The 144,179-nt window shown below is 43.2% G+C and overlaps 1 protein-coding gene and 1 pseudogene across 1 annotated transcript; one reads left to right on the top strand and one right to left on the bottom strand.

Moving 5' to 3' along the window:
- Positions 1-11,921: 11,921 nt before the first annotated feature.
- On the top strand, positions 11,922-30,257 carry LOC132648223 (neurocalcin-delta-like). The gene is made up of 3 exons (XM_060368935.1): positions 11,922-12,313; positions 26,815-26,917; positions 30,160-30,257. Exons 1-3 carry the CDS (start codon positions 11,936-11,938, stop codon positions 30,255-30,257), a joined length of 579 nt encoding a protein of 192 aa, XP_060224918.1. The 5' UTR covers positions 11,922-11,935.
- Positions 30,258-43,456: 13,199 nt separating this feature from the next.
- Positions 43,457-101,484, bottom strand: LOC132648259 (grainyhead-like protein 2 homolog; annotated as a pseudogene).
- Between the last annotated feature and the right edge of the window lie 42,695 nt (positions 101,485-144,179).

Here is a 144,179-nt window from a genome sequence, read left to right on the forward strand (position 1 = left end):
AACTAATTCCAGATGTAGCTAAATGCAAGATGTGACTGCAGTGTGTAAAGGAAGCCCTCTGGATGACCAGAGGTCTCTGAAGAAAGAGCTGTTCTATTTGGGTTGAGTATGTGTGAGTTGGGTCAGTGGGCATTTAGAAAATGGAGGCGCCTAGGTAGAAAGAGCAGCCTTTTGGGGTACAGAACATGGCTACCATATATAAAGGAGATCTGATGGAACAGGAGCATCCAGGAAAGCCAGTGGGGGGGCACCACTGGTGTCAGGGAGCTAAAGGCTCTGCCTGCAGAGGGTATTCAGCACCACTTTTGCTCTGTAACTCCAGAGTCACATGGCTAAAGTCATTGTTTTGTGGCGCTCATCCAGCATCCATGGTATCTTGCTACAAAGCCATAGCCTCCCCAGAACCAGAGGGGAGGGCAGGATGAAATCCAGAGCCCTTCTCATCAGCTACAACTCCCAGGGGACCCGTGTGCTTCATTTCTGGTTGTCATAATGACCACCACATGGAAAACATTGACCTAGGGGCTAGCCTCCTGGAGTACAGACCCACAAAGATTTTTCATAGCTGGGTAATGACCCAAATGGGAGTCAGGCTAGAGAGAAATGGCTCCTGCTCCTTTTCTTTGTGCATCACCTTCCTGGACACTGGGCAAGAGGGAGAATGCCTTCACACCCTTGGAGCACTTGTTTCTATAAGTATGCCAATGGGAAAGTACCCTTATCTTACTTAGGTTAATGGTGTTTATTGAACATCTGCTGGAGCCAGGCATGATGTTGATTTTTTTTCCATCGCTCAGCAGCAGGAGGTTCTCTTTCTCTCATTCAGTCCTCTGGACAGCATGAGGGCATAGGTGTCAATTGTGCCTAATTACTGTATAGTAACTAAGAGGAGGAGACGTGTCCCCAGGGCCACATGATACACTGCTATAATAGTGACTCTGATTTAGTTGTCACCTACCCTGCAGGAGCATCACATAAGGCACTCCATAACTTCTCCTATCTGGTCAATGGGTGTCTCGTGCTCTACATCCAAAACACAACTGTTGCACATGTTTTGTAGATAGATAGCATATCCTGCCATGCTAGTCAGGATGAGGAATCCCAGGATACATTTTAGCATAATCAGCCATTCAAACAACAGAAACCTCCCAGCCAGGGGAAACAGCAGGGGTGGAGGTGGGAGGAGATAGGTCACCCTCCCCTGGGACCACAGCTGCATGTCACGGCTGTTCATTGCTTCATAACTCTCATCCTTGGAGTGAAATCACAGACTTTCAAAGAAAAATATTAATAAAACTTCTATGAACTATGTCCCAAACCGCAGACTCTTGCTACTTCCTTACCCCATGTAGGAGTATTTTTATAGAACTATCCCTTCTAAGCCCGGAAGCCATATGCCAAATAAATTTTAAAAATTATGAACTATTCTTGGACTCCATGGGGCCTGGAGCCATTTACTAAATGCATTTGTGGCCCCCAGAGGAAGTCTAAAATTGGGGACATGAGCCTCTGGTCCTCCAGCTGCTGGTAAGCAAATTGGCCTGGATGGCTGAAACTGATCTGTTTGCTCCCCTGGTCTAGGAAGCTCCGTGCCCTGTCTGCTGTCACAGTAATTACTGTTAAGCCATAGTTTGTGATTAAAAATAAGAATATTTAGTGCCTTAAGCTGAGCAGACATTGCTTGAGATCAGAATTCCAAGCAACTCCATCTGGTTGGACTGCGGCAACCCTGAGAGACTATTGAGGCCACAGTGTACCCCCAGCCTTACCCCATAATGTGGCTGTAGTCAAGTCTGCCACAGCAGTCAAGTGGCCATGGACATAGGGACTTTCTCCAAAGCTCTTGACTTCTGACACTCACACGGTCTCTGTGCTGGGTCAGCTGTATAGTACGAATAGGCCTGGACAGTGAGCATCTCATGGGGCCTGTCCACTAACTCATGGCTCATTTACATGGACAGGGTAAATGAGCCTCCAAATGCTGACCATGGATTATGCAGGAAGGGTAGAACCAGACATGAGCTGGATGACCAGCTGACGGCAGAAGGGATGCCTGAGAAGCTGGCTGTTTTCTCTAACGTGCTTTCAGACTAGTTGGTTTCTCATTTTTTACAGCCTCTTATTCCTTAGATTTGTTTTTTCAAAGAAAGTTATTCACCATATGACTCCAGCTGGCCGAGAATGCACTAGTAGACCAAGCTGGTCTGAGCTTGCAGAGCCCTCCCCCCCCCACCTCCTGAGTGCTGGTTAAGGCGTGAGCCACCAAGCACAGGTTGTGAAATGTTTTACAGCCAGTCACATTGTTCCTCCACCTCACCTGCTGGCAGTGTCTGTTACCCATGCCCACCTACATCCAAAGCTGCTTCATGGAAAACTCTAGCAACAAACAATTCAATGGCCTTTATTGCAGTACAATTGCCTTATTTTCTTGTAAGTTTTTATTAATCTCTTGTTTTCAACTTATAAATTAAACTTTATCATTGATATATATGTATATGAAAACCAGCATAGCTATGAATAGGATTGGTACTCTCTTTGGATTTAGGCATCCACACAGGATCTCAGAATGTATCCCATGCAGATAGCAAGAAATTATCAAAATGATGCAGTCTTTGGTGATGAGCTTAGTTAAAAGTAATGTTTCTATATTTTAAGAGGAGGTTAGAATATTGTTAGACAATGCTTTATTTAGATTTTTTTTTTATCAAAATACATGTTTTATTGACATTAATGTAAAAAACAAAACTTTGGAAAGAGCCAAAGGCCAATCCTTGCCTAGCCTAAAATGCAAGGTCTCCAATGCCTTAGAAACTGTTACCCCTGAGCTCACCCAGAGCAAACCTGGGCCTCATCTCATGCCTCAGGGGACATAAAAAACTATCAATCAAGCCTCCAGGGCAAGAGCATTTTCTGTGCCAGTTCAGCTGATGTCCTTTTGCAGGGAAAGTGGGAGCAGGCGTGTGACATCACTCAAGACATACGGGCCATTCTCCTGGGAAAGAGACTTCACTGTAAGCAGTGGCTTTGTACATTTGTTCAAATGACTTCAGCAAGCCACATAAGTTTTCTTTTTCTTTATCATTTTTGTGTGCCAGCCTGTGTGAATCTATGTGTGTCACCTGTGTGCACGGGTCCAAAAAGGCCAGAAGAGGTCCCCTAAAACTGTAGCTGTGAGCTGCCATTTGGGTGTGGAAACTGAATGGTCCTCTTTTCAGTGAAAACTGAAATGGTCCTCTGCAAGAGCAGCAAGCTCATTTAACTGTGGTGCCATCTCGCCAACCTCTTCAGCAAGCTGCGAGTCCTATGCCCATACCACAGGCTGGAGGAGAAAAATGTGGTCGAGGGCTATCACACAGCTCCCCAGTCCTCCTTTCATACCTCACCTCTTCCTTGAGGCATCACTGTTTAATTTCCTAATCTGCCTGTGTCCTTGTGTTGGTTTGGGTGGCCTCCTGTCACACTCCACTGAGTTTATTGAAGGGAAGTTCTGAGGGAACAGAGGTCCCTCGGCTTCTTGCCCAGTCATGCTTTTCTCCACTGAGAACCATAGACAGACAGCCTAGAAATGAATTTGAGGATTTTAACCATCAGTCAGATGGCATCTAAAACAAGTCATGAAAAACAGCACACCTCTCCATTCATCCATAGCGTTTATAATTTTCCTGACATTTTTCTAGTTGTGTTTTTGTAGTTGAAACAGAAGAGTCAAAACCATGCTTAGTGGACAGAATGAAGCTTCCACAGGGGACAGACATTTTAATCACCCTGCTCTTTTCTGGGGATTCTTTGTTTTTGATGCAGCAGACTTGACTTCAGCTGCTAGCACCTTACAAATACCATTTTAGGAGACCACAGTGCAGCTTACATTGAGACTTCCCCTCCAAAGTTAGCCAGGTTGTCTAGGGTAAGTTATGGGCTTTTCCCTGGAAAATCTAATTCTGGGAGCTGAGGAATGAAGCTACAGAGTTTTCAAAACCTTTTGGGGAATCACAGAAGTGCAAGGCTTCCTCCTTCCCTGCACAGATGCAGAAGGGAAGAAGAGAGGTCTTGCCCTTGAAAGAACATCGGCTAGTCGCCATTGCCTTTAGTGGAGGAGGGGTGGGGTCTTTGTTTATTTTGTTTGGGGTTGTGATTTCTTTTCTTCTTTGATGGAAAAACTGGCTTCACATGTTTTTCTTTTCCATCTCTGACCAAACTCTACACTTTTTTCTTTCTTCTTTCTTCTTCCTTCCCTCCCTTCCTTCCTCCCTCCTTCCTTCCTTCCTTCCTTCTTTCTTTCTTCCTCTCTTTCTCTTCCCCCTGGAAGATTGGGTGTAGCCCAAAATAAGTTAAGAAATTCCACACTACCCTTCTTGGAGGAAACTATTGAAAATAGGATGTCAGTGTTTAATGAAGCACCTGCGGGACATGGACCCACCTGGGGAAAAGCGGAACTGAAACAAAGATCATTAAGTGAGCCAGGCGTCTGCAGTGGAAAGACTGCAGGAGTCTACTCAGGATCTGCACAGCTTGTAGGCAAGCAGAGGGAGTACAGACCACACAATCTGAGGGTAATGGGGAGCCCTGTAGGATTTTGAGAAGACGGGCATGTGGCACAGAGAACATTTCAAATTTGAAGCCAACTTCTGCTCCTACACCCTATCTCGAAATCCAAAGCAAGCAAGAGAACGTAGTAGTGGTATGACATAGTATGGCTTGTGTTTTTAGAAAGTCATCGTAGGCGCTGAGTGGAAAATAGATGAGAACTGGGATAAGAAGAAAGGAAATTAGATGAAAAGAGCTCAGGCAAGGAAGGTCTTAGAGGACCAGTGAGGACCACTGTTGTCTTCACTGGGGTGGTGATGAAGATGGTAGGCAAGGTGGATTTGAAATTTTGATTAGAAAATCAATGTCCCATGCCAATGGAATTAAAGTGAAAGAAGTCACAGGCGATCCTTGAGTCCTGGGGTGAGCAACTGGAGGCAAGGGGGAGGCCTTTACTGAGATGGAGCAGATGGGAATCTGGGAAAGCTGACAAGATTCAGTAGGAAGCCAGGAGCTTTCAGGGCAGCCTTGAACTAGGGTTGATGGACAGAACTGGGTGTGAAGCATGCCCACTGAGGGGTAGGACTCCAACTCTTTGTATGTTCCCACTAGCTCTGCCTCCTCACTCTCCTTTGCCGGTTCCATCCCATTGTTTAAGGTCCGAATGTCACAGTGATAAGGACCCAGTCTTCAGGAGAATTGGCTTCCGAGACTGAATGTGTTGTAAGCTCTGTCTGCTGCTGGCTCCATGGACTCCTGACTCCAGACTTCTGGGCTTTCAGCAGCTCGTCTTCTGCAGCTGTACTTTTAGTAGACATCTCGGGATTACCATGTGCCCTGACTCACCGAAAAGCCCTGTTTCTGTATTTTCCCCAATTTTGTGTCAATCCTTGGAGCTACTGAGGCCAGACACTCAGCATCCAGCTGAAGTTCTGTTTGTTGCTATTGTTCTCTACCTTACAACCGAAGGCCTCTGCCTGGAATCCAGCTACATGTCCCTTCTCCTGCTGTAACCACCCTTCCAGCCAGCACAGCCTGTGTCTAGGTCACTGAAGGGCTATAGGACTTCCTCCAACCCACCAGCGGTAAATAATGACACAGAGACTTTTATAAGTCTAAAGTTGAGGACTTCACCTGGGCAGATTCTCAGCTACCGTCTAGACTTGACCCAACTATTCTTGCCTATGACCTCTGCTCCACTCTGCCCTTCTGCTCTCTTCTGTGTCTGTTCCAAAACCTTCATATTTGCCTTCTTATCCCAGACTTCCTCTCTCTCTCTCTCTAGAAGCTCTGTCCTCTACTTCCTGCTCCAGATATTGGTCATTAGCTCTTTATTATAACCAAACAGCAGTAACAGAACACTTGAACATCTTTTAGAGTGCCTCTAGGTAAATGAGGAAAGGCAAACATTCACAAACTAGAACACCCAGTAGTGGGACACAGAATTGACAATAGCAGTATCCTGCCAGCACTGAGTTCTCTGTCAGAACAGTCCAGAGACGTTTCCTCACACAATGTGAAGGAAGGTTACTCCAACACAGGGCCTTCCTCACTGGCCCCCCTCGGTTTTTCTCTTTTTAGTCTGTCTCAGCACAATGTCCACAGCACTGGCCCAATGGCCCCACTGTTCTCAATTCTCATGTTTCCACTCTGCCACATTCTGGGTCATACTAAGACCCTGTTGAGAACAATTTAGCTAGCTGCTCTCACTACCCACGTGACCTTCTCACTGCTCTGCTCTGGCCATGGCACATTCTCAGTGAGGTCTTCTCTGACTTCTTATTTGAAATTCTAAGCCTCCGGGCACTCCCCCCTCTACTCTTTACCTTCTCTACTGCACATGTACACCCAACACTTCTCTTACTGTTTTTTCTTTCTGTATGTCTCTTGCCGCCAACTATAAACTCCATAAAAGGCTCTTTGCCTACCTGTCCCCTGTCTTGTGTCTCTCCCAACAGATACTCAGTACCTATTTGTGGTGTAAAGGGGTTACAACAGGAGACTGTCTGCTCCTTTTCATCTGCTTCCTTCTAACTTTTTATTAAACTGTTGTAATTTCTGCATGTTCATATAGGATATAGGGCAGAGTGAAAGCCAATGGGCAGCAGTCTAGGCTCATGGCTTCTCCACAAGCTGTTTGACCTAGGTCATGTCAATTAGTTTTTCTGAGTTTTGATCTCTTTGCTAATAAAATGGAGAAAGCCTGCCCTGCCTATCACAGGTGGCTAAGATGCTACAGAGTAATGTGTGAGGGACCATTGTCTTAGTCTCTTATTTTGCGAAAACAAATATCTGGGGCTGTATTCACACAGAAAGGACATTTACTTCATAGTTTTAGAGGTTGGAAGACTACGATTAGGTGGTAAATAATGACACAGAGACTTTTATAAGTCTAGAGTTGAGGACTTCATCTGGGAAGATTCTCAGATTCTGTCTGTTTGACCTCTGGTTAGAGCCTTCAGATCATATCACAACATGGTAGAAACACATATGACAGAGAGGGAGGTCACATGGCAAGGTGAGAAACCGGTATCTGGGAAAGAGGCCAGGCCAGCTCTTTTGTAATAACCCATTGTCTCAGGAAGTAATCCATGGGATTCACCCTCTCTCCTTCAAAGGAGCATTACATCATTTGTGATGGAGGAATACCATTACCTACCTACCTTCTACTGGACCTCACTTTTAACAGCTCTTTCATTTCAATACCACTGGGGACCAAACTCGCAACACACCAGTCTTTATGGTTACGATGAAAACCATTCCTAATTCAATACTATAACGTAATATGTGTGACCACCTCGTTGAATTCTCATATCAAGTCAGTGAAATTGCAGTATTGAATTCATTTCACTGAGATGCACCCCCAAATTAAATGGTTTGTTCAACCATTAAACAACAGAACTAGCCTTTGAACCTAAATGTTTTCTTTTTAAAAGAATCTTATTTTGTTTATGTCTATATATGTGCATGTGTGTGCCGTTGTTCATGGCAGATATCCTAGGAATGGAGGTACAGGCAATTGGAGCCTCCTAATGTGGACTGTGGGTGGTGGGAACGGAACTCACGTCCCCTGAAAGGGGAGTGCTTCTTCCTAATGAACTCTCTCCAGTCCCTGAACACAAGCACTTCACTTCTATGTCCTGAGCAGTTGTCCCATTATGCTCAAAATCAGTTAATGACTGTGTGCAGAGATGAAGAGGATTTGACCCAAGGTGAAACTGTTGCTTCTGCAGTTTTTTTCCCCGACTGTTATTTAATGTAGTATTTCCCTGACAGTATTCTCTGTGCCCTTCTTTGGATTCAAATAGGCACACAGTCCTGTTTCCCACAGGCAAACAACCTTCAGGCCACTCTACCCAGTGAACGAAAGCCTGTCATGGGTCTCTCTGGCTTTTGTCGTGTGTCTGACTAAGCAAGGGTAGATGGCTTCCTCAGGTTGAGACACCAGTCCTCAGTCAAGTATTTGTTGACAACTACAGAGATGAAGACTGGACTAAGCTGCAAACACCTGCTTCCCAAACAGCCAAGCTATGCTCTTTTCTTTGTGTTACGGTCTTTCTGTGTTAATGAGTTTGTTAATGTGCTTTAATTAGTGTTTACTGAAAAATAGCTGCACACAGATTAGTCTTGTGAGAGACTTAGCCAAAATGTTGAGGCAATTTGTTCCTTGTATAAAGCAGCTAATAAGTGAGAAGTACTCTGTAAAGGTTGGAAAAGGACATTAAGTTGGTTTTTAAGAAATAGAACTTTGTTTCTACAGGAAAAGAAATGATTTATTTAAATAGGTAGATTGAAATATTAAAATAGCAATCCCCTCCTAACTCAGGTACCGGATGATTTGCATATAACAAAACTGGATAGTGGCAATCTGATTGGAAGCCATGGCATCCACCAAGAGGGGAGGTCTACAGAGATCCTGAAAGAACTTGAAATCACTTGTAAATTTCATTAAGTGTTTTGGTTCCCTTCAAACCTATGCATTATGTATCAACTTTTGTTTCTGAATTCTGGCCTCAGGCAAATTGCCAATGTCACAACCAAATGAGGGTTTTAAAATTCTCATAAACCACTCCCTCTTCATTTGGGAGGATTTTCACTTCCAGAGGAGGAAAGTGAACGTTATTGGATTGTTATTCAATCTGGGCTTCATCTGTAAGTTAATTTTTCTCTGTATAAATGTAGGGACCTCTGGATGAGGTCTCCTTGCAGCTGTTGTAGGTTGAAGGAACATCCTCTTCAACCTACCTCTCAGAGGTAGCCTGTATGTGAGCTGAGTCGGGTTCCCACCTCAATGCAGAACTCAGATTCTAGAAAGGAGTGAGATAGGGTGTGGCACAGCTCGATGGGGGGCTTAGGCTCCGGTGTTCTGCAAAGTAGGGGGTATCATTAATGTATTGTGTTTTCAAATAGCTAGGAAGGAAGATGAATGTTCTCATCACAGTGACATGGTGAGTGTTTGCAAGGCTGAATATGCGTATGCCCAATTTAATCATCACATTAGGCATGTCTCTATAAAAACTTCACATTGGAAGCCACATATGTTCAATTTTATGTATCAGTTACAAGTACCTAAAGTCAAAACTAACCAATCAGGTGATTGATAACGATCCCTATTTCCTGATCTATGGATTTTACAAACGAAATTTGAGCCCTGTGAGCCACACAAATGCTGCCTGGTAGGAATTTCGTGAATGAGGGCCTCAGAAACAGTTTTGTATCAGAGGCCCTGAGACCAAGGTGTAACTCCAAGCACCTGGTGCTTTCCAGCACGATGAATAGCACCAGAAAGCCAGCCTGCTTTCAGGAGATTAGTCTTCCAAGTCTAGCATCTGTGTCCATCTAGTAATTAGTCATCCTTCTGATTACCCATGATGCTTTTCCTACTTGTTCTTTAGTTTTGTTTTTTGTTTGTTTGTTTGTTTGCCTTTAGTTCACAGTGTGTTTTGTGATGGACCTTGGAGAGGCAAAACCTAACAGCCATTAAGATCTGCCTGCAGAGGAGACAGCAGCAGGAGAGACATATACAAATGACAAGTATCCCAAAACGAAAAATCAGAGGTCAGGTTGTTGTCCTTCAGGTCGTCTGAAGTGAAAGGGCAGAGCCGCTTCTGTGTGAAGGGATATATACAGACTACAAGTCCTACTGAGCACTGCCTGTCACCCAAGCATCCTAGAGGCAATTGGGAGAGGAATTGCCTAGAGCAGACCGGCTTATGGGTATATTTTTGGAGAATTGTCTTGATTGCTAATTGATATAGAAGGCCTTACACCACTGTGGGCAGCACCATTCTCTAAGATGGTTTGAGCCTTCAAGGAAGCCAGCAAGCAGCAGTCTGTCATGGTCCCTGCCTCAAGTTCCTGCTTATGTTCCTTCCCTGGCTTCCCTCAGTGGAGGAGTGTGGCCTGCAAGCTGAAACAAACCCTTCTTCCACTAAGTTGATTTTCGTTAGAGAATTTTATCATTCACAGAAAGGAAACTAGAACACTACACAACAGTCCAAAAGCTCGTGACTAAAGTCAGGCATTACCCCCTCTGAGCAATGTCCTGTGATGGCACCTCTGCCCCTTTCTAGCCTCCCCCAGAGTGTCCCTCCTCCATGTACTACCGCACCGTACCCAGTCTTCTGCCTCCATGGGTCCCCTCACTGCCACCACCACCCCCTGTGTACCGACGGCTGAGTGTCCTAAGGGAAAGGTCACATCTCACTCTTGGCATCCACATCTCCAGAAGTCTGAGAAAGGCTGAATGAACACTAACTGGATATGTGAGTGGAAGCCAGTATTGAGAGCGACACCTCCACCCCCATGGAAGGCACTTCCTCCCCCACACCGTGCCAAGAACGAGTAACACGGGAGTGTATACTTCTACTTTACAAATGGAAACATGGTGCTAGGGAGACAGCTCAGCAGTTAAGCCCTTGCTGTATACCCATGAGGTTCCCAGCTCAGATCCAAGCACCACGCAATCAGTGGACATGCAGTACAGATCTGTAACCCCATCTCTGGGAGAGGCGGAGACAGGAGGATTGCTGGAACTTGCTGGCTGGTTTCCAGCCTAGCCTAAAAAAAACCTGCCCCCACCCTTTCTTAAAGAAATAGGTGAAGGGTAGCAGCAAAGACCATGTGATACCCTCATTTGGCCTCTGTATATTCAAACATATACGTACACATAAGTGAATAAACCTTTTTCTATGAAAAAATATTTAAAAATACAAACACTCCTTAATGTACAGTGGAGATAAATCCTGCTAAACCCATGCATGCTGTGAGACTGTGATTTGTGTGGAAAATGCATCAAATACATCTCACCTGCCCAGCATCCCGGCCTCCCGGGCCACTGTAGGGCAAAGCTCTCTGCTGTAGGTCAGGACTCCACGGAAGATCCCACCAGGGAATATGAAGGATGTGAGCAATTGGCAATATTAATTCCAGGTCTGGAGAGGTGGCTCAGGGCTTAAGAGTACTTGCTGCTCTTCCAGAGGATCCCAGTTCAGTTCCCTGGATAGTCTGCTCACAACTATCCATAATTCCACTTCTAGGGGATCCCTCTTCTAACCTCAGGCACTAACCACACTAACCACAGGAGGATGAAATCATACACATTATGCAGACTAAACTCTCAAGCACATAAACAAGTAAATCTAAAAATAGTTTTCAATTAACTCAAAATCAAACACATAGTGAATCTGAAATGTTCCTGGTGGAGCTTGCTTGAGTTGCATCATGGGACTTCACTGTAGCATTGGCTCCGGAGGTGCCATGTGCACACTTTGCACCACACAGGCTGCCACACACCGCACACACACACACATGCTGCCACACACACACACATGCTGCCTCACACACACACATGCTGCCACACACACACATGCTGACACACACACACACACACATGCTGACACACACACACACACACACACAAACACGCTGCCCCCACACACACATGCTGCCACACACACACACACACACACACACACACACACACATGCTGCCTCACACACACACATGCTGCCACACACACACACACACACACACACATGCTGCCTCACACACACACACACACGCTGCCCCCCACACACACATGCTGCCACACACACACACACACACATGCTGCCTCACACACACACACACACACATGCTGCCTCACACACACACACACACATGCTGACACACACACATACACACACACACACATGCTGCCACACACACACACACACACACACATGCTGCCATACACACACACACACACACACACACACATGCTGCCTCACCGCACACAGTCAGGGAAGGCTGCATGAAAACGCTCTTTTCCCTCTTCCCAAGGAACAACACCTGATAATCACGTAGGACAGCTCTACAAACTATGATGTGTATTTTCTTTTCTCTCTGCAGTTGAATTTTCGTGGCCAGAATGGGGAAGCAGAACAGCAAGCTGCGCCCTGAAGTCATGCAGGACTTACTGGAGAGCACGGACTTCACGAAGCATGAGATCCAGGAGTGGTACAAAGACTTCTTGAGAGACTGCCCCAGTGGACACTTATCAATGGAAGAGTTTAAGAAAATATATGCGAACTTTTTCCCTTACGGGGATGCTTCCAAATTTGCAGAGCATGTCTTTCGTACCTTTGATGCAAATGGAGACGGGACAATAGACTTTAGAGAGTTCATCATAGCCCTGAGTGTGACCTCGAGGGGCAAGCTGGAACAGAAGCTGAAGTGGGCCTTCAGCATGTACGACCTGGACGGTAACGGCTACATCAGCAAGGCAGAAATGCTGGAGATCGTGCAGGTAGGGGCCCTGGCATGTTAGAGGGAGAAGCATGTGTCACAAGAAAGACCCAAGAGGCACCGGGAGAATTGGGACTGAGTGTGTAATCTGGTGTGTTTCTGAGACAGTTAACTTTTTGAAAAGTTTAAATTTGCATGCCCAAAAATGGCATAAAAATCTCCACTGGTCAGAATTTCCTGCAAACCCAGAAGCTGCAACTCTGCTGCCTGCACATGCTCTCCTGTCAGCAGTCACCTGGGCTTTGGGGTGGCTCCCACACTGCAGAGAGACAGGGCTCTCCCTGGTGGCCACCCTTGTTATAGTCTTCCCATTGGTCAATATAATGACCTGCTCAGTCGTAGAGTTTGCGGTCACGTCTTCTGAAGTTGCGTGAGTAACAAAGCCCTGGCTTGGGTCCCCACCTGCGTTTTTCAGGGACCACCTCTGTGGCTTTGATCAGCAGTCAACTCAAGCAGTGTCTCCACCTGTAAAGTGGGACTGCCTGTCATGGGGCTCGTTTAAGTTTAGATTTACCTCCCCATGTGAAATGCTGTCTTAGTTACCGTTCTGTTGTGAAGAGATACTGTGACCAAGACAACTCTCATAAAAGAAAGCATTTAATTGGGGGCTTGCTTACAGTTCTGGAAGGTTAGTCCGTGATCATCAAAGTAGGAAGCAAGCAGACAGGCATGGCGCTAGAGCAGTAGCTGAGAGCTTTGCATCCTGATCCATAGGCATCAGGGAGAGAGAGACTGGACCTGGTGTGGGCTTTTGTACCCTCAGAGCCCAACAAGACCACACCTCTTAAACCTCTCTAAACAGTTCCACTGTGGACCAAGATTTCAAACATATGAACCTATGGGTGCCATTCTTATTCAAACCACCACAAATGCCCAGGACCAAACACATAGTCAAGATCACTGTTCTTAATTTACAGCTTTGTAGGGTCTAGACTCTTTATCCTATCCAGGATGCAAATACAGAGAGCTTCTTCATTTTACTAAGAAACGCTGAGTTTGGCCTCCCCAAACCACTCAGTTTGAGTAAATTCACTGAAGCAAACAGGAGAAGGTGGTGCTGGTAGGCTCGTGGTAATGGCAGCTTGCTGAGCAGTGGGTGGGGTCTGGGGACAAAGCTAAGGAGATTCACTGAGGGCTCAGGAGAGACTTGGAGAGCTTCTGCTACCGCCATTACTAAGAACTAGATGATGACAGAGACCACGGGAGCTGGCTGCCGTTCACCTCTAGGTAGGTGAGGGAAGCTCGGTAGAGAACCACGTGGTGGAGGTGGGTCAAGGGCGTGGGTTTTGGATTCTTGGAGGGCTCAGCTCAGAGGTCACATTCATTGCAGGGCTTCTGGGCAAATGTCCTATTGAGATAGAGCTGCTGCCCTGGGAAAATGGTAGCATTGGGTAGGAAGGGATGGAACAAGGAGATGAAAGAAGTCAGCTGCTGTAGGAATGGGGTTAGGATAGAGGATGGCTAGCTTGCGGAGAATGTTGGGGACCATGACAAGGGAAACTGGACAGAGCTGAAAAGACTACAATAGAGCTGTGACTGAACAGTAGTCATGTTCAGGTGGAGCCTGCATGAGCAGTTATAGCACAAACGTTAGGAAGATGCAAGATGAGGGTTTCTGGTGACACTGCCTCAACCAGGAATCGCTCTCCAAGCACTTCTCTCTTCTGAATGGCCACCAGTGGCTCTCCTTCCACCAGAGGGTAACAGGCCATACCAAAATAATCACTCAGTGATATAGATCTTAAGCATTTCTCCTCCTCTGCAGAGGGGGACAGCTAATGTAAAAGATGGACAGATAAAGGGGTGGGCTTGAGAGATAGTTTAGTGGCTAAGACCACTGACTGCTTTTCCAGAGGACCAGGGTTCAATTCCCAGCATGGTGGTTCCCAACAGTCTGTCACCAGAGTCTCAGGAGATACACTGTCCTCCTCTAGCGTCCACAGGTACTGCAAGCACAGGACATACATGCACCCAAAGCACCCATATTGTACAATAAAGCAGAATATTAAGAGAAAAGTATTCATTATTCCATCCTACCCTCAATTTTTTTTTATTTTTAAAAATTTTTTGTGGGTAGGACAGTTTCTTAAATGATATATTTCTTGATAATTTTTAATATGATGATTTTTAAATTATATATTTCCTGGTCCTCTTACCATGCATTAAAAATATTCAGTTACTTCTGTAAAGTGTATGTTATTTTCTACCTTGCCATTTTCATCTTGCAGAGTAACACAAGTATTTCTGTGTTTATAATGATGTCTTATAAAAATATTTAATAAAATGCATAATAATCCTACAGTATATTAAAATTACTTAATTTTCTACTGTTGGATATTTAGGTTACCTCCAGTTTTCATTATAAATGATTTATCCTTTAAAAATAAAATAAATCTGCCAGGTACAGTGGTGCATACCTGTGATCATTTCAGGCCAGTCTGATCTACAAAGTGAGTCCAGGACAGCCAAGGCTACACAGAGAAATCATGTCTTAAAAAAAAAGTCAATCTTTCTATATAAAGTTTTTCTATATAAAGTTTTTCTTTCCATTCTTAGGATGGAATCCCAAAAGCTGGGTCAATATTTCTAAGATCTCTTGATACATCTTATCTTATCAAAGTAGTTTTTCTAATGCCCCCACAAGTGGAGGTAGGACAACTGCTTATCATTTTGCATCTTAGATTTTCCTTATTTTTTGATAGTTAAACAAAAATTAAAATTCCAAGGTTTGATTTCTGTAACTATAATGAATGCCTGAAACAATCGACTTATAAGGAGGTTTGTTTTGACTTACAGTTTTGTAGATTTCGTCCGCTCTGTGAGTCTGGGCCTGTGGCAAAACATTACATCAGGGTTGGGAGTGTGAAGCAGAGAAAAACCATTCACCTCATGGCCAGCAAGCAGTGAAAGAGAAAAAGACTGAGGTGCCGCAGTCTCCTTTGAAGACTCACTCGGACTACCTGAAGATGAGCCCAGCAGGCCCCCTCTTAGAGAGTCTACCACTTCTCAGCAGGGCCAGACCTTCAGGCACAGAGCTTCGGGAACACATGACATTCAGTTGTAGCTTTCATCCTAACTAGGCTTTTTTGCTATTATGTGTTGTTTTACTATTTGGTATTTACTATTCTGTACTGGGAACAGAACCAGGGGCTTCATGAGTACTAGGCAAACTCCCACACACCCCAGCGCGGACTTTGCTGCATTCCAGGCCTTTCTATCTCAGAGCGCTGGCCTCTGCCCTTGGAAGAGTGGAAAGGGCTATTCTCATTTTGGACAAAACTTCTTCCTAACTGGAATCTGAAACAGAAATGCCCAAGAGCCATGGTGTTATCTTCTAATGTTTTGTTTTTTGTTTTGGTTTGGTTTTTGCCCAATTTTCCTGGTGGTTTTTGCAGCCATTGTTGATGAACCTGTAGATAGCAAGACTGTAAGGAACATGAGCTTAGGAGAATGGAGATGCAGCTATGCACTCATCTTCTATCCATAGCTCAGGAAAGGCCCTGGCAAGGGGAACAGTGTTCAGGAAGGTCACATTGCCCCGTGCTTTGGAATGTGGCTTGGAAGAGCAGGTAGGAGAACGCTGGGACATGCAGAACACAATAGCAGACCCCAGACCCTGAAGGGTCTTCCACCATGTTCAAGCCTGGTGAGAAACATGAAGGTGTGCTCAACCTGATGGAGGCCTGCCCCTCACTGTAAAGTGCCCTAGGCCACTCTCAGGCCCTCATAAGTGTCCAGACCTGAACTTCAGACATGTGTGTGTAAGGCTGAGGTTCTTAAGAAGCCTGTCAATAGAAGACTCAAATTCTTCAACCGTTGGACACCCCCATGCCTTTGATGGTTAATACTCATGGCTGCGAACACCACATCACCTGAAGTGACTTTAGATCATCGAAGAGATTAAATTAAATCTCAAACCATTTTCATACCCAGGGCTATTTTGCAAGCTGACAGTCCACACAGTCCATCACATTCTTAGGCTGATCCCTATCATCAGTTATTTGGGATGAACTGGAATTCAGTGTAGGACCTCACTGAGCTCCACAGTCTGGTTTTGTTTTTGTTTCTGTTTTTTGTTTTTTAATCTTTTATTCCTTCCTTTTTGAAAGCCTACATTCTCTAAGCCCTGTCACAGGAAGCTATTTGTGGGGATATTCTTGTCTTTGTCCTAGCTGGTCTGCACCACTTAGGAAAACATTGATTTACTTCAAAGCAGTAACTGTCTGCTGAGTGTCTGTGGTAAGCTGGGCAAACAGCTGTTCGGAAGCAGGGAGGTGGGGCCAGCTATGCTAGGGAGCACCATAAACGGACTAAGGGTCTCATTGTTGAAGGAACACTTGTAGCTTAATAACAATCTCTGAAAGTAACTTCCTAGCTGAATCACCATCCCTTCAAGACTCAGCAATTCAAGCCATTTAATGGGGAATGAGGGGAGGAAAATTTATGATCATTTACCTAAAAATGCTGACAGGGTCAGGGCGTAGACCAGGATGAAATGAAAATGAGTCTTTAATTAGGTTTTGCATAGAGATGGAGGGACGTACGCTGTTCAGAAATCATCCATTTGTTGTACTTAGATCTTTCCCTCGACTTAGTTTTGGAATAGCATTAGTGACAAAAAGGCTAGAATTCATTTCCTGATATTGGTATGAAAGACTAGAATTTACCACACTACCATGAATTCTGTGCTAAAGCCAGCTGAATTAGTCTTTATGGCTGCTATAGCAAGGAGCCCCAAAGCTCATGGCTTACAAGCCCACAAATATATTATCTTATAGTTCTGAAAGTCTGACCTCAGTTTCACTGGACTAAAATTAAAGTGTGCTTATGGTTGTGTCCCCTTCTGGAGCTATTTGGAGAAAAGATTTCTCATCTGCCCCAGTTCTTAGAAGAAGTTTACATTCCCAGGCCTGCTCATTCACCTTCAAATCCAGCTGCACAGATGCTGGCTCCCTGGGACTGCAACCCTGATCGTCTCTTCCATTCATGCATGCATTTGTATAGTTATGAATGTTAATCATTGGTTCTTGTGTTTTCCGGGGCCATGTGTGGAATCCAGGTGTACCCTCCCATCTCCAGATCTGTGATTGATTCATCCAGTTTTGAGAAGTCTCTTTGCTATGTAAGGTAATACAGCTCCAGGCTTCAAGCGTCAGGACACGGACATCCACGGGGGGGGAGGGGCGTTCATTACTCAATCTACCACATATGCTGGAGGACAGTTGTGGCTCTTTTTAAAGAAAACTATTTATTTTCACTATTTTTTGATGTATCATCATCTGGATGAATAAATTAAAACATCTGTGAATTTGGTTTAGAGCCTTAAATGAACACTTCTTTTTTACAGTTATGTGTCTGATTTCCTGTTAGTTACAAATTTAGGATCCTGATTTAGGCTGGTTTTTAGTATTGTACCGAAGCACTTCCTGCAGCTTAAAGCAGGCTGAAATGGGGACCTTTCCCCACCATACTCTGGATTCTCTGCTCTCCATGGGAACAGCTGCCTGTCACTTTATGAGGAAGGAAATTCCTTTCTTCCTCTCATAGTTTCAGCTCCCTGCCCTGCTCGGGGGCAGTCTAAATGCCCACACACCCGCCATGGCACAGGCTGAGTCTACGGAAAGGGCCAAGTGATACCTGAAAGACATCACCAGTTCTCCTGTGGCCTAGAACTTCCTGGAGCTGTCAGAGACAGAATCTGGGATTGGAATACAGCATCCAGTGTAAGAGATGGGGTGACGCTTGCCTCCCGTCTGTTCGCACGTAGTCACTGAGCAAGGCCGATGTGACGGCAGGACTGTCATTGGTTACAGGGACAGGTGTCAGCCTCATAACTCAACGTGAGCAACAAGTGCAGGCAACAGCCACCTTTACCCAAAGTAAAGATGATGGCTAGGCATCTTGAGGAAAGCAGGCCAATGTCCCCTTCTTTTTAAAACTTCAGGTTCCCCTATCCTCCTTTTGCATCTATTATGTGCTCCTTGCAGGTCCCTTAAGAAGAAATTTAACCATGAGTCTACTTTCTTGACTAGACAGTGGAATGCACAAACCATCTAGTTCCTTCTGGATGCTATGTTTTTGTCTATCAAAGTTTTGGTCTGTAGACTTATGGTTTTTATCAGATTTGGAATGTTTTTAGTAATTATGCTTTTGGCTCTCTCAGTCTTTAATTATGGACATACTGTACAGCCTGAAGCCCACACACAATCCACCAGTGTGCTGCATTTCAGATGCTAACTGTTCTCCCTTTCATCTTGGGTAACTTAGCCTCATGTCTACATGAGTACTTGTTTTACTAGTAGATCTGATTTACCATCAATCTCACTCTGTGCATTTTCCACCTCAAACATTGTAAAATTCATTGCTAAAAATTCAAGTTGGGTTCTTTTTAATGTCTTCTCCCATCTCTTTTGGGGAAAGATGGAGCACATTTTTGTATGGGTTTAAATGGCCTTCTGCTAATTATAACATCTGTGGCAGTTCTGGGCCACTGGATGGAGTTACTCCTCCTTCTGTGTGGATGATACTGCTTCCTTAGGAGACTGATAGCTTTGGGTGGGAGGGCTTTGGGTGTGAATTTTACCCGTTGAGAGGTATATTTTGTAAATATAAATTCTGTCCAGCTTTTTAATGTCCTTATGCTTTGTTCTGAGAAGTAGTTAAGTTACTTGGAAATGGCTCGAACTTTCCAGATCTTGGTTTTAAAATTTGAGCAGGGATCATTGGGACTAACTATTTCCCAGTAGACAGACCCCACAAATCAGGAGGTTTTCCATGGATGGTGACATTCTTCCTGACCACAGCTGACAGTCAGGCTCTCCTCATCCATCTTCCCATTTGATTCTTTCAACCCTGTTTTTTGCTAGTTCTCATTCCTCTGCACAGGAACTCAGCCAGACATGCATGGGGAGCCTCAACAGTGCTCTGTGTGGTTTTCTCCTTTACACTGTCTTTGAATGACTAAACACCTTGGTCTGTCCACCTGCCAGTGAGTCTATAAAGCTCCTTCCATAGGGGTGAGTCAGTCACTGTCACAGCATCACAGTGGAGATGTCCAGGGCTTACTTCTTCTGGTTCTAGTTTCTCAGGAATCACTGTCATTGGCTGCCTAATTTACAGATCTTATAAGCTTATACATCAGGTTCGATGTATTTCGTCTTTGTCAAATCAAAATATTCTTCAACCATTTCTTGTGTGTATATGAACCATTCTGATTACTCACACCTTGATCTCTATTACCTCCTTCCTGTCCTCATACCTACCCTCCCCCCATGTAAGTTGTTTTCCCATTTTCATGGTTTTTTTGCTTTGTGACCCGTTGGCTTTAACCAGTGCTATCTATGGAACATGTATTGCCTTTGGTTTCTGTTGGTGATGGCTTTAACTGGGAGGGTAGTCCAGTCCCTGAGAATCCTGGTTGGAAGTAACCTTCTCTGTTTCCATTTTCACATTCAGTCTGAATGCCTGTCTCTCTGCCACCTGTGAGTTTCTTGACCTGGACCATGCTTTCCTTTTCTAAATCTGAAAGATATTGTGTGGTCCCTGTGCTTATCACAAAGCCAGCATGCATTCATCAACCAAAGCAAGTACTAAGCCACAAAACATACACAGATGAATAAACATCCTATATTGAAGCAATGTAGATTCCACTGGGAAGAGAAAACTCATGGAGAAGCATCATGGGTCTTGGATCATTAGTTCTGCCAAGAAGGAGAGGGAGAAGAACAGAGGATTCCAGGAGAATGTGTTAACATCAGACTTGGTCTTGGCTCAGAGAGACTCTTTTTGGGGTGCTGATTTTACCAATGCTTTGTAACAAAAGGATTGGTCAAACCAGTTTGGGAAGTGCTGGATTCAACTTAGAGGGCATCTTCAGTGCAGAGATTCTAAGGGCCTTTTTAACATTTGTGCTGTGGTATTCTTACCCTTCTTTAATACTTGTAAGCTTCATTTTCACAGATCTCTCTTCATTTCTATTTCATTCATTTGTTCACATTTTATAATATATTAATTTTACAAAAAAATTGACTCTGGTCAAGTCAGAGACTTTCTCATTATTCTTCTATTAAAACTTGATTTTATTTAAAGTATAAGAAATATACATTGTTCAATCTCTGTAATCAGAAGTGGAAAGGTAGCCTATCTCTGCACTTGAGCCCCTAAGTACTCTACTTTCTACATGAACTAAAAGTCAGTGTTGTCTGCTATTATATTTGAAAAGCTACAGATAGGTAGAATTGAAGTATTTCAACATAAATATGAGCTATGGACTCAGTCAAAACTAGCACACAGTGCATCAAAGGGTGCTGGCACAGAAGCCCCTGGGGTGGTGCTAGGGACCACCAGCACTCAGTAATTTTTCAGTTAATTCTCTCTGTCCTAATACATTTCAGTCAGCATAAACCAGTGTTTCTCACCTTGTTTGGTCTTAGGGCATCTTGAAAGACATTTCTTAAAAAGAGCTGTAGGGGCACGTTGGCACTGGCTCACACCTTAATCCCAGGGCTCGGAGGGAAGAGGCAAGCAGATCTCAGAGTCTGAGGCCAGCCTGATTTACAGAGAGGATTCCAGGACAGCTAGGGCTCCACAGAGAAATACGATCTTGGGAGAGAAGAAAAAACAAAACAAAACAAAACAAAACAAAAAACTTTAGTGAAAGCACTGTATCGCAGAGTTTGTCCCGCTTATGTGTGTATAGCTTTAATTTCCACACACTTGGTTCTATAGATTATCTAATGTCTATCACCTTTAAATGATAAAAAGGCATTTTTGCTGGCCTTTTAAATAGTAAGCTGTTGTGTAGGAAGCAAGAGTCGGTTTATAAATCTGTACTTAAGATCTTCAAAGTTCTCAGGCTTGTATGGGGAAAAATATGCAAAATGGACCGACCCTATTTTGAACAGGAAAAACTGATAGTTTATTTTTTCCTAAGTAAAAACCTTCATGAAATGTAGTATAAGAATGAGATGTCATTTATGGAGAGGGAGCAAGAGGGGCTGAAGAAATGACTGACTGGTTAAGATCACTGCTCTTCAGAGGGTAGAGATGGAGTCCCAGCCCACATGGCAGCTCACAGCATTCTCTAACTCTACTTCAAATGGATCTGATGCCCTCTTCTGGCCTTTGTGGTCACCAGGCAAACACTCATGCACATAAATAAAAAATGTTTCAAATAATAAAATAAAAGAGGAGATGGGAATGCTGTTCTCTTGTCAGAAATGGTACTCAAATACCTCAGCAGGACATGGTGACGGACACTGATGTAGTTTACCTTTCCAGCTGAATGACTTATATCATTCCAGCATGTAGACACCGACTGCAGTTTAAAATTATTACCAGAAAAGGTTTTCAGGGTCTCTTATCCTGGTGTAGAAATCTTTCTAAGTAGGATGCTGTTCCTTATCTGCAATCCACAGACAGCACTGCTCAGCTAACCTCCGCTGCCATCAGAGAGCACTGAATGTCTGGTGCTTTATAGGAAGACTCTAAATTCTCTGGTGAAAAGAGTCGCTTTGGTGTCTTTCAGAGAAAACGCCTCGATTCTTAAAATTGTGCCTGGCCTTGGTCGATCCACAGCCCTGTCAATCCAGATGTGACTGTTTCTAAGAGTTTGTTCCTTCAGGATGGAAGGAATGGAGGGAGGGAGGAAGGAGGGAAAGTAAGGAGGAGTGAGGAAAGACCACAAAGAGGAAGGCCACAGTGAGCCTAACAGGGAACAACCTTACTGGGCTTCTGAGTGTCCCAAAGGTCCACATATACCCAGGGACAGCGTCCTTCTAACATGACTTAAAAATAGGCTACCTCTGCCAAGTCTTCACTGACATTGCTAAAACTAACATGTGGAAGCAGCTTGGTTTCTCTATGGCTTAATCCCATTAAGTTTGGGGGAAATGGTGATAATAAAAGACATGGTTTGCCTCAGAGCACTGGTTGGGACTGTGTCTTTTCTCTTGAGGCTCTAGAGCCCTAGACTGAAGCTCAACAGTAGTCAGTTTTGGTTGTTCCTGCTCTGGGGAACAGAAGGAAGCCATCATCCCTCCAAGCTAAGCTTGTGAGACTGACACCACTAGGGCCTGAAGCCCCACCCACCCTATCTTCTCTGTCCTGGGGCCTGACGTCCCCTCCACACCACTGTCTGTGCACTGCCCTGGGGCCTGAAGCCACCCCTGTCTGCTCTGCCCTGGGGCCAACCACATTACAAACTTGGTTTGGGGATTCACTGCATTCATCCTATTGGCTGATTGATGCACAAAGAACAAATCTAATCTAATTGCCATAACAAAGCCATTATGCTTGGCCAAAGACCAGCCTCTTAAAGGAAACCTAACCATCCAGACATCCAGGTGCCCAGTTTGCAACTGCTACTTATGCATCATCTTGTGGAGGATTCAGTGACTCTGTTCTTTGTGGGCTGGTGATGTGGCGAGGGAGCTGTTTGTAGAGCCCTCATTTCTCTGAGCCAGTTCTATTCCTTCCTAACAGTTCAGGGCCCTGTCGGCTGTTCTCAGCTGTTCTCACAAGCCTCCATCTGTGTCATCACCTGTGTTGTGGTTTAGAACCACAGGCCAACCTGTTGGCCGTAGAGGTAGTCTCCTCTTATGCCCTGTGTTAGCGTCAGCTTTCACGCCTCCACTCTAGCAGAAGTGTTAAAGGACTGACCTCCATACTGCTACTGCTCGTTGTCATCAAAGTCCCAAGAAGGAGGATTCCATTTAGCCCTAGCCTTCCAGGCCCAGGGTTCTTAAAGGGTCAGTGGGTTTCTAAGGGGGCACTAGGGACTGAGAAGAACGGAAGTGAAGGCTTTCATGACAACTACTAAGGCGTTGCCGGTGTGCCTAAGCCCATCTAAACGGTGGTCCCTGGAAAGTGGGATACTTTTGGCAGTGTGGTATCATCCAAGCTCTTTCTAAAGGGCAGATGAGATGTGAGAGGACAAACCCCACCAACTGCTTTTCTTTGGAAGGCCTGTGCTCTTTTCATGTCTTGCTTCATAGTCAGCCTTCAGGGCGGCCTGCCCTAGCCTCCTTTCAGACCCAGAGTCCCACACCTCTTGTCATCATGCCACACAGTCCCTTTGCCCGTCCCACAGTGGGCATCTCATCCTTCTGCCTGCTTCCTGGTAAACCCCTCAGGACAAAGGCAGGGCTGGGCGCAGTATCCTGGTGTGTAGGACTCAAGACAGAAAATGACAGTTGAATGAGTGGGTTGGGAAAATGAATGGTAACTGAGACCTGTGGAGGGGATAGTCAGGAGCAGAGGCTTACAGGGTTGGGGTGTCGGTGGATATGCTCCTAAATCCGCAGGTCTGCATAGTTGTCTGCAGTGATAGATATGTATCAACAAACATTTGAGCCAAAGGGGGAGGCTGCAGCTGTTGGCAGACTCCGAGAGTGTAGGGAGCTTACAAGAATTAGATTTTATGTGTAAATACACATTTACAGAGGGAGAGAGACGTGGGAAACAAAGGGTGGGAAACAAAAATTGTGAGACAAAGAGGGAACCTTATATAGAGAAGCAGAGTAAAGGAGAAGAGAGGAAGAATATGAGAGAGGGGCTGGAGAGATGGCTCAGTGGCAAAGATTCTCTCTGCTCTTCCAAAGGTTCTGAGTTCAGTTCTCAGCACCCACATGGCAGCTTTCAGCTGTCTGATCCCTCTTCTGTTGTACTCATATACATAAAATACACAAATAAATAAATCTTAAAAATGTATATATGAAAGAAGGCAAGTGAGGTGGGGCTCTCACTCTGGAACAAATTCTTTACACTGGTGCTGTACAAGACCTTGCAGTAGCCACTGCCAGTAGCCTGATGAGTAGCCAGGCATGATCGCCCGTCACAAAAGGAGGGTGTCCTGGCCAACTGTAATTTAGGGTAAGTGGAATGAAATGCTCCCAGAGACGTTGCAATAGAGCCATTTGTTTGTGCAGAGGAAGGGGGAAGTGCACGCTGAAGAGGAAGGAAGGGAAGGCATAGGTGGCTTCCTGTGGTAGGGTCCCATTTTCTTTTATCCTTAGTACATGGGCCAGGCTTGGGGGTGAGCAGGTGAACACTCAGATAAGAAATGAGTGCGAGTGAAGCCACTGATCTAGGAAAACAGGAGAGCACCTGACTGCAAGACAGTCACAAACACAAACCAGGAAGGAGCCCCCAAGAGGCAAAAAGACTCAATAGAGAAACAACTGGGTCTAAAAGAGATTGGGGAAAGACAATCACAGTATGCTGAAGTCTTGAGGCAAAAAATAAATGCCTCTGTTGTCTGTAAATATTCCTCAGCTGACACCTCTACGCATGCTGACGGAGCAGTGCTTGCCCTGGACAGAGGCTGTGCTGGGGTGAACCGGTGGGGTCCAGACACTGCACTGCTGTTGCTGTTCTGAGATCCCTGAGATTATGAACTCACAGAACACAAAGAAGCTCGAAGTGTGTGTGTGTGTGTGTGTGTGTGTGTGTGTGTGTGTGTGTGTTGCTTGGTCCCATCTTGCCTTGTTCTGGAGTTAGCAGGAAAGCTTTCCCACTTTTAAAAAGAGCACTACCTCTATGGCCAACAGGTTGGCCTGTGGTTCTAAACCCATAGCACAGGTGGAGACACAGATGGAGGCTTGCGAGAACAGCCGAGAACAGCCGACAGGGTCTGGGAGAAGAACTAATTACAGCCCTATTCTTGTCTGCAGGAACTCTTTAGCAAGCACTTTTCAGGAAAGCTGGATGTGGCTGAGTTTATCCAGTGTTGGCCATCACTCTAAACTGGGCCATGGTGCTGGCCTTGACTGTCTTCCTAGAGTGACTGACCATGGGGTGTCCCTGGAGTTCAGCAAGGGACATGGAAGTCTGCCGCAGGGGTCTCTGAGGGATGGTATCTGCCCAAGGGGACCTTTACTGGGTGAATCCACCTTCATTCTTATTTTGTTGGCTGGGATTAGAACATTTCTACAATATTTTAGGTATTTCTGATAGGATTGATCCTAAACAAGAATGTAAAGCAGGGAAATTTAACCCTTACTATCACCTTCACCTGGCATTTCCTCTTCTCTTTAGTTGTCTTTATTTCCCTGTTTTTCCCAGTTACACTGATGTACCTAGAACTCCAGAAAGTTCCAGAACTTTCTGACAAAATCTATTTTTTTAAACGTTTTCACCATGCTGAAATGCCCAAAGTAAAATTGATTAACAATGTCATGATCTAAACAATGACTTCATCTTGCTCTTCCTAAATACAAAGTACCTTTGATGAGTGAAGCCCTCGAACCTTTCCTGTGCATCTTCACTTCCACTTACTCAGTCCTTCAGTCAAATCTCTTTTTCTTCTATCATATTTCACAGAAGTCTATCTCAGCCTGAGATTGCAAAGTTATTATAATCCAAAACTCTAACAGCACCTGCCTTCCCTCTCAGAGCTACTTGGATCTTCAGAGAATGAGTGAGCCCATAGCCACACACTGTGGAGAAAACAGTGCTGCACAGGTTGAGAGGACTGATAGGGTCTGCCAGGGGGAAGATAATGACATACACATGGCCACCCTCACCCCAGTTTCTGAAATAATGACTCTGAGACCTTATTATTTATGAACAAATGCTTAGACCAAAAGTTTGGGCTCAATCCTGACCAGCTCAGAACTTATAACTTATTTTACCCATTTATTTTTTCTTTTCTCTTCTTTTTTTTTTTTTTTTGTTTTTTTTTTTGTTTGTTTGTTTGTTTGTCAAGACAGATTTTGCTGTGTAGCCCTGGCTGTCCTATACTCACTTTGTAGACCAGGCTGGCTTCAAGCTCACAGAGATTCACCGGCTTCTGCCTCCTCAAGAACTGGAATACAGCAGGGGCAAAGGCCACTGTGCCCAGCTTGTTTATGCTATTATATGTGTGCGGCATGGCTGGTTACCTCACCTTACAGTCCAGGACGAATCTACCTCTGACTCTATCCTAGCATTCATCTCTCTCTGCCAGAACTCCAACTTCCTGTTTCCTACCTCAGCTTTTTATAGACAGGCAATGCTTTCATGCAGTACATAAGAGATTCTCTCTCCACGTGCATTCACAGGCTGGCGGGTGTCTGTCTTCCTCGAGGGGCCAGGGTTGTAACCACAATAGGCCCTACTTGTCTCTGAGCCTAGGGGTGGTCAGTCATCTAATGTGTGAGAGGTCCTGAGAATAGCAACTATTCCTGGCATGTTAGGAATACAACCTCAGTCCTGCCCCTCCCCCAAGCATGGCTCAAATATTAACACAACTGCTGAGAGCTCCTTTACACGTATAACACATCAGAGGCAGCAGGATGGGCTTTTCTGCCAGTTGGCACTACCGAGGGTGTCGTTGGTGGAGAGCAAGTTCGAGGGCCTGGCTTCTACCACGGACTTCACATCCTGTCCTGTAAAAGGCTCAGGGACAGACAGCACTCCAGCAGAGCAAAGGGCCCTTCCCCTTACTCCAGCATCTGACTCTTGATAGAGCTACTGTTGGCTTGAACTGTTTCCATATCACAACCCAGCTGCTTCTTTCCCTAGGCTATCTACAAAATGGTTTCCTCTGTCATGAAAATGCCTGAAGATGAATTAACCCCAGAAAAAAGGACAGAGATCTTCCACCAGATGGACACCAATAGGGATGGTAAGAGGCTAAAGGACTTTGCTTGGGTCAAGCTTCTGGTGGAGTCCGGGCAGTGTGGCTCTATAAAAGGACCAAATGTCAACCACAGGGACCTTATGCACAGTGATATGTGACAACCACCTATGCTGGGCGGGGAGGAATAGAAGTGGGTAGACCCTGGAGCTGGTCCCAGTCTAGAGCAAAGGCCTTATTTTCTAGGCCCTTCTAGCTTTCTCCTAAGTTAGCCTTCCCCAGAATAGAATGGGTCCTGTGGAGCAGAAATAAAAGGACCCAAGAAGCCACTGAGGTAGGATGGGCCTTTTCTAGAAGTCTGGATCCTTGTGGCCAATAGGCCAGAGTATGGGGATGTGCCTGCTGTTTCTTAAAGACCCCAACAGCTTTTATCCCAGCCTGCCTGAGTGATCTTATGAGAAGACTCTATCATGCTGTGTCCAAGTGAAAGCTCAGGTAGTGGGAAGCAGGTTGGAGTGGTCTGCTGGTTCCACTGGGTGAAGGTGCTGCCTGGATGCAGCCCCAGCAGGTGCACAAACCAAAGAGTGCTTGGTGACACAGGAGGACCACAAGTCTGAAGCTATCTGCAAAATCAAATAAATAGATATGGTTTCTGCATGTTGGGCTACCAAGTAAGATACAGGATCCCCAGGCAATTGAGAAATAATGACTTCTTTATAGCATCTCTCTCTGTGCAATATTTGGGACATCCGTATGCTAAGTAATTGATCGTTATTCAACTGAAATTTAAAGTTATTTTAGAATCATTATTTTTATTGCCAAATCTTGAAATGCTATTCAGAAATAGTTCCTGAGTTTACAGTGCTAAGTCAAGGCCTACCATTGATGACCCAATGCTGCCAAAAGCTTCACAGCTCTTTAAACAAACATGTATTTCTTTATTATTTACATGCATGTATGTTTGTACCTGCACACATGTGTGAGTTTATATGCATCACACGCATGCAGAAATCTGCAGAGATCATAAGAGGATATACAGTTCCCTGGAACTGGAGCTGCAGGTGGTTGTGATCTACTCAACATGAATGCTGGAAATCAAACTGGTCCTCTGCTCTTGACTGCAGAGCCATCTCTCCAGCCAACTCATTTTTAAAACATAAAACTCATTTTAATATTACAGTGTAGAATTTTGCAAGTATTATTACATGACATGTATGAGTGTGCCATGGTGCACACATGCAGAAGACATGTTTATGAAGTTCGTTTTCCCCCACTTTCCTTTACATAGTTTCCAGGAATCAAATTCAGGTCATCAGGTTTACGCATCACATACTTCTATTCACTGAGACAGCTCACTGGCCCCAGACCCTCACACCTGATGTTTAATAATTCTAGTGAGCTGTGTACAAATAGACCAGGTCCTTTGTGGTGTGTATGATAGCATGTTCTGCATAGAATAAGCCTCCTTTTCCCCCCATACATGGGGCGCCAGCTCCCTGAGAATCTTGGTTTGGTGGCACAGACAGCTTGTTCACTGCTAGAAGTTGCCTCCATGAAGCTGCCTGACATCCTCTGAGAGCTGTTTTCCCTCATGTGCCCTGATTCACAGCACATAGTTTGTTTCACAAGTTTAAACAAACATGGGATTGTTTTTATGATATTGAACCACAGGTTTTGGTCATCTGGGGAACATGATGGCTTTAAGACCCAGCCTCTTCCTTAGAGGAGGACTAAATGATGGGGGGAATGACACTTCTGGATATCTGGCTCAAGGCAATGGCAGAGCCTCTCCACTGGGACTGTTTCTACGGGATCAAAGAGCTCTGCCTGGGCCCTTGCCCAATGCACAGCTGACTACTACTGCCCTGGGCTTTGATAAGGAAAGATTTGTTTAAACAAGGAAAGCTATGGGGATGGAGGCAGTGAGGGCAGGAGGGCAGGGACTGCTGAGCACCCGAAAAACACACTGCTTCAGCTCAGGGCTTGGCTTCAGTGCTTCGGGCATGAGCCTCCTGTCCTTCCTCACTTGGAGCAGAGCCGGCATGGTGTGAAGCCTGCTGCCACCAGAGTCTCCTTAGATAAGGGTCTTTGCATCCCACTGCTGGCCTCTGCCATGAAAAGTCTGCACCTACAAGCAAGTCAATCTGGGAGTCTGTGCAAGAGGCAGAGTTCATATGGGGCACCAAATGCTCTACAGCTTGTGGTGCCCGATGCCTGTGCTTGTGCCTGCAGCTTTAAAGCGTTTAGATGCTGCTTCCAATCCCATCCCCTCATTCTCATCCTGCAGGGGCTGAGCAGGTAGCACGGAAGAGCAGCTAAGGAGGTACTGAAGTGCACAGGCCTGGAGGAGCCTGGCAGCCTCGTATCTGTCTTTGGAAAAACAGATGGGGCTAAGTCTGCAGGGAAGGAGAGAGGGCAAAGTTAGGTAGTTAGGTAACGGCTCCCAACAGTTCTATTTCCAACTATCAGTCAATGAGTCACTTCAATCAAACGGTCACCACAGAAGTGCCAGGAATGAGGAAAGCCACCCCCACCCTCATTTCTCCAAAGTGATAGTGACAGAGACCTTTATTGGCGGAAAGTTGAGGAGGAAGGATACTGAAGATCCAGGAAATTGAGGAGCCTGAGGTAAAAAAAAAAGGAAGCTTGGGCTACACAGTAGAGTCCATATCAAAAAAAAAAAAAAAAAAAAAAAAAAAAAAAAAAAAAAAAAGAAAGAAAGCCGTCTGGTGAGAGATCCAGGTTTTTGGCTTCCTTCTCAAGCCGCCTGGGTTGACAGAAGTGTATCACCTTCTGTCTAGAACACACTCCTTTATCCTCCTGACTTTGGATGATGGTGGTGCTATCCTCAAAAGTTGTTAAAAAGAACCTACACTCCTGCTCTGCCCACTGGGAGCGGGGTGGGGGGAGGAGTCTTCTGCAAACCAGAATACAGCAGTACACAGGGGCTGAAGGGCCTGAGCCTGGCACACGCAAACGAGCTAGGGCTACTCAGTCCTCAGAAGCTGAGCATGAGCACAGGGGCTCGAGGAGTGGGGTGAGGCACTAGGGCAAAGATTCAGGTCAGGGTAAGCCAGTACCCTCCCCAGGCCCTGGGTCCTGTCCTGGAGGTCTTGTTAAATGGCCCTGTGCACTGAGCGAGGTGGGGGAATGCCATGGTAAACAGAGAATTGGGGTCCCTGCCTCATGGTCTCCTGGCTTCTTGTGGGTGAAGCTGTGGGCTTCTGCTGTGCCTCGTGTGCAGTGCAAAGAACCACAGGCCATCACTCATTAGTCCTCTTGCCTTCTAGGAAAACTCTCCCTGGAAGAATTCATCCGAGGGGCCAAAAGCGATCCATCCATAGTGCGTCTCCTGCAGTGTGACCCCAGCAGCGCCAGCCAGTTCTGAGCCCCGCACCCTAAGGACGCTACAGCTGCCTGGGTCTCTCCCAGTTGGCTTTTAAACTTATTTTATTTGTATTTTTTTGCCAAACAATATTGATGGTGAAGCTGTCCCCTCTTCAGTCAGACGTGCTCTGCTGTGACACCCTTGCCCCTTGCTTCTTTCGTCGTGGACGTGAATGCCCAGAGCGCTTGTGGAGAGCATGAACAGACTTCGTGGTGTTCCCTGTTGGATGAGTTTTTAATCATCATTACTTTTTTCCCTTTGATTCTAATGTGTCTGTCTTTGAAAGACTCCCTGGAGCCTATCTAGACGGGGAGACCCCGCTTCCCAAGGAACAGCGAGACCAGCCTTCGGATGCAAGCCGCAAGAGGTTTATTTTGATACACGGGTACCCGGGGTGACCAAGCCTATCGGAGGACTTGCGCGCCTCTTGGTTGGGGTGACGGGTTTTTATAGGGCTCGGGAGCAGGAGGCGCGGTTACAGAAGCGAGAAGCAGTTACAGGGTTCTGATTGGGTGGTTTGAACAAAGCCGTAGTTAAGTTACATACCCAGAACAGGGAAGGCGGGAAGGCAGATTGTGAGCCAAGTCACGTACCCCCCGGAACCAGAAGGCGGGAAAGAATGCAGCGAGGTAGCTCTTGCTATACCGCGCCTACTCTACATAGTGTTAACGATCGCTGCTTATCTTTTGGTCTTTCATTTACCCCTTTCCTATGATCATTTGAAGACCCAATCTTGGGTCTTCCAGGTATGACCCCTTGTATCTTATAGATTTATTTTTTATAATGGGATCTGGGGTTCCTTCAGGGTGGATATAGGGGTAGTAAGCCAAGGAGAACTATTACAGGATCTCTCTAGGCTTTTAGCCCAGTTGCTGCAATATTAGTGTCCATTTCAGCTAAGCAGATGTCCAAGACAATAGCTAATGCCAGGGAGCCCCTTTTGACTTAGCATTTCAGCCTGCTAGGGGGGATTTGGGCATAGATCCGTCTTCTGGAGCTTCTTCGAGCTGACCGTTGGACCGTAGGCACCAGGGGCTAGGAAGGCTGAAATGCCAGTCAAAGGCTGGGCAATGGGGAAGTCCCAAGCATCTGGTTCCTTGATCCACCCAAAGAGGCAGAGAGCAATCATGTCAGTTTCCAGGAAGTCCAGATCTCAGCTTGCAGTCCACAGCTGATCCCGGACAGAGTTAAACAGGTGAAGATCTGCTGAGACAAATTCAGACTGGAGACAGGAGTTAAAATTTGTCTATTAAATGGGAAAGATCAGGGAAAATCTCATCTGCGATCCTTTTGAGCTATGCCAGATCGAGGTCACATCCCTGAAACTCATATGAAATTTTAGTACACAAAAGGAAATATACATAATTTTAAATACTCAGAAAAGTAACATATCAGCAAATCAAACATTTTGAGAGGAACAGGTAAAACTGCATCCCACTGAATGAGTATCAGTTAGCTGTTTGTTTTATAACCTTTATACACAACCTAAGTGTGTCCACAGTAACATTTTTTTCCTGTGGGCATAGCTGTTTGTAATTAGTCACGAATGAAGCTTGGCCATTTTTATACACTCAGCATATACTTTTAGTTTTCACTTTTACTTTCTGTTTACACTGGAAAGTTAGGCAGAAATACATTACTGGCTTTTAGTGCTAAACCCTGGATGCTTGGACTTTCCTTAACAAAGCAACTAGAAGGAATAGGTTTAGGATATTTCTGTGTCAAAATCTACCCCAGAAATGGCAGATATTAAGAATACCATACTAAAAGCTATGACTTTTGGGTCAGATACACACATTAAACAGATGTTTTTAAAATAACGAGAAGCACCTTTCGTCTATCTTCAGAAGCCAACAAAGGAAATTAAAATCTTAACCTGGTGACTGAATAGTAAGCAGTTATTGCTCCATCAACTTATCAGAACTCTATTGATCAATGCCAAAACTCTGGACTTTTAAAATTTTATAACATAAGCACAATAGTAGCAAAGAGGGGGGAGAAATTTAAAATATTTCCCATTTTTAATCTGCTTTAAAATATTTATCTCTTTATAACTTATAATTATATCTTAAAAAAAACTACTTAGACTCTCCAATCTTTTGAATTTATCAACCCTGAAACATTTTTTTAACTAAATAATAACACTCTAGATTTTTACAACCTAAACTCCTATATTCTCAGACCCTATATAAGCTCCACTTATTTATCTTAAGACATGAGTCCTGTGAGCAAGGCAAACCTGTCTTTTTTTCTAAATAAGGTATCTAGTACTCTGTGGTTCTAGCTAATGAGCTGATCAATGAGCTAACAGTCGATCTAATTGTCTTTTCTCTAGCTGCAAAGCTACCGTAAGCTTAGCATAGCCGTCAAGGTGTTCAGAGACCTGAGAAGGATAAATTATAAGCTAAATAAATACCAATCCATGTGCCAATCAAAATGACAGGGATGACTAGTTAGCCCATTACCTAGGCAGTGTCCCTGGCTCCTGTGTTCGGCATCCTGAACAGACGCAGTTCTGCCAGGCACATAAGATGAGAGACTGTTTCTGTGGAGAAAGAAATGAGAGAATGGCCTCACCTCGCCCTTAGCAACGTGAAACATTGACTCCAGGTGTCCACAGTTTTGGCTGGGCCCTAACAGTGGGCCAGTTGAGGCAGTATTGCCCAGTGGTTAGCATACCACAATCCAGAGTTGCAGTCATCTGTCATTGTGCCCAAATCTTCTCGGAGACCTTGGGGGAGCTACTGCCAGGATTGCGGGACTTCCTGTCACAATAAGCTTACACATGTTAAAATGCCTAATTCAGATTTCTGACAAGCTTGAGGGCCAGCATATCCAAGTTACTCTGTTTTTATCATCTGCTCTAAACTGTGTCCTATAAAACAGAATGCTATGATCTCTCATTCTAGCATATTTTCGAGATGCATGTCCTAGAAGTATATATTTTAAGACAAATAGACAAGAGACTAGGTAAGGCTCAACTGCAGTATTTAGCATGACTTTAAATCTGTTCTTTCTGAACTAAATTCAAAGCAAACCTTTTAATCGGATAAAGTTTATAGAGAGGCTAGCTAATCTTTCTGCTCCTACCACTTGCATTAAAATTGAACATTAAAAAGCTTTGCATTTAGCACTAATGACTAAACATATCTCCGGACCAGCATGGCGGCTGGCCATGTGTAACCGAACTGAGCTGGAATCCCTAAACAAACATGGCAGCCAAACTACAGCTTCATGTGCTCTCTATTGCTGAACCATCATGGCGGCTGGCCACGTGTAACTGAACTCAGCTGGAAGTCTTAAACAAATATGGCAGCCAAACTACAGCTTTACGAGCTCTCCATTGCTGAACCATCATGGCGGCTGGCCATGTGCTAGCATTAGCACAGGCTGTGACTGACAATACCAAACATGGCCATTAGGTGCTGATGATACAGCAAACACTTCGGAGCTTCCATAATCCCCCACAACCAAAAGTTCCCAGTAATCGAACAAGCTTTAGAACCAACTGCATAACAGAACAATTTTAAACTGTAATTATTTTAGCCATACCAAACCTATCAGCTAGAATTTTTTTCTTTAAAAGAGCATAAAAAAATTTTGTAATGAGGAATCACCAGCCTTTTAAATGAAGTATAACATTTTAAAATACAGTTTTTCTTTAAATCATATTAACTCTCTGGCTTTTTATAACACATCCACTAACCTTCTGCGACATGCTATATACATTCAGATTTCTAGCTTTTCTTTTCTGGCTTAACCAGACATGCTTACTTTTTTGCTCTCGCTCTCTTTCTTGCTTTTCAGACGACATAAAAACTCTCACTAAAATCCTTTCCATTCTGACATGATCCTGCTGAAGCCCAGAGTCTACGTACGATTTGCTTTTTATAGGCAAAGCAAAAGCAAGTTACATTACTATAAAGAGGAGTTCTGAAACTGCCAAATTTTTTTTTAACTTTCCTGCATCTGATAACATAAAGGTAACAACCAAACTCTAAGGAACTTAGAACAAGCTTTAAGGAACTTGGTGAAACTTCCCCTTTTCTTTGTCTCAAGATAAAGAACAGGGTGTAAACATGTTTTTTTTATAAACAAAGCAGCTTATCAAACAAACAGCTCTCCATAAGATACATTTCAAAAACTGCAATTTTCTCAGTCATAGTCATACCCAAATGTCTGATAAACTTTAAACAATTTTTTAAAACCCGTTTTTGCAATATTAAAACAAAGTACCCCTTTTGTAGAAGTCACAAGGCATAAACATAATCTTTAAAATTAAAACCAGATTTTAAAACCAGAATTTACCAGTGCAAGCAATTTAATTTTTTAAAACCAATACCAATTTAAAATAAGCTATCCTTTTAACCTAGAAGGAAATGAGAATTATTTGACCAAGGTTTTTCTTTTTCTTTTTTTATCCATACCAAGATGGCGGTTACATTATAAAATCACATGGTGAAGTCAAGATGGCAGCGAGACACTGAGACACTTTAGACCATGTGGCAGCCTATACAATATGTGCTTATGGATCTAATAAAGCGCATAGGCACACATTTTAAACAAATTTCGTGAGGCCTTTCAGAACAGAAAACAAAAGGTAGACAGACAAACAACACTCACTACACTTATGACAAAAATCAGGCAGACAGAAGACAACACAAACCGCGCGGTACGAGATCGGCGCCAAAGCGAACACAAACATTCAGATGGAGACCTTGTCGGAGGTCTGGTTCCTCCGTCTCCCAGATGAAGCATGTAGCCTTCTCTCAGGGGCGTCGCCCCAAAGAGTCCCACTCGGCTCGTGTTTCCAGACAGGAGGGAACCCAAGAAGGGTTACCTTTCAGACGGGGAAGCAAATGATTCCCCTACCAGGCACTCCTGAGACGTCTCCCAGGAGGCACGGAATAGAAGTACGAGCCCGTCAGCTCCTTCTAGTTTCCGTCTGATACAGATGACCTGGCCAAGTCCAGACCACAGAGGGACTCGAACCCCCTGGAAACGAACTCACAAAAAGACAGACCGTTTAACACAACGATACACAAGACTCACAGAACAAAAAGCCGGCAGGTCTTACCTCCCGACGGTGGGTCGGTGGTCCCTGGGCGGGGGTCTCAGATCTCGGTGGGACCTCCAAATGAAAGACTCCCTGGAGCCTATCTAGACGGGGAGACCCCGCTTCCCAAGGAACAGCGAGACCAGCCTTCGGATGCAAGCCGCAAGAGGTTTATTTTGATACACGGGTACCCGGGGCGACCAAGCCTATCGGAGGACTTGCGCGCCTCTTGGTTGGGGTGACGGGTTTTTATAGGGCTCGGGAGCAGGAGGCCGGTTACAGAAGCGAGAAGCAGTTACAGGGTTCTGATTGGGTGGTTTGAACAAAGCCGTAGTTAAGTTACGTACCCAGAACAGGGAAGGCGGGAAGGCAGATTGTGAGCCAAGTCACGTACCCCCCGGAACCGGAAGGCGGGAAAGAATGCAGCGAGGTAGCTCTTGCTATACCGCGCCTACTCTACATAGTGTTAACGATCGCTGCTTATCTTTTGGTCTTTCATCTTAAAACCCAAGACTGGTGGGGCCAGAGATTTAATCATCATTACTTTTTTCCCTTTGATTCTAATGTGTCTGTCTTAAAACCCAAGACTGGTGGGGCCAGAGATTTAATCATCATTACTTTTTTCCCTTTGATTCTAATGTGTCTGTCTTAAAACCCAAGACTGGTGGGGCCATAGAAAAGAATTCCATTCTGCCCCTGAGATCCTTCAGCAAGCTTTGAGGGGCTTTGTTTGAAAGACAAAACTCCTAATCTGGGTGTGTTGTCACGCATGCCCTCAGGGCTATGGCAGGCACCCAAGGCTAGGTTTTCTAAGAGCAGGTTACCCTCTGGGGTAAAGCTATTAAAGCCAGCTGGGACATTCCCCTCCACCCCAGCAGGCTGTAGTTTCCAAGCTGTGAACATTACAAGGTAAATTAACAGAGATGGGGAAAGATGACTCAGTGGTTCTCCCACCCCACAGGTTTACAGAGGTGAGCTAATATGAGGCCCTTTGAAAAATCAAACACAGATGGTAACATTCTAAAACCAGACCCATCTTGCTACCTACTTGTGATTTATAAAAAGACTGCTGTATATAAAATATTGGGTATTGCAGACCAAATTAAGTGTTTTACCTTGTAAATGCATGTTTAGTGAGCGCTAATGCAATCTTACTACAGAAGACTTGTTTTAGCAGTTTATTATGAAGCCAACTACAACGAATGTCAGTGTCTTGTTTTAAAGTCCTGTCTTTGCACAAATGTACCAGTCAACAAGTGTATTTTATATACTCCATAAAATTACAAAAGAATGATGACAAGGGCCCAGCTTTGATTTCGAATGGTTTTACAGAGTCAAGGTGGCCAGAGGAAGGCAGTTTCCAAGCGTCTTGTCCACCAGCAGCTCTGAGAAGGGGCCAAGGTCCAGCAGCGCACCGGCAGGTGCAGGTGTGCTGTCTTTCTAAGCAGATGAATGTTCCATAGACTCGGAAAAGCAGATTGGTCCTAACAGTGTAACCTACATCCTCAGTGGGGGAGCCACGCCTAGAATCTTCTTTTTCTGCCCCCGGGTATCTTTCATGTAGTGAGGTGTGGGCCAGCCAGGCAGTTCACCCACCCACTGTAGGTGCCGGCTAAGGAGCCTGCAGTGTCTGAGGCCACCGTGGGTCCCAACAGCACTCCCTTTCACCGTGTTATTTGAATATAGCAAAGCTGAGTTGTTGCTTGGGCTGGTCACCTCATATACACTACTTTGAAATAAGGGTTGGAAGCAAAAACTTCTGGCTACAGGCAACCAAAGCCTCACACACAGTGGCATCAACAAGGCCCAGACACTCAAGGATGTTGGTGGCAGAGCCTGCCTAAGAGGAGTCAGGAAGGTCTCTGCTGCCTGTAGCCACTTCCTGTAGAACAAAGCCGCAAAAAGTTAAACACAGCTATAAGAAATGATGCCCAGGCAATTCTTGCTGGCCGAAGGTCCCCCCCCCCCATGGCGATACTCTTAACTGGCAGAAGTTCAAACTTTAATGGTGTCTCCATAGGTTGAAATTTTGTGACCTAGATTTTGTAATCTTAATATTTCCTAGTGTCATTTCCTTACCTTTTGTAGCAAGGCTTGCCAAATCCTGTGAGCCAAATGATAAAGTCTGTTTTTGGAAAGCAAAATTAACCCAAGTTGGGATGGAAACCAGAGGTGGCCTCCAGCTCTTCAGAATTCAAGAGCACAGGTTATGAACCCTGTGGTCCCCAGAAGGCCTGGAGAGCTCCAGACCAGCTAGACACACAGACATAACAGACCTATCTGTATGTTTCCTCCTCTTCTCCACCTCTCCCAGGAAGGCATTGGGTGTCATTTTATGCATGCATGTTTGACCAATGAACTTCACAGCATCAGGAGAGCTGAAGACATCTGTCACTCCTGTGGCCAGGCAGTGTTTGTGCTGTGTTCAGGGGCCTCTGGTGGAGGTAGAGCCTGTTTTGTTCCAAGTAAAGGAAGTCTGTGCTGTCCACAGGACTGGAGGACGTTTCAGAGTGCTTGACTGTTCATACCTCGCTCAGGATGGAGAAGGGGCGGTGTGGTACTCCCCAGGGGGACTTTCTGGAAATGGATTTAATTATATATATGTCATATTATGTGAAGTGGTCCCATTCTCAGTTGATTGTATAGCTCTTGCCTGGCATTAAAGCATGTTTATTATTTAATATCATTGTCTGGAGCATGAGATTTTTTTTCTTACTAAGCTGCCTCAGCTGACAGTGTCTTGTGTCTTTCAGGTTTGAGGGTGGAAGAGTTTGAAAGCAGTTCTCGTCCATGTGTGGCTTCCTTACTTCCTTCTCAGCTTGGCCTTCACTCCCTCCCACTTTGTGCTTCTCCAAACATGAAGCACCAAAGCAAAACTCAGAAAAACTCCTCAGTAGGATCAGGGAAGCACTCAGGAAGCAAAGCAGGCAGATCTGTAAGTTCAAGGCCAGGCTGGTCTATGTAGTGAGTTCTAGAACACCCAAGGGTACACAAAGAAATCCTGTCTCAAAAACCAACCAAACTAAAAATACAACAGCAATATAATCCTTTCCCTTCCCACTCTGTTGGAGATTTAGTAGGAGAGATAACTAAATGTTCCCCCAAAGCCATCACATCAAGCTTTTCTCGTCTTGTTCCTATCACTGGCCTTGACTACAGCCCCAAAGGCTAATGCTGTATGAACAAGAGCTACTAACTTGCTCCCTAGATTAGGAGGTACAATAGGCTCCTCACAGGCCAGCTAGACCTTTGGGGTGCAGATGTGGAGGAGACTCTTTTCCTCCTCCACAGTTAGTCTCTGTGTTTAAGCAATATCTGAAACACAACACGTGATGATGAGGTGATGATGGGAATGTGGCCAGAGCCCTGAGGAGCCTGTATACCTACAACTCAACCATTTCCCCACTTTTGTAGCATCAATACGCCTGTTGCCTAGGACTTTCTGTACTGAGTGTTAACGTGTGGTGCATAGTTCCAGACCTTCCTCGGGTGCAGAGATAGTAACCATCAGGAGCTAACTAGGGGGCAGCTTGGAGCACCCAGGCCATGGGAAGGCTTAGCTCTATGAATTTCCAGGGAATATTTGATATTTTAGTATTTCTCTGTGACAAACAGTAAAAACACTCTAAGGTACAATGCAGCTGGACTTGCCAACCCCACTTAGTTAAATATTCCCTCCTATGCCCAAGATTGGGCCCATGGACATTCTAACACGGGTGGGGTTTGGGGTAGGGGGTAGGGACAGGGAAGAGACTCCACTCCTCCCTGAGGAGGAAGGGGAGACATTTTCCTTAGCGGTGTAACTTGGTGTAACAGTGATACTAAGTTGCCCATGCCCATGCTCTAAATAACTTTCTCCCCATGCTCACATAAGCAACTCTAAACTCATTGAGTCTACACACACACACACACACACACACACACACACACACACACAGTGCACATGGAAACGTGGGAGACATGTGAAAGGAGCCTGGTTAGGAAAAATGAAGGGATCAGCAAGAGTGGAAGGGGAACAAACCAGAGTAATGAGGTATGAAAATGACCAAATCATACATGTGTGTAAATATCTAAATTAGTATATGCTAATAAAAATTCTCACCAGTACACACCACCTCCAGGAAGACAGGCAAATGGCCAGTCAGACCTCTCGCTGAACCTCAATAGCAACATCTCATCATTTAGCTGGATTCATACTGAGTGTTTAATGGGGCCGCCAGTCAGCATAAGTGTGGCAGGCTTGGAAGTGTATATGTGAGCTAGAGAGGCCTTGTTAGCAAAGGAGATGGCTGGAGGGGAATACCTAACTCAGGATCAAATACCACTATAAACACTTCATGGCGAATGGGAAATGTTCTTTCCCAAGTACCACGTGATGGATACTGATGCCCAATGAACATGGGTGGTGCTCACCCTTGGTGTCTTTTCACATTTCTCTTCTCTGCCTCTGGCTCATCAGAGGCCCCCACCGTCTTTCCTCAAATTCTTGACTTCCCAGTATTAACCATGGACCCATTTAGAATTGCTTAGGAGTACAGAGCTGAAGAACCCTTTGGAATAGATGGAATATGTCACCAAAAATCTCCCCCAGTTGGGGAGCTTGGGGAGGGGGGAGGAGGGGATAAGCACAGTTCACTGATGTCCACAGGGAAAGGAAGATGTGATAACACTCACATCCCCCCAAATGACCCAATCAGGCAGGTATGAAGAACAATCAGACCCAAAGATGAGGAAGGACATGGGTAGCAATAAAAAAAGACCATGGCCCATTTCTAATTACATGATCTTTCCAGAACTTTCCATAATAAACACTCTCCATCCACCCCAGGCCTGTTTTTCCCTAGCACTGATCTGAGCACAAAGGGCAGGGATCCCATTGGGGGTGAGGCCAGGGAAGGCTTTTTTGAGGCAAGATTTTAGTACTGTGCCTTAGAGAAGGGTGCTGTAGAAAATGCTAGCATTTTGCCTCTCGGAATGGCTGCTCCTGGAGATCATTGACGATACCAGCTGGAGCCGTGTGAATGCTGCATAATGAGGTGGCTAGCACAGGAGCCCCAGTATGGGTTTTCAAGGATCAGAGAGTGTGGAGACGGAACTGAAGTAGGAGCCGTGCGGTTTCAGCCTCTCTGTAGCAGTTGGCACAGATCTAATGAAGCAGAAATAACCACAAAGTGCCAGAGAGAAGGGAGTGGAAAGAACCCACCTGAGAGGCCAGTCAAGGGCAGCTGTGCTGGCAGCCACCCTGGAGGCCTCTTGTTGCCCTTTGGCCCTCTTCTTTTGCAAGCCTGGTGTAAGGAGGAGGGAGAGCACTGGTAGGCAAGTCTCCACTGTATGAAGGACTGAAGGGGCAGGGACAGCCAAGACCCCAGGCTGGTGACTCTTTCCCACACCAGCAGCCACTGCCCAGAAAGCAACAGACACAGCTGTTTGACTCATATTGTGAATATTTATTTTTTTTCTTCTTAAAAATGTACAAAAAATAAAATAACATATTTATAGTTTATAGATTCCCCTCTCCCATTTACAAAACTATTAAGTTACATTTACTCTTTTTTTATGTGGGAGTAGATTGTATACAAATCAGTCTCCCCTTGTTTGTCTTTCAGAAAGGGCCATTCTTAGAATTTGGCACAAACCCTCTTTTCCTGTTGCATGAAAAATAAATGTTTTAACTCATTTCATGCTTCCCAGGTTTCTGCTTTGGGACATGCCTTAGTCTTTTAGGAACTGATTTCAAGATGGCAGCCCATTGTATATTTTTGTTGGTGGTGGTTCCAATTTCTAAACACTGAGGAAGTTTCAGTGGGGACGTAGAATGAAAACACCTGCTTCATGTGTTCCCCAACCTTTTATGGATTACAAAAAAAAAAGTTTGGGTGCGGTTAATTCGGGGACAAAGGAAAGACAAGCTTTTCTCTCTTGCTATTTTTGTTCAGGAAATGATGCTCAGCAAAGCTCTGCTAATGCAGCGAGGGATGGATGCAGAGAAGTCCACCAACAGACACTCCTGGACCTGCCACTGTACCCCTATTTGTGGTCCTGGCTTCATGTCCCTTGTTCTGGCTACCACAAGGACTGTAGTGACTCAGGACAAAGGCAAAGCCATCTCCAGCTGGTCCTCTGCCTCAGGGGAGATGGGCAGTTTTCCAGAAACCGGAGAGAAGAGCTGGGAGCCTGTCAGATTACTACAGATATGTCTCCCTGGAATCCTGAGCCACCCTAAGGTCTGCCATTCATGTTTGGAGCTAACCCCAAGTGCTGTAGCATGGGAAGTGCATAGAGCATATATTTCCAACACTGAGTTTGTCTGCCTTAGATCAGAGCCTTGCTAGTACCCTAGAGGGTCCCCAAGCTGCTGGTTCAGCAAGTGATGTGGGGTGGAGCAGAGGACTAAGCAGAGCCGAGCCCAGGATACAAACCTTTGGCAACACAGAGGGATTCGGAGCCCAGTGGGCTCTCAGAAAGGTGCCCCTGCTATTCTTTGGATCCTCTTGGTCATAGCACCTACTCTCCAGCCCATTCCTCTGCAGCTTTGGGTAGCTAGGCTAGAGTCAGCCTCGGCTGCTTGGGCTCTCAGGGGAAGGTGGGGCAAGAAGGCAGGAGCTGGAGAACAGAGCCTCCAGGTAAGACATCAAAGTGCTTCATAGACAAATTTGGACCTTTCCATGGAAGCTGCCCCATTATCCAGGCTTTGGGGTGGGATGTGCCTGACTATCCGAACTAGTGCTCAGCCCACAGTGTAACAAAAAAATCCCCAAACTACCAACCTGTCCTCTCAAAGAGAACTGAGGCCTACCATGGGGCATGCTGTTCAGGAAAGCCATTTTCTCTTGCCCTCCCAAGGGCCAGGAGAGGAGGAAACAGCCTTAGCTCTCCAGTGTGCTTCTCAAAGCCAGTCTCAGAAGTTCCAGAAATCCCACGCTTTCCACAGCCAGGGTGGACAGCCTCACCTCTTCCCATCTTCAGAAGCCAGAGGAAGCAATGTCTGCTGGTCACAGCCCAGCCGAGCTGCAGGCTCGCTTCGCAAAGCTGCAGCTGGGTTTGCAAAGGGGCCACTTGAGATGAAGGACATGCTTGTAAACTATGAGGCACTACTGTGTCCATCCCTTGTAAGCCAAGCAGTTCTGCAGCAGGCCCCAGGGATAGGACCCCAGTGCAAACCCTTGCGGAAACTTTGCATACGCTTCAAGGTGTCTCACTCCAGTGCTAAAGAAGGCGCTGACAGCATGATCTTTCCTGAACAGCTCAAAGGACACTCTTAGACAACAGATCACCATGAGACAAAATGTGATGGCCTCAAGGGAGAGTCTGAGGGGAGAGCGCTCCATTTGGGGAAACAAGTCCTCAGCATGGCTCAGTGGAGAGTCCATCTTGGCATTCACCAGTCACATGATACCTTAAAGGCCTCTTTCCTAGCCTCCTCTCAGATAGAGCAGAATGCTCTGAGTCTCCAGGTATGTCCTTTCCAGGGCAACGGCAGTAAACATGCCCACACACCACAGGTAAAATATATTATTGCAATATTAGGTACAAATTATGTACATGGCTGTCAATCATACTTTGTGCTCCTTATTACTGACATGGTAGCGGAATGTCTTCCTGAACAAGGCCCAGTGGCTATTTGCTGAGATCCCCTGGAGGTATTTAAGCAAAATGACCTTCCTCAGAGCAACCTGAAGGTTCCAGGCCAAAAAATGGGTGTCCTCTTTACCCCACCCATGACGACTGTGCCAAGAAGCAGCTCATCTTGTCCATCCACTCAAGAAATGTGGAGAGGTAAGAAAAAAGGCATCGCAGTTCCCCAGGCTCTTCGAGATGAATGGACTAGCTGTGTTTCCCTTGAAGGGGGAACTCTGGAGGTCTCAGGTGGAGCTATCAGTAACTTGTAGAGTCCTGGAGGGCCTGGACTCCAGGCTCTTGGGGAAAAATGGACAATAAATAAGGGCCTGACAGGCTTAAAGAACTTAGCCGAGGGATACAGGCTTCAGCTCCAAGCAAGTAGAAGAGTTGACTGTTGGTCTGTTGGTGGGCCTTGGGCCCTGCCCCCTTCCAAGCAGTCTTGTAACAGTCACTTGAGATGGGTGAGATGGGTCTGCAGGTTGTAGGGCAGCGAGCCCACCTCTCCCAGGAAGGAGTGCACCGGAAGCTCCTGTCAAGGGGACTTGGGCCCAGCGCTCAGATCTCCATAAGCGTGATCTTGAAGCCTTCCACCATGCTCTCCATGTTGAGGATGAAGCTGTCTTCATTTGAATAGTGTTCAATGATGTTGTCATCCATGTTCACCAGGATGCTGCCGAAATTGGGTGAGATGGGGTGGGGTAAGAAACAAAGCCAGTGAACAGAGGGCTTTATGCAAGAGCAGCCTTCAAGCTACTGACTAATCACATTCTTAGGCCCCTCTGTATTTTCATTACAAACCTCAACTGCCCTTGGCTGAACACACATGTACAGTAAAAGTTACGTATGACTCTACAGCAACTATAAAGGCAAGTTTTATCAGCAGTGCTTTGCAAGTAAGAAACAACTCAGTAAGGTCAATGGCTCTCCAACTTCACCCAGCTAATGAACGCCTGAGCTGGGTCTAAAGCTGGCTTTGCCTCACCCCAAGCTACTTCATCTCTTCCTGGCTGCCTACTCCATGGCGGTTTGGTTTCAAGAAAACCAACTTCCAGAGTCTATCTGTGATTTTTTTTATATAAATTTTGTTTTTGTCTTATATTTGAGTGTTTTGCCTGAATGCATCTCTGTGTACGGTATGTGTGCATGGTACCCTCAGAGTTCTGAAGACCAATTTAATCCCCTGGACTAGAATTGCAGGTAGTTGTGAGATGCCATGTAGGTGCTGAGAATGAAACCAGGGTCCTGTGGAAGAGCCACACATGCTCTTAACCAGTAAAGTGTCCCTCCAGCACCTCTATCTGTGACTGAGAAGTGCCTGAGCCTGTCTCACTCTTGTTAGCCAAAGAGATTTCCATTTGAGAAAGAATGACTCCCTGAATCACTTTATAGTGGTGTCATCAGGGATGCTGCCATACCTTCAGTTTGTTCTTTTACAGAATTAAAAGGCACCCACGCTTAGTGGGCTGATGTTGGGATAAAAGCCTTATGCATAGGCCTTCACAGGCCCAGTGCTGAAAGGCAGTGCTATCAGCAGTGTGTTTGTCCACACTGAAGCTCTCTAGCCAGCAAGACTTGAGGCTTCACTCAAAGTGGTATCCCCAGCCTACTGCACTGATCTTGGAAAGAACTGCAGCACACATTCACCGAGTGTCTAACAGGAGTTCAAGTTTGATGCTCCGTCAGCCAAAGACTGCAAAATCAGAAAGCCCGAGAACCCAGGTCACATTTTCTTTATGAAAAGGGTCCAGAAGAGTTTTATGGTACCTACTCCCAAAGAGGAAGCCTTAGAAAGGTCTTAAGAGGGGCAGAGGAGAGGGAAGCACTTGATCCTTGAGGCCATTGAAGTGGCCCACCTCCCTGCAGGCATTGAATATGCTTTCTGTTTACTGAAAGTGAGACCTGGGGCAAATACTTAAGCAGGCCCTGGGCTTCATTCCTCCTCAGTGAGCCTGTGAGGAGGAAATGGAGCAGGGAACCCAGAGGCTCCTCACCACCCAACCAGGAAGGACTAACTGTTCACTGTTCCTTACCATGTGGGCGAGCAGCCTGACGCCCATTTGAGATTTCATTAATGATTACCTTGAAATAATTTCCTTTAGCCTCAGCTAATTTTTGTCCATACTGTGTCACTCAGAAGCCAATGTGAAGAGCTACATGTAGTTCTGCAATGTCATTTTCCCCGATGTCCCACCACCTCTAGACTACTCCTGCCCATGTCAGTAGATGAAAGCACCTCGGGTGACATGTTAGAAATGCATTGTGGGTCTCCCTGCCTGAACTGCTAGCATCGTGGGCCACGGATGTGACAACAGGTAAAGCTATATTAAAAATATACCTTGCAGCTAGCTGAGTTAGCTTTTTTCTTACCCCTTTTTGCTCTTCTTATAAAGCTTTGTGATTTTCTCCACTGGCAGCCCATACTTCTCAGACAGCTGAAACATGAATAATAGGAAAGTGGTCAGCAGAGAGCAGGGACACACTGGGAAGCACAGCATTCCAGCTCAGACCTCACATCTGAGCACAGCACAGTCCCCTAATGAGACACGTCAGGAAATCTCATGATGAACACTTTCCCTGCACTAACTGCTGAGACCATTCAGCCCAAGCCACTGGCTTTATAGATTAGCAAAATGAGGCATAGAGAAGTGAATGGAGCCCCAATCCACGTTAGCAGCCACAGGGTCACAGCTCACTAACTATGGCCCTGACTAGTTTCACCAAGTCATTATTTCCACTGCCCTTAGAAGGAAGAGAAATGCAGCTCATGCTTCGCAGTGTGTCAGAGCCCATGTCTAGTGCCATCCCAATTTTGATTCTCCCTTTGGACAGATCTTAAATCACTCAGCAAAACAATCTTGATAAAAGTGGCATTTCCGATCCCTTGGAAAAAAAAAAACATCTACTCACAATGTTGGATTAAATAGGTAGCCATGCATCAAAACACATTTCAACTGAGCCACTTGCAGTGGTTCACCCCTGTGAGCCCAGCCCTGAGGTCAGCATGAGCGATGGAATGCTCTCCAGACCAACCTCAAGAGGTAGTGAGAGAAAAAGTTCAGGTGGATAAAAGATTTATATATGAAAGATGAGACCACTGAGACCATGAAATCACAGGAAAAGATAAACATGAGTTCATTCTTCAGATAGCCATCATCCTAAGTACAGTTTTTCCGGGAGACATGACACCTGCAAAACAAGCCTGAATAGTAATAACTCTGGAATTCTGAAATATCAGTAGCTCAAACATACCACAAAGAAAAATAATATGCTGGGAAGCATTTTAAAATACAAACAATATATACAGAGCAAACTGCTTCGTTAAAAAGAACTCGATGGGAAACAGGGCAGAGAAGAAAGAAAAAAAAACAAAAATTATATACAAGAAGAATATAATCAGGCAATAAGCATATGAAAACTGCACTGAACTTTTATTTAAAAATTTCAAATGAAAATAATGATAGGATAGTACTTTTAATTTAACTATCAAAAATGCAAATGAGCCAGGTGCCATGGCACACCCCTATAATCCCAGCACTCTGGAAGGCAGAGGCAGGTGGATCTGTGAGTTGGAGGCCAGCCTTGTCTACAAAGTGAGTCCAGGACAGAAATCCTGTCTTGGAAAACCAAGTGGGGGGCGGGGGGAAGGAGGGGAATGAGAGATCCAGCAGGTTTAAACATTTTCTGCTTTTGGTTTACAGCTCTGATGGATCTGATGCCCTCTTTTGGCCTCCATATGTACCTGCACACACGGCAGACAAATGACACATTAAAAATTAATCTAAAAAATCTAAAACGAAACAAAACTGAAGTCATAATCTAATGTTGGTCAGAGCATGAGGAAACAGCAGTGTTCAGATTCTATATAAGGAATAGTGACCCTCAGCCTCCTGGAAAAGAAGTTTGACAGAAGCATAGTTTTTAAAAGTGAATATGAGCCATTGACATCATGTCTAGTAATCGGACATACAGAAATACTCTCATGCTCAAACATGTTTGGAACATACCTGTTCATAACAGAGGAAAGTCATAACAAATATGCATTAAATATCTTGACATTTTCTTCACTTACACTTTAAAAATTGCTAGCATATTAGAGGGGAAAATAAGTGAAAATTTGTCAGTATAGTATAATCTTGCCTGAATTTTTAATGTTTACATATATTTAAATGTATATAAAATATTTAAATGACATAGCAATCTATTAATGATAGCTACATTGATAAATGGTCAGATTCAAGCTCCCTTTTACTTTGTATAATTCCACAGTGCTTATTTTTATGATTGTGTCATTTTTGTAAGTACAAAGTGGCAAGATGTATTCGAGAAAGATCTACTCCAAACATGTGCCATGCCCTCGCTGGTGGCTCACAGGTAAGGTTGGGACCCAGACTTAGGAAGTGCAGCACAGGCTAGAAAAGGGCTGCAGAACCCTAGGGGAGAGCTGAGATCCTGAGAAAAGTTTGTTCCAGAGAACCCTAGGTTCCTGCCTTTCCATCCCTACCACAGGGCAGAAAGACCTCTTCACCATATGTACACTCAGAAGCAAGACAGAGAGGCAGGGTGATAAAGACAGACTAGACAAGTATCCTCTTGCCTGCGTGGGGCACATCACTGGTGGTCCTGATGAGGTTTCCCCACAGCCACACTAAGGCCCAATGAACAAAAGTTAACAAAACAAAACAACACACTTGTTGGCCAGTGGGATGGCTCAGTGGGTAAAGGCCCTCACCACCAAGGCTGGCCAGGTGAGCTCAACTCCAGAAACACAAGGTTGAAGGCAAGAACCTTGACTCTTGCAAGTTGTTTACTGACTTCCACATGAACGTGCAAATAAATAGAAAAGGCAACATTTCTCACAAGAGCCTGGAGGCAGCAAAGAAAACAGGCCTTGTGTTAGAAGGGCCTGTTTGCAGAAAATGTAAACAAACAAATAGGCAGATAAAATGAGAAGCAGATGAGTAGCAGCTGGAGAGGCAAAAGCTAAGGGAAATGAATGGACACAGGAAGTCTCAAAAACACACACGCATGGTGGAAGACTTAATTCAGAATTGGAGAAATTTAGCAGATAAATTACAATGACACGGTTGGTCTAGTTTATATAATAGTAAATGCATAGACACATACATACTGAATTTCCCAAAGAGACTCTGTCATATAATGTGTAACAAAGACAATTGAACCATAATTCAATAAAATGAGAAATAAAAAGTTGAGAAGTTAATAAAAATGTTAAGCCTCTCAGGAATACTTTACAATGCCTCTACTCTCTTCTCTCTTCCTCCCATTGAGGCCCCTACACTATTTGGCAAGCCCCTTGGTGTCCTATTTGCATATGCAAATAAAAGGGAGCCACTTCCATTTTAGACAGGTGGATAAGAGTGCTTTCCTAGTATACACAAGGCTAGGTTTGAGACCCAAGACCACATAAACTGGGTGTGAAGGGTATCTGTACAATCTCAGCACTGCAGGTGGAGCATATGTTCAAGGTCAACCTCCCCTGCATAGCAAGTTTTGAAGGCAGCCTGGGACACATGAGAGAGATGGAAGAAGGGAGAGGGAGGAGGGAGAGAGAGAGGAACCCAGTATGGTGAGCTAGCTCTGTCTTTTGAGCTCTGAACTGAATTCAGTTCTTGCTGAAATGGCAAGGCTCTCAAGAGTGACCTCACTTCCTTACTCATTCCCTGGGGATCTAGAACCACTCAGTGAACAGAACTAGTTCTCAGAAACTCCTTGAGAGCAGCCTGCTTCCACATTATTTCCTGATTACTTCCTCAGCATAGCTGGCCAGAGCCACAGCAAGACGATGCACAGAACTCGGATAGGACAACATACATACACCCATACTTAAATTAGCCTCAAACCAGAACCTTTCTATGCCTTTCCCACACAGCAACTAGCTTGTTTTTTGGTGGTGGGGATCACGGATATTTTGTGGTGCATTAGCATTCGGCCTGCAGGGTGGAAAGCTGGCTCAGCAGCCAAGAGCACTTGTTCTTCTTGCAAAGGACTCGGGTTCTATTTCCACAAGGATGTTCACTACTTCCTCATCAGTAGGGACAGATGTGCACAGACATACACACAAAATAATGAATCTTTAAAAATTTCTGTATGCATTTCACAGTATGGGCTGCACTCACCCACCTCACTGGGTGCTACTCATCTTATCCCTACATCATATCTGATGCACTATCCTACATCACAGACACTTTCTACCATCTTGGTGACTGCCTTTCATAATGCCATTGCTTTTCTTTGTAATTCTGTTTTATTTTAGATACTTAAAAGCACTCTCAAAGAGTCAATGGATTTGAAATTGCAAAAGGCACCCATGGCACAAAAAAGTAGGAAGCCCTGGATAGCATTCCTTTCTGTGCATAGTGCTTGCTGCATGTGTACGTGTGCTGGGGGTAGGGGGAGGAGGAGGATGGAGTCCCCAGTATTTTCACCTAATTATTCTCACTCAGTTGCCTTCTAAGATTTGGCTTTGGTTAGTGTCACTTGCAATTTCTTTTTAATTTTCAAGTGAAAAAGTTTGCTTACTCAACAGCAGTAGTCTCATGTCTGTTCATTCGCCCTTTTTTCTAAAAGAAAAAGGAATCCATTCCTGGCTCCTCTTTTCAGTAATTAGGCTCTCCACTCTCCAAAGCATGTACTTGGCAAAGGGCTGATCAATCAACTGTCTATCCCGCCTCTTTCCCAGATGTTTATTATCGATTCTTGCTTTCCCTTTACTCTTTGTGTGACTGGCATTGTTTATTCTTCTTTTATGTAAACATATGGACATCTGCCTACCTAGACTTGAGTTGATGGAGAGCTTAGGGTGGTGCCACCATTTGGGGTAGAGCTTGGTAAAAGAGGCACCTATGTCTTCCAGCCTCATTTTCCCTATCTGTAAAATGGTGATGATGCTATTTCCATGCCATGTTCATAGGAGTATGACAATAATTAAAAGGAGCCTGTAGCACTCAGCATGGTGGGACATACTCTGCGAATAGCAAACATTTGCAACAAACATTGTGCCCAAGGCCTGAGGATATGCAACTGACAGCAAGAGACAAACCCCTCGGGACTGCATATTCTACTGGAGAAAAGAAGGAAGGAACACCCAACCAATATTAGGTATGCCAGGTGGTCTGGCTTCTTTCCTCTTGCAGTAGCAAAACATTCTGACCATCAGCAACTTGAGGACAAAGTTTATTTCCTCTTATACCTCAAATACCAGTCCGTTACTGAGAAGCTAAAAAACTTAAGCAGGAAGTAAAGCAGAAAGGCAGAAAGGAAAGCTGCTTACTGGTTTTCTGACTGGCTCTTGCTCAGCCATCTAGAGACAGTGCTGACTCAGCAGGCTGGGTCTTCCCATATCATTCATCAGTCAAGACAATTTTTCACAGAAATGGTCAAAAGCCAGTCTGTCTCAGGCAATTCTTCAACTGAGGGTCCCTTGTCCTAGGTGACTCTAGGTCATGTCAAGTTGACAATAAAAACTGATCAAGACACCAGGTTGAAATAAAATAAAGCAGGTGGAGGCACACAGAGAAGAGGTGTTATTTATGTGAGTGGTCTGACAGGCCCCACGAGCTGGGGGTGAGCAGCCCCAACATCGTGATATGAAAGAAGAGCATCCTGGCAGAGGGGACAGCATGTGCAAGAGCCCTGAGGTCTGAGTGGCTTCACTGACCTCCAGAACAAGCTCCGAGGTTCCGTGGTCAAAGTTCACTCTTCATAAGGTTACTGTGTGGTGGTTTCAGGAATGGCCCCCCTAGACTAGTGTGTGTGAATGCTTGGCCCACAGGAAGTAGCACAGTTAGGAGGTATGATCTTTTGCTTGCTGCTGTGTATGCTTGTGGTAAGAGCCAGGCAAGCTCTGAAATAGTCTCAAGAAACAGCAAGCCCACACACCTCAGTGGTTAAGTGGTTAAAGTGCCTGCCACACAGCATGGGGACCTGAGTCTGGATGTCCAAACTGCACGTTTAGCCAGATGCTGCAGTGCACACCTGCAATGGCCGAGCTCCCATGGACTTGCAGCAGGTGCTACAGCAGAGACTGAGCCTGTCTCAATCAGGGGGAAGCTGAAGTGACCTCAATGTTGTCCTCTGACCTCCAAACATGACACAGCCCATGCTCACTGATGAAAACACATGTGCACACACATACACACAAACACCAGTTTTTTTAAAGTGAGCATACCACCTTCTAGCTAACCGAGCTACTGCACCCATCATGTGGCCTGGCTCACAGGCTGTAGGACATCCATGTGGGCTACAGAAAGTCACCACCTCGGAACTGTTCATGAATCTGTCTGATATGGTACCTTCTGATTCAAATACCAGTTCACATCTGAAGGAAGGGTGGAAATACAGTTGTATTTTTTTTAGGTGACAGAGTCACATTTCATCACTGTTAATAATTATTTTCTTTTTTTAAAAAGTAAAAGACTACTTTAAAAACAAAACCAGAAAAAACGAGGGCACGTATGACATGAAAGAAGAAAAGAGACTGAAGGAGGTTGCCAGAGGATGGGGACAAGAGGTGGGAAGACTGAGGGAGGAGAGTGTACTAAAACTCACTTCGTTCAAAAATGTTTTAATCTAATGTCTTGTATGCTAATGACAAAACTGCAATAAAATAAGTAAAAGGGAACATATATCCAAGTAACAGAGTCATGGCTGAAGACAGGGAATACTGACCACTCCACTGTACTCTTGACACGTTTACATATGTGGATTCATTTCATACAAGCACATATCACCCATATTTATGCCACTAACAATACGGACATCTATACAGTCTGCCCTCGATAACTGCAGGCAGCACCCACAGGGTTAAGTGACTAAAGATCAAAAGTATTTTATAAAAATTGTGCTTGTGCTGAATATGTATAGACATTTTTTGCCATTACTTCTTAAACAATGCTATCTACATAGCTTTTACATTCATCAGGTAGTGTAACTAGGGATGGTTTAAAGCAGATGGAAGATTGCCGAAGTTGCGTAGGAATATGCTATTTTATATAAAATACATGGACTTGAGTACTCATGAAGTTTAGTATTACGGAAAGTTGTGAAACAAATTCTAGATATGGAGAGATGATGTATAAATTTATGTATTCATTTTATGCATACATATTACAATATATAGGAATACACATACATTACACATGCATATTATATACCCATGTACATATTTATTATAACATACAAACATGTACTGGTATATGTGAGTATAATAAAATATCTTGGTTCTTGGCAGATCCACATTCCAGTCAGTGTTTTCCTACCTCACACAGAGACACAAATCAACTCAGGATAGAATTACATTAGCTGGAGAAATGGCTCAGTGGTTAAGAGCACTGCCTGTTCTTCCGGAGGACCTGAGTTCAATTCCCAACACCCACATGGCAGTTTACAACTGACTGTAATCCAGCTCCAAGTGACTTGACACACTTACACAGACATATATGCAGGCAAAACACCAATGCACATAAAACAAATAAATCATTTTTAAAAAGAGAACTACATTAGTAAGCTCTAGTGTTCTTCAAAAGACACCATCTCCATCACATGCTGATGGTCCCCTTCGACAGAGCCTGTGGTCTTGACACCCCTAAGGTCAATGAACTTGGTTTGTAGATCACTACCAGCCCACTTGTGGACCCTGAAAAGGCTCTTCTTGACCACCTTTCCCACTTGTAACACTCCAGAAGCAAGCAGGTAGTTTGTGTTAAACGTTAAGGAAACTTTTTGTTCCAGAGTTGAAAGGAAGATGAAGCCAGAATTGCCTGGAGACTATGACTAAAGCCATGGAGGGAACCTGAAGTTTCCAAGGCTTGCAGCTCTCTCTACCCATTCCCCTGCCTCACCCCCATTTACCATCTACCAAAACAACACAGGAGTTGAAGGGAGGCTGAAAAGTTAGAAAAGTTGCTGTTGAGTAGGTGAAGTGACCTTTTGTTCCACAGTGGTCCAGTGTGAACACATCTTCAGGGTACTTATGAAAGTAGACAGAGGTTACAGAAGGAAAAAAAGACACCAAGGACCAAAGCAGGATCCCAGCATAGCACAGCAGTTCAAACCTGTTCTAGATCTGTGGTATCCATCCCTCAGGCTGTTCTAGGAGTTGGTTAAATATGGATTCCTACAAGGCCTCGTGGTATATGCTTACAGTCCCATAATCCCCGTGCTCAGAAAGGTGAGGCAAGAATCCAGGTCAGCCTGAATCTTCAGCAACATTGCCTCTTCAGCAGGAAGGACTAAGAATGTGCATTGAAATAACCTCTAGATACTCCTATAAACAATTATTTCATCTGCTCTTAAAAACCAGACTAAGGTATGGAAGTGGACAATGATGTTCAGAGAAATCTGACTATTTTACATTATTTTGTAGACCATTTATCCATCCTTCAGCAATTTCAAGGTCATTAAAAAAATCTTGGTTCATCCCTTCTAGGCCTTTTGTAGTATCTGTTCTTTCTAATCAGTTTAAAATTCAGAGCCCATGATGGTGGTGACACAGCCTTTAGTCCTGGCACTACCGGGGCAGAAGCAGGTGGATCTCTGAATTATATAGGCCAGCCTTGCTTATACAGTCAGTGAATTGCAGGTCAGCTGGGACTACACAGTAAGACCCTGTCTCAAAACAAAACAAACAAACAACAAAAATCATAGTTCATTAGAAGTTCCATAGTCTTTCTTGCATTTGCTTCTGGATTTGTTTCTGCTCTGAGTAGAATAGAAATCAATAGTCCCCACAAGTCACGACAAATAAAAAGCTGCCAAGCCTCCTCCTGCGCTTTCTGGAGAGTGACAGTGCTGCTCTGCTCAGAATGACCAAGGTCATGAAATGCCTTGGTTTTTAAGAGCAGAGTGGGAGCAGTATGAAACCCACTGTGGCCACATTCTTCTAATTTTTTTCTGATTACTACTCAGAACTGTAGATAGACACTCACAATACATTCACAATATCACACAGCTGTTCTCTCAAGTTCCAAAACATTCTTATCACTTCCACAGGAAATGCACTAGTGTAGATCTTCCTTCTGCTTCCCAACCCATGGCAAACTTGCCTGCTTTCTCTCTCCCAGAAGTCATTGATTCTGGACATTACTGATAAATTGAATCATGTAATAGAGGGCATTTTGTGTCTTCCTGCCAGTTTTACTCTGTATATACTCCTAAAGAATTGGAAACAGATGTCCAAACAGAAAGTAGCCCATGAGCATTCACAGCAGGGCATTCTCAGGAGCACCCCAAGAAGGAAAAGCACATGGACCTGTCAGCTGAATGAATGAAAAAAAAATGAAGTATGTTGTGTTCATACAGTGAATGATTACTCTGCCAGTAAAGAGAAGGAAGCACTGGTTTGTAGCATGTTCTAGCATGGACACACACCAGGGAAAAGTACAAATGAAAGTGATCTCAGGCCACTGTGTTGTGTGGCCTACACATAGGAACTTCCTCACGTACTGCAGTGTCCAGCCATAAGCCCAAATATCCCATCCGATGCATTTCTCAGACCAGCAGCCCCCAGGAGAGGTGAGAGGCAGCGCTGGTCCCCATCACTGTCACAGCCTATCCCCTACTGCACAGCTGTCTCTGAAACTGCTCATACTGAGGCACAGTCAAAGCTAGGTGAACAGCGTGTGAATAAAACACAGCTTTCCCTAGGTCGTGTTGCTAACCCTGGCCTAGGGCAGCGGAGAGAAGGGGAGAATCATCTCAAACCACTGCAGTTCTGCAGCAGATCTTTCCTCACAACCAACATGTCCTCTCTCCACTTTGGAATACACTACCCAAGCCAACAAGGCACCATACATTTTTTGGTTTGTGTTTATTTGGACACTATATGCACCTAATTTGGTTTTATTAAAACAGATAAATGAAAGCCCCATGTTATCCTTCCTCCAAAGCATCTGACTGGGATGATTAGTCTGGAACCAATAGGAATTTGGCTGTTATTCCAAAAGTCTGTCTTAACACGCTGATAGGCTGACACAGACATGGATATTTACAAAGAACTCGACTCTTCACTTTCTTTCTGATTCTGGAGCGACCTAAGTTCTGCCCAGGTGGCAGGGCAAGGACTCTGGAGGCTGAGGGGGCTGTGGCTTACCGCTTCCATCAGGCCCTTCACTGTGGGCGATCTCAGCATCAGGGCGTCGAACACGTCATCACTCTCCTTTCGCACGTACAAAAGCACTGCAAGAGAAGTGGACAGCCAGCATGACTCCTGTCACATGGGAGTCTCAAGCTGACACCACCTGCTCTGCCAACAGGCCAATGACTACTGGGATGTACCAGCTCTGACACCTAGATCCACACTTTAGTTTCTCAAGAAAGGCACACAGTCTCCTCATGACTACTGTTCCCTGTGCTCATTCAGTGAATACCACTGAAGACTCCTGGGTGCCATAGGCTGTATATACCAAGAGCTGAGGTTGAGGCAGAGAGCTAATAGACCCCATTCTCTGCCTTTAGGGAGTTTATGGTCCATTAGGAGAGACAGGCAGGTACCAGATGACCTAGACACCATTGTGAGAGTCATAAAGAAAGAGCCAAAAAGAGGATGCTTTCCAGACAGCTCCTACCATCGTGAGGTGAGGGAGAAGGCTAAGATACTCAAGTATCTCTGAGTTGTGAAGAGCATAGAAGCACCAAATCTAGAAAGGAATGACACCAGGAGAAGAGAAGGTCAGGCAGACATTCTCCTGCACAGGCTTGGAAGGGTACCAGGGTACCAGGGTAGCACCTAGGACAGTCCAGGAAGAACTTAGGATGCAGAGAATCACAGATTTGGGTGCAAGTCCAGCTCAGCCCCTGCTGTGACCCTAATGACTTAATCTTTCCCTGTCTGGATAATCTGTGAAGTAGGACACTAGCATCCAGCACATAGGTGCCTGCTGCCAGTTCTGGGAAATAAGGTCCATGTGGTAGGCTTCATCTAGGCCCAGCACACAGAGAGGCTCAGTCTTCAACCTACAGAAGCAACCAGGAAGTAGGTGTGGCCCCTGTGCCCTCCAGCGAGGGCATAGCTTTTCCTTTCACTTCTCTGTAAGAGCTCTGAAATGGGGAGTGTGCAGGCTAAGATGGGCAGGCACTGCCGATCTCAGCAATATAAATGGACCTCGGGAGGCTAAGATGCACCTGTGGGGTCCCACAAACATGGTCACCCTTGCTTCTGCTTCCCCTGACCACTGAGTCCTCCTCCTGTGCCCACCACTCCAGCAATCATGCTGAAAGGGCAGCTCCCAGAAAACAAAAACAAACAAAACAAACAAACAAACAAAAAACTGGCCACTGTCATTCAGGTGCAGTCCGGCATTCCAGAGGGCTACTCTTTTTATCCTCTGGCAGCAGCGTAACTTCCCACCCAAGGGAAGAAAAAGCTGAAACCCCTCATCTGTCCACACTAGGGAAAACTGCCCCAGGCAAAAACAATAACAGCAAAACACTGGTGAGCCTACATCTCAACTATCATCTTAAATCCACCTAGCTACCATCACCATCAGCAGAAAAACAAAAGCAGGACTGGGAAATGAAATCAGTCAAATCCAAACTCCATGTCTCCCCTCCCCCTCCATCCCAAAGGCTTTCTTAAAGCTGTGCATATAAAGGCCACATTGACAGGGGTTCTGCCCAAACTCCCTTCTGTGGCCTGTGAATGTTCAGGTAGATTGTGGTGACTGTGGTAACGGGAGGAGAGGCAGAGGAAGGAGAGAGGCAGACTTGGGCACTGGTGCCTTCTTTATCAAACATCAAAACAGAAGTGCCGAGTAAATGTGCAGACTGACTGCATTTCCTACAAGTTTACAACTTTAGTCCCTTGAAGCAATCCTGCATCACTTCCATGTCAGTTAAGCTGCCTAGAACCCAAAGGCTATCAGAAAAGGAGGCAATGTGAACAGTGTGAGAAAAATACTTAGAATGCGGACCCTGGCTACATCCAGATAAGGAAGAGTAAACTCAAGAGGAAGACATACTGGCAGCTATTACTTGATGGAAATTCTGTAACTTCTTGAAGCTCTCAACAACAGAAAGAGAGGGAAAGAGCAACTTCCATCAGGATGACCCTAGAGAGATTACATTCTATTAAAATTAGCACTACTAATAAATAGCCTCAGCTTGAACCATTGCTTTTCCTGTTGCTCAGGGGTGGCTGGTAAGAGCTCAGGTGCTTCATTTTGTTCTGTTTTGTTGAGCAGGTGGGGCAGTCTCAGCCTTCCCCTGTCAGGCTTACTGACAGCTAGCCTAGAGGCCATACTGGGCTCCAGACCGTTAGAGGGCTTGCCCACAGAGCCAGTTTTCATTAGATTTATTCTGGGGTGTACCAATGGCAACAATCCTGCCAACCACAACAGGAACCAGCACTGAACATCCCAGACATCACACAGCCAAAGGCAGGCAGCCTCTTGTGGAGCCCCAAAATGACTCTGACCCAGTTACCCTGACAAGTGGCTGCAAAGGAAAAACAACCTGTAACGATGGCTTTGCTGTTAACTGTCACCATTCTTCTTGAGCGACTTCTGACAAGTAGGAGCTGCCACTAACCCTCAATACCCGAGCCAAGCACCTGCTCAGAGCAAGGGGCCCAGTGATGTCTCCATCCTTCTCCAAAGAGAAGCTCTTGGAGGTAGCGTGGAGGTGGTTCTTACTGCTGGTAGGTTACAGCGTCCTCTGTGTCTGAATTCAAAGTTTCAGAAGCCATACCTTAACTTTTACTTATAGGCCAATACAATTTGTAGTGGCAATTTTGGTGGCAATTTCACAAGCTTTGAAAAATAGTTATTGGACCAGCTACCAGGCTGTAAATATAATTCCACACACCAGTGTGACTCCTGGTTTCCCTATGACTCTGCCCTATTCCTAAGTAAAGTCAGGGAGGAAAAGACACCAAGGAATGGAGGTGAAAACAAGTGATGGTGAACTGGGAGCCACCATCTCATATGGGCGTGCCCAACCTGTTGTTTTTAATTATTTTATCTATTGAATATCTCTGAATCACTGGTTCATGAGACGCACTCACAGAGCCAATGTCCTCTGAACTATGTATTTCCCTGCTGGAGGAGTTGGGAGCCACATAACCGTTCCTCCAAGGCCTGTAATGGAAAAGCCTGTAACCTCCCATATGAGGGAAACCCCACCAGGATTGGGAATGGTTCAGTCTCAGGGAGTGAGTTCTTGACAAGACACTCCCTAACCTTCACACCAGTGGCACACAGGAAGGAGAGATACCTCGCTTTACGTTTTCTTCTTTAATCTGCTTAGACGGTGTCAGACCAAACTCCTCTTCCATGGGCCTGAACATCCATTTAACAAGGACGCTGCTGCTGGAGAAGACAGGCAGAAATGGTTAAATACATCAGAGAGTGTCACACCACAGGGTACTGACCTGTCCTCCCCTGCAGGCTCTACACCACCATCCCACTGAGGGAGAAAGATGGAGCCACAAAAGGGAGGTTGCTGAGCCTGCCTCTCCTTTTCTGTTCAGAAGGTCAGGACCACGGAAAAGCTGATGGCACCCAAGTTGCAGCAGCCTCTCACATCCACGGTGAGCTCCCGACAGGAGACAACACAGGCCACTTCAACAGACCTCTCTTGAAGACTATCCTGGCTTCCTACAGTTCTCCCTTTCCTGGTTGCCACAGTGAAGGTTCAACCCACTCCACTGAGACCAGAACATTCTCTCTGGAGTCAGTTCTGCATTTGCTTTCAAAGTTCTTATGCTTTCCAGACAGACTAAGGGAATTAGAAGAGAAATCAGAAAAGTGGAGATTTACAATTCTTTAGTCTCAGGCGTAGATGCAGACTTGTAGAAAATGATCATTTCTCTGAAGACTAGCCCATGAGGCAGTGTCTAGCAATCACTTAGCAGAATGGTTAAGACAGGACTTCAGCAGTCAGACCACCTCGATGGATTTAAAATCCCTGCTTTGTAGTTTATTACTGTACAAATTTGGCATGTTGCTCAACTTCCCTGCTCCTCAGTCTCCTAAAAGGAGACTGTTGACTTAGAAATGATAATATTTGAGGAACTAGAAGTATTAATTACACCAAATTGATCAGTATACACTATTTACACTGTCAAGTGATCGTACCACACCAGATAAATAAGTACAAATATTATGTGCAAATAAAAATTAATTACTTTAATACAATTTAAAAGGAGGCTGGGGAGGTGGTTCAGCAATAAAGGCTGTACACTGCTCTTGCAGAGGACCAGAGTTAGGTTCCTAGCACCATGGCAGGGGGCTAAGCTTTCTGTCCTCCAGCTCCGAGGGATCCAATGCATCTGACCTCCACTAACACCTGCACATGCGTGTACATACCCACATGCAATGCACACATGGTTTAAAAAATAATAAAAATGCTAAATTTACAGGAGGCTCTCTACAGGAGGCTCCCAGGAGAATTCCATGAGTGTCGGGGACTGAGGGGAAGCACCACCAAAGTACTAGATGAAGACAATGAAGATGCTGATGATCACAGGCTGAGGGCAAGAACAGAGAAGACTAGATTTTCCACCCAGAGCAAACAGCTCGCTACCTCCTGGTCTCACATAGGAGATGGACACAGTAATTAACCCCAGTCCTGCGGGTAACACAAAACTGTGACTCCTGCCTGAGTGAGCTTCCTGCCACCAGAGAGCCATTCAACACTTCCCAAGTCGGTTTGGTAGGGACCCAGCTTATAAAAGCACATGCACACTACCTGGGACAGTCTGAAAACATTCCTATCCATGTTGGAAGCTTATATCACTAAAACCAACAGTACTTAATTTACCTCCAAAGGGAGCATCAGCCAACTGAGTTTCTTAACACACATCTCCGCCTTGCTCCTGAGCACTCTGAGGCAGCTGAATAAGAACAATCTTAGCCCTTGTGTCCACAATGACAGAAGGCTCAAATGTGTTATCAGCCTTCCACACTGTGATTCAGCTAATAGGAAAAAAGGCTATTCGCATGTGCCACCTTCAAGGGAACCATCTCATGAAAGAGCTACCCAAGAAATCTGAGATGCTTTTGAGGATAGCCTATCAAGAGCCATCTTATTTTATTTCCTCTATGTCAAACAGTAGAAACAGCTAAGGAAAAAACTACGACTCAGGTCTCACCTGAAGGCAGTAAAGAACTTTTAGGACACTGCTGCCTCTGCCTTGCCCTTGCTGCTTTGTCATAAAAGCAGGCATGATACTGTCTCCTCTTGGAACTGACCAAGAACTTAGAACTGTAATAGTAGTGACCATGAACTAGTGACCATGAACTTAGAACTAGAAGATTAAAAAAAAAATCCATACACATAGCAGCCAGGCACCATTAGGTTAATAACTGGTAAATTGCCTGAAATGTTATCAGATACCTTCTCATGCTGTGTGAGTCAAGCTGCTTCACAAAGTAAGATTCATTTATATTTTTCCAGTTCAGTTGACTTTTGAGAACAACTTAATCCAAGCCACAGCAGGCTTTGTCATTAAAATAGTATCTCAGATAAACCACATTTCTCTTGGGAGGCCAAATACTTTCAAATCTATAAACCCAGTAGGAGTCAGTAAGTTTTATATGTTATGAATCCAGTAGTTTCATTTATTTTTCAAAGCAAAACCAAACAAGGCAGCTATGACTTGCCCGCATTCTAATGAGAAGAATGCAGGCTGAAGGCCTTCTTGTACCCAGCTCAGTGACACTATATAATCATTTTCAAAGGATCAGAGAGCAACAGAGCAGAGCTTTCCCTGACATCATCTCCATCACGAGGCCATCAGTTAGAAAAACCCAGGGCCAGCAGCACACTCAGCCATAGGCTTGTGGGGTTAATCACAAGGAAAACAAGACCCTTGGAAGCAACAAACAATATTAAGATTCATCCAAAAAATCCTGAGAAATGTTAGGTCTGATGCAAGAGCAAGGATGGAGAGGGCTACAAAGCTACCAGGACTTATGGTGAAACTTCTGGAGAGCACAAGGCACAGACACGCTCTGCGGGGTATTCTCCAGCCTCTTTAACTACCGCAAACAGTGAAGCTAACTCAAAATCACAAGCTTGGCCTGATCCATCGTCCTGATGGCTGCTGTGACAATGCCACTGAAGTCACTACCTCCTCTGGGCTAGATGAGCACACACGGTGTCCTCAGAGCTCTGAGATCTGTCTGCCCTGCCAGGAGAGCTCATGAGATGAAACAAGGTTAGGCCTTGGTAAAGACCAGAAAGCTTACACAATAGGATATGCCCAGCCCCCACCCCTGTGCCTTCCCCTCAGCCATGCATGGGTCTAGAATTGAGGAAATGGGGCAATGGAGGCACATTGGTGAGTGCTGGGAATTATGGGTAGGCACTGGCTCAACCTGTGCTTCTATCATGTACCAGCTAGACAACTTTGAAGAAGTTTCCTAATTTCTCAAGGCCTTTTTCCTCACTGTTAATGGCAGATAATAGGAAATCTAGGAGATTTCCTATTATGAAAAGAATACGCATAAAAGCATTCAGAACCTAGCCAAGGTATCCAGGGAGTGCTATTACTTTAACATATAGCAATAGCCAAGGACCCAGCATGCATTAACACAGAGGCACTAACCTGCCCACATTGCTCAATCAGAGATGTATGGAATTACAGTACATGGCTGTCCTTGGAATGGATGACTACGCAACAACACAGGCAATTCTTATGGAGAGACCAGTGGAGTTACAGGTAGGTCACTGGCCACTTAGCTTACAAAAGACAGGCTGATGGGTCTGCACAATCACTTCACACTCCCTGTGAACTTTATCTCAGGAATACCACTAAGCAAAATGCCAAATGCTGGGGATGTAAGAGAGAGAGCCTTCTACAGCACCCTCAGTATAGACCTGAGGACATGGAGGTTAGGGACAGGAAGGCTGGATGAGGCTTCATGTGGATAAACAACAGTCCAGAGGATGGACTTGGCTTCCTGAGCTCAAGCCAACATTCTTTTCATGACGCCATGCTGTCTCTTTATAAAATATGTGATTTAAAGATTAGAATTCATAGGTCTAATCACTTGTTTGTTCCAACCAACTGAAATTTGATTATTTCTTTTTTTTTCAATGCAGTTTATTCAGAAACCTTGAACAATCCTCGGACCCTGGGGAAAGCCAGCCCACAGCTTAAATAGCCTCTGGGTAGCCAACCCAGGCGTGCCACGTGGGCAATGCAGATAGGTCTACATACATGGAAGCAAGCCAGATCTTCAGCCTTAGCCAAATGTGAAATTGTTCGTGACAGAGAGCACTCACCATCGGGAAGGTGGAAGGCGGAAACCAGCTCCATCTTTAAGGCATAGCATTCCGCAGCTCTCTACAGTTCCCCCTTTTTGTTTTAGACGCATCAGGCAAGAGTAGAGGTCTGATCTCTGATATTAGAAATAAATTGGGACTTTGTACTGATGTTCATTTAGGTGTCATCCACCCAAAGAGCATCACACCCGACTGATACCTTTTTCTCAGAGGCGGGACCTGGGGCATCAACCCGCATGCAACCAGACATGCTCTTCTCTGGGTCCAAAGCGGCTGACCCTGAGTGCAGTGCTTAGCCTCGCATCCTGAGCATAACATTTTAGCTTTTTATGGTATCCAACCATGCTTGGGGAGAATGTCCTGCTTCAATGGCTGTAAAGGTCTGAATGATCAAGGCTGCATCACACTATTGTGAGACTCTAATCTTGCATATATACCACAGGCAAACCAAGGAGACCAACACCAGAAGGCCTGCTAACGCTCCCATGCTCGCCCATTCCTTCAGATGATTCATGGCTGCAGCAATCCATGATAATAATCCTGTGGCTAGTCCTGCGTCCACTCTGGTAGAATTTACTGTGACAATGGCCACTCTCAGCTGCTCCATCGTAGTATCGAATTCTCCAGTCCAATTACCTAAAATATAGCTCGACAATTGTTTAGACAGATTTGCAGCACAGGAAAAATTCTCATGTTATATGCTAGTGACTCAAAGTCCAGCATATTTTCATTGACAGCCAAGTTGAGCGATTTGCCATAGGGTATCAATTTGCTCCTGCACGAGGTCGATCCTCTGATTGAACACCATCAAGCTTCCTTTTAGTTGAACATTAATTCCTTTATGTACAACTAAGGCATGAGCTACATTGGCTAAATGATTGTTCAGGGTCTGAACAGTCTGCCCAGTATGACTCATGGCTAATGCCCCGGTGGTAGCTCCAACAGCCGCCAATGAGATGGTAGTAACAATGGTGGCTGTAGTTCCAAGATCCCTTTTCTGTCTGAAGAGAGTCATAGCGTGAGGGGCATCAACGGGGACAGGCACCCAGCGAGGCATGCGAGTAACCAGGGCATACCTAAATTTACTAGCATTCCAGCATTGGGCAAAAAAGCAAGTATCATCACCACAATTACTTGGCTCTATCTGGCTAATAATGAATAAAAATGGGGGTTATAGACAAACAGGTGTGGGCTTATAGGAAATATTATGAGAAGCCTTAACCCCCTCGTTGGAACATCCTGCGTCAGTTCTAGAACTAGCAGTGGTGGTGTCCGAGGTCTGAGTAGGTTCAGGAGACCATTGCCCCCAGGGGCGAGACGTGCTCCATGCCAATTGACTAACTCCATGTTTTCCTCCACTTTTGAAAGTCATTTAAGGTTCTTAAATTATTTTTTTCCCTTTTTTTAAAATTTTTCATCAATTATACTTTATTCATTCTGCATCCCCCCATAAGCCCCTCCCTCGTCCCCTCCCAATCCCACCCTCCCTCCTCCCTCTGCTTGCATGCCACTCCCCAAGTCCACTAATAGGGGAGGTTCTCCTCTCCTTTCTGATCTTAGTCTGTCAGTTCACATCAAAAGTGGCTGCATTGTCCTCTACTATGGCCTGGTAAGGCTGCTCCCCCCCAGAGGGAGGTGATCAAAGAGCAGGCCAATCACATTATGTCAGAGGCAGTCCCTCTTCACATTACTATGTAACCCAATTGGACTCTGAACTGCCCTGGGCTACATCTGTGCAGGGGTTCTGGGTTATCTCCATAAATAGTCCTTGGTTGGAGTATGAGTCTCTGGGAAGTTCCCTGTGTTCAAATTTTCCTGTTCTGTTGCTCTCCTTGTGGAGACCCTGTCCTCTCCAGCTCTTACTATTTCCCAGTTCTTACCTAAAATTCCATTCACTCTGCCCAACAGTTGCCCATCAGGCTCAGCATCTGCTTTGATAGTCTGAAGGGCAGAGGCTTTCAGAGGCCCTCTGTGGTAGGTTCCTAGGTTGTTTCCTGTTTTCTTCTTCTTCTGATGTCCATCCTCTTTGCCTTTCCGGATGGGGATTGGAGAGGTTGTGGAGAAAGGGGAACCCTTCTCCACTGCTGGTGGGAATGTAAACTTGTACAACCACTCTGGAAATCAATCTGGCGCTTTCTCAGACAACTAGGAATGGCGCTTCCTCAAGATCCAGCCACTACTGGGCATATATCCAAAAGAGGCTCAAGTACACAAAAAGGACATTTGCTCAACCATGTTTGTAGAAGCTTTATTTGTAATAGCCAGAAGCTGGAAACAACCCAGATGCCCCTCAACTGAAGAATGGATGCAGAAATTGTGGTACATCTACACAATGGAATATTACTCAGCAATGAAAAATAAGGAAATCATGAAATCCGCAGGTAAATGGTGGGATCTGGAAAGGATCATCCTGAGTGAGTTGTCCCAGAAGCAAAAAGACACACATGGTATATACTCACTCATATAGACATACAACATAGGACAAACCCACTAAAACCTGTGCATCTAAAGAAACTAAGCAAGAGAGAGGACCCTAACTAAAATTTGATTATTTCTGTCCCAAGATAAAAAGAACAAACTACCCATTTCTGTTTTTGAAATGGGAGTTTTTATTTTCTAGACAGACTGGGCTAGCCAAAACGTTTGATCCTCCTGCCTCAGATCCCTGATTTCTGGGACTAGAGGCATGAGCCACTATGCTTGTCTTTCTAATCAATACTTAAAGGATTTACAACTGATTTTAGAGATTTGGTCCTGGACGAGTTCCAGTCCTAAGCAGCCTGGGGGTTATTTAATTTAATTCCTTTGAAAGTGTCTTCCTCTGAGACGGAAGGTGGCAAACTTTGTCTGAAAAGGGCCCAGCAGCAAAGGTTTTTCAGATTCTTACTGTAACACTCAATTCTGCTGCTGTATCACCAAAGAAACCATAGAGAACACATGAAGGAACTAATACAGCTGTGTTCCAGAAAAACATTCCTTGCAGAGGCTCGGGTGTACTTCATATCACTGATCATGTAATGCCAGTCTTCACTGGAGGTTTTTAAACTATTGAAACCATCTTAGTCTGTAGACCATTCAAAATGGGTGATTGAGGCTATGTGGCGTACACACCTTTAATCCCAGCACTCAGGAGGAAGATCTCTGTGAGCCAGCCTGGCCTACATGGTGTGTTCCAGGCAGCTAGGGCTACAGACTGAGACCCTGCCCACTCCCACCACCACCAAAAGAAGATCTGGCCCTTGGTCTGTCACTTGAAAACTTCTGCTTCAGGAATAAAGCCAGCAATATCAGCTATACTTCCTTCACCAATTATGAAGTGTCTTACATAGGAATGGGAAAGTTTGACTACGGTTTGTAGGAAATTTATCTTGGGATGTTAGGTATACACAACTAATGCAAACAATAAGCATAAAATACGTATTAAGGAATGAATGTGGTTTTAGCCTGCTTTAAGAGAAAAATATAGCATTCGGCTTATAAGAGAGTTCCCAACATAATCTGCAATTCAGGAGGTTCTAAACACATGTATTCAGAAAACAAAAGCAAATAAAAAGAAAACAAAACCAACTTAGTGGTCAGGCTGGAGAACTATGAGGTTAAAAGCACTGGCTGCTCTTCCAGAGGACCTGGGTTTAATTCCCAGCATCCATAGCACAGTTCATAATCATCTGTAACTCCAGTTCCAGGGATTCAATGTCATTTTCTGGCCTTCATGGGCAATGCAACTGGTACACAAACCTACACAGAGGCAAAATGCTCCTTTTTTGCTGTTGTTGTATAAATTTAGTAGTCTCCCATGAGAGGAATTAAGATATTAAAAGATAAAATTATATTTTAACTAAGAACAGTTTCAGGGAAGAACAGAAGTTTGAATGTTGAGGGTGGAAAAGGCTTATCCAGAGAGCAGAGCAGGAGTGAATGGACAGAAGTTGAACACTGTTATCAGAGAGAACGTGCTATGATAATCTCAACTGTTAACCAATATGAAATGAGAGACCCTAAGAAGATTTGTAAAACACACTCTTGGGTATGTTTGTCAGGATGTTTCCAAAAAGAATTAATTAACCAGAGAAGATCATACTAAACATAGGCAGTGTCATTCAAGAGACTGGAAGCCTAAATGACATTCTCTAACTGGCAGAGGCCACAGAGGAACAGCTCTGGCATCTGCCCCTGCCTCTGCCCTATGTTGTTCCAAAAGAATAAGCCAAAGTACAGTTTTCCTCCTTTAAACTCTAAAAGCTGAAACCACCCAGCTCTTAGAAATAATATAATGAGCTTCCTCATATGCAGAGAGCATTCGTCACTGGCAATATTCAAATAGAAGGCAGCTCAACACCTACCCCGTGAGAATGTGCTACCAACATTACTGTGTCCTAGAAGAGTCATCTCGTGACCTTAAAACAGCCCTTTCATACCTGCAAGCTTCTGGGTATATAAAATGAGTGAAGGAAAGAAACTACACTGAAGAGTTAGCTGCCCCTAAACATTTATAGGTGGGCATATATTCTCTGCAAAGATGGGGCCAGAGAGACACATCTGGAAGATACAGAAGACAACTTCCTACCCCAAACCCACAGGGCAGTGAACAGGTTCTCAACCTACTCAGGCCCCATTCAACACCTTGAGTAAGGCTTCAGGAGCTGTTTGTGTCTCGGGCAGTTTTGAAAGCAGGAAAGGCTTTTACACTCTCAACCAGATCTTGTGCTGAGATGAAACGATGGGAAGCAAGAGCTATCAGAAAGATTTCAACAAACAGTGTACTAGAAGGGATGGGCCACATTTGCAAAATTACCATTTAGTCAAAGGCAGATCACAGGGAGAAAGGGAAGGCACAGAAGATGGGATTGCAGGAAAAGGTGACCACCTGTTGCCCCTCTCTCCGTTCTAGGTCACAGCACACGGGAAGTTCCCATCTCCTGCCCAGGGCGGCCCAGGCTGGGAAGGTGCATTGCCACCCCACAAACAAACATTATGTGCTTAGAATGAAGGACTGGTCTTACCCTTCTCGTTTGTCATCTGTGTTGTAATACACCTGTGAGGAAAACAAGAGGCTCATGTCAGACAGGATAAAATAGAAGTCTGAATGAGTTGTCTTACTGTACAAACTATCTGTGAAGAGGAAAAAAGATACATTTGATTAGCAATGGTGTGTGTGTTAGATTTTATAAAGTAAATTCAGAAATGTGACTATTTCTAGCTTAAGCTGGTCTGATCTGATCAGGTTACTCTGGCTCTCTGCCAAATGTTGCTCCTGACAATAAGAAAATCTGTTGGTAAGATCTAAACACATTCTTTAGAAAGGCTGTGCTGGCTCCCGCGTGTTTTTTCATCAAAGGGGGCTTACCCTGGTTTCCCATCACCACAGAAATGTAAGGGTAAACTGTCAGCAAAGAAACTGGTGGACAAATATTTAACTGGGATGCCTATTTCACATATCAAATCGGGCCGGCATCCCTCAGGACCTGTGCCTCCTCTCAACATACCTCACCCCAACCCCTCCCCTACACTCCTCTCTTGGCTGGACTTCCTGTTCCAACAGCATGTAACTCAGCCATTTTGGCTTTCTTTGCCTCTTGAACCTGGTGGCAGCTCTTGGCTTCTCTCTTACTTCTCTCTCCTTGCCCGTTTAGTCAGCTGTCCATGTTCAGCCTGGACTCCTCCCTCTGCCTGCTTTGTCCTTTACATATACAATAAAAATCTCCACACTTTAAGGGTAGCCACATCCTCCTCTTTTTATTTCAGTTTTTCATTCATTAACTCTCTTCATGCTCTAAAGGTCATGTGGCAAAAGGAAGATCTCCAAGGACAAGTGTCATTAAGAACGAGCAGTGGCAAGCACAATCAGAATTAGAGAAACTGAAGTATCCTGCAGACAGTGCCAGACAGTGGTGGCACATCTCTCTCTCTCACACACAGCCTTGCTGGCTGTCTTTTCTGGACAAGATACAATATTCATATTCTTTCCTCTTATATATTGGTTCCTGTGTAATAAGACAAGATAGAAATGTTAAAATGAATTTTAGTAGAAATGTACTCCATGCAAAAAGTATGAATATATTTATTATCATATTATATCATGAACCGAGAAACAAATAAACACACACACTCATGCATATGCACACATGCAACCCCCCCCACACACACCATGATCCTCTGGTTGTACAGCTGCCTTGTCACTATATAAAACATTCTCCAGAAAAAGGAGAAGCTGCAAGATTGAGAAATCAGGCTGATGTCAAGTCCCAGCACTTAGAATGCGAGGGGACTTGAGTTTGTCATAATGCTCCTATTTCTCAAAACAATCCTTTCAGCTAAGGATTCTGGATTCAAAAGAAAACAAAACGAGGCAAAATTAAAGTCCCAATTAGTATGGCCAAAACAAACTCGGGCTGATGCTAAGAAACATCTTCTCTTTCTTCTCCAGTTTTCATTTCTCCCTTGGGAGAAGTAACCTTAAAGAGTAAAGGAAATAACATCAGCATCACCCGAGAATTCTGTAAACCTTCCCTTATAGAGGACCAGTCTTCAATTAGCACAGGAAAAACCCTGAGCAAGCTCCAGTTCAGCTCCGTCAGCACTGGAGTGCTAGACCCAGCACACCAGTACCCTACTTTTAGTTTTTATTGAACAAAATCATAATTAAATCTCCTGTGGATGCATAGTTTTCATCATTAAATTTCAGTGTCTGCATAATCTTCCACAAAACTAAGCTGTCATAATGATTTAATTATTGAATATTTATTTGATTTCCAATCCTTCATTTCATTTGTAGATATAACCATAGGACTTGGCTATTGTGTTTTTGAAGGAAGATCTAACACTCTTTTTCCTTCAGATGACTAATGATTTATCCACTCAATGAGAACTACTAATTTGCTAAGGAAAAAATTGTTGACAAGATCTTAATTTCTCTCCTCTGGGCAAATGTATGTATGAAATGTATGAAACAGTTTTACCTCTCACCACTAGATGGCGATATGTGCACTGACCGAGTCTGCTTCACAGACACCACAACTTGAACAGGCAGATGAGGAGCTTTCTCCTGTCCTGTTGTCAACAATGTTCTAATAACAGCTCACACCTTTCTTTGCCTTAGCATGCCAGTATTTCCTCCCAAGACAATGTTTTCTGTAAAAACCTACTTTTTGTGTTGCCATTCCCCTGCTGCTTGAGTTTATTTTTGTGGCCTGTTCTGCGTACACACCAGCACACCCTGAGGAGGGCAGTAGGAGGCTGTGAGCAAAAGTAGTACCTGTCCAGTCCTCTGCAGGTTGGCAAAGTGAACATCTGGTATGAAGAGCACGGGCTGCGAGTGCAGGTCAGGCATGGTTTTGAAGTACGTGATGTCACTTTTCTTCTGTAAAGGTATGGCGGCCAGCTTCCCGTCAGAGGCTGCACGAAACCACAACAACCACAGAACAGGGCTATGCACACATGAACACTGTCAGCCAAGTCCACGATCCTCCCCCAAAGCTTTCCCAGCAGCCTAGATTATGCTTCAAATGCCCTTCCCCAGGCCCAAATAAACAAAAAGAGCGTGGGATTCTGGGAAGTACAATGAGGGTAGAAGGCTCCTCCACTTCCAGCTGTCCTGTGTGTACCGCGGAGGACTTCTGTTTGCTTTCCATATCAACGCTGCCCCTGTCTGCACTGTAGGGGCAAAGCAGGCCACACCTGGAGCCTTCGTACCTTCCCCTGTAGCCAGCTTCTTCTGTCTCTTCAAAGGACCCTGCTGGCTACAATCAGCATTGGGGAGGGGTTGACTTACAGTTGTTGCACTGGGTTTGGGAGGCCTGGCCCTTCCCTTTCTTCCTATTCTGCTTTCTCTCTTCATCTCGGATTTTTCTTTCTGCTCCCTGATGGGGAAAACAGAGACCAAGCAAGGTATGTTTTCAGAGCATAAAAGAATATTCTCATTTTCTTTCTCTCTCTCACACACAGCATAAAGATGGGAAGAGGAAGCCAGGAAGCCTCCTGCCTCAGCGAAATGAGAACACTCACAGATCTTCATGCTACATTCTGACCTGTAAGGCCAGCTCATCGGATTGCTGCCTCTTCCTGTCTCATGCCTACTCCATGAACTTGGCTTTTGAATCCATGGGGAAAGAACAGGCTGAGTTCTCTGGCCCAGTGTCACCTGCTGGGGAGCTCAGTGCTATTAATAGAACAGCCTAAGCACTGGCCCATGGCATCCGCTCCTAGGCACAGACAGCTTTCAGGCAAGTGCCACTTCCCAGGGCAAGTTTTCCTCTGCCTATCGTTATGAAATTTTTCAAAAATCATCACAGGAAGAAATAAAGGGGGCATTTTTGTAGCCACACAAAGATGCGGGATCACTCTGCACATGAAATTATCGTATTTCCCTGTATGCTTGGAGATGGTGCTCACTCTACCATGTAGGAGAAACATGCATTCACTCACTTCTGTGCTCCTGTTCTTTGTAATTTGACTTCTTATTAGCCAAATTCAAGGCCTTCTCCTGCTCCACTACCTGATCAGCTGCCCCTGGTGTCAGCATCATTTGCTGTTCATATTTCTTTTGGGCCATTTCTTAACCTATTTTCCTCTCCTGATCCCAGAAAGGCATCCAGCACAGCTTCCTCCATTCTGGCTTCAGCAGAATTCAAGTACACCATGAATTCACAATGCCCTACACAGGTGACATTCACAGGACACCAAGCCAAACCTGCTTCCTAGGTCCATGTTAACAGTCTCTTCCCTTGCAGTCTGTTTAGGAAACAGTGACACACACCACATAAAGCACCCAGTAATCTGCACCCTTCAGACAAACCAAATACATTTTTGGTCACATTGACTCTTACTGGTCTTACTGACTCAGGGCAGAAAGCCAGACAAGACTAGGATACAGTGGGGACTTGGGTTCAGCAAGAGCACCATGGCTTTGGAGGGAGTTCTTGAAGGATGGGCCATTGCTGTTTTCCATAGATAGGACTCAGACAATCACAATGCACCTTTCATACCAAAAACTACCAAAAAACTAGTGGTTCTTATGCTATTTTACATTAAATTTTGAGGTGTCATTGATACTTACAGGTCATGGAAATCCACAGCAAGAGGGACAACATAGAGAAATATAGATACACCGGCTACAAAAAACTCATCAAAATAACACAGAATTTTGTAGAGCCTTTGTGTTTAAACAAAGAGAAATCAATTCTAAATGCCCCCAATAACACCTTGCTCAAACCAACTTCAAGTTTGGAGTGGGAAATGGCAACATTTTTTCTTAGATGCATACAGAGCACTTTGCCATGTGTTGGAAGCTATGTGTAATTCAGTATTCCATACAAATATGTATTATCTACCCCTATAAATTATAGTTCACTCAAGACACATCCCAAAATTATACAAATTATTTTTTCATTGTCAAATTTTGTGTTATTTTTAAGTATTAGTGTCATGTGAAAAACACTCATCATGCTGAATATTGCCCTGGTTAGTTTGTTGTGTTTTTGTTTTGTTTTATTTGTTTGTTGATCAACTTGACACAAGCTAAAGTCATAGGAGAGAATCTCAACTGAGAAAATGCCTGTGGAGCATTTTCTTGATGGATGAGAAAAGGCCCAGCCTGCTGGCAGTGGTGTCGGCCATGGCACAGGCTCCTGGATCTAAGAAAGCAAGCTGAGCAAGCCGGGGAGAGGGGGTGTGCAGGAGCAGGGCAAGTCAGTAAGCAGCTCTCCTCCATAACCACTGCCTCAGTTCCTGCCTCCAGGTTCCTGCTGTGAGCTCCTTCCCTGCCTTCACTCTGTGATGTGTCCTGGAAGAATAAGACGAAACAAGCCCACTCTCCCACCTGCTTTTGGTCATGGGCTTTATCCCAGTGCCAGACGGCTAACTCAGACAGATAGTGCAATGACCTGAATGAGAACATTCTCCAGAGCCTGGTATGCAAACACTTGGTCCCCAGTTGGTGGTGATGCCTGGGAAGCTGGCAGGCTCACTGGAGAAAGTGCATCACTGGGGGTGGGCTTAAGAGAGTTTAAAACCTCACTCCACTTTCTCTCTCTGCACTATGCCTGCATCTCATCTTCCTGCTCCTACTTTCATGCTCACTTTCACACTGCTATGCCTCACCTGCCATGATAAACTCAACCCTCTGGACCCATATGGCATTTTATCTTAGCACGAGAAAAGTAACCAATAAAAATGGGTACAGCCCAAGAAATTTTACTTTTAAAGAATGGTTTTATTTGTGCTATTTCTGAGAATAGCCAAGAAAGAATTGTTTAAGAATTATCTATATCATCCTCCTCTTCAGGAAAACAGCAAACAGTGGATGATGCAGAATACCTCTGGTCCAGGCTTGGAAGGCCACAACAGCTTCTGCAGAGGACTTGGCAGTAGCCTTGGGGACTGAGGTTATAATAGAAGCTGTGAGGCTTCTGGAGGTAAAGCCAAAGACAAGGAGTGGATCCCTGTCACCAAGCTGGGCCACCTGGTCAAGGACTTGAAAATCGAATTCCTGGAGACAATTTACCTCTTCTCCCCACCCATTAAGGAATCCTAGACCATCAGCTTTTTCCTGAGAGCATCCCCAAAAGATGAGATTCTGAAGATCGTGCCAGGGTAGATGCTGCAATGAGGACCCAGTTCAAGGCTTTAGTTGCTATTGGGGACTAGAATAGTTATGTTGGCCCTGGTATTAAGTGGTCCAAGGATATAGCCAATCAAAACCCGAGGGGCTATCATCTTGGCCAAGCTTTCCACTCTTTCTGTATGGAAAGGCTAGTTGGGGGACAAGATTGGCAAGCCCCACATTGTTCCATGCAGAGTGACAGGAAGCTGTGGTTCCACACTGCTGAGTCCCCCCCAACCGAGAGGCACTGGCATCATCTCTGCTCCTGTGTCCAGAAAGCTGCTAAGTATGGCCAGTATTAATGACCGCCAACATCAGACAGGGCTGCACTGCCACCCTGGGCAACTCCATCAAGGCCACCTTTCATGCCATCTCCAAGTCCTACAGCTTCTTGGTCCTGGAACCTCTGGGAAAGACTGTGTTCATCAAATAACCTCATCAGGAATTCATGGACCACCTTGAGAAAACCCTCACCAGAGTTCAGAGGACCTAGGCTCCAGCTGTGGCTACCACATATGGGGTTTTATACAAGATCATAAAATGAATTAAGCGTATTTTTGGAAAAAAATTATATATGTGCAGTATAGTTTTCAGGAACTAGAAACACATTATACACTCTTGGGGAACTGTCATTCTCATTTCTAAATAAAGCTGTGATTTCAGTAAGACCCAAAAAAGCACTACACATTCAGTACAGACAGATCTGCCTCCACCAAGATCTTGCATCACTTTATTTCCTAGGAGTACTTGTCACCAAAACTTCCAGAAAACATTACTTCTACACTTAGGGAAGAAGTCCATTTCATTTAAGAGGGCAAATTTGATGCAGCTGATGCAATTACAGTTAACCCATCCGCAAGGTCCTAAGACTCTTCTTCATGTGAGTTTCTTGACATTCCCCACTCCTTAACACTGCAATATACAGAAACCTATGTCATCACTCACTGCTTGGAAAAAATGCCAATCCATCATGCTTCATTAGGGCATTTAAAACAGGAACTATTAGGAATGTGACCTTTCTTATTGGCAAAGCGTACATGAGAGTGATCCATTCTGGGTTTTCAATGTTTAAAATCATAGCCATACAAGTAAATGGTTTTACCAACCACCTTTTCCTAGCCTAAGGCCCCGCCATGTGACTTCAAAAACAAAGCTTTGGGGCAGGTAGGGAACGTACACATTCCCCTTCTCATCCTTTCTCACTGAAAGGAAAAATAACTGAATGAAAATAGGTTTTTTTTTTAAATTGGCAAACAACTGGTATAATGAGCCCATTTTATCCCTTAAAGCCTCTTTTCCTCTAGGACATAGGCTCACAACCACAGTGCAATACTCTCCTCCCTACAAGTTTGGGGTTTTGTGTGTGTGTTTGTTTAGTTTTGGGTTTTTTGAATGATCAGTAGTCACTCTCACATTCAGTGTATAAAGTTAGCTATTGATTCAAGGAGTCTGAACTGAGACAGATCTATGTCTGGACCCAGCTCCTCTGCTGCGTGAGTCCAGCCAAGTGCCTTTGACCCATGTGTATGTACTCACTGAGTGTTGCGTCAAATGGCCTCTTGGCTCTGGAGGCTACCTAACTGTCCCTCGGTTCTATAAGGGCTATACAGCTGTGCCTACAGTGCAATTCAAGTGGCTTTTATTATCTTCTCTTAACCATTTACTCTCTGCTGTCACTTCTCTTGGCTCACAGGGATGCATTCCTCCCTGTGCTATTTCATTGCTATAACAGGCAATTTAAAACAGACTGGTGTAGCTTTAAGAATGAAGGAATGCTATGCCTTAAAGATGGAGCTGGTTTCCGCCTTCTACCTTCCCGATGGTGAGTGCTCTCTGTCACGAACAACTCCACATTTGGCTAAGGCCGAGGATCTGGCTTGCTTCCATGTATGTGGACCTATCTGCATTGCCCCCGTGGCACGCCTGGGTTGGCTACCCAGAGGCTATTTAAGCTGTGGGCTGGCTTTCCCCGGGGTCCGAGGATTGTTCAATGTTCCTGAATAAACTGCATTGAAAAAAAAAAAAAGAATGAAGGGTAGCATGGAATTAGCTACGGGCCTCTTTTCATTTCTCTTCTCCATCATCTAATCTGAAGTAGTCACCAGTGCATACCTATAAGCAGCCAGTGAGATTACACCGTCTTTGTTACCTCACTTGTATGTATGTGTGTTGTGTGCAAGTGTCCTTCAGTGTGTTCTGAGGCCAGAGAAGCATTTGGAATGTCCTCCTCTATTATGCCCTGACTTATTGCCTTGAGACAGGTCTCTCATTGAACCTAAAGTTTGACATTTAAGCTACAGTGAGTGGCTGGACACCCACATGCCTCAGAAACAATCCCAATGTTACAGACACATGCAATACGCCCAGATTATACTAGTGGTAAGGATTCAAATTTAGGGCCTTGTGCTTACATAAAAAGTACTCTTATCCACTGAGCCATTTCCCTGCAGTTTATTGAGCTTTTCAGTAGTCATCCTATGGCCACACTGATGGCTACATGATGGCTACATGTCTGCACTCTCCGATTTACAGATAACTGTGTGCCCTCCATCAGCATATCACCTGTGCTTTCACATTCCATGTCTAGAGTTTATTCTCTACTAGATTTACGGAGAAGGAATATTCACCAGAATTGGGATGTTATATTGTCGTTTATGTTTTATTTGAAGTTTGTGTTTTTCTATATTCTTTACATTGGAGTTAATTGGGTAGAAAAAAAGTCCTTGGTTTACTTTATTCTATTCAGATAACTATTTTCTCCTGATATAGTATTACTGTTGAAATTTTTGATGATAAAAATATCCCTATTCACTTCTAATTATTTATTTTCCTTTAATTAAATGCCCAAAGAATAGTTTTCATCTTTTCAAAGTCTGATAGCTATGCTTTCTTTTTTTAACCCCCTGAGACAGAGTCTCACTGGCTGTCTTGGAAAACACTACATAGGCACGGCTGGTCAAACTTACAGACACACACCTGCCTCTGCCTCCCTAGTGCTGGGTTAAAAGGTGTGTGCCACTCTGCCCATCTGATAGCTGTTGTTTCATATTGTTTTCCTGAGCCAGTTCCCCCAGCACGGTATAAACACTCTCCCATGGTTCTGATGTACCATTTTTGCATTTGTTGTATTCTGTTGCTTGGGAGTTTATTGTTTTTTTTTTCTTGGTTTGTTCTTCTCAATGACCACTGTTCTACAAATATTCAGTCATCTCTAGCTCTTGTCTGTGGTATGTTCACTCCTCTCTTTCATAATTTCCTTCTATTCTGCGCTGTTTTCCCACCTGCACCTCCTTATGACCTGTCACTGGCCTAGCCACTAGCTGCTTCTCGTACATTATGGAATACTTCTGCTTCTATTGCAAGTTCTTGCCTGAGCTCAAGCATAGGTCTATTCTTCATATACATGGTTTTCAAGCTTCCTGTTAGCGAGATTCATTGGCTCACATAGGTCTATTCTTCATATACATGGTTTTCAAGCTTCCTGTTAGCGAGATTCATTGGCTCACTTTGAGATATTGGGCTACTTTTCATCTGCTGGGTGGTAGTAGCTTCATGATGTTCATTCACTGTTCATAAGGAAGTTGGTCTGACCTTAATCTTGTTTTTAATGAAATGCGTTTTTTTTTTTTGGGGGGGCTATTTTCTGAGTCACTTTGGGCAACATGAGAAGCCAGGACAGTTCTCCCCTGAGGCTTGTAACCTACAATCCCTCTTCTTAAATGTTCACACAGTAATACAAAGAAGCGCACTGTTATTGTTGCTTTAAGGTTTATTCATTTTATTTTGGGGAGTGTTTTGTTTGCACGTGTGTACATGCACCACATGAGTGCCTGGTGCCCACAGAGGCCAGAAGAGGGTACCAAATCCCTTGGAACTGGAGTTGCCAATGGCTGTAAAGCTGTCAGTTACTGGAAACTGAATCTGAGTCCTTTTCAAGAGCAGCAAGTGTTCTTTAGGACTGAGCCAGCCCCTAGTCTTCTGTTTTATAAGATGGCCTACTCTGTATATAAATACAGAGTATAGATAGACATTTCTGTGTGCTTTCTATTGTTACAATAAAGACCACGGCAAAAGCAACCTGGAGAGCAAAGGGCTTACTTCCTCTTACAGGTGCAGGCCATCACTGAGGGAGAAAAACTCAAGGCAGGAACCTGGAGGCAGGAACAGAATCAGAGACCATGAAGAAATGTCTCGTACTGGCTTGCTCTTCAAGATTTGCTCAGTTTGCTTTCTTATATACCCAGGATCTCCTGCCCAGGGCTAGCAAGCTAAGCCCTTAGTAAGCTAAGCCCTTCCACATCACCCATCAATCAAGAAAATGCTCCTTAGACTTACACACATGCCAATCTGCTAGAGGAATTTTCTCGGTTGGCCCTTCTCTTACGAGAAAACTCTCCAGCTGTGTGGCAAAAACTAACCAGGAGAGTGTCCCTTCCTATCTTAATTTTCTTTTGTGCTTTTCTTTCCTGGCCACCTGTTTGCCCACTCCAGCAGCTGATTTTACTCTTACCAGTTTTGCCCAGAACAGGGTTTTCCCCTTAGATCAGGGCTTTACATTGTAACTTCTCATGCAAAACAACATAGCAATGTCAGTCCCTTTGCACACACCAGCCAGCTAGGGTCTTTAGAATTTTTTCCCCCAGCTCACCTCACACCCTGTCCTCAGAAGGCCCCTTGGTGCTTTCCAATGAGTACCTTAGGCTCCGTTACTTGCCCTCACAGAGGCTGACCTCACACAGGCTGTCAAATGATCAGTACACGTGCTCACACCTGTGACCATCTCTTGTACCTGACCTTCAGGGTTGAAGCTTTCTTATTCTAACTATTCTGTTAAAGTTTATAGTAGCAATCATGGAGACGAAAGCACTGTGTGCTGTGTAAGAAATGATGAATTTATTTTGTAGGCAAGGTTTCTAGTCCTGAAAGTTCTAGGTGAGGCCCCATGCAACTCAACAAATGGCCAAGATTGCAATGTGTGTTCTACAGTAGTGTCTACACCCAGCGGATATTCCAGATCTGTCATCTCAGCTGCACGCTCGGACCAAAGCACAGTATGCTACAAACTGAAGGTTCCCTCACTTCACCCGACATGTGCTGAAGCGAAGCCCTTAACGCTTTTGGTGAGGTGATGAGGCTGATCCCTGATGTGACAGTGTCCCGTGAAAAGACACAGGAGAGCTCTTCTCTTTTTCTTCCATGTGAGCACAAGGAAAGAACATGCCTACCGGCAGCCAGGAAGTCCCTCACAGGGACTGAACTCATAGCGCTGAGGTTTCCGTAGAAAGTACATTTCTATTGCTCACACCACCTAGCCTCAGGTATTTTGTTTTATCAGCCTGAGAGAACTAAGCCCCAGGGCAATGCCAGTCATTAAATTAATGGTAAAAATACTGAAAACAGCAAGAGCCAAGACAAAGGACAGTGGATTGGTGACTCCCTAAATATCTAACAGGACTTGAGAATAAAACACTGCCATGTCTCTGTGGTTGGCCGAGAACAGCGACAAGGGAGAAATGTCATTAAAAAGAACATCTAGCCATAACAGAACCTTTCTGACAAATTTGTCTTTACTCACCTTGTCGCAGAAGACCTTGATCTGTACGCTCTGTGGACGGGTTTATTGCTGCAGTTATTGTAACTGTATGTGTCAATCTGAATCATCAAAGGAAGTCCTTTCACGCCCTTCTGGGAGGAGAAATCTGTACTCAAGCAATTCACTGTGATGAAAATCTGAAGGAGGCAGAAAAAGAAGAAAGTTCACAAACTGCCATGCAGAAGACCTTCAAAGAGGGAGGCAGGCAGGCATGTGAAGTGAAAATCCTACACAAACCTATAAGGACAACTGATAACTAACTGTTCAATACTCTCCCATAGAATCCTGCCAGATGCACAAAACATTATATGGCTGTAAACTTCTAAACAATTTGCTTTGATATTTGAACTTGAAATAGACAATTTAAATTACTGTCTAGAAAGCACATCACTATAAATGAGTTAACTATGTTATTTTCTTGGTATATTAAAATCGCCACTTCTGGGGCTACAGAAATGTGTCAGCAGTTAAGAGCACTTGCTACTCTTGCAGAGGACTAGGGTTTGATTTCCAGGACCCACACGGTGGAGCACAACTGTTGTAACTCCAGTTCCAGCGGACCTGACACCGTCTTCTGGCTTCCATATGCTCCTGGATGCACGTGGCACACATACATACACTCAGGCACACCCACATACTAAATTAGTCAATTAATCTAAGAAGTTGACACTTCTAGTTATAACTTTCCCTAACCTCTGACCTGCAGGATAGAAAATAATAATAATTAGATAACTATTCTTTTTTAATAGAATAGCATTGAAACCCAGTTATGTTTTGTAAAACTTCCTTCCTTGACTGTGGAGCGTGAGGTCTGTCTGGAATAATTTCTGATTATTTAATATGACCTGGCACCTAATACAATGCCTAGCAAAGAACTCACTAAGCATTAGATAACTGAACTTACAGGAATCCCACTAGATTGCAAGTCAAAAGCCCCGACTTCAGCCTCTAGTAGCATTAACCAGCTAAGGGGCCTCATACATGTCACTCAATACTTGCCATGTTCAATGGTCCCATTAAAGTGCCTGCAAGCCCTCTCCCTGAAAAAGAAAATCTAAATGCTAACCTACTCCACATTAGTGAAGAAGAGGAGCTGGCAAAGGCAAGAAACGAAACAGGAGGGATTAAATAACAGCATAAACCTCCTCCTGTTAACAGGAAGTGGTGGCACACACCTGTAATCCAGCAGTCAGGGAGCTGAGTCAGGAGGATCATGAGGACCAGTGCAACCTGGGAATTATAGCAAGATTCTGAACAAACTAAATCCTCATCTTATAACATGTGGCATCAGGAAATGCAATAGAAAAACTTTTAAAACCTTCAAGCTAAAAAACAAACAAACAAACAAAAAATATACAATAGAAATGACATGATGCCAACAGGACAGAAACTCTAATCAGTTTTTGAGAGTTTTATTTGATTAACAGAATAAAAAACAAGTTTCACTGTAAAGGATTGGTAAAGACAGAGGATGAGTGTAAATGAGCTAAAAATGACCCTGTTCTACATAATGGTGGGTCACAGCCAAAAGATGGCATTTTCATAGTTTGCATCTACAATTCCCCCAGGGATGAGTGCTGTTAGAGGCTATGAAAGCTTTAGGAAGTGGCCTGGCTGGGAACTCTGTCTCTGGGTCCTATGTTATATAGCCAGCCCCTGGCTCTTGGCATGCTCTCTGCCTTCAGGTCCACCTTGATCTGAACAGCCTCTGCCACACACTCCTACCATGATGCCTCCCACCCACAATGCACTGGGACCTTCTGAAACTCTGGGAAAAGAAAGAAAAACAAAACACCTTTCTTCCACTAAGCTGTTTCTAACAGGTGCTCTGGTCATTGTGACACAAACTAATATAGACACTATGTAATAGTGATTTTTATTGGAATGAGCAAAGAACACTGACAAGAACTAGGAGGAAGGGTAGCAGGGACAGGGGTGGACCGGGACATATATTATTATGTGTAACACAAAGTTTCAAAAGTGTTATCCCATCAAAAGTGGGCTTTTGATGGATGTCAAAACCTTTGTGCCTCTATGAAAGTACCTAGAGTTGCCCTGAAGGAAAATGAAGGCCACAGAGTTCTTCCTAGGTACCGGGCTGATCTGTTTGATACCCTGTAGACTTTTAGTAATTTACACCACCAGGCATCTAATTAGTGCTTCACCTCCTCACACATCCTTTTACCTGTGAGTTCCTCCTTATGCCCATCAGGGGTGTCTAAGGACATTTGACAAGTTTCAATGATGTGCTAACAACTTTGCCAGCTGTGCCACTAGCTCCACCTTTCTAGCCAAAACCCGAAAACAAATACTAAAGGTACTCTGTCTCACTGTACGTCTAGAGATCTAATGTGTGGGTACTCTGAGAGACATTGGATTTGTGTTAAAGAAATGTTTTCCCATCTGTTTGTCTTTGAGACAGGGTCCCCTTGGCAGCTCAAGGTCACCTGAAACTTGAAGCTCCCTCTTTAGCCCAGGCTAGTATTAAACTTGTGGTGATCCTCCTGATTAAGGCTCTCTAGAGCTGGAATTACAGGCATGGTGTACAATAAATTTTAGTGGCTTTGTACACAGACACAGGCATAGGTGCGTGTGCACAGGAAGGGAAAGAATAACTGTATAATACATAGTTTAATTTCCCTACTTTGCTCTTTATATACCCTGTAATATCATGTTATATATTATAAAAATAAAAAAAGATACTTTTAAATATATACATTCATTTCACTCATTCATTCTTTTCATTCATTTATTCAGTCTATAAGTATCCATGGAAGCACACAGTGAAGCACACAATGCATTAAATGGTGTAGGATCTTAGAAAGAGACAGAAACTAACAATTCAAGGAGAATGCAACCAGTGCTCAGCAATGACCGTCATACAGTGGTCGAGTACAAGAGAGGTGTGAGCAGAGGTCCCCCAGAACAAAGTCCTCAGCCTGGAGGAAACTAGTGAAACATAAGCCACAGATACTCTAGATTTGAGCAGGGGCCTCACAGAATCTAAAGAAGCCTGGGGGCAGGGGGGTGAGATCAACTGAAGATGCAAATGCCTGAGTAATGAAGACTATGGCAGGCAGGATGCATCTTCCAAACTTCCAGCGTAGAAATATTCTGTCCATAACAGTCACAGTAACAGAAAATGCTACCTTGGAGAGTCCCTAAATGACAGAGAAATTTTATTTAACATTCACTTAAGCAGCAAATGTTTTCAAACATCTTAAGTTTCCTGAGGCTGCAGCAACACAAATATGCAAGCTCTGTGCCCTGCAACCACAGAAGGCAGGGGTGAGATGGGGTGAGAGATACGTGCTGGTGTCTTAAAGATTACAGTAGCAACATGACCACTGATGTGATGGTCAGGAAGGAGGCGTCCTTTTCTAGGCACACTTGACTTGTTCTATTGCTGCCAATGGGATGATCTAGGCCAGAATGCAGTTTTGTATCAGCAAACAAAATGCTCACTCTGCTGAACTAGTGGTTGTCCCTAATTCTGGCCCTGCATTTCACAAAGATCTCCCTGATGTAATCCACCATCACTCCAGACTCCATCTATAGGTCTGCCTAGTAGAAGAGAAGACAATGTTCTGGTGGATATTTCCTACATGACTGGCTTGCTAATTTGCATGTCATTCACTGAGGGTCAATGATAGCGAGGAAGAAAAACTAATTATGGTCTGTCATCTCCAAGTCTGACCTTAGAGAGCTAGAGCAACAGATCATGACTATTTACAAGGACCACTTAAGTAGCCTAGTCATCTAGAGCCAATGAGATAATGGATGCTCACTGGCAATAAATAGACTCAGTCATCCTTGGAGAAGCCATAAAAGTCAATCACCCTGTACACAAGGTCCTTAAAAGCCAATAGAGTTCAACAGGGAGATATTTAGATTTAATGCTCTTAAAAGAGAAAGGTCTCCACAGAAGGCCCAGAGTGGCTCAGACTCAAGGCAGCCTGATCCCATAAAAGGTAAACCTCAGGAGCCTGCCTTCTGTGCTGGCATCTCTCGGGTCAGCCCAGCATGCAGGGTGCTGTGCTAGGCTCAGCAGCGCTTCCTTCTCCTGGCCACCTCCTGGAAAGCAGTTTCAGGGTTTGATGGCATCAATCACAGCCTGGCTGTGCCACACTCAAAATCCAAATGGTTGAACTTTAACGGAAGTGGGGGTGGGGTGGCACAGAAGGCTGTTAACTGAAACCTTGGCCAAGGAGCTGATAAGCATTTGCTTCTTTTTGCAAACCCAACCATGTCCCACAGCTCCACCAGCAGTAGGCAAACACAAGAGCAACTTTCCCCTAAGTTGACCTACAAAGAACTCAACGTAAATGTGTTGCAGAGCTGAGGACAAAGCATGATTTCACCCCCTGAATGTTCATCTAAATGTCAAGCACAGAAAGTTATTTCTAGCTTCAACAGGAGCTCAGGCTATGCAAAGAGCAGATGGACCCGGTACATAGCTGACCTGTCCCTGAGTTACACACAATTGTGCGGCCTCTGCTTACATCCTTCCCAAACCTCAGGTGGATTCCTCTAATTCTAGAAGCACACTTTTCCTTCTTCAGGAAGACTAATTAAATCTTGTGCAGTCAGGCAAATAATAGACACCATTTCAATTTCCTCACATGTTCAGAGTGAAGCAGATAATTTTTTAGACACCTTCCCCATAAAAAGCAGTCTAAAGCATGTGACTTTTTAAAAATAAAATCACTTGTATGTGAGTGACAATTCCCCTTTTGTGGCTTCGAACATAAAAGTGACTTTGCTGAGGTCTCAACCCCAGCTGCACACCAGGCAAATAAGACAGTTTATTAAAATAAACACAGCAGGGAGCTTCAGAGCCAACCCATGATCTCATTGTTAATTTCCACTGTTTCTTGGGTTTTCCAATAGAAACAGTCAACCCTATCTTTAAATGATTTAATTTAGAAAGCAATTTAAGATTTAAAACTAAATCCTCACAACCATGATTCAGTGTCATGGATTTATTTGACTTCATACAAATTGAATTTTGTACTTGTACTATCTTTCTGGCTAAAGGCTATTTATATATTAATGTATTTCCTAATACTCAGGATCCTAAAGAACTCATCTAAAGAATCACACAGGTTTATTGCAATAACCACAGGTAGGGTGTGCACCAAGAAATAAGTTTAGCACTAGAACCCATTCTCCCTTCATAAATATTATATAAATAAGTAAATGTGTTGGTGCCAATTTCTCTCCTCTTTTTTCTTCTTCCTCCCTCTCCTCCCCCTCCTTCTTTCCGTTTCTCCCTCTCTCCTCCTCCCACCCCTCCTCCTTCTTCTCTCCCCTTCTCCTTCCTTAGACAGGATCTCACTATGTGGCTCTAGCTGTCCTGGAACACACTAGATAGATAGTTCTCTGTCCTGAACTCAGAGATCCTCCTGCCTCTGCCTTTGCCTCTGCCTCTGCCTCTGCCTCTGCCTCCCAGGTGCTGGGATTAGTTCTTGGTTCTTATTAAAGACCTTTAAATAGCTTCCTTACATTTTGTCATTTTTCTTCCACATGAGTGCAGATGGAATGACAAATGAAACAGGCAAAAAAGTAAGAGTAAACTCTAGCCAAGCAAGAACATAATAAAATGTGAGGTATCGCTCACTTCACGCTGTGACTCACCCAGCAGTGACAAGCATCCTCCTGTGCTGGCAGTGTGCTCAGAGGTGAGGATAGCAAGGCAAGACCAGCCCCCACACCTGCTCTCAGGCCCCTTTGCTGTTTTGTTCAGGATTTCCTGAAGCCTCCGATTATACAGCACTTGTAGATATGATTACTGTATTTCTTTTTTTTTGTTTTATCTTTCATTCTTACAATGTATTTATTTTTTACACATGCTACAAGTGCGTCTGAATACACACAGATGAACATTTGAGTTGCTCTCACATTCTACCCTGCCATGGTTTTTCTGTTTTTCCACCACCAGTGTGTTTTCTGTTGTTGTTTTCAGAGCACATCAAATCTGGTCCATTTCAGGGCACTTCGGTCTGCTGTCTCTGCAGATCCACACTGGACGACTGGATGACTACTCCGCCCCCTTTGAGACTTCAGTTCAATACTAACTCTTCAGACACACAAGCCAGAGTTACTTTTCTCTCCTTCCCATCCAGAGGTTCCTCATCAAGTATTTACTCAATGAGTTAAGAAACATAATTTTTTTCCAAATATGCATTTTTCCTTTATGCACAATCGTGCTTTCATAATAGTACCTAGAAGCTGAGACTGACAGAGTAGCTGAAGTTGTCAAGACCACACAGTGGGTCACTGCTGACCAGATATACCCTCTGAAGCTACCTGACAGCGCGTCTGCGTGCCCATTTACCTACCTAGTGACTGAGGTAGCAGTATAGCTACGATAAGACCAACAACATACTCAGCATGATTGTCTGTCTGTCCGTCCAGCTAACCACCTCCCTATCCACACATGCTCACACCCTTGGAAGGGCTACAGATGAGAAGCACAGAGGCTCTCTAACAGCAGGCCTTGCTCCCGGGACAAGAGCACTGCTCATGCCCAGTTCTAGTCAGTGTTGTGGAACAAGCATAATTAGTTGAACAATACAAACCATACTTGCTATGAGAACTTGCAAAGAAGTAAAGAGCTTAACTGGGAAGGCTCCCTGTAGGAATCAGGGGTGAGAACAAAGGCTGCGGGATGCAGAGATCCCTGGAATCAGCGCTGAAGCTGCCCTGGGGCCCATGTGTCATGGGTCAAGTGGGACAAGTAGGTGTGGGCCACAGTACCCAGTAAGAGGCCCAGTGAGACCTGAGAAAAGCAGTGGGGCTCCGGAGTGGCAGGGTTCACACCCTTCCAGAGTAGGTGAGAGAAACATTAAAAATGTAAGACGAACCTGGGCCAGGCAGGCTGGTAGTGAAAGGGCACAGGGCTCCCCAGGGAGCTGGAGGCTTCGGCTACAGCCTCCAAAGCAAGTGGTAAGTGGGGTCACCTGCAGTGAGGGGGTTAAAAGATGCCAGCTTTCTCTACAGCTGAGAGCAGGGTGAAAGTCTTGAACAAAAACAGAGAGAGAGAACGAAAGAATGAAAAAAAGAAAGAAAGAGAAGGGGAGAGGGAGGGAAGGAAGGAAAGAAAGGAAGGAAGGAAGGAAGGAAGGAAGGAAGGAAGGAAGGAAGGAAGGAAGGAAGGAAGGAGCAGAAGGAAGCTCCTTCAGCCAGCCCTCCTTCTTGCAGACCCTGTCTTTTGAGAAGCTTTAATAATCCCCACTTTGGTGCTATGGTATTTAAATGAAGCCATACTTTTCAACCGGAAAGGAGCCACGCAAGCAAAAGTAAGGAGCTTCCCCAACCTCGCCACCCACCACACAGCCCACAGCCAACCTCCATGATGCTCATCTTTGTAACTGTTCTTCCTCAGAGCCAGAGCAGTCAAGCAGGCTACCCCTGTGCACTGCTCAGGTAGCTCTACTGCACCACAGGGGCCCCCAACCCTACTCTTTCAGGGGGACACTACCCTATCCTGGCCAGATTTTTCCTCAGGGAGTTTGTAAAGCCAACCTCAGATGACTCCAGTTTATAAGCCTCAATGATTAAACAAACATTAAATCAAGGTAAATTTATTTTTAAAATATCAAATCGGCTGACTGGTGGTGCATGCCTTTAATCCCAGCACTGGGACGCAGAGGAAGGTGGGATTTTTAGTTCAAGGACATCCCAGTCTAAATAGTGAGTTCCAAGACAGCCAGAACAACACAGAGAAACCCTGTCTCACCAAAAAAAAAATCATTAAGTCTACTTCTCCACAGAACTTAGCAGGAGGGATGTCTAGGCCAGAGACTCCATTCATCTCCAATTTTCACTGTTCAGCTCTGCCACCCCATTGGATCTTACACAGCAGCATACTAGGATGAGGAGGGCCTTGGACACTGCCTAACAGTGACTGCTTCACACATTGACAAGCTCCCTGTTGTGGGAATTTAAGTGTAAATTCAGTCAACTTTTTGGTGGTTTTGCTTTCTTGTCCTCTCTTTCTCTCTATCATACCCTCTCTGGATAGGGACTCATATATCCCTGGTATGTGTGTGGCTGGTGATCAAAACCTGCGCTTTGCACATACTAGGTGAGCAGCCTAGCAACTTAGCCACATCCCCAGATCTAAAAACTTTGTAATGCTCTAATCCAATACAAAACTCAAAAGGCACCAAAAGCAAAACTGCAAACACTCTCCTGCCCTTGCTCCCCAGTCAAGTACCTCAGTGTACTATGCAAATGTGAGTTCTGTCCTATTCTGCAAAGGGCAGAAGAGAACACATATTCCCAATTCTCACTTTTCCCACATAATGATGAAATCTGATAGCTGTGTCTCTTTAAAAATGCTTACATATAGAATGAGAAATCCCCCCCCCCAATTAGGCTGTTTCCAGCTTTTAGTTTATAACCAATGCCACTGTGAATGTCTGTGTGGTTTTTGTATACAACTGTACACAGGAACATAAATTTGCTGCTTAAGTTGTTTTCTCCAGCTGAAAGTGGAGAAGAAAAAGCCATGCCTCAGTGGTTCCTGCCTCTGATACCAGTGCTGGGAGGTGGAGGCAAGAGTCTTGGAAGTTCACCTTAGTTCCAGGCCTGTCTTAGCTTCTCTGAGAGCAGGACCTGTGCCTGGCCAGGAATCCCATCTCTCAAAACTGGTATCTCATCTGCTGCCTCAAATACACCCTTGTCTCCCTGGCCGTGAGAGTGGAGATGTCCCTTCACAGTCCTCCCAACATAGACCAGCACTATGGAAGGACTGTGCTCAGCCTAGACTTCCTTGGCTCTGTTGTGCATTTGCTGTGTTACTGAGGTAAACTACTAACTTCAACTCACTCCTCAGATGAAAGCTGTCACCTGCTTAGAAACACGAATAATTGGATAATACGTATAAAGGCCTAGCAGGGTGCCTGATATATAGTAATTGCTGAACAAATATTAGTCATTGTGCACACAGGCACACACCATTATGTCATGAAATCCAAGTGTGTAATCTAATTCTCTGCACAACACAATAGTTTATAGCTGTGAAGTTCAGAGCCGTAAGTAGAATGCAGGGCAGAGACCATGGCTGCTCCACACTAACAAAAGATCAACTGATATCTTCAGTGAGATGCCATCCAAAGATTACTCCTTGTTCACAAGCATTAGCTCCAGTTTTCCTGTCAGTCCTTACCTTATAAAAGAGGAACAAAGGCAAGGCTTTGTTTAAGTTCAATACCACAGACTCCAGCAAATGTTTGTCTTTCCCCTTTAAAGCTCCCTCTGCCCACACCACGCCCCAGCAAACACATAAAAACGCCATTTGCCCTGCTCGGCTGTGTGTAACTCAATCCTTCTGAGACCTCTCCCAGGAGCCTCTCCCAGTGCTCTCTTTACTTTTGAGACCATGGGATGCCCTATAATATTCTCTATCAGATAACCTGCTTAAAATCGGCCTAAGTTAAGCAAAATACTAACTTAGTCTAAGTGACTGGTAACTTCTGCACAAACGGCTTTATCTTTTAACTGCCGTAGAAGCTCCCTAAGAAAAGGCATCAACTTCCTGTTGATGCTGTGAGGTAGGGAACCAGCAAAGTTATGAACCTTGCTCACCCGGAACTATGGCATCCTTTAGGCAGTCCATTCGCTCTCTCTGTGCATTCTAAAAACCAATGTTTGCATATCTTGTCCCCTCCTCTGGTGTCCAGGAGTTCAAGGAAGAGTTCAAGGGAGAGTCCATTTAGAAGCATGCCCTAGGAAGGTACACCATGACTACCAAATTTAGATTTTTGTAAATTACTTTTCAGATTTATGCATTTTATTCTATGAACAGAAGTGTTTTGCGTGTGTGTGCGTGGTGTGTGTATGTGGTGTATGTGTGTATGTATGTATGTATACCATTTGCATGGCCCAGGCTCTATGAGTTTAGAAGCATCAGACCCTTCAAAGCTGGAGTCACAGATGTTTGTGAGCCACCATGTGAGTGCTGGAAATAGAACTTGGGTCCTCTACAAGACTAGTGCTCTTAACCACTAAGTCATCTCCAGACCCAGAAGTTAAGCTTTCTAAGAGTGCTGTACTTGACACAGAGCACCAATAAAGCAGGGTGTGATTGCACAAGCCTGTAATTCCAGCACTGGGCAATGGTGGCAGGATTATCAAGAGATCACAGCCAGCCTCTGCTACATGAAAGCTTGACTCAACAACAGCACCTGTTAGACATCTCAGATGAAAAAGAAATACTGGAAAAGAGACAGCTAGATGAGGCTGGAAAAATGATTCAGCAATTAAGTGCATTCAGTGCTCTTCCAGAGGATCCAAACTTGGTTCCTAGCACCCATGTTTGGAAGTTTACAACTGCCTATAACTCCAGTTCAAGGGGAATCTGACAGCCTCTTTTGGCCTCTATGGGAAATGCATACAAACACACACACCCAAATAAAAATTAAAATGAAAAAATGAAAGAGGAAGAGGAAGAAAAGAAATAGCAAACCTGAGACATGATAGGTACTGAGTTTAAGGATAGCTTTTAATTAGCATAATCTCACTCACTGAAAGTAACTATAAAGTTGTACAAGATTAAAAAATTCTGTTCTCCCCAATTCACTGCTTTCTTGTAGTGAAATGTCACTGCCATCACAGACCTGCTCTGTTAACAAGCTGTCTCTTAAACTCAGAGGGACTGTACTGTCCATTCCTGGCTCACATGCAGGGACTGGGCGGGGCTTGCTCACCACTAGCTGCACCTTGAGAGAGGAGCACCTGAAGGAAGAAACCAACACACAGGAGGAGAGACAAGGGAAGTTGCTCTACAGGACACAGGTCCTCAGATCTCTACACACTGACTCTGCCTACTTGCCCTATTGTACAGGTGCTGCTAGGCACTGCTTCTCATTGGCTTTTGTCTTCCTCAGAGACAGATTTACAGATGGATGAAGACCTCTTATCTTCAGTTGTCATCAGCCAGCCATCTCAACAACCACTCCTCAAAAAACAGCCTCAGCTTTAGATGACATCTTTTAAATATTAGAGCAAACTCAGATACTTAATATTAATTAGAAGTAGACTAGTAAGGAAGCAGGGCTGAGGGGAAATGTCAGCACGCCATGCCCACAATCACCTGATGGGTTTCTACAGGTACAAGCTTACAGACAACTTTTTATTCTAAATCCTCTCTCTCTCTCCATTCCTCCTCCTCCTCTCTCTCCTGTGGGGTGTGTGTGAAGGTCAGAACAACTTGCAGTGTGTTTGCTTATTTGATTGCTTAAGTTGCACATACCTTCATCTTCTCTGAAAATAATCTTCATCTTAGTTTTGTTTGTGTGTTACATGCTAGGCCTCTTGCATGGTTTTGAACAAAAGGAAAAGAACAAAAAGTCTCTACTATTCATGACAGGAAAAAAGTATAAAAGAAAAACACAAGCCCATAAATGTGAAAATAAATTTCAGGATACCAGAGAAAGAGCTAGAGAGGTGAGTAGATAGAGAATAAATGTGTAAAGGTAGAAAGAACCCAGTTAAATACCTCAGAACTGCAGTCTTGGGAAATGCTGCTCTTTAGTGTGTACAGAGTAGAAAGACCCACTAATGTTAGGCTACTCAGAGCACGCATGTGTGAGTGGGCACGTACACACACATTCAGCAGAGATTGTTAATGTCAAGTTAGTCTACACACATACAAGCACTCAGCTGAAGAGAGCAAAATATCTGAAGTAGTAGCTACGTCCATTCTGGTCAATGGTTTGGGGTTTTGTTATTGTTGGTGGTGGTAGTTCTTTTTGGTTTTTCAAGACAGGGTTTCTCTGTGTAGTCCTGGCTATCCTGAAACTCACTATGTGGACCAGGCTGGACTCAAACCACAGAGATCCACCTGGCCTCTGCCTCCTGAGTGATGGGATTAACAATGGTTTTTATGATACAAACAAGTAATGCTCCAGGGCATAAGGATAAGGAAAGCTCTGGGCTCTGAAGTGTTAAAACAGCACACCAGCTTTTCTGGGGGCCGGCTGCTGTGGGGCTGAGGATGTTAAACATGGGGCCTGTGGCCAAGCAGGAAGAGTCATTTAATCCGCTTTGCTGGGGAGGCGAAGCTGATGCCCATCTTCCCTCCTGTGCCCATGTAAGTTGCACTCTGCAATTATTGGAAAAGGAAAATTATAGCACTTTTTTTTTTGGTCTCATTGTAATGGATGATTTGCTTCCATGAGGATGGGTAGGACAGGAGCCTGAGGGTAGCATCCACCCTTCCATCTACCTAATCTTGCAGGACTGGGATGCAAATTGGAAGTTGAGATGCAAAGAAATGTCCTCCATGACATCTCTTAGCCCTGTACATCCAGTTGCATCCTAAACATCTGTTGATACAGACGTGTTTCTGAAACTCTCTTCCTGAGACTGGAAGAACATTCACTGGTAATCTAATAATAAAGGGATGAGTGGGACACATCAAGTCCTTAATTGCAGCTAGTGGAAGGTATTCAGGCAAACAGGACAGACAGCATCAAACAGGAAGCCTTGTTCTACCCTGACAGGCAGAGACGCTAAATCCAAAGGCAGCAAAGAATACCCTACTATGCCAGCTTAATATTACTGAATTATTTTAGGTTGCTTTTGTTTGTTTGTTTCAAGATGGGGTTTCACCATTTAGCCCTGGCTTTCCTGGAACTAGCTCTGTAAACCAGGATGTCCTCAAACTCATAAATATATTGGTCTGCCTCTACCTCCCCAGTACTGGGATTAAAGGCATGTACCACCACAGCCTGGCAGGTTTTTCTTTAAGACTTGTCAAAAGAAAGGCCAACAAGATGTCTTAGTGGGCAAAAGTACTTGCCACACAAGCTTGGCAATCTGAGACCTGTTCCCACAACCTAGATAGGGAGTTAGGGATGCTGGTGTGTCTGTAATCCCACAGTCCTCCTGAGAGATGGGACGCAGAGACAGGAAGTTTATGTCCTCCTGCCTGGACTGTGGAGGGTGACAGAGACAAGAGACCCTGACTCAGAGCAAGGTACAAAGAGAGATACAACTCTGGGAAAGTGTCCTCTGAGCTCTACATGCATGTCCTCACTCCTGTGCACCCAGGCTTACACAGAGAGACACATTAATAATAATAATAGACAGTAAACAAAAATTTTTCTAAAGAAAGATGTAATAGACTCGTCTTTAGTGGTGGTGAAGGAGAAATATTTCTTTTAATTTTTTTTATTTTTTTATTTTTTATTTTTTTTATTTTTAATTCTTTATTATTTACACTTTATACGCTTTGTATCCCCCCTGTGGTTCCCTCCCTCCTTCTGTCCCAATCCCTCCCTTCCTTCACCCTCTGCATGCATGCCCCTCCCCAAGTCCACTGATAGGGGAGGTCTTCTTTTTTTTTTTTCAATGCAGTTTATTCAGGAACCTTGAACAATCATCTGACCCTGGGGAAAGCCAGCCCACAGCTTAAGTAGCCTCTGGGTAGCCAACCCAGGCGTGCCACGTGGGCAATGCAGATAGGTCCACATACATGGAAGCAAGCCAGATCCTCAGCCTTAGCCAAATGTGGAATTGTTTGTGACAGAGAGCACTCACCATCGGGAAGGTGGAAGGCGGAAACCAGCTCCATCTTTAAGGCACAGCATTCCACAGCTCTCTACAGTTCCCCCTTCTTGTTTTAGACGCATCAGGCAAGAGTAGAGGTCTGATCTCTGATATTAGAAATAAATTGGGTCTGATTGCATGCAGGTTGATACCCCAGGTCCCACCTCTGAGAAAAAGGTATCGGACGGGTCTGATGCTCTTTGGGTGGATGACACCTAAATGAACATCGGTACAAAGTCCCAATTTATTTCTAATATCAGAGAAATATTTTTAATTCTTTATTAATTACACTTTATTTATTTTGTATCCCCCCTGTGGTTCCCTCCCTCCTCCCATCCCAATCCCTCCCTTCCTCCCCCCTCTGCATGCATGCCCCTCCCCAAGTCCACTCTTAGGGGAGGTCTTCTTTTCCTTCCTTCTGATCCTATTCTATTAGGTCTCACCAGGAGTAACTGCATTGTCTTCTTCTGTGGCCTGGTAAGGCTGCTCCCCACTCAGGAGGAGATGATCAAAGAGCAGGCCAATCAGTTCATGTCAGAGACAGTCCCTGTTCCTATTACTATGGAACCCCACTTGGACACTGAACTGCCATGGGCTATTATCTGTGTAGGGGTCTTAGGTTATCTCCATGCATGGTCCTTGGTTGGAGTATGTCTCAGGAAAGACCTCTGTGCTCAGATTTTTTGGTTCTGTTGCTCTCCTTGTGGAGCTCCTGTCCTCTCCAGATCTTACTGTCTCCCACTTCCTTCATAAGATTCCCTGCACTCTGCCCAAAGGTTGGCAATAAGTCTCAGTATCTGCTTTGATAGTGTACAGGGCAGAGCCTTTCAGAAGTCTCTTTTCTCCTTCTGATGTTCATTCTCTTTGCCTTTCTGGATAGGGATTGCACTCATATAGACATATAATATAGGATAAACCTACTAAAATCTGTACACCTAAAGAAACTAATCAAGAGGGAGGACTTTTGCTATGCTCAATCCCTATTGAGAAATACTTTTTACTGAATTAAGATTCTTCCAAAATATTGGCTGCAGAGGGATTTTTTTTAAAGACTGGGGAGGGGGTGACCTCCCTCATCCTAGCATTTGCTAGAGTAGGAAGGCGCAAACACAAAACAAAGGGTGTAGTGTGCTGGTCTCCTAATATGGCAACAAGGCAAAGAGTGCAAGGAATTCTGCAGCACTCTAACGCTCACGCTGGTCTCCTGTATGGTCTCCATGACAGACATCCTAGCACTCAGGGACTAGGTTAACCTTGGAATCACTATGGAAGAGAGAGCAACACTGAAGAGGCAGAGGGCATTTGAACTCTCCCTGGAAACCTGAGAAAGAGCTGCAGTTAGGGCTGCACTGTGTGGGTGATGTCACCGTCGCAGAGATGCTCTGAACCAGTACTCCAAGCTCACTACTCTTGAATGACTCAACAGTCTTGTGTGAAAAATCACCATCTTGGAGATTTGTGCTTGGCAAACCTGCTTTCTAGTACCAGTGTTTGACTTTAAAGAGAAACTTAAAATCGGAATGCCCTGCAGGTGAGAGTCATGTGAGAAAGTAAGGCTCAGAAGCTGTCCCATCATAACCCTCTGGGTGGGACCTCAGGCATCTGTGGAGTGTTTACCCTGACTCCCCACCATTCCACAGCTCAGCAAATAAAACTGAGGAAGAGGACATGAGATGCTGGAAGCCAGCAATGCCTGTAATACCAGAATTTGGAAGGCTGAGACAGGAGGATTTCTGTGAGTTCTGAGCCAGTCTGGGCCACACAGCTTGGCTTAAAAACCACCCCTGTCCCCAGAAAAAATAAACACAAATTCTGGAAACTCTGGTGCCAGGTCTAGGCCACAGCTGTACCTCACTGCAGGTGCCTTCTGCTGCACTGGCCAGGACCCATGCCCACCTGTGGGGACAGTGGGGACACTCAGAACTCCACCATCTACACACCAAGAACCTGAGACAATGCACAGTGCATGGTCCTCCAGACTGCACAGACCCCGAGGGGAACAGGTCCTGTCCAAGACTGTTTAGCCTGCTTGAGTCACCTAACAGAAAGCCACTGTGGCACAACCGTAAAAACTGGCTCTGAGAGGTGGAACCTTGCAGCCACTAGGCCTGAAGCAGGCAGCCAGCTTGGGACCATGGCCAGAGCCTGGGACCACCACAGAACTTGAGCACATTCCTGGCCAAATGTTGTTCCCATTACTAAAGGAAGCTAAATGACTCTGTTGGTGTCCTCTCCTTTCTCCTGCTTGCTCCAGAGGAAAGACAGATGCAGGGCTAAGAGGCAGGGCTGCGTAAGGTCCTCAGAAGCAGAGCACTTGCCTAGCACATGGGAAGTCCTAGGGTCAATTTTAAGGACCACACAGGAGTGTGCGCACACACAAACAATAAACACAACATTAGAAGAGGGGCTAAGGAGAAGGCCCAGTGGGTAAAGTACTTGGCACATACACATGAGAAACATTTTAAATCTCATTGTGTTGCTACCTCCCAACAGTGGAAGCTAGCAAAGACCTGAACCTCGGGTGGATGCCATAGTGCGTAAAAATTCAAATGTATACCCAGGGCTGGGCAGAGAAAGTTCCAGAACAGAGTAGCACTAGGATAATGTCACTAATCATGAAAGCCACTTACAACCTTGCAAACTTAGGCCCAGTGCCTCTAGAATTCTTAATTATCAAAATAATTAAAAAACCTGCATCTAATAATAATAATAATAATAACAATAATAATAATGATAACAACAACAATAGTGATGATGATGATAATGATGAAGCCTGGTATTATAGTTTAGGCCTATAATCCCACACCCCAGAAGGCAGCACAGGGAGACCCTATCTCCAAAAAAAAAATGTTACAAACAAACTAAAAACTCTTTATTTTTAAACATGGGTGAAAATGTTAAAATTTAGAATAATTCATAAATGCACAATATTAACACATGTGCTTTGTGGACCATAGGTCTGTGTTTTCTGGCCACCAAAAAAAAAAAATCCCAAACATCCTGTGATATAGACTGAGCTGCTGAGACCCCCTCCTGAAGCCTGCAGATATCTGTTGGGTATAAACATAACAGCAACCCCCAAAAAGAAAACATTTTCTGTATGATATCACCAATCCTCCCTGTTTAGCTGACAGTCTTTCCCACAACTGCTATCCTAGTGTTTCTTTTGCAGTCTACTTACTATAAAATCAGTAATAACCATTTGTAACATTAAAAAGCTTACTTATCACTTAAAACAAAAGACATTCACTAAAAATAGGTATTAAGGAAATAAAACAAACACTGCTGCAGGAAGTATCATAAAATATTGTCCAAGACCATTTGCCAATGTCTACAGAAAACCAGTATGTGTGCCTAGAAGTATACCTGTGCACATATGTGCAAACTCACATACAGACAGGCACACATGTGCACACTCATGCACACAGACATACATGTATCCATCCATGCATACATAAAGTGAGCACTTGTATATGGCAAGTGAGTGGTGTAGAATGAACTGGCTGCAAGATCAGCTAGTGTAGCCCCAAATCAACTATTCCATCAGCTTCCATGGAGCCTGTCTCTTGGGATGTCCACTTCTCTTTCAAAGGTCCCTACTGAAACAGCCCTTAACTCACTTGTCTCTACCATCCATTACAGCAGACTGTAATACTGAAAATACGGAGAGGACTGTGGTGCATGTTTAGAGCTAGCTTTAACACTCTAGGACATCTTCTGTGGCAAAATCCCATTTTTCTTCTCAGTAACCATGAAGTGGATATGGCCTCCCCCTGGTCACACTGCTGATTGGTTACTGGATCCCTTGCTGGATCGATATCCCCCAAAGCCTAGTAAAATGCCTGTAGAGACATTTGTTTTGACTGCCAGAGATTCCAGCACATCCCAGTACTGTGCCCTAACACAAACCCCCTTTGTGCAATAGTCTAGCCTCAAAGAGAAACATAAAGAGCAGGGGCCAGCACAGGCTAAAGAAAGATAGGCGGCAGGAGCCGTGGAATGGCTCAGACAACCTCAGTAAGCTGTGACAGTCTCAGGAGGGGGGAGAGAGTTGGAGAGGTCTCAGGCAGCCAAGAGCACATGGTGTGTGCAGGCATGCCAGAGACACATTTTGCCTGAAGTTCTGTGTGAAGCATCTTGTAGTAGGGCCTGTGCCCTTCTCTGGAACATTCTCCAGGCTGCACGGCTGACTTGTCACTGAATGCCCATTTGGGTCAGCTTTCTTGGGCCTAAAGCCAGTTTCACCTACATTGTTTTATACATGAGTGGAATGAGACACTGAGCAATTCATTTTCTTCTGGAAAGCCTGCTTGCAAACTCCCAGCCAGTTTCCTCTCTCACCCAGCCTTCCTGCTGAGGACAATGAAGCATTGACAGCCTTGTTTACATTGACCTCCTCCTGAGATGAAAGACAAAGTCTTCTAACACTCTCCAGCCGGTACACAGGTACACAACTGAAGCAGAAAACAAGCTTAGGTTTTATCTGAAACATCCTTTAAGTGCAAAATGAGGCTGAAGAATAAGACACTGAGACCCAGAATGAGCTTTGGGGCCTTCAAAACAGACCTGTGGCTAGAGAGCAAACAGGGCTATCTGTGGAAACACTTCCTTATCCAAACCAAGGTAGGGCAGGCATCTGTCCTTGATGCCTGTTTGTCAGAGACATTACTTACCCCTGCACGTCTCAGCTACACTTACACCCAAAGAAACAGAAGAGGGTCAGTCAACAAAGAAGTGTTTCAAAGTCATCGTGGTGAAGGTGATTGGAAGCCCTACTTCTGGAGCTCTGCTCCTTCACCTACTGAAGCTGTATGTTGCTCACTGTGAAGATACAAGCTTCCTGATGGTGGCATAGAGAAGCCGGGGCTTACGAGACTCCAAGTGTTAGATGCAAGTTCTAGACTGGAACATGTGGCCTGAAGAACTGAGAAGGGGCAACATGGCGGCTCATCACATTTTTTCAGAGCAGAAGCTCACACCCCACAACAAAAGGACAAAGGCATGAATCCTCTAAAAGGGAATATAGCAGGGCCCCAGTGCTTGGGAGGAAGAGGCAGTTGAATCTTTGTGAATTCAAGGCTGGCCTGTTCTACAAAGAGAGTTCCAGGAGAACCAAGGCTGTTACACAGAGAAACTCAGTCTTTAAAACCAAAATAGACAGACAGATACATACATACATACAGATACATAGATAGATACAGAGATGATAGATAAACAAATAACTAAATAAATAAATAAAATAAGAAAGGGACCATGCTCGTTTTCTTCTTTTTGACTCAAGTTTCTAGGAAAACACTACACAGGGTTTTGAACAAGAGTCTTCATTCATTAAGAGCCATGGTAGGTTTCACTAACCTTTGCCTCTTCATTCACATCCCAGGTGAAGGAAACAGCATTGTACGCGATCTCTTCAGTGTTTCCAATGGTGTTGAAGCTCTCCTTGTAGTCAGCTATGACAGTGAAAGAGAAAAAGGGCTTAGCAGGGTGGTAGCCAGGAGGAGAGGCACAGGCCTCTAATCTCTGCACTTGGGAGGTAAAGACAAGAGGATCTAGAGTTCCGGGTCATCCTTGTAACAGAGACCAGCCTTGGCCAGTACATGAGACCCTGGCTCAAAACACTCACACGCCACACACATACATATGCACCCATGCACACACACATGCTTGTACACTAAAGTAAGAGTCCCTCGATGACACATTATTTGTCAATGGTAAAGTTTTGAATTTGCCTATTTTGCAATGTGACAAGCTACATATTTCTGCTTACAGAATTCTACGGCTGAAAAAAAATTTACTCACGTCTTTTTATTAAGAGTAAATCTATGTGAACCATGTCTTTATCTGATTTGATTATTAGGTCTTTTTTTTTCTGTTCACCTTCCTACTTCCCACTTTTTTGACAGCCATCCCCCGCTCTCCCCATACACACACAGGGACAATTTTTAGAAGCAAAATATTCTGCCAGTCAGGCGATGTCACTAAAGGAACTGCAGTAGAGTGAAGGCTTTCCATGAGCAGTGATGGTGATCAAACACACGCTAAGCACACACTACACTGAGGCACCCCCATGCCAAAGAAGGACATTTCTAAAACTTATCTTAGTACTCCAGAGCGTTGCGTTAATCTCACTTGGCTGTCATCACCTGACCACTTTGGGCTCTGTCCTATGGTCACTCCTTACACAATATGTTATCTATTCCCTTATAGTATGTGTCTATTCCCTCATACAGTATGTAGTGATTCCCTTATAGAGTAGGTATCTATTCCCTTATGGTATGTAGCTATTCCCTGTCATCCCATTAGACTCCCCATGGAGTCAATAGAGATCAGCATGGGTGCTGTGTACTGTTATGGGCATGTTGGGCTACACAGAAAAGCCCAATTTGCTTATCTCCAATGATGAAACTGGTACCTCAGCACTGCAGGAAGATTCCTTATTGCTGGGAGCGGAATGGTGCAGGAAAACCCACCTCATGCTCTCCAGACTCCCTGGGATAGGCTGGCTGGTCTAGCCTCAGGCTGAATTCTATTTCCCCCTCTTTCTCGGATCACCTCTGCTTTCTATGATCCCTGAGGGGTTCAAAGCAGTTTGCTGAATGCTGTGTCTTCATTTCATCTACCCTACATGCAAATATCTGCCCACATGCACCTAGCCAGCCTAGAATCTTCTTGTGGAGAGTGCTAACTTATTTCCTTTTCACTCACTCCAGTGGTCTTGCCTAGAGAAACCTCAAAGCAAGATGTTTCTTTTCTTTTTTGGCATTGTTTTGTTTCTCTGTGCCTTGAGACACAGTTCCACAAGTATAACCCAAGCTGGTTAAACTTGTCCTGAATGCTGAGATTACAGGTTTGAGCTGTCATATCCAACTCCAAACCTTTATATTTTAAACAAAGCACATAAACTTTTAGCATAAAAGTATGTATATTCAACATAGGAAAGTCAGAGACCATGAATAAATAAAAAATTTAAGGACAACCACAGTCTACTAACCCACAATTAACTGCCTTTAAACTTTATTTATGTGCTCTTATCTCTCATCTAGCTCCTTTTCTCCAAACATGTAGATATTTTTATACAGTGATTAATAAACATCTTTTTCATTGCTATATTGTTTTGCTTGGCTCATCTCTGGTGTCTTCCATATGTAAAACCTTCTGTAAAATTATACGATTGTATCAGACCATGTGTCATAGCTTTATTCTTATTGGTCACTCAGCTGACAGCTGACAGTCTGCTGCCCTACCCCAGTGTTTCACTTCTTTTTACAGCTAAATTTCATTTAAATTTAATTATATTTTATTAAAGTAAATTCTCAGGGGCAGAAGTATAGCTTGCTGATAGAGCAAGGGCTAGGAGAAGTTGGGTTCAACAGCTAGCATTAAAACAAAAGACATTTTAAAAAAGCATATTTCCGGAAATAAGTTTTTTTGTTTCTTACTTTGTTTTGTTCTGTTGAAACAAGGTCTCACTGTGTATTCCTGGCTAGCCTGGAACTCACAGAGATTGCCTGCTGCTACCTCTCAAGTGCTGAGGTTAGGGATCTGAGCCACTAGACCCAGCTATAATTTTAAGGCTGATTAATTTTGCCACACTGGTCCAGAGAGGAACAATTTACACTTAGGGCAATTATGTCTTTTCTTCTCAGATTGTCTTTTTTCCAAACTAATATTCAAAACATTATTTTAATCTGAAATTCCTTGATTGCTAAAGGCGTTGAATAGTCATTCTTGTTCTCTGGCTATTTGCATTTCTTCTTATTATTTTTATTTTTGTAAGTTCATTCATTTATTTTGGCTTTTCTAATTTTATTCTTGATACACTTTTCTCTTAGGGTAGTCATGATTTTAAAATAAATACTCAAAGGTAAATGAGGGGGAAAATCAAAAGAAAAGAACATTACCCCTTACAGTTTCTAAAAAGGCTTTATGTTTGGGACGATCACGAATGCACACCTGTGCTTTCTGCAGGCTTCCTCTATGAGAGAGAGAAGAAAGCCAAATTTAAATTTGAATTCCATGATTTCTTCACTAATCCCTTGCAAGATAATCTTATAGTTGTTTGAGTAAAGAGCAGGTAAGATCAGCTGTAAAGAAGAAATGTCACATCTAGAAGTTAAGACAAGAAAGGTGCTTAGATGGACACTGCGGAGTCCTACATCACAAGGCTTCATTTTTCCAGTTTTAATTTCCCCCAAAAAGGGCTGAAAAAAAGAAAAAGAATTTCATACCACTTGTCATATAGAAACACACCAGAGTCTTCTAATATGGCACTCAACCTATAAATATGGCAACCAAAATGCTCATTCTGTGCCAGGAAATGTCCTCACTAGGCCCCTAGTCTTATAGCTCTTGCAATATAGAAAATAGAACACAACTAAATACATAAACATAAACAAACAAGATTATTATTCTAAATCTGCCTGATTTTTCAAAGAAGTCTTGAATGTTCTTTTCTCTGTTTCTTACCCAACAAAAACAGAAAAATAGGATGAAGGCAGTTCTTATTAATTATGATAATTTACACTCAAAAGGACAATCACTAAATGCTCAGCTAGTAAGTCATGTCTAAATAAGTGGAATCACGGGGAGGAGTAATTCTAATGAAACTGATCCCATTGATGCCATGGTGCCAGCCATAAAGCCACATCTCCAGTCTGAGGTTATCATGTCCTGAACATCCAAGTCAGGCCAAGTAGTATGGAAATACACAGCCACAGACATCATCCAGGGTGTGTCAGGATGCCCCAGAGCAGTATGGTAATTCATGGATTCTCGGGGTTTAAAGACTATCTGAGAAGCACATTTTCAAATGTTGGAGGCCAGCATAGGGCTTTGGTGAGACATAGGCCACTGCCAGATATTCTCAGTCATGAGCATGGAGTGAGGCCAAGACTACATTTCTGCCAACTCTCACGTGGGGCTGGTGGGGTTCCTACACTTGAGAAGTCTTGACTCTGTTGTAAAATGGAATGGATCTTTTGGGTACTTCTGGTTTTCACCACCATGATCTTAGAAAGCACATTAATTGGTGGTGCACGCCTATAATCCCAGCACTCAGGGAGACAGAAGCAGGTGGATCTCTAGGCGATCAAGCCCAGCCTGGTCTACAAAGAGTCCAGGACAGCCAACGATACACAGAAAAACCCTGTTTGGGAAAAAGTAAAAAGAAAAAAATATATACATTAGTCTTTATTTATGAGGTCCATGTAATGGTCTATTCTTCCCCACCAAAAAAAAAAAACAAACAAAAAAAAAAAAACAAAAAAAAAAACTTTTTTTTCTTGATGAACAGACACAAGGCTATACAATGGCGGAGGACTTATCTAACCAGGAACACTTAGACTCACTCCAAGAGGTCTATCCTTGTACCTAGAGTGGACTCAAAGATATTGTTTCCTTCTGATAAAACCACTGTCATCTCTTGGCAGTCAGACCCAAAGACTCCTGGAATGATAACTGTGGTCTAGTTAAGAACATACATGTTCATGCTGGACAGGCCTGTGCCAATGATGAGGTCTGTTTTTGGAATAATTCCTGAGGTAGCAATCAGCATGTTTTCTCATGGGGAGAAGCCAAACTGTTTATGGAAGTCAAAAAAATCTGGTAACTAATTAACTATGATTTGAATTCAGTTCTGTCTGATACCAACAGCCGCATTTTTAACTGCAATTTCAACCATAAATCATCAGCAGATATTGAAGCACATACTTCAATGGCAACTGCTTTATGAGGTGCTGAGGGAATGTATGGTAAAAGAGGAAAGGAAACTGGGCATTTGGGGACTGTGGGAAGTTACTTACAAAGGAAGGCAGGAATAGGGTACTTTGGCAGGGAATGCTGAAATGTTTTCTTCAACAAGAAAATATTTTTAGAACTTGCTAGCATGAGAAGGCTGAGTGAGAAGGTCAAGCTAGCCCATCTAAGAAAACCAAAGGCACTGGTGCTGTGGAAAAATGATGAGTATGCCCACATATTCGCTTTCTTTACTCATTTCTTGCAAGTTATATTTCACATAGAAATTATGGGATGCAACTATTTTTAATTTTGAAGGAGGTATGATGGTGAGTGAATCCTTTTGCTATCTTTTGCTTTTATCTTTTGCAGATAATCAGTGGTCTGTTAATTGGGTGTCTTGTTTTAATTCAGACTTTTGAAGGCTGAGGCTCCTGCACCTTAATTAAGCCTCATGTGCTTGGAGAATTATAACTACCACCTTTAATTATTATATGTATATTGTTGGAGATTAAACAGTGTGGTATAATTAATACAGAAGATGGCACTCTTCTAGAAGCTGTAGATTCTGTCTGGACTAGTGAAATAATGAAGGTGGAATGCTAGAGATGAATCTGGGAACTGTGCCAATTCTGTGCACAGCCACATCAACTTCATCAGATGCTGTGAGAATGTGGCATGGTTGATATGTTTGGGAGCTATGATTCAACAGGCCCATGCTCAGGGTGATAGATACAGGAAGGAAGCTTTTAGCTGGGCATATGACCTCTTCTCCATGACCCTCAGTGAGTTACCTCTGACATCAGAGACAGTATCTAAAGAATGTACAGCTGCTTCTCCATTGTGGACAACAGTCATACTGACCCACCTGTCCCGAAACATCTGTGTGCCACATTTGCAAGCCTGGGCAAGTCAACTCACAAAGGAGAGGGGCTTGTCTGAGCAACACTCAACTCTGATTTGAAAAAGATGGAAGAAACACAAACCTTTCTAAACGTGTTGAGATTTTTCTCCCTGTTCTTCTAAATCAAAAAGCAGCATTTGAAAGCCTGTGTGACTCATGTAAGAATTTTCCAACAAGCTCATTATCTTCTTCAGAGCACTCTAACAAGTCATGAGTAACTTGGGTGTCCTTGAGTATGTTGACACTTGAGCTGGCTCTTGACAATCAACGAATCATTTCATCACTTGCTCATGGTCCCTTAAAAGCCATGTGTGAGGTAGGCCCTGGGTTGAATACACACAATACTGCAGAAACCCCTAAACCTTTGACTGTAAGCCACGACTCTCAGAGTAAGAAACACATAAGCACATTACATACCTCTCCAATTCTACCACTTGGTGTGTGTCTTAGTCTGTTTTCTGTTAGTGTAACTAAATACCACATGCTTTAGTACATTGCTTAAAAGCTTGTGGCTTTCAAGGCTGAGAAGCCCAAAAGAAGAGCCTGTAAGAGCCTCCTTACTACATCATCATAGGGTGGATGACACATGGTAACAGAGGGAGGAAGGCAGCTCAGAGGCTTTATTGTCTTACAGCATCAGAGAAGCACTATATACTCATGACCTCATCTAACTATCCCCACCTCAAACACAATAGCACAGAGGTCAGAGGCTGGGTTTCTAAAGCATGAGGCTACAACCCAAAACACTACCACCTTACTAGGTGACAAAGAGCCAAGCTGTGACCAGCACCTACAAAGGTCTGTCTACACACCAATCCAAACCCCTTTGGCTTTTTGTGACATGAAATCTTTCAAGTGTGCACCTTTTCAATGCACACTCCAAATTGTTTATGGGTAAAATTATGAATATATAATGTGACCAACACTGAGTGACTCTCTGAAGTTTAAATTTTAAAGATTTTATTTATTTATTGTATATGAGTGCTCTATTTGCATGTATATGGGCATGCCAGAAGAAGGCATCAGATTCCAGTATATAGATGGTTGTGAGGCACGATGTGGTTGCTGGGAATTGAACTTAGGACCTCTGAAAGAGCAGACATGCTTTTAACAGCTGAGCCATCACACCAGCCCCTTCCCCCCACCCCCCAGTGTTCTTAAACTGTAGCAATCAATTATGTCATTGCTATCTACTCTCCATAACTTATTATAATAGCCTTCCTGGTATGATTGAAAATGGCATCCTTTCTAGGATTCTCTTTGCACTAAACCTAATGTTTATCTTGTGTTTGGTCTCATTTTTTAGGGTAGGAACTATATAGGACAAAGTTACAGATTTCAGACTATAACAATATTGAAAGAAAAAACATTTTATATTATAGACTATTATTATCTTCCATGCTTTCTTTTTTTTAATATCATTTGAAGCTCTAGTCCTGGGGCCAGAGAGTGGGCTCAGTAGATAAAGCAGAAAGACTGATTTTGGATCATACATGCATGCATGCACACACGAGTACACACACACACACACACACACACACATACACACACACATCTTTACCTGCAAACTTGAACATCAGTGATAGTTCACATCTTGTGCACAAACATATAACTGCACATACATATGAGACTTTTATATACCATGCATTACAAGAACACACCTAAACTTGGCTGGACATAAAACTTCCCACTGGTCTCTATGACTCAGATAGTTTTAACTTTATAACTATTTTGTTGCTAGTCTACAACATTAAGCTATGGACCACACAAAAGAACCTGGTACCTTTGAGTGTTTTCTGAAAGAATAAAGATAAAAATTGTGCTTTGGTGATAATTTATACTTCTACATGATGGGAACTGATTGTTCTTTCAATGGAAACTTGTTTCTGTGCCGTACAGTGTGAGATAACACTTTTCAGTTTTCCTATATTCCTAATTGAGGGAGGGACACACATGTGATTTAGTTTACAAAGTAGTGCTTTGCTTTTCTGTTCTTTCGTTGGAAACTTGTTCCTGTGCTGTACAATGCGGTATATCACTTTTCAGTTTTCCTGTTATAATAATTGAACAGGCGACACGTATGTGAAGTAGTTTACAAAGTTGTGCTTTGCGTTTCTGTTCTTTCGATGAAAACTTGTTTCTATGCCGTACAGTGCGAGATAGCACTTTTCAGTTTTCCTGTATTCCTAATTGAGCGAGCGACACACATGTGATTCCGTTTAAAAGTAGTGCTTTGCTTTTCTGTTCTTTCGTTGGAAACTTGTTCCTGTGCTGTACAGTGCTATATATCACTTTTCAGTTTTCCTGTTATAATAATTGAACAGGCGACACTTATGTGAATTAGTTTACAAAGTAGTGCTTTGCTTTTCTGTTCTTTCCTTGGAAACTTGTTCCTGTGCTGTACAGTGCTATATATCACTTTTCAGTTTTCCTGTATTCTTAATTGAGTGAGCGACACACATGTGATATAGTTTACAAAGTAGTGCTTTGCATTTCTGTTCTTTCGATGGAAACTTGTTTCTGTGCCATACAGTGAGAGATAACACTTTTCAGTTTTCCTGTATTCCTAATTGAGCGAGCGACACACATGTGATTCAGTTTACAAAGTAGTGCTTTGCGTTTCTGTTCTTTTTTTTTTTCAATGCAGTTTATTCAGGAACCTTGAACAATCATCTGACCCTGGGTAAAGCCAGCCCACTTTAAATAGCCTCTGGGTAGCCAACCTCAGCATGCCACATGGGCAATGCATATAGGTCCACATACATGGAAGCAAACCAGATCCTCAGCCTTAGCCAAATGTGGAGTTGTTTGTGACAGAGAGCACTCACCATCGGGAAGGTGGAAGGCGGAAACCAGCTCCATCTTTCAGGCTCAGCATTACGCAGCTCTCTACAGTTCCTCCTTTTTGTTTTGGACGCATCAGGCAAGAGTAGAGGTCTGATCTCTGATATTAGAAATAAATTGGGACTTTGTACCAATGTTCGTTTAGGTGTCATCCACCCAAAGAGCATCAGACCCGTCCGATACCTTTTTCTCAGAGGCGGGACCTGGGGCATCAACCCGCATGCAACCAGACTTGCTCTTCTCTGGGTCCAAAGTGGCTGACCCTGAGTGCAGTGCTTAGCCTCGCATCCTGAGCGTAACATTTTAGCATTTATGGTATCCAACCATGCTTGGGGAGAATGTCCTGCTTCAATGGCTGTAAAGGCCTGAATGATCAAGGCTGCATCACACTGTTGTGAGACTCTAATCTTGCATATATACCACAGGCAAACCAAGGAGACCAACACCAGAAGGCCTGCTAACGCTCCCATGCCCGCCCATTCCTTCAGATGATTCATGGCTGCAGCAATCCATGATAATAATCCTGTGGCTAGTCCTGCGTCCACTCTGGTAGAATTTACTGTGACAATGGCCACTCTCAGCTGCTCCATCGTAGTATCGAATTCTCCAGTCCAATTACCTAAAATATAGCTAGACAATTGTTTAGACAGATTTGCAGCACAGGAAAAATTCTCATGTTATATGCTAGTGACTCAAAGTCCAGCATATTTTCATTGACAGCCAAGTTGAGCGATTTGCCATAGGGTATCAATTTGCTCCTGCACGAGGTCGATCCTCTGATTGAACACCATCAAGCTTCCTTTTAGTTGAGCATTAATTCCTTTATTTACAAATAAGGCATGAGCTACATTGGCTAAATGATTATTCAGGGTCTGAGCAGTCTGCCCAGTATGACTCATGGCTAATGCCCTGGTGGTAGCTCCAACAGCCGTCAATGAGATGGTAGTAACAATGGTGGCTGTAGTTCCAAGATCCCTTTTCTGTCTGAAGAGAGTCATAGCGTGAGGGGCATCAATGGGCACAGGCACCCAGTGAGGCATGCGAGTAACCAGAGCATACCTAAATTTACTAGCATTCCAGCATTGGGCAAAAAAGCAAGTATCATTACCACAATTACTTGGCTCTATCTGGCTAATAATGAATAAAAATGGGGGATATAGACAAACAGGTGTGGGCTTATAGGAAATGTTATGAGAAGCCTTAACCCCCTCGTTGGAACATCCTGCATCAATTCTAGAACTAGCAGTGGTGGTGTCCAAGATCTGAGTAGGTTCAGGAGACCGAAATTAGCAAAGCGTTTCTCTTCTTTTGTTGGAAAATTCTTTCTGTGCTGTACAGTGCGATATATCACTTTTCAGTTTTCCTATTAAAATAATTGAACGGGCAACACGTATGTGAATTAGTTTACAAAGTTGTGCTTTGCGCTTATGTTCTTTCCTTGGAAACTTGTTCCTGTGCTGTACAGTGCGATATATCACTTTTTAGTTTTCCTGTTATAATAATTGAACAGGCGACATGTATGTGAATTAGTTTACAAAGTTGTCCTATGCGTTTCTGTTCTTTCGATGGAAACTTGTTTCTGAACTGTACAGTGTGAGATAGCACCATTCAGTTTTCCTATATTCCTAATTAAGCGAGCAACACAGACGTGATTGCTTTTAAATTTGTGCTTTGCTTTTCTGTTCTTTCTTTGGAAACTTGTTCCTGTGCTGTACAGTGCGATATATCACTTTTAAGTTTTCCTGTATTCCTAATTGAGCACGTGACACACATGTGATTTAGTTTACAAAGTAGTGCCATTTATCTTCTTTCCATGGAAACTTGTTAGGGTTAGGGTTAGGTTTAGGGTTAGGGTTAGGGTTAGGGTAGGGTTAGGGTTACGGTTAGGGTTGGGGTTAGGGGTTAGGATTAGGGTTAGGGTTAGGGGGTTAGGGTTAGGGTTAAGGTTAGGGTTAGTGTTAGGGTTATATCACTTTTCAGTTTTCCTGTTATAATAATTGAACAGGCAACACGTTTGTGAATTAGTTTCCAAAGTAGTGCTTTGCTTTTCTGTTCTTTCGTTGGAGACTTGTTTTTGTGCTATACAGTGTGTTATATCACTTTGCAGTTTCCCTGTTATAATAATTGAACGGGCGACACGTATGTGAATTATTTTACAAAGTTGTGCTTTGTGTTTCTGTTCTTTCGATGGAAACTTGTTTCTGTGCCGATCAGTGCGAGAAAACACTTTTCAGCTCTCCTGTATTCCTAATTGAGCAAGCGACACACATATGATTCCGTTTAAAAGTAGTGCTTTGCGTTTCTGTTCTTTTGTTGGAAACTTGTTCCTCTGCTGTACAGTACGATATATCACTTTTCAGTTTTCTTGTATTCCTAATTGAGCGAACGACACACATGTGATTCTGTTTACAAATTAGTGCTTTGCGTTTATGTTCTTTTGATGGAAACTTGTTCCTGTTAGGAACAAGTGAGGGTTAGGGTTAGGGTTAGGTTTAGGGTTAGGGTTACAGTTAGGGTAGGGTTAGGGTTAGGGTTAGGGTTAGGGTTAGGGGTTAGTGATAGGGTTAGTGTTATATCACTTTTCAGTTTTCCTGTTATAATAATTGAACAGGCGACACGTATGTGAATTAGTTTACAAAGTTGTGCTTTGCGTTTCTGTTCTTATGTTGGAAACTTGTTCCTGTACTGCACAGTGCGATATGTCACTTTTCAGTTTTCCTGTATTCCTAATTGAGCGAACGACACACATGTGATTTTGTTTAAAAGTAGTGCTTTGCGTTTACGTTCTTTCATTGAATCTTGTTCCTGTTAGGAACAAGATAAGGTTAGGGTTAGGGTTAGGGTAGGGTTAGGGTTAGGGTTAGGGTTAGGTTTAGGGTTAGGTTTAGGGTTAGGGTTAGGGTTAGGTTTAGGGTTAGGGTTAGGGTTAGGGTTAGGGTTAGGGTTAGGGTTTAGGGTTAGAGTTAGGGGGTTAGGGTTAGGTTTAGGGTTATATCACTTTTCAGTTTTCCTGTATTCCTAATTGAGCAAGTGACACACAAGTGATTTAGTGTACAAATTAGTGCTTTGCTTTTCTGTTCTTTCATTTGAAACTTGTTCCTGTGCTGTACAGTGTGTTATATCACTTTTCAGTTTTCCTGTTACAATAATTGAACAGGCGACACGTATGTGATTTAGTTTACAAAGTAGTGCTTTGCATTTATGTTCTTTCGTTAGAAACTTGTTTCTGTGCCGTACTGTGCGAGATAACACTTTTCAGTTTTCCTGTGTTCCTAACTGAGTGAGTGACACACATGTGATTCCGTTCAAAAGTTGTGCTTTGCTTTTCTGTTCTTTCCTTGGAAACTTGTTCCTGTGCTGTACAGTGCGATATGTCACTTTTCAATTTTCCTGTATTCCTAATTGAGCGAGCGACACAAATGTGATTTAGTGTACAAATTAGTGCTTTGCTTTTCTGTTCTTTCATTTGAAACTTGTTCCTGTGCTGTACAGTGCGTTATATCACTTTTCAGTTTTCCTGTTATAATAATTGAACGGGCGACACGTATGTGATTTAGTTCACAAAGTTGTGCTTTGCATTTCTTTTCTTTCGTTGGAAACTTGTTCCTGTGCTGTACAGTGCGATATACCACTTTTCAGTTTTCCTGCATTTCTAATTGTGCGAGTGACACATATGTGACTCAGTTTTCAAAGTAGTGCTTTGCGTTTACGTTCTTTCGTTGGAACCTGGTTCCTGTTAGGAACAAGTTAGGGTTAGGGGTTAGGGTTAGGGTTAGGGTTAGGGTAGGGTTATGGTAATGGTTAGGGTTAGGGTTAGGGGTTAGGGTTAGGGATAAGATTAGGGTTAAGGTTAGGGTTAGGGGGTTAAGGTTAGGGTAATTTAGGGTTATATCACTTTTCAGTTTTCCTTTTATAATAATTGAACGGGCGAAACGTATGTGATTTAGTTCACAAAGTTGTGCTTTGCGTTTCTTATCTTTCATTGGAAACTTGTTCCTGTGCTGTACAGTGCGATATATCACTTTTCATTTTTCCTGTATTCCTAATTATGCGAATGACACACATGTGATTCAGTTTACAAAGTAGTACTTTGCGTTTACGTTCTTTCGTTGGAACCTGATTCCTGTTAGGAACAAGTTAGGGTTAGGGTTAGGGTTAGGGTTAGGGTTAGGGTTTGGGTTAGGGTTAGGTTTACGGTTAGGGTTAGGTTTAGGGTTAGGTGTTAGGGTTAGGGTTAGGGTTAAGGTTAGGGTTAGAAGGTTAAGGTTAGCTTTGGGTTAGGGTTATATCAATTTTCAGTTTTCCTGTTATAATAATTGAACAGGCGACACATTTGTGAAGTAGTTAACAAAGTTGTGCTTTGTGTTTCTGTTCTTTCGATGGAAACGTGATTCAGTTTACAAAGTAGTGCTTTGCGTTTACTTTCTTTCGTTTGAACCTGGTTCCTGTTAGGAACAAGTTAGGGTTAGAGTTAGGGTTAGGGTTAGGGTTAGGGTTAGGGGTTAGGGTTAGTGTTAGGGTTAAGCTTAGGGTTAGGGTTAGGGTTAGGGTTATATCACTTTTCAGTTTTCCTGTTATAATAATTGAACAGGCCACACATATGTGAATTAGTTTAAAAAAGTTGTGCTGTGCGTTTCTGTTCTTTCGATGGAAACTTGTTTCTGTGCTGTACAGTGCGAGATAACACTTTTCAGTTTTCCTGTATTCCTAATTGAGCGAGCAATACACATGTGATTCCGTTTAAGAGTAGTGCTTTGCTTTTCTGTTCTTTTGTTGGAAACTTGTCCTGTGCTGTACTGTGCGATATATCACTTTTCAGTTTTCCTGTATTCCTAATTGTGCGAGCGACACACATGTGATTTAGTTTACAAATTAGTGCTTTGCTTTTCTGTTCTTTCGTTGGAAACTTGTTCCTATGCTGTACAGTGCGATATATCACTTTTCAGTTTTCCTGTTATAATAATTGAACAGGCGACACGTATGTGATTTAGTTCACAAAGTTGTGCTTTGCGTTTCTTTTCTTTCGTTGGAAACTTGTTCCTGTGCTGTACAATGCGATATATCACTTTTCAGTTTTCCTGCATTTCTAATTTTGCGAGTGACGCACATGTGACTCAGTTTTCAAAGTAGTGCTTTGCTTTTAGTTCTTTCGTTGGAACCTGGTTCCTGTTAGGAACAAGTTAGTGTTAGGGTTAGGGTTAGGGTTAGGGTTAGGGTTAGGGTTAGGGTAGGGTTATGGTTAGGGTTAGGGTTAGGGTTAGGGGTTAGGGTTAGGGATAAGCTTAGGGTTAATGTTAGGGTTAGGGTGTTAAGGTTAGGGTAATTTTAGGGTTATATCACTTTTCAGTTTTCCTGTTATAATAAAGGAACGGGCGACACGGATGTGATTTAGTTCACAAAGTTTTGCTTTGTCTATCTTATCTTTCATTGGAAACTTGTTCCTGTGCTGTACAGTGCGATATATCACTTTTCAGTTTTCCTGTATTCCTAATTGAGCGAGTGACACACATGTGATTCAGTTTACAAAGTAGTGCATTGCGTTTACATTCTTTCGTTGGAACCTGATTCCTGTTAGGAACAAGTTAGGGTTAGGGTTAGGGTTAGGGTTAGGGTTAGGGTTAGGGTTAGGGTTAGGGTAGGGTTAGGGTTAGGGTTACGGTTAGGGTTAGGTTTAGGGTTAGGGGTTAGGGTTAGGTTTAGGGTTAGGGTTAGGGTTAAGGTTAGGGTTAGGGGGTTAAGGTTAGCTTTGGGTTAGGGTTATATCACTTTTCAGTTTTCCTGTTATAATAATTGAACAGGCGACACATTTGTGAATTAGTTAACAAAGTTGTGCTTTGTGTTTCTGTTCTTTCGATGGAAACATGATTCAGTTTACAAAGTAGTGCTTTGCGTTTACTTTCTTTCGTTTGAACCTGGTTCCTGTTAAGAAGAAGTTAGTTGAGCATTAATTCCTTTATGTACAACTAAGGCATGAGCTACATTGCCTAATGATTATTCAGGGTCTGAGCAGTCTGCCCAGTATGACTCATGGCTAATGCCCTGGTGGTAGCTCCAACAGCCGTCAATGAGATGGTAGTAACAATTGTGGCTGTAGTTCCAAGATCCCTTTTCTGTCTGAAGAGAGTCATAGCGTGAGGGGCATCAATGGGCATAGGCACGCAGTGAGGCATGCAAGTAACCAGGGCATACCTAAATTTACTAGCATTCCAGCATTGGGCAAAAAAGCAAGTATCATTACCACAATTACTTGGCTCTATCTGGCTAATAATGAATAAAAATGGGGGATATAGACAAACAGGTGTGGGCTTATAGGAAATATTATGAGAAGCTTTAACCCCTCGTTGGAACATCCTGCGTCAGTTCTAGAACTAGCAGTGGTGGTGTCCGAGGTCTGAGTAGGTTCAGGAGACCATTGCCCCCAGGGGCGAGACGTGCTCCATGCCAATTGACTAACTCCATGTTTTCCTCCAATTTTGAAAGTCATTTAAGGTTCTTAAGTTATGCTCAACTAAAAGGAAGCTTGATGGTGTTCAATCAGAGGACTGACCTCTTGCAGGAGCAAATTGATACCCTATGGCAAATCGCTCAACCTGGCTGTCAATGAAAGTATGCTGGACTTTGTGTCACTAGCATACAACATGACAGGTATGTGAATTAGTTTATAAAGTTGTGCTTTGTGTTTCTGTTCATTCGTTGGAAACTTGTTCCTGTGCTGTACAGTGCGATATATCACTTTTCAGTTTTCCTGTATTCCTAATTGAGCGAGCGACGCACATCTGATTTAGTTTACAAAGTAGTGCTTTGCTTTTCTGTTCTTTCATTCGAAACTTGTTCCTGTGCTGTACAGTGCGATATATCATTTTTCAGTTTTCCTGTATTCCTAATAGTTCAAGTGACACACAGGTGATTTAGTTTACAAAGTAGTGCTTTGAATTTATGTTTTTTCGTTGGAAACCAGTTAGGGTTAGGGTTAGGGTTAGGGTTAGGGTTAGGGTTAGGGTTAGGGTTAGGGTAAGGGTTAGGTTAGTGTTAGGGGTAGGGTAGGGTTAGAGTTAGGGTTAGGGTAGGGTTAGGGTTAGTTTTAGGGTTAGGGTTAGGGATAGGGTAGGGTTAGGGTTAGGGTTAGGGTTAGGGTTAGGTTAGGGTTATGGTTAGGGTTAAGGTTAGGGTTTTTTTTTTTTTTCAATGCAGTTTATTCAGGAACATTGAACAATCCTCCTCGGACCCTGGGGAAAGCCAGCCCACAGCTTAAATAGCCTCTGGGTAGCCAACCCAGGCGTGCCACGGGGGCAATGCAGATAGGTCCACATACATGGAAGCAAGCCAGATCCTCGGCCTTAGCCAAATGTGGAGTTGTTCGTGACAGAGAGCACTCACCATTGGGAAGGTGGAAGGCGGAAACCAGCTCCATCTTTAAGGCATAGCATTCCGCAGCTCTCGACAGTTCCCCCTTTTTGTTTTAGACGCATCAGGCAAGAGTAGAGGTCTGATCTCTGATACTAGAAATAAATTGGGACTTTGTACAGATGTTCATTTAGGTGTCATCCACCCAAAGAGCATCAGACCCGTCCGATACCTTTTTCTCAGAGGCGGGACCTGGGGCATCAACCCGCATGCAATCAGATATGCTCTTCTCTGGGTCCAAAGCAGCTGAACCTGAGTGCAGTGCTTAGCCTTGCATCCGGGAAACAACCTAGGAACCTACCACAGAGGGCCTCTGAAAGCCTCTGTCCTTCAGACTATCAAAGCAGATGCTGAGCCGGATGGGCAACTGTTGGGCAGGAGAACGGAATTTTAGGTAAGAACTGGGAAATAGTAAGAGCTGGAGAGGACAGGGTCTCCACAAGGAGAGCAACAGAACAAGAAAATTTGAACACAGGGAACTTCCCAGAGACTCATACTCCAACCAAGGACTATTCATGGAGATAACCTAGAACCCCTGCACAGATGTAGCCCAGGGCAGTTCAGAGTCCAATTGGGTTACATAGTAATGTGAAGAGGGACTGCCTCTGACATAATCTGATTGGCCTGCTCTTTGATCACCTCCCTCTGGGGGGGGAGCAGCCTTACCAGGCCACAGTAGAGGACAATACAGCCACTTTTGATGTGAACTGACAGACTAATATCAGAAAGGAGAGGAGAACCTCCCCTATTAGTGGACTTGGGGAGTGGCATGCAAGCAGAGGGAGGAGGGAGGGTGGGATTGAGATGGGAGGAGGGAGGGGCTTATGGGGGGATGCAGAATGAATAAAGTGTAATTGATGAAAAATTTAAGAAAAAAAAAAGGGAAAAAAATAATTTAAGAACCTTAAATGACTTTCAAAATTGGAGGAAAACATGGAGTTAGTCAATTGGCATGGAGCATGTCTCACCCCTGGGGGCAATGGTCTCCTGAACCTACTCAGACCTCGGACACCACCACTGCTAGTTCTAGAACTGACGCAGGATGTTCCAACGAGGGGTTAAGGCTTCTCATAATATTTCCTATAAGCCCACACCTGTTTGTCTATATCCCCCATTTTTATTCATTATTAGCCAGATAGAGCCAAGTAATTGTAGTAATGATACTTGCTTTTTTGCCCAATGCTGGAATGCTAGGAAATTTAGGTATGCCCTGGTTATTCGCATGCCTCACTGGGTGCCTGTGCCCATTGATGCCCCTCACGCTATGACTCTCTTCAGACAGAAAAGGGATCTTGGAACTACAGCCACCATTGTTACTACCATCTCATTGACGGCTGTTGGAGCTACCACCAGGGCATTAGCCATGAGTCATACTGGGCAGACTGCTCAGACCCTGAATAATCATTAGGCAATGTAGCTCATGCCTTAGTTGTAAATAAAGGAATTAATGCTCAACTAAAAGGAAGCTTGATGGTGTTCAATCAGAAGATTGACCTCTTGCAGGAGCAAATTGATACCCTATGGCAAATCGCTCAACCTGGCTGTCAATGAAAGTATGCTGGACTTTGTGTCACTAGCATACAACATGAGAATTTTTCCTGTGCTGCAAATCTGTCTAAACAAATATCGAGCTATATTTTAGGTAATTGGACTGGAGAATTCGATACTACGATGGAGCAGCTGAGAGTGGCCATTGTCACAGTAAATTCTACCAGAGTAGACGCAGGACTAGCCACAGGATTATCAACATGGATTACTGCAGCCATGAATCATCTGAAGGAATGGGCGGACATGGGAGTGTTAGCAGGCCTTCTGGTGTTGGTCTCCTTGGTTTGCCTGTGGTATATATGCAAGATTAGAGTCTCACAACAGTGTGATGCAGCCATGATCATTCACGCCTTTACAGCCATTGAAGCAGGACATTCTCCCCAAGCATGGTGCTTTTCGTTTTTTTCATTCGTTGGAAACTTGTTTCTGTGCCGTACAGTGCGAGATAACACTTTTCAGTTTTCCTGTATTCCTAAATGAGCTAGCGATGCACATGTTATTCAGTTTACAAAGTAGTGTTTTGCGTTTACATTCTTTTGTTGGAAACTTGTTCCTGTTACGAAAAAGTGAGGGTTGGGTTTAGGGTTAGGGTTAGGTTTAGGGTTAGGGTTAGGATTAGGGTTAGGAGTTAATGTTAGGGTTAGGGTTAGGGTTAGGGGGTTAGGGTTTATGGTTAGGGTTATATCACTTTTCATTTTTCCTGTTATATTATTTGAACAGGCGACACGTATGTGAATTATTTTACAAAGTTTGGCTTTGCATTTCTGTTCTTTCGTTAAAAAGTTGTTTCTTTGCCATACAGTGCGAGATAACACTTTTCAGTTTTCCTGTATTCCTAATTGAGCGAGCGACGCACATGTGATTCCGTTTAAAAGTATTGCTTTGCCTTTCTTTTCTTTCGTTGGAAACTTGTTCCTGTGCTGTACAGTGCGTTATTTCACTTTTCAGTTTTCCTGTTATACTAATTGAACGGGTGACACGTATGTGATTTAGTTTACAGAGTTGTGCTTTGCTTTTCTGTTCTTTCAATGAAAACTTGTTTCTGTGCCGTACAGTGCGAAAAAACAGTTTTCAGTTTTCCTGTATTCCTAATTGACCTAGCGACGCACATCTGATTTGGTTTACAAAGTAGTGCTTTGCTTTTCTGTTCTTTCGTTCAAAACTTGTTCCTGTGCTGTACAGGGCGATATATCACTTTTCAGTTTTCTTGTATTCTTAATTGAGCGAGCGACACACATGTGATTTAGTTTACAAAGTTGTGCTTTGCGTTTCTGTTCTTTTGATGGAAACTTGTTTTTGGGCCATACATTGCGAGATAACACTTTTCAGTTTTCCTGTATTCCTAATTGAGCGAGTGACACACATGTGATTCAGTTTACAAAGTAGTGCTTTGCATTTACATTCTTGTGTTGGAAACGTGTTCCTGTTAGGAACAAGTGAGGGTTGGGGTTAGGGTTTTAGGGTTAGGGTTAGGGTAGGGTTAGGGTTAGGGTTAGGGTTAGGGGTTAGGGTTAGGGTTAGGGTTAGGGTTAGGGTTTAGGGTTTATGGTTAGGGTTATATCACTTTTCACTTTTCCTGTTATAATAATTGAACAGGCGACACGTATGTGAATTATTTTATAAAGTTTGGCTTTGCATTTCTGTTTTTTCGATGAAAAGTTGTTTCTTTGCCATACAGTGCGAGATAACACTTTTCAGTTTTCCTGTATTCCTAATTGAGCGAGCGACACACACATGATTCCGTTTAAAAGTACTGCTTTGCCTTTCTTTTCTTTCCTTGGAAACTTGTTCCTGTGCTGTATAGTGCGATATATCCCTTTTCAGTTTTTCTGTATTCCTAATTGAGCGAGCGACACACATGTGATTCCGTTTAAAGGTACTGCTTTCCTTTTCTTTTCTTTTGTTGGAAAGTTGTTCATGTGCTGTACAGTGCGATATATCACTTTTCAGTTTTCCTGTATTCCTAATTGAGCCAGGGACACACATGTGATTTAGTTTAAAAAATAGTGTTTTGCGTTTCTGTTCTTCTGTTGGAAACTTGTTTCTCTACTGTACAGTGCGTTATATCACTTTTCAGTTTTCTTGTTATAATAATTGAACAGGCGACACGTATGTGATTTAGTTTACAAAGTTGTGCTTTTCGTTTCTGTTCATTCGTTGGAAACTTGTTTCTGTGCCGTACAGTGCGAAATAACACTTTTCAGTTTTCCTGTATTCCTAATTGAGCAAGGGACACACATGTGATTTAGTTCACAAAGTTGTGCTTTGCGTTTCTCTTCTTTTGATGGAAACTTGTTTCTGGGCCGTACAGTGCGAGATAACACTTTTCAGTTTTCCTGTATTCCTAATTGAGCGAGTGACACACATGTGATTCAGTTTAAAAGCAGTGCGAGGCTAAGCACTGCACTCAGGGTCATCCGCTTTGGACCCAGGGAAGAGCATGTCTGATTGCATGCGGGTTGATGCCCCAGGTCCCGCCTCTGAGAAAAAGGTATCGGACGGGTCTGATGCTCTTTGGGTGGATGACACCTAATTGAACATCTGTACAAAGTCCCAATTTATTTCTAATATCAGAGATCAGACCTCTTGCCTGATGCGTCTAAAACAAAAAGGGGGAATTGTAGAGAGCTGCGGAATGCTATGCCTTAAAGATGGAGCTGGTTTCTGCCTTCCACCTTCCCGATGGTGAGTGCTCTCTGTCACAAACAACTCCACATTTGGCTAAGGCCGAGGATCTGGCTTGCTTCCAAGTATGTGGACCTATCTGCCTTGCCCCCTTGGCACGCCTGGGTCGGCTACCCAGAGGCTATTTAAGCTGTGGGCTGGCTTTCCCCGGGGTCTGAGGATTGTTCAATGTTCCTGAATAAACTGCATTGGAAAAAAAAAAAAAGAAGAAGTTAGGGTTAGAGTTAGGGTTAGGGTTAGGGTTAGGGTTAGGGTTAGGGTTAGGGTTAGGGTTTAGTGTTAGTGTTAGGGTTAAGGTTAGGGTTAGGGTTAGGTTTAGGGTTATATCACATTTCAGTTTTCCTGTTATAATAATTGAACAGGCGACACATATGTGAATTAGTTTAAAAAAGTTGTGCTTTGCATTTCTGTTCTTTCGATGGAAACTTGTTTAGGTGCCGTACAGTGCGAGATAACACTTTTCAGTTTTCCTGTATTCCTAATTGAGTGAGCGATACACATGTGATTCCGTTTAAGAGTAGTGCTTTGCTTTTCTGTTCTTTTGTTGGAAACTTGTCCAGTGCTGTACAGTACGTTATATCACTTTTCACTTTTCCTGTTATAATAATTGAACAGGCGACTCGTATGTGAATTAGTTTACAAAGTAGTGCTTTGCTTTTCTGTTCTTTCTTTGGAAACTTGTTCCTGTGCTGTACAGTGCGTTATATCACTTTTCAGTTTTCTTGTATTCTTAATTGAGCAAGCGACACACATGTGATTTAGTTTACAAAGTTGTGCTTTGCGTTTCTGTTCTTTTGATGGAAACTTGTTTTGGGGCCGTACATTGCGAGATAACACTTTTCAGTTTTCCTGTATTCCTAATTGAGCGAGTGACACACATGTGATTCAGTTTACAAAGTAGTGCTTTGCATTTACATTCTTGTGTTGGAAACGTGTTCCTGTTAGGAACAAGTGAGGGTTGGGGTTAGGGTTTTAGGGTTAGGGTTAGGGTAGGGTTAGGGTTAGGGTTAGGGTTAGGGTTAGGGGTTAGGGTTAGGGTTAGGGTTAGGGTTTAGGGTTTATGGTTAGGGTTATATCACTTTTCACTTTTCCTGTTATAATAATTGAACAGGCGACACGTATGTGAATTATTTTATAAAGTTTGGCTTTGCATTTCTGTTTTTTCGATGAAAAGTTGTTTCTTTGCCATACAGTGCGAGATAACACTTTTCAGTTTTTCTGTATTCCTAATTGAGCGAGCGACACACATATGATTCCGTTTAAAAGTACTGCTTTGCCTTTCTTTTCTTTCCTTGGAAACTTGTTCCTGTGCTGTATAGTGCGATATATCCCTTTTCAGTTTTTCTGTATTCCTAATTGAGCGAGCGACACACATGTGATTCCGTTTAAAGGTACTGCTTTCCTTTTCTTTTCTTTTGTTGGAAAGTTGTTCATGTGCTGTACAGTGCGATATATCACTTTTCAGTTTTCCTGTATTCCTAATTGAGCCAGGGACACACATGTGATTTAGTTTAAAAAATAGTGTTTTGCGTTTCTGTTCTTCTGTTGGAAACTTGTTTCTCTAGTGTACAGTGCGTTATATCACTTTTCAGTTTTCTTGTTATAATAATTGAACAGCCGACACGTATGTGATTTAGTTTACAAAGTTGTGCTTTTCGTTTCTGTTCATTCGTTGGAAACTTGTTTCTGTGCCGTACAGTGCGAAATAACACTTTTCAGTTTTCCTGTATTCCTAATTGAGCAAGGGACACACATGTGATTTAGTTCACAAAGTTGTGCTTTGCGTTTCTCTTCTTTTGATGGAAACTTGTTTCTGGGCCGTACAGTGTGAGATAACACTTTTCAGTTTTCCTGTATTCCTAATTGAGCGAGTGACACACATGTGATTCAGTTTAAAAGCAGTGCGAGGCTAAGCACTGCACTCAGGGTCATCCGCTTTGGACCCAGGGAAGAGCATGTCTGATTGCATGCGGGTTGATGCCCCAGGTCCCGCCTCTGAGAAAAAGGTATCGGACGGGTCTGATGCTCTTTGGGTGGATGACACCTAATTGAACATCTGTACAAAGTCCCAATTTATTTCTAATATCAGAGATCAGACCTCTTGCCTGATGCGTCTAAAACAAAAAGGGGGAATTGTAGAGAGCTGCGGAATGCTATGCCTTAAAGATGGAGCTGGTTTCTGCCTTCCACCTTCCCGATGGTGAGTGCTCTCTGTCACAAACAACTCCACATTTGGCTAAGGCCGAGGATCTGGCTTGCTTCCAAGTATGTGGACCTATCTGCCTTGCCCCCTTGGCACGCCTGGGTCGGCTACCCAGAGGCTATTTAAGCTGTGGGCTGGCTTTCCCCGGGGTCTGAGGATTGTTCAATGTTCCTGAATAAACTGCATTGGAAAAAAAAAAAGAAGAAGTTAGGGTTAGAGTTAGGGTTAGGGTTAGGGTTAGGGTTAGGGTTAGGGTTAGGGTTAGGGTTTAGTGTTAGTGTTAGGGTTAAGGTTAGGGTTAGGGTTAGGTTTAGGGTTATATCACTTTTCAGTTTTCCTGTTATAATAATTGAACAGGCGACACATATGTGAATTAGTTTAAAAAAGTTGTGCTTTGCATTTCTGTTCTTTCGATGGAAACTTGTTTCTGTGCCGTACAGTGCGAGATAACACTTTTCAGTTTTCCTGTATTCCTAATTGAGTGAGCGATACACATGTGATTCCGTTTAAGAGTAGTGCTTTGCTTTTCTGTTCTTTTGTTGGAAACTTGTCCAGTGCTGTACAGTACGTTATATCACTTTTCACTTTTCCTGTTATAATAATTGAACAGGCGACTCGTATGTGAATTAGTTTACAAAGTAGTGCTTTGCTTTTCTGTTCTTTCTTTGGAAACTTGTTCCTGTGCTGTACAGTGCGTTATATCACTTTTCAGTTTTCCTGTATTCCTAATTGAGCGAACGACACACATGTTATTCCGTTTAAAATTAGTGCTTTGCCTTTCTTTTCTTTCGTTGGAAAGTTGTTCCTGTGCTGTACAGTGCAATATATCACTTTTCACTTTTCCTGTATTCCTAATAGTGCGAGTGAAACACATGTGATTTGGTTTACAAAGTAGTGGTTTGTGTTTATATTCTTTCATTGGAAACTTGTTCCTTTTAGGGTTAGGGTTAGGGTTAGGTTTAGGGTATTGTTAGGGTTAGGGTTAGTTATAGGGTTAGGGTTAGGGTTAAGGTTAGGGTTAGGGATAGATGTTAGCGTTAGGGTTAGGGTTAGGGTTAGGGTTAGTGTTAGGGGGTTAGGGTTAGGGTTAGGGTTATATCACTTTTCAGTTTTCCTGTTATAATAATTGAACAGGCGACACGTATGTGAATTAGTTTACAAAGTAGTGCTTTGCTTTTGTGTTCTTTCCTTGGAAACTTGTTCCTGTGCTGTACAGTGCGATATATCACTTTTCAGATTTCCTGAATTCCTAATTGAGCGAGGGACACACATTTGATTTAGTTTACATATTAGTTCTTTCCTTTTCTGTTCTTTCATTTGAAACTTGTTCCTGTGCTCTACAGTGCGTTATATCACTTTTCAGTTTTCCTGTTATAATAATTGAACAGGCGACACGTATGTGAATTAGTTTACAAAGTAGTGCTTTGCGTTTCTGTTCTTTCGATGGAAACTTGTTCCTGTGCTGTACAGTGCGATACATCACTTTTCAGTTTTCCTGTATTCCTAATTTAGCAAGTGACACACATGTGATTTAGTTTACAAAGTAGTGCTTTCGTTTCTGTTCTTCTGTTGGAAACTTTTATCTGTGCTATACAGTGCAATATATCACTTTTCAGTTTTCCTGTTATAATAATTGAACAGGCGACACGTATGTGAATTAGTTTACAAAGTTGTACTTTGCGTTTCTGTTCTTTCGATGGAACCTTGTTTCTGTGCTGTTCAGTGCGATATATCACTTTTCAGTTTTCCTCTATTCCTAAAAGTGCGAGTGACACACATGTGATTTAGTTTACAAAGTAGTGCTTTGCGTTTATGTTCTTTTGTTGGAAACCAGTTAGGGTTAGGGTTAGGGTTACAGTTAGGGTTCGGGTAGGGTTAGGGTTAGGGTTAGGGTTAGGGTTAGGGTTAGGGTTAGGGTTAAGGTTAGGGTTAAGGTTAGGGTTAGGGGGTTAGGGTTAGGGTTAGTGTTAGGGTTATATCACTTTTCAGTTTTCCTGTTATAATATTTGAACAGGCGAAACATATGTCAATTAGTTTACAAAGTTGTGCTTTGCGTTTCTGTTCTTTCGATGGAAACTTGTTTCTGTGCCGTACAGTGTGAGATAACACTTTTCAGTTTTCCTGTATTCCTAATTGAGCAAGTGACACACATGTGATTCCGTTTAAAAGTAGTGCTTTGCTTTTCTGTTCTTTCTTTGGAAACTTTTCCTGTGCTGCACAGTGCGATATATCACTTTTCAGTTTTCCTGTATTCCTAAAAGAGCGAGTGACACACATGTGATTTAGTTAACAAAGTAGTGCTTTGCGTTTATATTCTTTGATTGGACACCAGTTAGGGTTAGGGTTAGGGTTAGGGTTACGGTTAGGGTTAGGGTTAGGGTTAGGGAAGGTTTAGGGTTAGGGTTAGGGTTATGGTTATATCAATTTTTAGTGTTCCTGTTATAATAATAGAACAGGCGACATGTATGTGAATTAGTTTAGAAAGTTGTGCTTTGCGTTTCTGTTCTTTAGATGAAAACTTGTTTCTTTGCCGTACAGTTCAGAATATCACTTTTCAGTTTTCCTGTATTCCTAATTGATCAAGCGACACACATGTGATTCCGTTTAAAAGTAGTGCTGTGCATTTCTGTTCTTTCGTTGGAAACTTATTCCTGTGCTGTATAGTGCGATATATCATTTTTCAATTTTCCTGTATTCCTAATTGTGCGAGCGACACACATGTGATTCCGTTTAAATGTAGTGCTTTGCTTTTCTGTTCTTTCTTTGGAAACCTGTTTCTGTGCTGTACAGTGCGCTATATCACTTTTCAGTTTTCCTGTTATAATAATTGAACAGGCGACACGTATGTGAATTATTTTATAAAGTTTGGCTTTGCATTTCTGTTTTTTCGATGAAAAGTTGTTTCTTTGCCATACAGTGCGAGATAACACTTTTCAGTTTTCCTGTATTCTTAATTGAGCGAGCGACGCACATTTGATTCCGTTTAAAAGTACTGCTTTGCCTTTCTTTTCTTTCGTTGGAAACTTGTTCCTGTGCTGTATAGTGCGATATATCACTTTTCAGTTTTCCTGTATTCCTTTTTTTTCATCAATTACACTTTATTCATTCTGCATCCCCCCATAAGCCCCTCCCTCCTCTCCTCCCAACCCCACCCTCCCTCCTCCCCCTGCTTCCATGCCACTCCCCAAGTCCACTAACAGGGGAGGTTCTCCTCTCCTTTCTGATCTTAGTCTGTCAGTTCACATCAAAAGTGGCTGTATTGTCCTCTACTATGGCCTGGTAAGGCTGCTCACCTCCAGAGGGAGGTGATAAAAGAGCAGGCCAATCAGATTATATCAGAGGCAGTCCCTCTTCCCATTACTATGTAACCCAATTGGACTCTGAACTGTCCTGGGCTACATCTGTGCAGGGGTTCTGGGTTATCTCCATGAATAGTCCTTGGTTGGAGTATGAGTCTCTTGGAAGTTCCCTGTGTTCAAATGTTCTGATTCTGTTGCTCTCCTTGTGGAGACCCTGTCCTCTCCAGCTCTTACTCTTTCCCAGTTCTTACCTAAAATTCTGTTCACCTGCCCAACAGTTGCCCATCCAGCTCAGCATCTGCATTGATAATCTGAAGGGCAGAGGCTTTCAGAGGCCCTCTGTGGTAGGTTCCTAGGTTGTTTCCTGTTTTCTTCTTCTTCTGATGTCCATCCTCTTTGCCTTTCCGGATGGGGATTGGACATTTTAGTTAGGGTCCTCTCTCTTGCTTAGTTTCTTTAGATGCACAGGTTTTAGTGGGTTTGTCCTATGTTGTATGTCTATATGAGTGAGTATATACCATGTGTGTCTTTTTGCTTCTGGGACAACTCACTCAGGATGATCCTTTCCAGATCCCACCATTTACCTGCAAATTTCATGATTTCCTTATTTTTCATTGCTGAGTAATATTCCATTGTGTAGATGTACCACAATTTCTGCATCCATTCTTCAGTTGAGGGGCATCTGGGTTGTTTCCAGCTTCTGGCTATTACAAATAAAGCTGCTACAAACATGGTTGAGCAAATGTCCTTTTTGTGTACTTGAGCCTCTTTTGCATATATGCCCAGTAGTGGTATGGCTGGATCTTGAGGAAGCGCTATTCCTAGTTGTCTGAGAAAGCGCCAGATTGATTTCCAGAGTGGTTGTACAAGTTTACATTCCCACCAGCAGTGGAGAAGGATTCCCCTTTCTCCACAACCTCTCCAGCATGTGTTGTCACTTGAGTTTTTGATCTTGGCCATTCTCATGGGTGTAAGGTGAAATCTCAGGGTTGTTTTGATTTGCATTTCCCTAATGGCTAGTGAGGTTGAGCATTTCTTTAAGTGCTTCTCTGCCATTCGGTATTCCTCTACAGAGAATTCTCTGTTTAGCTCTGTTCCCCATTTTTTAAGTGGATTACTTGGTTTGCTGCTTTTCAGCTTCTTTAGTTCTTTATATATACTGGATATGAGTCCTCTGTCAGATAAAGGGTTGGTGAAGATTCTTTCCCAATCTGTAGGTGGTCGCTTTGTTTTGATGACGGTGTCCTTTGCTTTACAGAAGCTTTTCAGTTTCATGAGGTCCCATTTATTGGTTGTTGCTCTTAGAGCCTGTGCTGTTGGTGTTCTGTTCAGGAAGTTTTCCCCTGTACCAATGAGTTCTAGGGTATTTCCCACTTTTTTTTCAAGCCGATTTAATGTGTCTGGTTTTATGTTGAGGTCTTTGATCCACTTGGACTTCAGTTTTGTGCAGGGTGACAAGTATGGATCTATTTTCATTTTTCTACATGTAGACATCCAGTTAGACCAGCACGATTTGTTGAAGATGCTATCTTTTTTCCATTGTATGGTGTTGGCATCTTTGTCAAAGATCAGCTGTCCATAAGTGTGTGGGTTTATTTCTAAGTCCTCTGTTCGGTTCCGTTGATCCACCATTCTGTTTCTATGCCAGTACCATGCAGTTTTTAAAACTGTTGCTCTATAGTACAACTTAAGATCAGGGATGGAGATACCTCCGGAAGATCTTTTATTGTAGAGGATTTTTTTTAGCAATTCTGGGTTTCTTGTTATTCCATATGAAGTTGAGAATTTTTCTTTCCAAGTCTGTAAAGAATTGTGTCGGTAATTTTATGGGCATTGCATTGAATCTGTAGATTGCTTTTGGTAAGATGGCCATTTTTACTATGTTAATCCTACCAAGCCATGAGCATGGGAGATCTTTCCATCTTCTCATATCTTCTTCTAATTCTTTCTTCAGAGATTTGAAATTTTTTTCATACAAGTCTTTGACTTCCTTGGTTAGGGTTACTCCGAGGTACCTTATGTCATTTGTGGCTATTGTGAAGGGTGTTGTTTCCCTAATTTCTTTCTCAGCCCTTTTGTCTTTTGTATACAGGAGGGCTACTGATTTTTTTGAGTGAATTTTGTATCCTGCCACTTTGCTGAAGGTGTTTATCAGCTGTAGGAGTTCCCTGGTAGAGTTTTTGGGGTCACTCACGTATACTATCATATCATCTGCAAATAGTGATAACTTGACTTCTTCCTTTCCAATTTGTATCCCCTTGATCTCCTTCAACTGTCTTATTGCTCTAGCAAGGACTTCCAGCACTATGTTGAAGAGATATGGAGAGAGTGGGCAGCCTTGTCTTGTCCCTGATTTCAGTGGGATTGCTTTAAGTTTTTCTCCGTTCAGTTTGATGTTGGCTATAGGCTTGCTGTATATCGCCTTTACTATGTTTAGATATGTGCCTTGTATCCCTGATCTCTCCAATACTTTGAATATGAATGGATGTTGGATTTTGTCGAAGTCTTTTTCAGCATCTAGGGAGATTATCATGTGGTTTTTTTCTTTCAGTTTGTTAATATGGTGGATCACATTGATGGATTTCCGTATATTGAACCACCCCTGCATACCTGGGATGAAGCCTACTTGGTCATAGTGGATAATATCTTTGATGTGTTCTTGGATTCGGTTTGCAAGTATTTTATTAAGTATTTTTGCATCAATGTTCATAAGGGAGATTGGCTGGAAATTCTCTTTCTTTGTTGAGTCTTTGTGAGGTTTAGGTACCAAGGTGACTGTGGCTTCATAGAATGAATTTGGTAATATTCCTTCTCTTTCTATTTTGTGGAATAGTTTGAAGAGAATTGGTGTTAGCTCTTCTTTGAAGGTCTGGTAGAATTCTGAGCTGAAGCCATCTGGTCCTGGGATTTTTTTGGATGGGAGACTTTTGATGACCGCTTCTATTTCTTTGGGGGATATAGGTCTATTTAGTTGATTTACCTGGTCCTGGTTCAGCTTTGGTAAGTCAAATCAATCAAGAAAATTGTCCATTTCATTTAGATTTTCAAATTTTGTGGCATATAGACTTTTGAAGTAAGTCCTAATGATTGTTTGGATTTCCTCAGTGTCTGTAGTTATATCCCCCTTTTCATTTCTGATTTTGTTGATTTGGGTGGTGTCTCTGCCTTTTAGTTAGCCTGGCTAAGGGTTTGTCGATCTTGTTGATTTTCTCAAAGAACCAGCTCTTGGTTTCATTGATTCTTTGAATTGTTTTATTTGTTTCCAATTGATTGATTTCAGCCCTGAGTTTGATTATTTCCAGCCATCTACTCCTTCTTGGTGTGTCTGCTTCTTCTTTTTCTAGGGTTTTTAAGTGAGCCATTAGGGTGCTTGAATGAGCTGTCTCGAATTTCTTCTTGAAGGCACTTAGTGCTATGAACTTTCCTCTTAGCACTGCTTTCATTGTGTCCCACAAGTTCAGGTATGTTGTGTCTTCATTTTCATTGATTTCTAGAAAGTCTTTAATTTCTTTCTTTATTTCTTCCCTGACCCAGCTGTCATTTAGTAACAAGTTGTTCAGTTTCCATGTCTGTGTAGGCTTTTTGTTATTTCTGTTATTGTTGAGGTCCAGCTTTATTCCATGGTGATCAGACAAAATACATGGGATTATTTCAATCTTCTTGTATCTGTTGAGGCTTGCTTTGTGACCCACTATGTGGTCTATTTTGGAGAAGGTTCCATGAGGTGCTGAAAAGAAGGTAAATTCTTTTGTGTTTGGGTGTAAAGTTCTGTAAATGTCTGTTAGGTCCATTTGATTCATGACCTCTGTCAGAGACATTGTTTCTTTGTTTAATTTCTGTTTGGTTGACCTGTCCTTTGTTGAGAGTGGGGTGTTGAAGTCTCCCACTATTAATGTGTGTGGATCTATATGTGCTTTAAATTTTATCAATGTTTCTTTCACAAATGTGGGTGCCCTTGTATTTGGGGCATAGATGTTCAGGATTGTGATGTCTTCCTGGTGGAATTTTCCCTTGATGAGTATGAAGTGTCCTTCCCCATCTCTTTTGATTAATTTTGGTTGAAAGTCTATTTTATCAGATAGTAGAATGGCTACTCCTGCTTGCTTCTTGGGTCCGTTTGCTTGGAAAGTCGTCTTCCAACCCTTTACCCTCAGGTAATGTCTATCTTTGTGTCTTAGGTGTGTTTCTTGTATGCAACAGATTGCTGGGTTTTGTTTACGTATCCATTCTGTTAATCTGTGTCTTTTTATTGGAGAGTTGAGTCCATTGATGTTGAGAGAGATTAATGACCAGTGGCTGTTAGAGCTCTTGATTTTGATGTTGGCTGTGGTCATCAGGTTGTGTGCTTGGTTGCTTTTTGTTTTACTGAAGTGAGGTTATTTATTTCTTGTGTTTTCTTGAATGTAGCTAGCTTTCTTGGGTTGTATTTTCCCTTCCAGTGTCTTCTGTAATGCTGGATTTGTTTGTAGGTATTGTTGAAATTTGTTTTTGTCATTGAATATCTTGTTTTCTCCATCTATGAGGACTGAGAGTTTTGCTGGGTATAGTAGCCTGGGCTGACATCTGTGTTCTCTTAGGGTCTGCATGATATCCGTCCAGGCCCTTCTGGCTTTCATAGTCTCTGTTGAAAAGTCAGGTGTGATTCTAATGGGTTTGCCATTATATGTTACTTGGCCTTTTTCCCTTGCAGCTTTTAGTATTTTTTCTTTGTTCTGTATACTTACTGTTTTGATTATTATGTGGTGGGAGGATTTTCTTTTCTGGTCAAATTTGAAGGGTGTTCTGTAGGCCTCATGTATTCTAATTGGCCTCTCCTTTAGCTTGGGGAAATTTTCTTCAATGATTTTGTTGAAAATATTTTCTGGGCCTTGGAGAAGGGAGTCTTCTTTTTCCTCTATACCTATTATTCTTAGGTTTTGTTTTTTCATATTGTCTTGCATTTCTTGGACGGTCTGTGTCAGGAACTTTTCAGATTTAACATTTTCTTTGACAGATACATCGATTTCTTCCATTGTATCTTCTACACCTGAGATTCTTTCTTCCATCTCTTGTAGTCTGTTGGTTATGCTTATCTCTCTAGTTCCTGTTTTCTTCCCTAGATTCTTCCTTTCCATTATTTCTTCCATTTGTGTTTTCTTTAATTTTTCCAATTCTATCTTCAGGTCTTGAGTTGTTTTGTTTACTTCCTTCACCTGTCTGATTGTACTTTCCTGTTTTTCTTTTAGTTCCTTCAACTCTGTTTCTATCATTTCATTCAGTGTTTTAAGCATTTCCTTTCTAAAGGCCATAAACTGTTTGGCTGCAGCTTCCTCTATTTCTTTATGGATGGCAATATTCTGTTTGAGTTTATCTTCCTCTATGTCTTTACGAATCTTATTTGTTTCCTCTGTTATCATCTTCATGAGCATACTTGTTAGGTCATCTTCTTGGATTTCAGTTATGGTGGGGTGTCCAGGGCTACTTGCCCCTGGGTAACTGGGTTCTGGAGATGCCATATTGCTCTGTCTTTTGTTGCTTGAGCTTTTACACTGGCCTCTACCCATTGTGCTATCTTAGGTGTTTGGGGTTATTTTCTGGTGGTTCCTGGGGATCCTGTGGTGGAGATAATCCCCTTTCAGAAAGCTGGTTTTTCCTGAAGGATGTCTTCTCAGCTTTTTGGGTATAGTCCCTGGATGGCTGGTGTTTTTTCAGGAGTTGCTCACCTCAGGGATATAGACCTGAGTGGTAACTGTGGTCTTTGTTAGTCGAGAGGGTTCTCCTCTCACCCAGGGAAGTCCTGAGGGCAGCTGCCCTGTTTCTGGGTTTCTTGTTGCAAATTTAATGATCAGCTGCTGTGACCTAGTTGGACATCAGGCCTCAACTGTTTGTGCTTGTGTCTGGAGCACAGCTGAGTGCTGGCGCCTCGGCCCCACTAGACTGCTAGACTTTTTCTAGGGAAGGATTGGGTGATTTAGATCAGTACAGTTTCCTTCCTTCCCCGTGGATTCTCTGGAGACAGGGACTCCTAGTGTCTTTTTTTGCGCTGGTGCACACTGCTCAGTGTCGGCCAGCTGGCTGGCCGCAGAAATTGCCTGTGCCTGGAGCACAGCTGTGTGATGGCGGCTCAGTCTCTGCCAGCTGTCTGGTGCGCAGAAACTGCCTGTGTCTGCCTTTGCGGCTTTTGGGAACCTGAGTGGCTCCCTAAGCTGGGTAATTTTCTGGGGACCTTTTCAGGTTGGGGGTGAGCTGAGTGCTCTGAGATCAGACCCGCCGTTTCTATCTCCGGCGGCGAATCAGGCGTGCAGGCAGGCAGGGCTCTGTGCCGGAACCTTGGTCCCTGGCTCTGGCTCCGGGCTGGCTCCTGGGGTGCCCGTGGAACCCGCCCGAGTCTTTTCCAGGGGATGTCTGGGTGACCTAAGGCCGGTCCCAATCGTTTCCTGTACCCTGGGGTTACCTCTCGACTGAAAATTCCAGTCTCTGATAGTGTGGTGCCAATGGTTCGGACCGTGACCAGCATATGGCAGAACCGGGATCTCTTCCACGGTTTAGCTTGGTGAGTTAAAAGTTGATTGAATCCCCCACCGTGGGGTATCCTCTCACCTGGGAAACACAATGACTGTGTTTTATGGCCGAGAGTTCTGATTGTTGGTCACTGTGCTGATCCTGCTGTGCTGCTGCTCAGAATGAGAGTCCTCCCGGCTCCGCCATCTTGCCCCTCCTCCCCAGACTCCTGTATTCCTAATAGTGCAAGTGAGACACATGTGATTTACTTTAGAAAGTATTGCTTTGAGTTTATGTTTTTTCGTTGGAAACCAGTTAGGGTTAGGGTTAGGGTTAGGGTTAGGGTTACGGTTACGGTTACGGTTACGGTTAGGGTTACAGCTAGGGTTAGGTTTAGGGTAGGGTTAGGGTTAGGGTTAGGGTTAGGGTAGGGTTAGGGCTAGGGTTAGGGTTAGGGTTAGGGTTAGGCTAGGGTTAGGGTTAGGGTAGGGTGAGGGTTAGGGTTAGGGTTAGGGTAGGGTTAGGGTTAGGGTTAGGGTTAGGGTTAGGGTAGGGTTAGGGTTAGGGTTATATCACTTTTTACTTTTCCTGTTATAATAATTGAATAGGCTACACGTATGTGAATTAGTTTATAAAGTTGTGCTTTGCGTTTCTGTTCTTTCGTTGGAAATTGTTCCTGTGTTGTACAGTGCGATATATCACTTTTCAGTTTTCCTGTATTCCTAATTGAGCGAGCAACGCACATCTGATTTTGTTTAAAAAGAAGTTCTTTGCTTTTCTGTTCTTTCGTTCGAAACTTGTTCCTGTACTGTACAGTGCGTTATATCACTTTTCATGTTGCCTTTTATAATAATTGAACAGGCGACACGTATGTGAATTAGTTTACAAAGTAGTGCTTTGCTTTTCTGTTCTTTCGTGGGAAACTTGTTCCTGTGCTGTACAGTGCGATATATCACTTTTCAGTTTTCCTGTATTCCTAATTGAGCGAGTGACACACATGTGATTCAGTTTACAAAGTAGTGCTTTGCGTTTACATTCTTTTGTTGGATACTTGTTCATGTTAGGAACAAGTGAGGGTTGGGGTTAGGGTAAGGGTAGGGTTAGGGTTAGGTTTAGGGTTAGGGTTAGGGTTAGGGGTTAGGGTTAGGGTTAGGGTTAGGGTTAGGCTTAGGGTTAGGGTTAGGGTTAGGGTTTAGCGTTAGGGTTAGGGTTAGGGTTATATCACTTTTTAGTTTTCCTGTTATAAAAATTGAACAGGCGACACGCATGTGAATTATTTTACAAAGTTTGGCTTTGCATTTCTGTACTTTCGATGAAAAGTTGTTTCGTTGCCATACAGTACGAGATAACACTTTTCAGTTTTCCTGTATTCCTAATTGAGCGAGCAACACACATGTGATTCTGTTTAAAAGTATTGCTTTGCCTTTCTTTTCTTTCGTTGGAAACTTGTTCCTGTGCTGTACAGTGCGATATATCACTTTTCAGTTTTCCTGTATTCCTAATAGTGCAAGTGACACACATTTGATTTAGTTTACAAAGTAGTGCTTTGAGTTTATGTTTTTACGTTGGAAACCAGTTAGGGTTAGGGTTAAGGTTAGGCTTAGGGTAGTTTTAGGGTTAGGGTTAGGGTTAGGATGAGGTTAGGGTTAGATTTAGGGTTAGGGTTAGGGGTTAGGGTTACGGTTAGGGTTAGGGTTAGGGTTATATCACTTTTTACTTTTCCTGTTAAAATAATTGAACAGGCGACACGTATGTGAATTAGTTTATAAAGTTGTGCTTTGCGTTTCTGTTCATTCGTTGGAAACTTGTTCCTGTGCTGTAAAGTGCGTTACATCACATTTCAGTTTTCCTGTTATAGTTATTGAACGGGCAACACGTATGTGATTTAGTTTACAGAGTTGTGCTTTGCTTTTCTGTTCTTTCGATAGAAACATGTTTCTGGGCAGTACAGTGCGAGATAACACTTTTCAGTTTTCCTGTATTCCTAATTGAGCGAGCAATACACATGTGATTCCGTTTAAGAGTAGTGCTTTGCTTTTCTGTTCTTTTGTTGGAAACTTGTCCTGTGCTGTACTGTGCGATATATCACTTTTCAGTTTTCCTGTATTCCTAATTGTGCGAGCGACACACATGTGATTTAGTTTACAAATTAGTGCTTTGCTTTTCTGTTCTTTCGTTGGAAACTTGTTCCTATGCTGTACAGTGCGATATATCACTTTTCAGTTTTCCTGTTATAATAATTGAACGTGCGACACGTATGTGAATTAGTTTACAAAGTTTTGCTTTGCATTTCTGTTCTTTCGATGAAAACTTGTTTCATTGCCGTAGGGTTCAATATATCACTGTTCAGTTTTCCTGTATTCCTAACTGAGCGAGCGACACACATGTGATTCCGTTTAAAAGTAGTGCTTTGCTTCTCTGTTCTTTCGTTGGAAATTGTTCCTGTGCTGTACGCTGCAATATATATCACTTTTCAGTTTTCCTGTATTCCTAATTGAGCGAGCGACGCACATCTGATTTAGTTTACAAGGTAGTGCTTTGAGTTTATGTTTTTTGGTTGGAAACCACTTAGGTTTAGGGTTAGGGTTAGGGTAGGGTTAGGGTTAGGGTTAGGGTTAGGGTTAGGGTAGGGTTAGGGTTAGGGTTAGGGTTAGGGTTAGGGTAGGGTTAGGATTAGGGTTAGGGTTAGGATTAGGGTTAGGTTAGGGTTAAGGCTAGGGTTAGGTTTAGGGGTTTAGCGTTAGGGTTAGGTTTAGGGTTATATCACTTTTTAGTTTTCCTGTTGTAAAAATTGAACAGGCGACACGTATGTGAATTATTTTACAAAGTTTGGCTTTGCATTTCTGTACTTTTGATGAAAAGTTTTTTCTTTGCCATACATTGCGAGATAACACTTCTCAGTTTTCCTGTATTTCTAACTGAGGAAGCGACACACATTTGATTCCGTTTAAAAGTACTGCTTTCCCTTTCTTTTCTTTCGTTGGAAATTTGTTCCTGTGCTGTACAGTGCGATATATCACTTTTCAGTTTTCCTGTATTTCTAATAGTGTAAGTGACACACATGTGATTTAGTTTACAAAGTACTCCTTTGAGTTTATTTTTTTTCGTTTGAAACCATTTAGGGTTAGGGTTACGGTAAGGGTAGGCTTAGGGTTAGGGTTAGGGTTAGGGTAGGCTAAGGGTTAGGGTTAGGGTTAGGGGTTAAAGTTAGGGTTAGGGTTAGGGTTAGGGTTAGGGGTTTAAGGTTAGGGTTAGGGTTAGGGTTAGGGTTATATCACTTTTTAGTTTTCCTGTTATAATAATTGACCTGGCAACACGTATGTGAATTAGTTTACAAAGTTGTGCTTTGCGTTTCTGTTCATTTGTTGGAAACTTGTTCCTGTGCTGTACAGTGCGTTATATCACTTTTCAGTTTTCCTGTTATAGTAATTGAACAGGCGACAGGTATGTGATTTGGTTTACAGAGTTGTGCTTTGCTTTTCTGTTCTTTCGATGGAAACTTGTTTCTGTGCCGTTCAGTGCGAGAAAACACTTTTCAGTTTTCCTGTATTCCTAATTAAGCGAGCAACACACATGTGATTCCGTTTAAACGTAGTGCTTTGCTTTCCTTTTCTTTCGTTGGAAAGTTGTTCCTGTGCTGTACAGTGCGATATATCACTTTTCAGTTTTTCTGTATTCCTAATTGAGCGAGCGACACACATGTGATTCCGTTTAAAGGTACTGCTTTCCTTTTCTTTTCTTTTGTTGGAAAGTTGTTCATGTGCTGTAGAGTGCGATATATCACTTTTCAGTTTTGCTATATTCCTAATTGAGCGAGCGACACACATGTGATTTAGTTTACTAAATTGTGCTTTGCGTTTCTGTTCTTCTGTTGGAAACTTGTTTATCTGCTGTACAGTGCGTTATATCACTTTTCAGGTTTCCTGTTATAATAATTGAACAGGAGACCCGTATGTGATTTAGTTTACAAAGTTGTGCTTTTCGTTTCTGTTCATTCGTTGGAAACTTGTTTATGTGCCGTACAATGCGAGATAACACTTTTCAGTTTTCTTGTATTCCTAATTGAGCTAGCGACGCACATCTGATTTAGTTTACAAAGTAGTGCTTTGCTTTTCTGTTCCTTCCTTCAAAACTTGTTCCTGTGCTGTACAGTGCGTTATATCACTTTTCGGTTTTCCTGTTATAATAATTGAACAGGCGACACGTATGTGAATTAGTTTACAAAGTAGTGCTTTCCTTTTCTGTTCTTTCGTTGGAAACTTGTTCGTGTGCTGTACAGTGCGATATATCTCTTTTCAGTTTTCTTGTATTCTTAACTGAGCGAGCGACACACATGTGATTTAGTTTACAAAGTTGTGCTTTGCGTTTCTGTTCTTTCGATGGAAACTTGTTTCTGGGCCGTACAGTTTGAGATAACACATTTCAGTTTTCCTGTATTCCTAATTGATCGAGTGACACACATGTGATTCAGTTTACAAAGTAGTGCTTTGCGTTTACATTCTTGTGTTGGAAACGTGTTCCTGTTAGGAACAAGTGATGGTTGGGGTTAGGGTTAGGGTTAGGGTAGGGTTAGGGTTAGGGTTAGGGTTAGGGGAAGGGTTAGGGTTTAGCGTTAGGTTTAGGGGTTTAAGGTTAGGGTTAGGGTTAGGGTTATATCACTTTTTAGTTTTCCTGTTATAATAATTGAACAGGCGATACGTATGTGAATTATTTTATAAAGTTTGGCTTTGCATTTCTGTTTTTTCGATGAAAAGTTGTTTCTTTGCCATACAGTGCGAGATAACACTTTTTAGTTTTCCTGTATTCCTAATTTAGCGAGCGACGCACATGTGAATACGTTTAGAAGTAGTGCTTTGCCTTTCTTTTCTTTCCTTGGAAACTTGTTCCTGTGCTGTACAGTGCGATATATCACTTTTCAGTTTTCCTGTATTCCTAATAGTGCAAGTGACACACATGTGATTTAGTTTACAAAGTAGTGCTTTGAGTTTATGTTTTTTCATTGGAAACCACTTAGGGTTAGGGTTAGGGTTAGGGTTAGGGTTAGCGTTAGGGTTGGGGTTAGGTTTAGGGTTAGGGTAGGGTTAGTGTTAGGGTTAGGGTTAGGGTTAGGGTAGGGTTAGGGTTAGGGTTAGGGTTAGGGTTAGGGTTAGGGTTAGGGGTTAGGGTTAGGGTTAGGGTTAGGGTTAAGGTTTTAAGTTAGGGTTAGGGTTAGGGTTATATCACTTTTTAGTTTTCCTGTTATAATAATTTAACAGGCAACACGTATGTGAATTAGTTTACAAAGTTGTGCTTTGCGTTTCTGTTCATTTGTTGGAAACTTGTTCCTGTGCTGTACAGTGCGTTATATCACTTTTAACTTTTCCTGTTATAGTAATTGAACAGGCGACACGTATGTGATTTGGTTTACAGAGTTGTGCTTTGCTTTTCTGTTCTTTCGATGGAAACTTGTTTCTGTGCTGTTCAGTGCGAGAAAACACTTTTCAGTTTTCCTGTATTCCTAATTAAGCGAGCGACACACATGTGATTCTGTTTAAACGTACTGCTTTGCTTTTCTTTTCTTTCGTTGGAAAGTTGTTCATGTGCTGTACAGTGCGATATATCACTTTTCAGTTTTCCTGTATTGCTAAGTGAGAGAACAACACACATGTGATTTAGTTTACAAAATAGTGCTATACGTTTCTGTTCATTCGTTGGAAACTTGTTTCTGTGTCGTACAGTGCGAAATGACACTTTTCATTTTTCCTGTATTCCTAATTGAGCTAGCGACGCACATCTGATTTAGTTTACAAAGTAGTGCTTTGCTTTTCTGTTCCTTCCTTCAAAACTTGTTCCTGTGCTGTACAGTGCGTTATATCACTTTTCAGTTTTCCTGTTATAATAATTGAACAGGCGACACATATGTGAATTAGTTTACAAAGTAGTGTTTTCCTTTTCTGTTCTTTCGTTGGAAACTTGTTTCTGTGCTGTACAGTGCGAGATAACACTTTTCAGTTTTCCTGTATTCCTAATTGAGCTAGCGACGCACATCTGATTTAGTTTACAAAGTAGTGCTTTGCTTTTCTGTTCCTTCCTTCAAAACTTGTTCCTGTGCTGTACAGTGCGTTATATCACTTTTCAGTTTTCCTGTTATAATAATTGAACAGGCGACACGTATGTGAATTAGTTTACAAAGTAGTGCTTTCCTTTTCTGTTCTTTCGTTGGAAACTTGTTCGTGTGCTGTACAGTGCGATATATCACTTTTCAGTTTTCTTGTATTCTTAATTGAGCGAGCGACACACATGTGATTTAGTTTATAAAGTTGTGCTTTGCGTTTCTGTTCTTTCGTTGGAAATTGTTCCTGTGCTGTACAGTGCGATAAATCACTTTTCAGTTTTCCTGTATTCCTAATCGAGCGAGCAACGCACATCTGATTTAGTTTACAAAGAAGTGCTTTGCTTTTCTGTTCTTTCGTTCGAAACTTGTTCCTGTACTGTACAGTGCGTTATATCACTTTTCATGTTGCCTTTTATAATAATTGAACAGGCGACACGTATGTGAATTAGTTTACAAAGTAGTGCTTTGCTTTTCTGTTCTTTCGTGGGAAACTTGTTCCTGTGCTGTACAGTGCGACATATCACTTTTTAGTTATCCTGTATTCCTAATTGAGCGAGTGACACACATGTGATTCAGTTTACAAAGTAGTGCTTTGCGTTTACATTCTTTTGTTGGATAATTGTTCCTGTTAGGAAAAAGTGAGGGTTGGGGTTAGGGTTAGGGTAGGGTTAAGGTTAGGTTTAGGGTTAGGGTTAGGGTTAGGGGTTAGGGTTAGGGTTATGGTTAGGGTTAGGGTTAGGGTTAGGGTTTAGCGTTAGGGTTAGGTTTAGGGTTATATCACTTTTTAGTTTTCCTGTTATAAAAATTGAACAGGCGACACGCATGTGAATTATTTTATAAAGTTTGGCTTTGCATTTCTGTTCTTTCGATGAAAAGTTGTTTCTTTGCCATACAGTACGAGATAACACTTTTCAGTTTTCCTGTATTCCTAATTGAGCGAGCGACACACATGTGATCCCGTTTAAAAGTACTGCTTTGCCTTTCTTTTCTTTCGTTGGAAACTTGTTCCTGTGCTGTACAGTGCGATATATCACTTTTCAGTTTTCCTGTATTCCTAATAGTGCAAGTGACACACATTTGATTTAGTTTACAAAGTAGTGCTTTGAGTTTATGTTTTTTCGTTGGAAACCAGTTAGGGTTAGGTTTAGAGTTAGGGTTATATCACTTGTTAAGTTTTCCTGTTATAATAATTGAACAGGCGACACGTATGTGAATTAGTTTACACAGTTGTGCTTTGCGTTTCTGATCTTTCGAAGGAAACTTGTTTCTGTGCCGTCCAGTGCGAGAAAACACTTTTCACTTTTCCTGTATTCCTAATTAAGCGAGCGACACACATGTGATTCCCTTTAAACGTATTGCTTTTCTTTTCTTTTCTTTCGTTGGAAAGTTGTTCCTGTGCTGTACAGTGCGATATATCACTTTTCAGATTTCCTGTTATAATAATTGAACAGGCGACACGTATGTGAATTAGTTTACAAAGTAGTGCTTTCCTTTTCTGTTCTTTCCTTGGAAATTTGTTCGTGTGCTGTACAGTGGGATATATCACTTTTCAGTTTTCCTGTATTCCTAATTGAGCGAGCGACACACATGTGATTTAGTTTCCAAAGTAGTGCTTTGAGTGTATGTTTTTTCGTTGGAAACCAGTTAGAGTTAGGGTTAGGGCTAGGGTTAGGGTTAGGGTTAGGGTTAGGGTTAGGGTAGGGTTAGGGTTAGGGTTAGGGTTAGGGTTAGAGTTAGGGTAGGGTTAGGGTTAGAGTTAGGGTTAGGGTTAGGGGTTAGGGTTAGGGTTAGGGTTAGGGTTAGGGGTTAGGGTTAGGATTAGGGTTAGGGTTTTAAGGTTAGGGTTAGGGTTAGGGTTATATCACTTTTTAGTTTTCCTGTTATAATAATTGAACAGGCGACACATATGTGAATTAGTTTACAAAGTTGTGCTTTGCTTTTCTGTTCACTTGTTGGCAACTTGTTCCTGTGGTGTTCAGTGCGTTATATCACTTTTAAGTTTTCTTGTTACACTAATTCAATGGGCTACACGCATGTGATTTAGTTTACAGAGTTGTGCTTTTCTTTTCTGTTCTTTCGATGGAAACTTGTTTCTGTGCAGTAAAGTGCGAGAAAACACTTTTCAGTTTTCCTGTATTCCTAATTAAGCGAGCGACACACATGTGATTCCGTTTAAAAGTAGTGCTTTGCTTTTCTTTTCTTTCGTTGGAAAGTTGTTCCTGTGGTGTACAGTGCGATATATCACTTTTCAGTTTTCCTGTATTCCTAATTGAGCGAGCGACACACATGTGATTTAGTTTACAAAATAGTGCTTTGCGTTTCTGTTCTTCTTTTGGAAACTTGTTTCTCTGCTGTACAGTGCGTTATATCACTTTTCAGTTTTCCTGTTATAGTAATTGAAAAGGCGACACTTATGTGATTTAGTTTTCACAGTTATCCTTTGCTTTTCTGTTCTTTCGATGGAAACTTGTTTCTGTGCCGTACAGTGCGAGATAACACTTTTCAGTTTTCCTGTATTCCTAATTGAGCGAGCGTCGCCCATCTGATTCCATTTAAAAGTAGTGCTTTGCTTTTCTTTTCTTTTGTTGGAAAGTTGTTCCTGTGCTGTACAGTGCGATATATCACTTTTCAGTTTTCCTGTTTTAATAATTGAACGGGCGACGCATATGTGATTTAGTTTACACAGTTGTGCTTTGCTTTTCTGTTCTTTCGATGGAAACTTGTTTCTGTGCCGTACAGTGCGAGATAACACTTTTTAGTTTTCCTGTATTCCTAATTGTGCGAGCGAAGCACATGTGATTCCGTTTAAAAGTAGTGCTTTGCCTTCTTTTCTTTCGTTGGAAACTTGTTCCTGTGCTATACAGTGCGATATATCACTTTTCAGTTTTCCTGTATTCCTAATAGTGCAAGTGACACACATGTGATTTGGTTCTAAAGTAGTGCTTTGAGTTTATGTTTGCTCGTTGGAAACCAGTTAGGGTTAGGGTTAGGTTTAGGCTTAGGGTTAGGGTTAGGGTTAGGGTTAGGGTTAGGGTTAGGGTAGGGTAAGGGTTAGGGTTATGGTTAGGGTTAGGGTAGGGTTAGGGTTAGGGTTAGGGTTAGGGTTAGGGTTAGGGTTAGGGGTTAGGGTTAGGGTCAGGGTTAGAGTTAGGGTTATATCACTTGTTAAGTTTTCCTGTTATAATAATTGAACAGGCGACACGTATGTGAATTAGTTTACAAAGTTGTGATTTGCGTTTCTGTTCATTTTTTGGAAACTTGTTCCTGTGCTGTACAGTGCGTTATATCACTTTTAAGTTTTCCTGTTATAGTAATTGAAAGGGCGACACGTATATGATTTAGTTTACACAGTTGTGCTTTGCTTTTCTGTTCTTTCGAAGGAAACTTGTTTCTGTGCCGTACAGTGCGAGAAAACACTTTTTAGTTTTCCTGTATTCCTAATTGTGCGAGCGAAGCACATGTGATTCCGTTTAAAAGTAGTGCTTTGCCTTTCTTTTCTTTCGTTGGAAACTTGTTCCTGTGCTATATAGTGCGATATATCACTTTTCAGTTTTCCTGTATTCCTAATAATGCAAGTGACACACATGTGATTTAGTTTCCAAAGTAGTGCTTTGAGTTTATGTTTTTTTGTTAGAAACCAGTTAGGGTTAGGGTTAGGGTTAGGTTTAGGGTTAGGGTTAGGGTTAGTGTTAGGATTAGGGTTAGGGTTAGGGTAGGGTTAGGGTTAGGGTTAGGGTTATGGTTAGGGGTTAGGGTTACGGTTAGGGTTAGGGTTATATCACTTCTTAGTTTTCCTGTTATAATAATTGAACTGGAGACACGTATGTGAATTAGTTTACAAAGTTGTGCTTTGCCTTTCTGTTCATTTTTTGGAAACTTGTTCCTGTGCTGTACAGTGCGTTATATCACTTTTCAGTTTTCCTGTTTTAATAATTGAACGAGCGACACATATGTGATTTCGTTTACACAGTTGTGCTTTGCTTTTCTGTTCTTTCGATGGAAACTTGTTTCTGTGCCATACAGTGCGAGAAAACACTTTTCACTTTTCCTGTATTCCTAATTAAGCGAGCGACACACATGTGATTCCGTTTAAAAGTAGTGCTTTGCTTTTCTTTTCTTTCGTTGGAAAGTTGTTCCTGTGCTGTACAGTGCGATATATCAATTTTCAGATTTCCCGTTATAATAATTGAACAGGCGACACGTATGTGAATTAGTTTACAAAGTAGTGCTTTCCTTTTCTGTTCTTTCGTTGGAAATTTGTTCGTATGCTGTACAGTGCGATATATCACTTTTCAGTTTTCCTGTATTCCTAATTGAGCGAGCGACACACATGTGATTTAGTTTCCAAAGTAGTGCTTTGAGTGTATGTTTTTTCGTTGGAAACCAGTTAGAGTTAGGGTTAGGGTTAGGGTTAGGGGTAGGGTTAGGGTTAGGGTAGGGTTAGGGTTAGGGTTAGGGTTAGGGTAGGGTTAGGGTTAGGGTTAGGGTTAGGGTTAGGGGTTAGGGTTAGGGTTAGCGTTAGGGTTAGGGTATGGTTAGGGTTAGGGGTAGGGTTAGGGTTAGGGTTAGGGTAGGGTTAGTGTTAGGGTTAGGGTTAGGGGTTAGGGTTAGGGTTAGGGTAGGGTTAGGGGTAGGGTTAGGGTTAGGGTTAGGGTAGGGTTAGGATTTGGGTTAGGGTTAGGGTTAGGGTTATAACACTTTTTAGTTTTCCTGTTATAATAATTGAACAGGCGACACATATGTGAATTAGTTTACAGAGTTGTGCTTTGCTTTTCTGTTCATGTGTTGGAAACTTGTTCCTGTGCTGTACAGTGCGTTATATCACTTTTAAGTTTTCCTGTTATAGTAATTGAACGGGCGACACGCATGTGATTTAGTTTACAGAGTTGTGCTTTTCTTTTCTTTTCTTTCGATGGAAACTTGTTTCTGTGCCGTACAGTGCGAGATAACACTTTTCAGTTTTCCTCTATTCCTAATTGAGCGAACGACGCCCATCTGATTCCGTTTAAAAGTAGTGCTTTGCTTTTCTTTTCTTTTGTTGGAAAGTTGTTCCTGTGCTGTACAATGCGATATATAACTTTTCAGTTTTCCTGTTTTAATAATTGAACGGGCGACACATATGTGATTTCGTTTACAAAGTTGTGCTTTGCTTTTCTGTTCTTTCGATGGAAACTTGTTTCTGTGCCGTACAGTGCGAGATGACACTTTTTAGTTTTCCTGTATTCCTAATTGTGCGAGCGAAGCACATGTGATTCCGTTTAAAAGTAGTGCTTTGCCTTTCTTTTCTTTCGTTGGAAACTTGTTCCTGTGCTATACAGTGCGATATATCACTTGTCAGTTTTCCTGTATTCCTAATAGTGCAAGTGACACACATGTGATTTATTTTCCAAAGTAGTGCTTTGAGATTATGTTTTTTCCTTGGAAACCAGTTAGGGTTAGGGTTAGGTTTAAGGTTAGGGTTAGGGTTAGGGTTAGGGTAGGGTTAGGGTTAGGGTTAGGGTTAGGGTTAGGGTTAGGGTAGAATTAGGGTTAGGGTTAGCGTTCGGGTTAGGGTTAGGGGTTAGGGTTAGGGTTAGGGTTAGGGTTAGGGTTATATCACTTGTTAAGTTTTCCTGTTATAATTATTGAACAGGCGACATGTATGTGAATTACTTTACAAAGTTGTGCTTTGCGTTTCTGTTCATTTTTTGGAAACTTGTTCCTGTGCTGTACAGTGCGTTATATCACTTTCAAGTTTTCCTGTTATAGTAATTGAACGGGCGACACGTATGTGATTTAGTTTACACAGTTGTGCTTTGCTTTTCTGTTCTTTCGATGGAAACTTGGTTCTGTGCCGAACAGTGCGAGAAAACACTTTTCAGTTTTCCTGTATTCCTAATTAAGCGAGCGACACACATGTGATTCCGTTTAAAAGTAGTGCTTTGCTTTGCTTTTCTTTCGTTGGAAAGTTGTTCCTGTGCTGTACAGTGCGTTATATCACTTTTCAGTTTTCCTGTTTTAATAATTGAACGGGTGACACATATATGATTTCGTTTACACAGTTGTGCTTTGCTTTTCTGTTCTTTCGATGGAAACTTGTTTCTGTGCCGTACAGTGCAAGATAACACTTTTAAGTTTTTCTGTATTCCTAATTGTGCGAGCGAAGCACATGTGATTCCGTTTAAAAGTAGTGCTTTGCCTTTCTTTTCTTTCGTTGGAAACTTGTTCCTGTGCTATACAGTGCGATATATCTCTTTTCAGTTTTCCTGTATTCCTAATAGTGCAAGTGACACACATGTGATTTAGTTTCCAAAGTAGTGCTTTGAGTTTATGTTTTTTCGTTGGAAACCAGTTAGGGTTAGGGTTAGGTTTAGGGTTAGGGTTAGGGTTAGTGTTAGGGTTAGGGTTAGGGTTAGGGTTAGGGTAGGGTTAGGGTTAGGGTTAGGGTTAGGGTTAGGGTAGGGTTAGGGTTAGGGTTAGGGTTAGGGTTAGGGTTAGGGGTTAGGGTTAGGTTTATATCACTTGTTAGTTTTCCTGTTATAATAATTGAACTGGAGACACGTATGTGAATTAGTTTACAAAGTTGTGCTTTGCGTTTCTGTTCATTTTTTGGAAACTTGTTCCTGTGCTGTACAGTGCGTTATATCACTTTTAAGTTTTCCTGTTATAGTAACTGAACGGGCGACACGCATGTGAGTTAGTTTACAGAGTTGTGCTTTTCTTTTCTGTTCTTTCAATGGAAACTTGTTTCTGTGCAGTAAAGTGCGATATATCACTTTTCAGTTTTCCTGTATTCCTCATTGAGCGAGCGACACACATGTGATTTAGTTTCCAAAGTAGTGCTTTGAGTGTATGATTTTTCGTTGGAAACCAGTTAGAGTTAGGGTTAGGGCCTGGGTTAGGGTTAGGGTTAGGGTTAGGGTTAGGGTTAGGGTAGGGTTAGGGTTAGGGTTAGGGTTAGGGTTAGGGTTAGGGTAGGGTTAGGATTTGGTTTAGGGTTAGGTTTAGGGTTATATCACTTTTTAGTTTTCCTGTTATAAAAATTGAACAGGCGACACATATGTGAATTAGTTTACAAAGTTGTGCTTTGCTTTTCTGTTCATGTGTTGGAAACTTGTTCCTGTGCTGTACAGTGCGTTATATCACTTTTAAGTTTTCCTGTTATAGTAATTGAACGGGCGACACGCATGTGATTTAGTTTACAGAGTTGTGCTTTTCTTTTCTGTTCATTCGATGGAAACTTGTTTCTGTCCAGTAAAGTGCAAGAAAACACTTTTCAGTTTTCCTGTATTCCTAATTAAGCGAGCGACACACATGTGATTCCGTTTAAAAGTAGTGCTTTGCTTTTCTTTTCTTTCGTGGGAAAGTTGTTCCTGTGGTGTACAGTGCGATATATCACTTTTCAGTTTTCCTGTATTCCTAATTGAGCGAGCGACACACATGTGATTTAGTTTACAAAATAGTGCTTTGCGTTTCTGTTCTTCTTTTGGAAACTTGTTTCTCTGCTGTACAATGCGTTATATCACTTTTCAGTTTTCCTGTTATAGTAATTGAAAAGGCGACACTTATGTGATTTAGTTTTCACAGTTATCCTTTGCTTTTCTGTTCTTTCGATGGAAACTTGTTTCTGTGCAGTAAAGTGCTAGATAACACTTTTCAGTTTTCCTGTATTCCTAATTGAGCGAGCGACGCCCATCTGATTCCGTTTAAAAGTAGTGCTTTGCTTTTCTTTTCTTTTGTTGGAAAGTTGTTCCTGTGCTGTACAGTGCGATATATCACTTTTCAGTTTTCCTGTTTTAATAATTGAACGGGCGACACATATGTGATTTCGTTTACACAGTTGTGCTTTGCTTTTCTGTTCTTTCGATGGAAACTTGTTTCTGTGCCGTACAGTGCGAGATAACACTTTTTAGTTTTCATGTATTCCTAATTGTGCGAGCGAAGCACATGTGATTCCGTTTAAAAGTATTGCTTTGCCTTTCTTTTCTTTCGTTGGAAACTTGTTCCTGTGCTATACAGTGCGATATATCACTTTTCAGTTTTCCTGTATTCCTAATAGTGCAAGTGACACAGGTGTGATTTAGTTTCCAAAGTAGTGCTTTGAGATTATGTTTTTTCGTTGGAAACCAGTTAGGGTTAGGGTTAGGTTTAGGGTTAGGGTTAGGGTTAGGGTTAGGGTAGGGTTAGGGTTAGGGTTAGGGTTAGGGTTAGGGTAGGGTTAGGGTTAGGTTTAGGGTTAGGGTTAGGGTTAGGGTTAGGGTAGGGTTAGGGTTAGGGTTAGGGTTAGGGTAGGGTTAGGGTTAGGGTTAGGGTTAGGGTTAGGGTTAGGGGTTAGTGTTAGGGTTAGGGTTATATCACTTGTTAAGTTTTCCTGTTATAATAATTGAACAGGCAACACGTATCTGAATTAGTTTACAAAGTTGTGCTTTGCGTTTCTGTTCATTTTTTAGAAACTTGTTCCTGTGCTGTACAGTGAGTTCTATCACTTTTAAGTTTTCCTGTTATAGTAATTGAACGGGCGACACGTATTTGATTTAGTTTACACAGTTGTGCTTTGCTTTTCTGTTCTTTCGATGGAAACTTGTTTCTGTGCCGTACAGTGCGATATATCTCTTTTCAGTTTTCCTGTATTCCTAATAGTGCAAGTGACACACATGTGATTTAGTTTCCAAAGTAGTGCTTTGAGTTTATGTTTTTTCATTAGAAACCAGTTACGGTTAGGGTTAGGTTTAGGGTTAGGGTTAGGGTTAGGTTAATGTTAGGGTTAGGGTTAGGGTTAGGGTAGGGTTAGGGTTAGGGTTAGGGTTAGGGTTAGGGTTAGGGTAGGGTTAGGGTTAGGGTTAGGGTTAGGGTTAGGGTTAGGGGTTAGGGTTAGGATTAGTGTTAGGGTTAGCGTTAGGGTTAGGGTTATATCACTTGTTAGTTTTCCTGTTATACTAATTGAACTGGAGGCACGTATGTGAATTAGTTTACAAAGTTGTGCTTTGCGTTTCTGTTCATTTTTTGGAAACTTGTTCCTGACCTGTACAGTGCGTTATATCACTTTTCAGTTTTCCTGTTTTAATAATTGAACGGG

The sequence above is a fragment of the Meriones unguiculatus genome, chromosome 16 (genome assembly GCF_030254825.1).
Source record: "Meriones unguiculatus strain TT.TT164.6M chromosome 16, Bangor_MerUng_6.1, whole genome shotgun sequence".
Lineage (NCBI taxonomy): Eukaryota > Metazoa > Chordata > Mammalia > Rodentia > Muridae > Meriones > Meriones unguiculatus.

Coding starts and splice junctions, on each gene's coding strand:
- LOC132648223 (XM_060368935.1), top strand. CDS start 11,936: ATGGGGAAGCAGAACAGCAAGCTGCGCCCTGAAGTCATGCAGGACTTA. Junction 12,314..26,814: donor AAATGCTGGAGATCGTGCAG/GTAGGGGCCCTG, acceptor TTCTTTCCCTAG/GCTATCTACAAAATGGTTTC. Junction 26,918..30,159: donor GATGGACACCAATAGGGATG/GTAAGAGGCTAA, acceptor CTTGCCTTCTAG/GAAAACTCTCCCTGGAAGAA.